Below are 121,896 nucleotides of genomic sequence, written 5' to 3'. Positions count from 1 at the left end.
AACAGAGGCCAAAGGGGAAAAAATTTCCAAGGATGAAGCCAGAGAACAGCCAAGGAAGAGAAAACATTAATCTAGATATTGGAGAAGCCTAGAAAATCCTACATGGGATGAAAAAACTAAAATATTTTTTATCATTGTTGAACCAGAGAATTTCCCAAAAAAGTATAAACTACAATCTGATTATGTACAATGTCAATGTAAGTTAAAATAAAAAGAGATACTATTTCATAATTTCAATATGATAAAATTTAAGACTATCAAAGATTACACAGCTTGTACAGATTGCATATTTTAGATAGGAACTATGCTTGAGGCACCAATTATCAAATATAATTTAGAAAAATAATTTAGACGGTCCTGACCAAAAAACATTTTTGCTAAAATAATGCTTATAAATTGAAATTCTAGATAATTTGTATGAATATATACCAGTAAATTAATGTAGAAATAGAAGAAATGGGGTGGGCTTTAAAAGAGAAAAAAGAAAGAAAAAGGAGAAGAAACTTTACTTCCAATAGGAAAATGATAAAACTTCCAAATTATACCATGAAGATTAACATAATTTTATATAGAGGGATTTGGTTTTAAACCATAGAAAAGCCTGAATATAGTTTAATTATACCACTACTTGCATAAACTCCTAGAGGAGTCTTAGGAAAGGCAATCAATCAAAGAAAATATAAAGTATACCATATCTATACATGACTGAAAACAGATAATTTTAACAATGTATAATTTAAGAATAGAAATTGATATTTATGACAGAGCAAAGAATTAACACAAGGCTCACAGTGAGGCTTCCCTCTGGAAAACTGCAATAAAAGGAACATTCTTGAGGAACAAAAAAAAAAGTATCATTTACTATTGTAATATTTCTTAAGCAAAATTGCACAAATAGATTATTTATGTAATGAAAAGTTTTAAAGAGTACATGACATTATTCCTCCATGTATTTATAAATCATAATTCAATAATAAATTTGTTTTGATTTTGAGAGATTACTGGATAATGTATATTCTCCATTAACCACATAGTGATTTCAGCAGCTTACCCATTTACAAAACACTTGAATGTCTGAGAAAATTAATTAGCAACATATATTTGAACCATTACATAATCTTTTAGATGATCTCCAAATAGGATGTGAGATAACTGCCATCCATCTGGAACTTCCCGTGAAGGATTCTATCTCAGTGTTGTGCTTGGCTTTCAACATGGTGGTACACAATTCTTCAAGAGAGAAACCTCCTTTAAAAAACATGGGATTCTTTCCACTGATGGTATCAAACTGCTTAGCAGCTTAAAATGGTAAGACCCTACAAGTGCATAGTTGTAGATACTTTGGAAACAAGTATTTCTATGCCGAACAAGTAATACATTTTGAACAAACTTTATTTTACCCATATCATAGCAGATTCCAATGGAATCTTTTCTACTGTTTTTATGGACAAATAGAAGCAACTCAGTCCAATATTGTATAAGTTTAAATAAAGGAAAGTTAAGCAATAGTTGAGGCTCCAAGTAGCCTAAGAACAACTTAAATGTTTCTTGGCCTTACAGTGGTACAATATTGCAGTGTAAAAACACGCTCTTTAGTTTAAAACTATGGATGATATCAGTAAATCTTATTGTATAAAATAAACAAAACAACTTTGGTCATGTAGACCTCTCAGACCTTGTTCTTAACCATGAATGAGCAATGACTCCTTCCACTGTCACAAGCTACAACTGAGGATTGCCCTTGGAATGATCTGGTCATCTTGCTTAAAACTATTTCTTGGCTAGAGAAAAACAAATACATGAAAAGCTCCCTGGTCTAGGATGCATGATTTAACAATTCCCCATGTTCTGCTGAATCCTTGGTCTGAAACCTCATATCTTGGTGCATATTTGCCTTCAGATACATTCCCTGCTTGAGAATAGAATCCAATGGATATAAATGATTTCAGCTTTCACTAGGTGAACCTGTAGAATACAATGGTAAACTCCCAACGGTGCAAGTGAACAGCAAGAACACCATGAAGCCTGGCTGTATCTTCTACCCACTGATGTGTTGGATATCCTCAGGATGAGCAAGTCTGTGTTTCCCACTGGGACTCTGCCTAAGCTCTCATCTATTTTGTTCCACCTGAGTAATGAAAAGAGCACAAAGCCCTCTTGAGACTCTGAAATTTGAATCACGTATTGTCTTGTTTGTGAGACTCTTTAAAAGGGAAAAGCAGAAACCATGAGATTTTTGTAGCATAACACATGATTGCTTTAAAATTGATTTGTATGACTAAAACATCATATGACTAACAGAGAGGAAGCACATTTTTAAACATCTAATACTTTTAATTACACACAAATGCTGTTCTTTCATTCTCACTGTTAATAATTTTCAGTCCTCTTATATTACATTGAAAGTACAAGATGTGTGATTTAAAGAAATATGTAGTATACACACCAGAAGTCACCTCTACTTGGCAATTGTAACTTGTGAAGACTTTGTTTAGTGTGTCTGTTCATCTCCAGTATCAGCAAGGACACTTGAATAAATAGCACTTGCCATTGTCAAGAGAAATTCAATGACTTCACACCATTTTTTTTGAATCTATATTTGTACATAGTTCATTTTACACAAATCACAATAAATTCCTTTGCCGTAAGAAGGAAGTCATTTAGAAAACTTCTTTCTAGAATAGCCACCTGACCTCAGTAGGATCACATAGTATTTGGGAAGAAATATGCAGAGCAGTAAGATAGAACTGGAGGCCAGAATTGAAAGAATTTCCACTGCCACTATGGTTTTACCTTTGGAGCTCAAGTAAGTGGGTACAAAAGTAATCCACACAGTGCAGAAAACCAGCATGCTGAATGTGATTATTTTTGCCTCATTGAAGCTGTCAGGTAACCTTCTAGCCAGAAAAGCAATAAGCAAGCTGAGACTGAACAGAAAGCCCAAGTACCCCAGAACACAATAGAAGGCAAGGGTGGACCCCTCGTTACAAAAGAGTATGATTTGCCCAAACTCTGAGTGCATGTCAACATCAGGGAAAGGGGGATTTGTTCCCAGCCAGACTGCACAGATGCACACTTGAATAATGGAACCACAGCAGACTATAGCATTTGAAAGTCATGTCACCATCCACATTTGTAATATGCTTCCTGCTTTGATGGCTGTGAAGGCCACAATTACAATAAAAGTCTTTGCCAAGACAGCAGACACAGCAACAGAAAATACAACCCCAAAAATCATTTGTCTCAAGACACAAGTGACTGTACTAGGTTGGCTAATGAATATTAATGAGCAAAAGAAACAGAGCATTAGAGAAACTAGGAGGAGATAGCTGAGATTTCTGTTATTTGCTCTGACAATGGGTGTGTCCCGATAGTGGATAAATAATCCTAAAATCATGACTGAAAAGGCAGATAAATAATGGCCAAGGAGACCAAAACAGCTCCCAGAGTATCTTCATGGGACAAAATTATCGTAATTTTAGGGAGACAGTAATTCTTCTCCTTATTTGGATACTGATCTTCAGGACACTTGATGCACTGATCCATATCTGAAAGGGAGGCAGATTTGTTTATTACATTCATCTGGTGAGACTACAGATGTATATCTTAAGTGGAACCATACTTGATTACTGAAGGAAATGTCCCTGGTTATATTCACTGAATCATAACATTATAAAAAAAATAGATGAATTAGTTACATTTTCTTTCATGAGAGAAAAATACATATACACTTGAATCTATGAAGTATTCAGAAAGTCTGTGGCCTTGAACAATATGAAAGAGTCACAAATACAGAAATGAAATAAGGGGAAAGCAGACATTATGAAAATTACATTCGATTATATAAGAAAGAAAGATAAAATTCACTTTGAAGCATTTATTTTTTTCTTCCGTTTTGTACATTTTCTTCTTTAAAAATATTTTCATTGCTTGAGAATTTCATAAATGTCTATATGTTTTGATCAAATGCAGCACCAATATCTTTGCCCTATACTTCTTTCTCTTTCCTCCTCCAATAATTGTACCTCCGCACTTTATGCTCTGTCGCCTCTGATTCCAACCAGCAGAAAAAAAAGACGACACAGCGTTCTTCTCAAAGCAGTTTATTCAGGAAATTTTCAACATGCATACATGAATCTCTCTCTAGGAATAGTCTCTTGTGTATATCTCTCTGCCCACAATTGCAATCCCTTATATAACCCTTCAACAACACCCCATCAGCCCAGTCCACATAACAGCAGTCCATTGGACAGAATCATCACTTGTCATATGGTCCAATCTTGCATCATGGTGCACCTGTGCAGTTCTCATTATGGTCGTGGCTTATTTTCAGGTGTATGAGGAAGTCAGGTGCAAGTCATAAGACTTGGCTGCAATCCTGGGTGCTTTCTTGGGATTGCTGCCACACCCATTCCTCACAATGCTCTTTTGGGTTTTTTTTAACCCCACTATGTTCAGTGAAGGATTTGGGTGTCCATAAGGATATAGAACCTTCTACCATAACATGGGCAGCCAATCAGGACCACATATCTGAAAAATGCTTACTCTTTCACTCCAGCAGGCATCAACTACCAATAGCTCTTTGCAAGGGCTGATTCAATATGAGCTTCTCCTCCATCAATTTTGGGATATTGTCTGGCTTGCTTTGTTGCTAGTCTGATGTACACTTCTGTAAGTTTCAGTGCTCAAGTACCCTGTCATGTCTGATAAATACTGCTTCACTACAGATGTCCTCTCTCTGGCTTTAACAACCTTTCTACCTTATATTCCACAATGTTCCCTACAGCTCTTATTTCTGGGAGCTCTTAGTTATTACTATGGAAAGCCTAGAAGGTAAAACTTGCCAACATTACTGACACGTATGTTTAGGAACAGTGGTATTTTCTTTTGTTTCTTTGATTTTCATATAACCAAATGACATTGTTTTAGAAATAATGATTTAGGCAATATATTTTTGGAGGTGAATATTTTCTTCTTATGATTAAAAAAAAAGTGCATGTTCCGTTGAATTCCATAAAACCCTTCATTGAATTCTGAATTTTATTGATGCGAAAATAATTTTGCACTTAATTTTCCACATACATTTATTACATACATTTTTGTTAATTGTGTTATCTGTACATTCACAGAAAAATTTAGTAAATTTCTTAACGTAGTGTCCCTTTTTAAAAAGACACAAGTAGAAGTAATTCTTTGAGTGTTTAAGAAAAATGCAGTGGAATAGAAAGCCTTATTCACTAATCTTAGACTTCATTTACTTTGAAGGACACTTACATGGATATTATGGAATATAATTATAGCAAGTCACTGTAATACATACTCTCATAATCAAAAGTCAGAAACAGGAGGATTACCAGCCAGCCTGGTCTATATAACATATTTCCAGCCAGCCAGAATTTCATAATGAGACCTTGCCTCAAAAGAAAACAAAAGAATGGAAAAGAAAGGGAAAAAAAAGAAAAGAAAGGGAAGTGAAGGGAGGGGAGGGGACGGGAGGGGAGGGGAGGAGGAGGGGAGGGAAATAAAAAGAAAAGAAACTGATAAAAAATTGAAAGGAGAAAAATTTACATATTTGACTGTGAGTTTCTGTGTCAAATTTTTTCTAAAAATATCATGACTTATTGTTTAATCTACAAATAATCAAAGACTCAAATAATATGTAAGAGCAGAGCATTTCAGTAGCAGAGAACCTACATGTAGGGGTTATCATACTCCAGGATGGAAGATAGAAGTGTAGACTCTGCAGCGTACATTTAAAGTCCCTTTGGGTAGAAGTGTCTGGCTTTTATCTTTCTTTCCCTTTATTGGTTGTCTCTAACTTCAGAGCCATGAATGACTTCATGATTGGTTAAGTAACTGAGGGATTCTGGAGACTTTTGCTAATATGGCTCAAGCTAGGTGGTGGGGCAGTTTCTACAGCTTGAGGGATTTGCTCTGGCCAGGTGGTGGAGTAGTTTCCTCATGGCTGCCATGAAGGTTGATTTTTTTTTTTAAATCCTGGAATTGACTTGTTTTGGATGATTGCAGTTTTGGGAAACAGAAACTTGGGTGTAGTCTTCAAAACAGCCAGCCTGTTAGGGAGTCAGCCTGCCTCTGACTAACTGTCCTCTCATTCCAACCTCTGATTTGTAATTGAGTCAAATCATTGATCTGTCACATTTTGCCCTCAAAGTCTTAGTCATTACCTAAGGGGTCAATTGAGACCCGAAAATCATGAACTAATGTCAGAAATACAGGACTTTTTAACTTAGCACCTCAGCCTGTGAGATGGCATAATGGATGCCATATTTTTAATAATTGGGTTTTTTTTCTGTTATTAGGACATTCCTTGTTTCCTTGGGGACTCAGGAAGGCTGAAATGCTATTCAAAGATTGGGTAATAGGTCATGGATAAGAAGCATCTGGTGAGGTGACCCACCTGAAAGGCAAGGGACTATCATGTTGTTTGGGCTAGTTAACATCAAGTTTTAATAAGTCAGCATTCAACAGTTTGCAGTCCTCAGGTGACCCCTGAGTGTCAGTGTAACAGTTTGGGATTGGACAGCCATTGGCTAGGTAAATTACAAAGTTTCCCATCAATAATATGGGGGTAGAGATAACAAGTTTTTGTCACATGGTTATCTTGTCAGCATCCTTGACCAGCAGGGGAGTGGCAGCTATGATCCAGAGGCACTTTCGCCAATTTCAGGTCACCAGGACCTATTTCTTGGATAAATAAGCCATTGGTCTCTTTCATGGTTCCAACTTTTAAGTAAGTTCTTTTCATACATCCTCCTTTTTCATCCACATAGAGGTAGATAGTTTTTAAAGCCATGTCCATTTTAGTTTATCTTCCTCTCCCCTGTGGCCTTATATCAGCTTCAAAAATTATTTTTGATGTATTCTCTGTGGTACATATTTATTCTCTATATCACCTGGCTTACCTTAGATATATTTATGAGCCATCTAATAGCTTCTGAGGAAACCCCCATCAAAATCTGGTGGTACAACCAGAGAGAGACTCTCCTTTCCTCCATCAGTTAGGTTGAGCCTAGGGAAGGCTGCAACATTATCAGACTAGAATTGGAATCGCAGTCCATTTCTTCCAAGAAGGAAATTACATGCAGCAACCATGATTTTTTTTCTCTTTTCTTTGTCATAAAGAGGACCTGGAGCAGTTGCTGAACATTGCCTAAGGTGGGCCAGTGAGTTAATGACTGAATCTAAAAGACCTATGAGTATTGAGTGTCTCAATGAAAATGGAGAAGTTTGCATCTTTCAGTTATAAATGCCTGTACTGGCTAGTTTTGTGTCAACTTGACACAGCAGGAGTTATCACAGAGAAAGGAGCTTCAGTTGAGGAAATGCCTCCATGAGATACAACTGTAAGGCATTTTCTCAATTAGTGATCAAAGGGGAAAGGCCCCTTGTGGGTGGGACAATCTCTGGGCTGGTAGTCTTGGGTTCTATAAGAGAGCAGGCTGAGCAAGCCAAGGGAAGCAAGCCGGTAAAGAACATCCCTCCATGGCCTCTGCATCAGCTCCTGCTTCCTGACCTGTTTGAGTTCCAGGCCTGACTTCCTTGGTGATAAACAGCAGTATGGAATTGTAAGCTGAATAAACCCTCCCCCCCTCCAACTTGCTTCTTGGTCATGATGTTTGTGCAGGAATAGAAACTCTAACTAAGACAATGCCATTACTAGCAAATGACAAATATATTATGAACTATATCGTCTGTGCATCTGCAGGTCCTACACTCTGGAGGGAAAAGGTTGTAGAGTCAGTGCTCTGGGCAGTAAAGGCCCAAGTGTAAGATAGAGTTCAAATGGAGTCAGAAGATTCAGAGGAGTCAAGGGCTGTTTCTTCCTCTTCCTCTTCCTGTGCTGGTTGATCAGGGATATAAGGAGGAGGACTGAGATCACATTCAGGGGCAGAGGCAGGAATCAAGTAGAGGGAGCAGGATAGACTCTCATGCAGAAGAAGGAGCATGGGAAGCACTGCAGCTGATGAGAAAAATGTTTTTCAAACAAATAGAGGTCTTTTTGATCAGAAAATGCCATGTGAGGATCTGTGTCCTGTGTCCTTATAGATAGTGACTTTTGTATCCAGGAGTCATCACAGAGGAGCTAAAAACTAACTGGTAATCTTCCTGTAATGGTTCCACCATGGACTATAAAATTAATGACAGCTATGCTTCTATAGGCAAGGCCAATGAATCCTACATTCAAGGACGGATTCTTGGGATTAATATGATACACACTCACAGACACACACACATAGACACACACAGACACACACACATACACACACACACACACACAAACACACTAAGTATTAGCCCATTATTTTGAGAAGGTCTCTACAGAACAAGGAAGATGCACTGTCTTGTAATGAAGCTATATAGTCAAAGAGTTGATTTTTTAATACTTAATGACGATCCCATAAAAATTCTTAAAATTATAGTAGTAATTATTGTCACTACTAATAACACTTATTGTAAGAATGTTATTATTGAGACTAGTCTGCACAGGTGAGAGTGTGTACTACAGAAGCTAACAGCTTCTGGGAGAGGCAGGAACCACAGATCTTCTGAGACAGCCCTGTTTTCGGGCTCCAGACATCCGGACACCTTCCCTGCCAGAGGATAGGTGGCTTCCCCGCCCAGGTGGGCTTTGTAGGAGCACCTGGGGGAGCCATCTTGGTTCCTGGATCCCTCTGAGTCTAGTCTGGGCAGGTGAGACTGTGGACTACAAAAGATAACAGCTTCTGGGACCGGACAAAGCAACACAGCTTCTGGGACAGGTCCTGTTTTGGACCTTCATCTTCGGCCAGGAGGGAGGTCCGAAAGCCAGATATCAGTGCACCTTCCTTGTAAGAGGAGAGCTTGCCTTCACAGAGTGCTCTGACCTCTGAAACTCAGAGGAGAGAGCTAGTCTCCCACATCTACTGATAGAGGCTAACAGAAACATGAGAGGAACAATCTGTAACCAGAGACAACTATAACAACTAACTCGAGAATACCAGATGGCAAAAGGCAAATGTAAGAATCTTACTAACAGAAACCAAGACCACTCACCATCATCAGAACCCAGCACTCCCACCTGGCTCAGTCCAGGGCACCCCAACACACCCGAAAAGATAGACCCGGATTTAAAAGCATATCTCATGATGATGGTAGAGGACATCAAGTAGGACTATAATAACTCACTTAAAGAAATACAGGAGAACACTGCCAAACAGGTAGACGACTTTAAAGAGGAAGCACAAAATTCCCTTAAAGAATTACAGGAAAACATGACCACACAGGCGATGGAATTGAATAAAACCATCCAAGACCTAAAAAGGGAAGTAGACACAATAAAAAAAAAAAACTCAAAGTGAGACAACGCTGGAGATAGAAACCTTAGGAAAGAAATCTGGAACCATAGATGCGAGCATCAGCAACAGAATACAAGAGATGGAAGAGAGAATCTCATGTGCAGAAAAGATTCCATAGAGAACATTGGCACAACAATCAAAGAAAATGCAAAATGCAAAAAGATCCTAACTCAAAACATCCAGGAAATCCAGGAAACAATGAGAAGCCCAAACCTACAGATAATAGGAGTGGATGAGTATGAAGATTTTCAACTCAAAGGACCAGCAAACATCTTCAACAAAATTATAGAAGAAAACTTCCCAAATCTAAAGAAAGAGATGCCCATGAACATACAAGAAGCCTACAGAACTCCAAATAGACTGGACCAGAAAAGAAATTCCTCCCGACACATAATAATCAGAACATCAAATGCACTAAATAAAGATAGAATAGTAAAAGCAGTAAGAAAAAAGGGTCAAGTAACATATAAAGGCAAGCCTATCAGAATTACACCAGATTTTTCACCAGAGACTATGAAAGCCAGAAGAGCCTGGACAGATGTTATACAGACACTAAGAGAACACAAATGCCAGCCCAGGCTACTATACCCAGCCAAACTCTGAATTACCATAGATGGAGAAACCAAAGTATTCCACGACAAAACTAAATTCACCCATTATCTCTCCACGAATCCAGCCCTTCAAAGGATAATAACAGAAAAAAACCAATACAAGGACGGGAACCACGCCCTAGAAAAAACAAGAAGATAATCCCTCAACAAAACTAAAAGAAGACAGCCACAAGAACAGAATGCCAACTTTAACAAAAAAAAAAAAAATAACAGGAAGCAACAATTACTTTTCCTTAATATCTATGGTCTCAACTCCCCAATAGAAAGACATAGACTAAGAAACTGGCTACACAAACAAGAGCCAACATTTTGCTGCTTACAGGAAACCCATCTCAGAGAAAAAGATAGACACTACCTCAGAATGAAAGACTGGAAAACAATTTTCCAAGCAAATGGTATGAAGAAACAAGCTGGAGTAGCCATCCTAATATCTGATAAGATTGACTTCCAACCCAAAGTCATCAAAAAAGACAAGGAGGGGCACTTCATACTCATCAAAGGTAAAATCCTCCAAGAGGAACTCTCAATTCTGAATATCTATGCTCCAAATACAAGGGCAGCCACATTCATTAAAGAAACTTTAGTAAAGCTCAAAGCACACATTGCACCTCACAAAATAATAGTGGGAGACTTCAACACACCACTTTCACCAATGGACAGATCATGGAAACAGAAACTAAACAGGGACACAGTGAAACTAACAGAAGTTATGAAACAAATGGACTTAACAGATATCTACAGAACATTTTATCCTAAAACAAAAGGATATACCTTCTTCTCAGCACCTCATGGTACCTTCTCTAAAATTGACCACATAATTGGTCCCAAAACAAGCCTCAACATATACAAAAACATTGAAATTGTCCCATGCATCCTATCAGATCACCATGGACTAAGGCTGATCTTCAATAACAAAATAAATAATAGAAAGCCAACATTCACGTGGAAACTGAACAACACTCTTCTCAATGATACCTTGGTCAAGGAAGGAATAAAGAAAGAAATTAAGGAGTTTTTGGAGTTTAATGAAAATGAAGCCACAACATACCCAAACTTATGGGACACAGTGAAAGCATTACTAAGAGGAAAACTCATAGCTCTGAGTGCCCCCAAAAAGAAACTAGAGAGAGCACACATTAGCAGCTTGACAACACACCTAAAAGGTCTACAAGAAAAGGAAGCAAATTCACCCAAGAGGAGTAGAAGGCAGGAAATAATCAAACTCAGGGGTGAAATCAACCAAGTGGAAACAAGAAGAACTATTCAAAGAATTAACCAAACGAGGAGTTGGTTCTTTGAGAAAATCAACAAGATAGATAAACCCTTAGCTAGACTCACTAGAGGGCACAGGGAAAACATCCTAATTAACAAAATCAGAAATGAAAAGGGAGACATAACAACAGATCCTGAAGAAATCCAAAACACCATCAGATCCTTCTACAAAAGGCTATACTCAACAAAACTGGAAAACCTGGACGAAATGGACAAATTTCTGGACAGATACCAGGTACCAAAGTTGAATCAGGATCAAGTTGACCATCTAAACAGTCTCTTATCCCCTAAAGAAATAGAAGCAGTTATTAATAGTCTCCCAGCCAAAAAAAGCCCAGGACCAGATGGGTTTAGTGCAGAGTTCTATCAGGCCTTCAAAGAAGACCTAATTCCAGTTCTTCACAAACTATTCCACAAAATAGAAACGGAAGGTACTCTACCAAACTCATTCTATGAGGCCACAATTACTCTGATACCTAAACCACAAAAAGACCCAACAAAGATAGAGAATTTCAGACCAATTTCCCTTATGATTATCGATGCAAAAATCCTCAATAAAGTTCTTGCCAACCGAATCCAAGAACACATCAAAACAATCATCCATCCTGACCAAGTAGGTTTCATCCCAGGGATGCAGGGATGGTTCAATATACAGAAATCCTTCAATGTAATCCAGTATATAAACAAACTCAAAGACAAAAACCACATGATCATTTCATTAGATGCTGAGAAAGCATTTGACAAAATCCAACACCCATTCATGATAAAAGTCTTGGAAAGATCAGGAATTCAAGGCCCATATCTAAACATGATAAAAGCAATCTACAGCAAACCAATAGCCAACATCAAAGTAAATGGTGAGAAGCTGGAAGCAATCCCACTAAAATCAGGTACTAGACAAGGCTGTCCACTCTCGCCCTACCTATTCAACATTGTACTTGAAGTCCTAGCCAGAGCAATTAGACAACAAAAGGAGATCAAGGGGATACAAATTGGAAAGGAAGAAGTTAAAATATCACTTTTTGCAGATGATATGATAGTATATATAAGTGACCCTAAAAATTCCACCAGAGAACTCTTAAGCCTGATAAACAGCATCAATGAAGTAGCTGGATATAAAATTAACTCAAAGAAGTCAATGGCCTTTCTCTACACAAAGGATAAAAAGGCTGAGAAAGAAATTAGGGAAACAACACCCTTCTCAATAGTCACAAATAATATAAAATACCTTGGCGTGACTCTAACTAAGGAAGTAAAAGATCTGTATGATAAGAACTTCAAGTCTCTAAAGAAAGAAGTTAAAGAAGATCTCAGAAGATGGAAAGATCTCCCATGCTCATGGATTGGCAGGATCAACATTGTAAAAATGGCTATCTTGCCAAAAGCAATCTACAGATTCAATGCAATCCCCATCAAAATTCCAACTCAATTCTTCAACGAATTAGAAAGGGCAATCGGCAGATTCATCTGGAATAACAAAAAACCGAGGATAGCAAAAACTCTTCTCAAGGATAAAAGAACCTCTGGTGGTATCACCATGCCGGACCTAAAACTGTACTACAGAGCAATTGTGATCAAAACTTCATGGTACTGGTATAGTGACAGACAAGTAGACCAATGGAACAGAATTGAAGACCCAGAGATGAACCCACACACCTATGGTCACTTGATCTTTGACAAGGGAGCTAAAACCATCCAGTGGAAAAAAGACAGCATTTTCAACAAATGGTGCTGGCACAACTGGCGGTTATCATGTAGAAGAATGCAAATTGATCCTTTTCTATCTCCTTGTACTAAGGTAAAATCTAAGTGGATTAAGGAACTCCACATAAAACCAGAGACACTGAAACTTATAGAGGAGAAAGTAGGGAAAAGCCTCGAAGATATGGGTACAGGGGGAAAATTCCTGAATAGAACAGCAATGGCTTGTGCTGTAAGAACAAGAATCAATAAATGGAACCTCATAAAATTGCAAAGCTTCTGCAAAGCAAAAGACACTGTCAATAAGACAAAAAGGCCACCAACAGATTGGGAAAGGATCTTTACCTATCCCAAATCGGATAGGGGACTAATATCCAATATATATATAAAGAACTCAAGAAGGTGGACTCCAGAAAATCGAATAACCCCATTAAAAAATGGGGCTCAGTGCTGAACAAAGAATTCTCACCTGAAGAATACCGAATGGCAGAGAAGCACCTGAAAAAAAGTTCAACATCCTTAATCATCAGGGAAATGCAAATCAAAACAACACTTAGATTCCACTTCACTCCAGTCAGAATGGCAAAGATCAAAAACTCAGGTGACAGCAGATTCTGGCGAGGATGTGGAGAAAGGGGAACACTCCTCCATTGTTGGTGGGATTGCAAGCTTGTACAACCACTCTGGAAATCAGTCTGGCGGTTCCTCAGAAAATTGGACATAGTACTACCGGAGGATCCCGCAATACCTCTCCTGGGCATATATCCAGAAGATGTCCCAACCGGTAAGAAGAACACATGCTCCACTATGTTCATAGCAGCCTTATTTATAATAGCCAGAAGCTGGAAAGAACCCAGATGCCCCTCAACAGAGGAATGGATACAGAAAATGTGGTACATTTACACAATGGAATACTACTCAGCTATTAAAAAAATGAATTTATGAAATTCCTAGGCAAATGGATGGACCTGGAGGGTATCATCCTGAGTGAAATAACCCAATCACAAAGGATCTCGCACAATATGTACTCACTGATAAGTGGATATTAGCCCAGAAACTTACGGTACCCAAGATATAAGATACAACTTTCCAAAGGCATGAAATTCAAGAAGAACGAAGACCAAAGTGTGGACACTTTACCCTTTCTTAGAAATGGGAACAAAACACCCATAGAAGGAGTTACAGAGACAAAATTTTGAGCTGTGACGAAAGGATGGACCATCTAGTGATTGCCATATGCAGGGATCCAAACCATAATCAGCTTCCAAATGCTGACACCATGGCACACACTAGCAAGATTTCGCTGAAAGGACCCAGATATAGCTCTCTCTTGTGAGACTATGCCGGGGCCTAGCAAACACAGAAGTGGATGATCACAGTCAGCTATTGGATGGGTCACACGGCCCCTAATGGAGGAGCTAGAGAAAATACCCAAGGAGTTAAAGGGAACTGCAACCCTATAGGTGGAACAACAATATGAACTAACCAGTACATGGGAGCTCTTGTCTTTAGCTGCATGTGTATCAAAAGATGGCCTAGTCGGCCATCACTGCAAAGAGAGGTGCATTGGACTTGCAAACTTTATATGCCCCAGTACAGGGGAACGCCAGGGCCAAAAAGGGAGAGTGGGTGGGTAGGGGATTGGGGTGGTGGGTATGGGGGACCTTTGGGATAGCATTGAAAATACAAACGAGGAAAATACCTAATAAAAAAAAAAGAAAATGCAAAATGCAAAATGATCCTAACTCAAAACATCCAGGAAATCCAGGACACAATGAGAAGACCAAAACTACAGATAATAGGAGCAGATGAGTATGAAGATTTTCAACTCAAAGGGCCAGCAAATATCTTCAACAAAATTATAGAAGAAAACTTCCTAAACCTAAAGAAAGAGATGCCCATGAACATACAAGAAACCTACAGAACTCCAAATAGACTGGACCAGAAAAGAAATTCCTCCCAAAACATAATAATCAGAAGAACAAATGCACTAAATGAAGATAGAATAGTAAAAGCAGTAAGGGAAAAAGTTCAAGTAACATATAAAGGCAAGCCTATGAGAATTACACCAGATTTTTCACCAGAGACTATGAAAGCCAGAAGAGCCTGGACAGATGTTATACAGACACTAAGAGAACACAAATGCCAGCTACTACACCCAGCCAAAATTTCAGTTACCTTAGATGGATAAACAAAAGTATTCCACGACAGAACAAAATTCACACATTATCTTTCCATGAATCCTGCCGTTCAAAGGATAATAACAGAAAAAAAAAAAAAAAACAATACAAGGACGGAAACCACGTCCTAGAAAATGCAAGAAGGTAATCCCTCAACAAACCTAAAAGAAGACAGCCACAAGAACAGAATGCCAACTTTAACAATAAAAATAATAGGAAGCAACAATTACTTTTCCTTAATATCTCTTAATATCAATGGACTCAACTCCCCAATAAAAAGACATAGACTAACAGACTGGCTACACAAACAGAACCAAACATTTTGCTGCTTACAGGAAACTCATCTCAGGTAAAAAGACAGACACTACCTCAGAATGAAAGGCTGGAAAACAATTTTCCAAGCAAATGGTTTGAAGAAACAAGGTAGAGTAGCCATTCGAATATCTAATAAAATCGACTTCCAACCCAAAGTCATCAAAAAAGACAAGGAGGTACACTTCATACCCATCAAAGGTAAAATCTTCCAAGAGGAACTCTCAATTCTGAATATCTATGCTCCAAATACAAGGGCAGGCACATTCATTAAATAAACTTTAGTGAAGCTCAAAGCACACGTTGCACCTCACACAATAATAGTGGGAGACTTCAACACACCACTTTCACCAATGGAGAGATCATGGAAACAGAAATTAAACAGAGACATAGTGAAACTAAAGGATTTATGAATCAAATGGACTTAACAGATATCTACAGAACATTTTATCCTAAAACAAAAGGATATACCTTCTTTTCAGCACCTCATGGTAACTTCTCCAAAATTGACCATATAATTGGTCATAAAACAAGCCTCAACAGACACAAAAATATTGAAATTGTCCCATGCATCCTATCAGATCACCATGGACTAAGGCTGATCTTCAATAACAACATAAATAATAGAAAGCCAACATTCAAGTGCAAACTGAACAACACTCTACTCAATGATACCTTCATCAAGGAGGGAATAAAGAAAGAAATTATGGACTTTTTGGAGTTTAATGAAAATGAAGCCACAACATACCCAAACTTATGGGACACAATGAAAGCATTTCTAAGAGGAAAACTCATAGCTCTGAGTGCCTCCAAAAAGAAACTAGAGATAGCACACATTAGCAGCTTGACAAAACACCTAAAAGCTCTAGAACAAAAGGAAGCAAATTCACCCAAGAGGAGTAGAAGGCAGGAAATAATCAAACTCAGGGGCAAAATCAACCAAGTGGAAACAAGAGGAACTATTCAAAGACACAACCAAACGAGGAGTTGGTTCTTTGAGAAAATCAACAAGATAGATAAACCCTTAGCCAGACTCAGTATAGGGCACAAGGAAAGCATCCTAATTAACAAAATCAGAAAGGAAAAGGGAGACATAAGAACAAATCCTGAAGAAATCCAAAACACCATCAGATCCTTCTACAAAAGGCTATACTCAACAAAACTGGAGAACTTGTATGAAATGGACAAGTTTCTAGACAGATACCAGGTACCAAAGTTAACTCAAATCAGGTTAATGATCTAAACAGTCCTAAATCTCCTACAGAAAAAAGAAGCAGTCATTAATAGTCTCCCAACCAAAAAAAAGCCCAGGACCAGATGGGTTTAGTGCAGAGTTCTATCAGACCTTCAAAGAAGATCTAATCCCAGTTCTTCACAAACTATTCCACAAAATAGAAGTAGAAGGTTCTCTACCCAACTCATTCTATGAAGCCACAATTACTCTGATATCTAAACCACAAAAAGACCCAACAAAGATAGAGAATTTCAGACCAATTTCCCTTATGAATATCGATGCAAAAATCCTCAATAAAGTTCTTGCTAACCGAATCCAAGAACACATCAAAACAATCATCCATCCTGACCAAGTAGGTTTCATCCCAGGGATGCAGGGATGGTTCAATATGAGGAAATCCATCAATGTAATCCAGTATATAAACAAACTCAAAGCAAAATCCACATGATCATCTGGTTAGATGCGGAGAAAGCAGTTGACAAAATCCAACATTTATGATAAATTCATGAAAAAAGTCTTGGAAAGGTCAGGAATTCAAAGCCCATATCTAACCATGATAAAAGCAATCTACAGCAAACCAGTAGCAAACATCAAAGTAAACTGTGAGAAGCTGAAAGCAATCCCACTAAAATCAGGGACTAGACAAGGCTGCCCACTCTCACCCTCTCTATTCAACATTGTACTTGAAGTCCTAGCCAGAGCAATTCGACAACAAAAGGAGATCAAGGGGATACAAATTGGAAAGGAAGAAGTCAAAATATCACCTTTTGCAGATGATATGATAGTATATATAAGTGACCCTAAAAATTCCACCAGAGAACTCCTAAACCTGATTAACAGCTTCAATGAAGTAGCTGGATATAAAATTAACTCAAACAAGTCAATGACCTTTCTCTACACAAAGGATAAACAAGTTAAGAAAGATATTAGGGAAGCAACACCCTTCTCAACAGTCACAAATAATATAAAATACCTTGGCATGACCTTAACTAAGGAAGTGAAAGATCTGTATGATACGAACTTCAACTCACTGAAGAAAGAAATTAAAGATGATCTCAGAACATGGAAAGATCTCCCATGCTCATGGATTGGAAGGATCAATATAGTAAAAATGGCTATCTTGCCAAAAGCAATCTACAGATTCAATGCAATCCCCATCAAAATTCCAACTCAATTCTTCAACGAATTAGAAAGGGCAATCTGCAAATTCAGCTGGAATAACAAAAAACCGAGGATAGCAAAAACTCTTCTCAAGGATAAAAGAACCTCTGGTGGAATTACCATGACTGACCTAAAGCTGTACTACAGAGCAATTGTGATAAAAACTGCATGGTACTGGTATAGTGACAGACAAGTTAACCAATGAAATAGAATTGAAGACCCAGAAATGAACCCACACACCTATGGTCACTTGATCTTTGACAAGGGAGCTAAAACCATCCAGTGGAAAAAAATACAGCATTTTCAACAAATGGTGCTGGCACAACTGGCAGTTATCATGTAGAAGAATGCAAATTGATCCATTCCTATCTCATTGTACTAAGGTCAAATCTCTTTGTATTAAGGAACTCCACATAAAACCAGAGACACTGAAATTTATAAAGGAGAAAGTAGGGAAAAGCCTCGAAGATATGGGTACAGGGGAAAAATTCTTGAATAGAACAGCAATGGCTTGTGATGTAAGATCAAGAATCGACAAATGGGAACTCATAAAATTGCAAAGCTTCTGCAACGCAAAAGACACTGTCAATAAGACAAAAAGGCCACCAACAGATTGGAAAAGGATCTTTACCTATCCTAAATCAAATAGGGGGCTAATAGCCAATATATAAAGAACTAAAGAAGATGGACTCCAGAAAATCAAATAAACCCATTAAAAAATGGGGCTCAGAGCTGAACAAAAATATTCACTTGAGGAATACAAAATAGCTGAGAAGCACCTGAAAAAATATCCAACATCCTTAATTATCAGGGAAATGCAAATCAAAACAACCATGAGATTACACCTCACACCAGTCAGAATGGCTAAGGTCAAAAATTCAGGTAACAGCAGATGCTGGCAAGGATATGGAGAAAGATGAACACTCCTCCATTGTTGGTGGGATTGCAAGCTCATAAAACCACTCTGGAAATCAGTCTGGCTGTTCCTCAGAAAATTGAACATAGTACTACTGGAGGATCCTGCAATACCTCTCCTGGGCATATATTCAGAAGATGTTCCAACAGGTAAGAAGGACACTTTCTTCACTATGTTTATAGCAGCCTTATTTATAATAGCCAGAAACTGGGAAGAACCCAGATGCCCCTCAACAGAGGAATGGATACAGAAAATGTGGTACATTTACACAGTGGAGTACTACTCAGCTATTAAAAAGAATGTATTTATGAAATTCCTAGGCAAATGGATGGACCTGGAGGGCATCATCCTGAGTGAGGTAACACAATCACAAAAGAACTCACGTGATATGTACTCACTGATAAGTGGACATTAGCCCAGAAACTTAGAATACCCAAGATATAAGATAAAATTTGCTAAACACATGAAACTCAAGAAGAACGAAGACCAAACTGCGGACACTTTGCCCCTTCTTAGAATTGGGAACAAAACACCCTTGGAAGGAGTTACAGAGACACAGTTTGGAGCTGAGACGAAAGGATGGACCATCTAGAGACTGCCACATCTGGGGATCTATCCCATAATCAGCTTCCAAACGTTGACACCATTGCATACACTAGCACAATTTTGCTGAAAGGACCCTGATATAGCTGTCTCTTGTGAGACTATGCTGGGGACTAGCAAACACAGAAGTGGATGCTCACAGTCAGCTATTGGATGGATCACAGGGTCCCCAATGGAGGAGCTAGAGAAAGTAACCAAGGATCTAAAGGGATCTGCAACCCTATAGGTGGAACAAAAATATGAACTACCCAGTACACCCCCACCCCCAAGAGATCGTGTCTCTAGCTGCATATGTATCAGAAGATGGCCTAGTCGGCCATCAGTAGAAAGAGAGGCTCAGTGGCCATGCAAACTTTATCTGCCTCAGTACAAGGGAACACCAAGGCCAAGAAGTGGGAGTGGGTGGTTGGGGAGTGAGTGGGGGATTGTGGAGGGGTGGACTTTGGGATAGCATTGGAAATGTAAATGAAATAAATACCTAATAATAAAAGATGAAAAAAAGAAAGAATATTTTTATTTCCTTACTTATGTCAAACTGCAGTGATAACATTTTCATTCTTCAAGTATCCCAAGTGGTTGTTTCTGAGCTAGGCATGCATCTAGAACTTAGGAGCACATTCCAAATGATGATGAAACGATTAACCAAAGGGCATAAAAGGGGAACTAATGATTTGCTATAGGTGCAATGACAGAAGACAAAATATTGACTTGGTTTATCTATATAAAACTTCAGTAAAACTTTAGTCAGAAAAGTTAGGGTTTTTAACTTCATGTGAATGAGAAGAGCTAGTGAAAGATGATGAATTATTAGCAAGATAAATACTCTTAATAGATATACAACTTTCTCTGTTGTAAACTATGTATTCAATTTTTAATTTGAATTTATGTGTAAATTTGTGGTGAACTTTTTACCATGTGATCATGTATTCTGAATTATGTATAAGTGCTGAGGACAAAAATAGAAGAAATTCCCATTTCTTTAGAGAATTGAAGAACTTTTTGAGAGAAGAACCATTTAGAAAAACTTTCCTAGAGAACTTTTATAGAAAACTTTTAAGAGAGAAATTAGAAATAAGCATTAAAATCACATTTTAAATGTTTCTTTCTCAGACTATCCTTTATAAGTGGGCCATTTATTTCTGCAAACAAAGGTTAGTTTGCCATGCTGAACAACCAGACCAGACTCTCCCACAACTCTACTAAATAGTTTAGGATAAAGTTCAGTGGGGTGCTCTGCACCTGTCTCATCTTAAGAATGAAAGAAAATCTTGTATAAGAAGACTAAACGCACAGACAGAATACACACAGAGAGACACAAATGACATTTCTGGGAAGAAAAAAACTGAACTAGAAGGCTCTTTTAGATGGTCTTCCTTCCTACACATGAATAGCCCATAAACCCAGAGATTATTCACAAATCAAATATGAACTAGCAAGTTCTTCCTATAGGGACGTTGGTGAGAATACTCCATAGTGCCTGGCTGGTTAACAAGTTCTTATCTACTTTGCCTATCTTTGACTCCAGATTAAACATAGAGACAGGCAAGACGATAGATAACCAGGCACCAAGACTTACAAATTGGAGCAGAAAAAGCTCAACTATTTGAGTTAGGGGGCACAGTAAATCCCAGATGAGCCTCCAAATGTAAGGGTCTATTATTTGCAAAGAATAATATTCCAGATTCAAATAGTATGCAACAGTAAAGGACATTTACTCTTGGGTCTACTATAAATCAGGATGGAGGACACATGAGTGGACTTTGCAGCATCAGTATAGAGCCTGTGGGGGTAGAAGAAGGGGACTTTTACCTTTGAATGATTGCCTACATCTCTACACATATGGGTGCCTTTGTGATTGGTTAATGGGGATTTGGTGAGTTTTTCTCATCAAGTTTACTTGGCTAAAGTTAGGTGGTCAGGCAGCTTCTATAGCTGCTAACTGGATGTCTGTGAAGTGGGCTCACGAGAGGTGGTGGGAAAGCTTACTGATTGCCTCTCAGGTGTGTGGTTTTTTAATTTTTTTCTGAAATTGATTTGTTTTGTACTTTTCCTGGTCTGGTAAACAGAAATTTGGGGCTAATCTCCCAAATTACCACTTTGAAGCAGGTCATTAAGTCACCCTGGCTTAGGCTAACTCAGTCCTTTCACTACCAGAGAATAGTTTAAATGCTCTAAAAAGCATATAAAGAAGTATTGGTAACCACTGAAAACCTGGTGTGTAATAGAATGTGGCCTGAATATATATTCAAATGGTGAGCTCTGATTAAATTCAACCCAAATAATGAAACATTTCTATGGTGATAATCACATGGTCTGTGAATTACAGTTGTACCTAGAACACATGCCTAACATAGTTCACGGCTTTAGGTTCAATTCACAGCACAAAAATGCACTAAATGCTTGATGATGACAGAAATCTTTTTCTTAGAATTATTTAGTACAGTGGGATTCTATCACTCAGTTAATCTCCTGATTTTCAGTAAATATAAACTTGAGAATTTACAAACACATTTTGTAAGAGTCAATATATTTAGAAACAGCATAAAAATTATTACTTAAAATTATGAAATGTGTTAGTGTTGAAGTACAAAGATAATGTTATAATCGGTGGCTGTTAGTTTGAAGGAAAGTAGATTCAGTGTAAACATTAAGTCGTTTGGTGATGGCTTAGACATCACTACGCAGAGAAGAGGGAAAGATTGCCACAATCATATTAGGTAAAACTAAAGGTACTTAAAAGATATGGTATCCCTAGAGAATATTAGTGTGGATATATTTTCTTCATTCTTTATCTATTTAAGTCAGTATATGTTTTTCCTAAATATTAAAAAAAGTGCATTTGAATTTGATACTACAGAGCAAGAACTGCAATTAGAAGAGTTGCAAGGCCTAGTCAGCCATCACTGGAAAGAGAGGCCCTTTGGACTTGCAAACTTTATATGCCCCAGTACAGGGGAACGCCAGGGCCAAAAAGGGGGAGTGGGTGGGTAGGGGATTGGGGGTGGGTGGGTATGGGGGACTTTTGGGATAGCATTGGAAATGTAAACGAGGAAAATACCTAATAAAAAAAGAGAAAAGAAGAAGAAGAAGAAGAAGAAGAAGAAGAAGAAGAAGAAGAAGAAGAAGAAGAAGAAGAAGAAGAAGAAGAAGAAGAAGAAGAAGCAAGAAGAAGAGTTGCAGGGGTGCCTGCTGTGTCACATATACACCAGTAGGTGGCAGACAGGAGAGAGGTTATGTCCACCCACTGTGTTCTGACCTAGGAAAATTTGAATGATTAACAGCCTAACACTCCCTGGCAAAAGAAAGCCTAAAATGACCACTATTTCAGTGCTGCATAAACCCCAATGACTCCCAGAATGAGGAATAGGCTAGAGACTAGAACTCTTTCTAGGCCTGAAGGCCAGAGGCTAGAGTATAATCACAATACAGACACATGTCCCATCCTTTGGAAAGTTAAGATTTGTACATGTTACTGTTGATACCTTCAGTGGTTTTATTTGTGCCTCTGCCCACATGGGAGAGGCCAGTAAAGATGTCATCAATCATTTATTGTATGTATTTTTAGTAATGGGACAGCCAAAGATGATTAAAACTGACAATGGTCCTGGATATACTAGCCAAAAGTTTAAACAATTTTGCTCACAATTACAGATCAAGCATATTACAGGCATTCCTTATAATCCTCAAAGACAAGGAATTGTCGAAAGAGCACCCCAGACTTTAAAAAATACCTTAATCAAGCTGGCTACTCAGGAAACTATCTATTTCTTTAAAGGAAATTCAAATTTGTTATTGTCTCATGGACTCTTTGTGCTAAATTTCATGACCCTTGATATTTCAGGGTGCTCCGCAGCTGATCGCTTGTGGCACCCTAAGACAAGTTTAAGCTATGCTCAAGTTTTGTGGAAAGATCCCTTAACGGGAATGTGGAATGGACCGGATCCAGTTATTATCTGGGCTAAGGGCTCAGCTTGTACCTATAATACAAAAGAAGGGGAGCGAGATGGCTCCCTGAAAGATTAATAAAACCTTATAATAAATTCCAGGGTAATGCCTGAGAAAGAAATATTTTCTCTTACAGGAGGAAGTATTGGACCGTGACCATGATGAACCTGATGGTCCTGGCCTGGATACTATTCCTGTTCTCCATCGTGAAGACCACCAATAATCGGGCCTATCAGGTTTTTAATTACACCTGGGTTATTCAAAATCATGCTGGAGACATAGTTAATTCCAGCTCCAAAATTGATGCCAAGCCCCATTGGCCGGATCTAGAAGTAGATGTCTGTGTCCTTGCGCTTGGTGCAGACGCTGCCTGGGACACCGTACACTCATATTTTTACCCTCAATCTAAGCCTATTAATAGCCCAGATCCTGACTATATTGGACATCTTGCAGCTTATAATTCATATATTAAACGAGCCTCTAGGGCTGACCATACCAGTGGATTTTATGCGTATCCAGGAAAACATCGTGATAAATCCCTCTAGTATAAATGTGGCTACCGTGATTCATATTTTTGTAAGTCATGGAGCTGTGAAACTACAGGAGATGCATATTGGAAACCCACCTCCTCTTGGGACCTTATCATCATTAGATGGATGTACCTTCCCATACATTTACAACAGAGGCTAGGAATAACCACCGGTCGGCCTCTTAAGACCCTGTGCAAAGATGACTGATGTGTCCCACTCCTTATTAAATTTACGGAGGTGGGGAAACGATATACCCATTGGAATATAGGAGGAGAATGGGGGCTTTTACATTGGGAATGCAATGTTATGGAAATTGAATGTAAGGTTCCTGGCCTTATTTTTCAGATAAAATTATTAAAAGAAGTTCGTAATAAACATAAGGCATCCATAGGACCCAACCCCCAATTGCATCACCCCCCCAGCCAAGCCGCAACCAACAGCTAGGTTGCCCCCCTCCACAGTGGAATCAACTACCCCGCATGTTCAGATGAGCACTCCTTATCAGCCTACCATGCTTCCTGGCCCTAAGCCGTCTACTGAATTATTGCTTCCCATTTTAAATGCCTCAGCTCTTGCCCTAATAGATAAAAGACAGGAGGATGGTTCCCCTGATTTTGAGGAGTGTTGGATGTGTTTCTCCACCACCCCTCCCTTCTATGAGGGTATAGCCCTGTTCAATAATTTTACCCTTCTTAATGATGCAGAACAATTACTCTTTGAGCCCATACAAATTACCCTAACTGACGTTTCTGGAATTGGAAGTTGTGTTGTGGGGCCTCATATGTTCCCACCCCTCCAACTTCAAAGTATATGCAATGATACCATTGTGGTAAATAATACCTATAAATATCTATAGGCACCTAATAATATATTTTTAGCATGTTCCTCAGGCTTAACCCGACATTTAGTCAATGACGATTTTATGAAGAGAAAAGATTATTGTGTTTTGGTCCAATTGTTTCCCATTCTTCAAATTCATGATTCAGATGATTTGTTAGGGTTTTGGGAAAGGGGCACAGAATTGCCCCGCAGGAGCAAAAGAGAGCCTGTCACTGTGGTGACCCTCACAGTCCTCTTGGGATTGGGGGCTACAGGGACAGGCACTGGCATTGCTTCCTTAGTTACTTCCCAGCAAAGTGTGCAGCGCTATCATGAGCTTAATGCAGCTATTAGTCAAGATGTAGAAGATTTAAGAGAAGGTATAATCAATTAACAGATTCTTTGGCATCCCTTTCTGAAGTAGTGTTACAAAATAGAAGGGGATTAGATTTACTCTTTTTACAGCAGGGAGGAATGTTCACAGCTCTCAGAGAAAAGTGTTGTGTGTATGTGGACAAGACAGGATTTGTGAAAGATAGCCTTGCCAAGGTAAAGGCTAGCCTTGAAAAAAAAAAAAAGAGAACAACAAGAGTCTTGGTATCAGAATTGGTTCTCCACCTCACCCTAGCTATCCACCTTATTGCCTTCCATTTGGGACCCATTGTGGGATTCCTACTATTAATTTCTTTTGGTCCTTGGGTTTTTCAACGATTAACTCATCTTGTTAAATCACAGATAGATTCTGCTCTTTCCGACAAATTCATTCATTCATTATCATCGTCTGGACACCGAGACTGACAAAGAAGAACCTCCAGCTGTGACCACATCATGTGAGCCCTCATCTGTTTCAGTTCATTATCATCGTCTGGACACCGAGACTGACAAAGAAGAACCTCCAGCTGTGACCACATCATGTGAGCCCTCATCTTGGGGAGAAGGCTCAACTTCCATAACCTCTTAAAATAATTCGTGCTGACCTTAAAGCCCCTCTCTCCTTAATTTGGCCCTAAGGTGTTCCACCTCGAGACCTCGTCAGCTCTAGGGTTAATTAGAACTCCTTTAGGAGATGCATTGGACTCAGAACTGTGCATACTGGACTATAATAACTCGAACCCAGTAAGGGCACCAGCATGGGTACAGGCTAAGCACTGCAGGGGAAGGTCCAATTCGACCATTTCTGAGTTCCCTGAGAGATATACCCATTTAGATGGAGGTTGGTATTAGCTCCAGTCACAACTGAAGGGTCTTTCTAAGGCTCTGCCTCCCCTCCCTAAAGATACCAAGAGCCACAAGTGTGGGTCATGAACGCACCCACTGGAGGAATCGGGTCAATGCTCCCCCAGCCTTGAGTTCTTATGTTTACAAGTAGAATTGGTTTCTGATACTTATGGTATTAGCCTTGTCTCTCCCCATCTGGTTATCTCTGGTGTAAACTGGCCTTGCTGTCTCTGCCTGTAGTCGGTCACTCCAGCAAGCCTGTGATGCTGTGACCCTAGATGTGTCAGAACTCCTTTGGATCAAGATAACCCTGGGTGTTGGCTGAGGAGTTGGTAATGTAGAAAACAGCCTCTTGTCCTGGGTGCAGGTGAAAACAAAAAGGAACCCTCTAGGTGGGCTGGTGTTCCTGTGTTCCCTGGGTCCTTGGGTGTCACAGTTAGACCAGTTATTGGCCAGGGTGTTGGGGCCTCTACTGTGGTCCTGGATGTGTCAGAAGTTTTGGGGATCATGTTGTCTCTGGGTGTGGGCTTAGTGGGATGGGATCCAGAGCACAGTTTAGACTCCCATGCCCATGTATTTGTAGTAACTTTTGAATGTTTAGAAAACCTAAAATAAAAGTATGATATAAAAAACAAACAAAAAAAAAAAGGCCAGACACTGGCACACACTTGTAATCCCAGCACTTGGGAGGCAAAGGCATGCAGATTTCTGAGTTAAAGTCCAGCCGATTATACCGGATGAATTCCAGGAAAGCCAAGGCTCTACAGAGAAACCCTGTCTCAAAAAAAATAAATAAATAAAACAAACAAACAAGCAAATAAACAAAAGGTACTAGAAGGAAAACCCCAACCCAATGACATGAAAGAAACTATAGGAAATAAATGAATACACACCAATAAAGCCAAAAGAAGGAGTGCACACACATGCATGCACCCACACACTAACACATACACCAGCAACATCAATCCAATGATTAATAATCATTACTCATTAATATCTTTCAACATCAATAGACTCATTTTCTCAGTAAAGAGACAAAACTTACAGAATGGATATGAAAACAGAGCCCATCATTTTGCAACATACAAAAACCATATCTCAGCATTGAAATATTTTTTTTCAAGTAAAGGTCTGAGAAGAGATTTTGCAAGGAAATGGACATAAGAATCAAACAGGTTTAATTGGCCTAATATTGAACAGAATAGACTTCCAAACAAAATTAATCAAAATTGATGTGTAAGGTCACTTCATATTCCTCAAAGGAAAAATCCACAAATATAAAGTGTACATTGTGAAAATCTATGCCCCAAATGCAGAACACACACATTCATAAAGGAAACATTACTAAAGCTTAGTCCACAATCCACCCTCAAAATTATTAGTTAGAGACTTCAACTCCCCACTGTCACCAATGGAAATGTCATCCAGACAGAAACTAAACAGAGGAATGATGATGCTGACAGGTGTTATGACTCAGATGGAGCTTAGGTATATCTCCATAATATTTCATGCAAATGCAAAAATATACTTGTTTCTCACGACATTATGGAACCTTCTTCAAAATTGAGAAGTCATAAAATTCTCAGAAAAGATGCAAGAAAGTTGGAATATAATAGATCTACCTCAGGACCCAAATACAATTCCTAGGCATATATCCAAACGATGCTCCACCATACCACAAGAATACTTTCTCAACTATGTTCATAGCAGCTTTATTCATGATAGTCAAAAATTGGAAACAACCAAAATATCCCTCAGCTGAGGAATGGATAAAGAAAATATGGTATATTTACACAATAAAATATTACTCACCTGGTAAAAACATGGACATGATATTTAATAGTAAATTGATGGAACTAGAAAATATCACCCTGTGTGAGGTTACCGAGTCCCAGAAAGAGAAAGGTGGTATGTAATCACTTAAATGTACTTATTAGCCATAAAGAAAAGAATAACCATGCTACTATTCCACAGACCCACAGAAATAAGCTGAGGATAAGGTGTGATTTCCCTCATTTTCTGAGCAACGAAAGCCTCTGTGCACATGCTTCCTGACAAATTCTTACCCTCTTAAGGGCTTTGATGTTGTGTGTTTTCCACGTGAATGGATTTAATGTGATTTGAAAAATCAAATGACATATTTCTTTGTGTATCTTAATTTTGTATTCCAAATATGTATTTTCTCACATCAAAATATGTTAATAGCTAGGCTTGGTGATGCATGGCTATAATCTCCACTGATAAGAAAATTTAAACATGAGTGTCACAATGGCAAAAACTACCTTGGCAGCTTAGTCCTTAACTTTTATAGATTTAAAAGAGGTAAGTTTGTGGCACTGTGGTAGAGTATTGCTTTGCAGACACCATGCTCTAAGTTCAGTCTCCTAAGGTGCTGGCACCAAAAGTGAGTGAGTGAGTGAATGAATGAATGAATGAATGAATGAGAATGGAAAAAAAGAGGAAAAGGGTAAACATATTGGACCTCATGCACAATAGACATTTTTCAAAGCTAGTAGTATACCTTTCTTTACTGTTCCTGATGTCATTACATTTGAAATCATGCCAGTGCTTAACAAAACTATGTGTGAATTAAAAATTTATACCCATTTTTACATAATATATGTATTTCAAAACATTTTACTTATAATTATACACAATGTAAGTTGTTAAAAATACACGAGTTGAAAAATATAGCCTATAAAGTCTTCAAACGCAAGGCTTTGGCTTGGTCTTACAGAAATAGTGTAAAATGACACTGATGTTAAATTATTAAGAGTGTAGCCATTCCCCTCGCAATCATGGAGTCCTTTGATGTCTCCTTCATATGACTCTTGATGACTGAATAGTGCCTCTACTGGTTAGTCTCTCTTTACTTTGAGACCTTGAAAAGTCTCAGCTCACATAGTGTACATACCCGACAGGTGTTTTAGAGGACTCCACACTTTATTTTTAATTGTATGTTTTCTTGCTGAGAATCAGGATTCCCTGGGGCCAAGTGATTCCTGAGCCCTTGGAGACTCATAGTGATTCTGCGAAGCGCACACAATCTAGGGCTAAGTGGGTGCAAAGGAGATTATACTCCCAGGAATTGAGGGAGTGTTTGGATACTAGAGGGCCTGTACCAGGACAAAACAATGCTTTATAACCTCGATTTACATCGACCAGACAGCCATATATTTTGTCAGTTTGTTAATGTGCTCTCAGGATTAATTACTCCAAGATTCTCAATTGAACAGATTTCTGTGTTTTATCAATTATTTATCAATGTTAGCATGAAATTACTCATTGCTTTCTCTCTCTGGATTGTGCTCATTGTACTCCAGGAACAAATTTCTTGTTACCTTTTAAGTATTTCTGCTTCTCCTGGCTACTATCAAGATGGGGATTTTGTGATTGGAGGACTCTTATCCCTTAAAGTGTCAGGTAGACACAACAAAAATAAATTTACTTCTGGAAATGAATACAATTTACCAGAATATGTTTACATGTAAGTTTTTTTGGCTTCTTTCTTTAAAAATATTGCTACAGTATTTAATATATATTTGAATATATATATATGGATCAAACCCTCCTCTACTGCTACCCTTCCACTGTCCAGTGTGTTCTCTCTCTCAAATTCATTCTCTGTTTCTTTGTCTGTCTCTCTCAACTTCATGGATTCTGTCTCACTCTCACTTTTTACTCTGTGGAGTTTATTTAGGCATGCCAGTACAACAGGAGTATAGGGCATCATCTAGAGTCTATGCAAACTAAAGCTCCTAGAAGGAAACTTACTCTTTGTTTCCCTGTAGTCGCCAAATGTCAATAGCTACTCAGCTATGCCTGGCTCTCTGTGTGTCTCTCCCCTACTAACTCTGAATGCTTTTTAATATGTGAGAAGATGTTGAAAGCACTTTGCAGTTGGGAACAATTTTCCTTTGTAGTTATTTAGTACATTGTAGCAAGAACGCTTTATTTTTCCGGTTTAAATTTGCTTGATACTATTTTTTAAATTACTATGGTTGATTAAGCACTGTAATTTCTTGAGGTTTATCATATTTTCGAAGACCACATGAAAAACTGTTTCAGTGTTGGCTATTTCAATGTTTTATTTTCTTATTTTATTTCTTCCATTTATTTCTTCAATTTTTATTTCTAAGACACAAATTTCACTGTAAAAAGTTAAATTTATACATTTCAAAGCATGAGATGGTTCAAAACTTTAATCCCAGAACTTGAGAAACAGAGGCAGGTAGATCTCTATGAGTCTATGATTAACATAGTCTACAAAGTGAGTTTCAGTCCAGCCTGGGCTGAATAGTGAGACTCTGTCTCAAAAAATTCAAAACCAAAAATTGTGAAATTGATAATAAGTTGTACTATGAATCTTCATTTTTAAGATGAATTCATTCATTTAAGATAAATACATTTTTAATATAGAATATCCTGTTTATTTCTTTGATTGTTGTGTATTAGGTTGTTAAAAATAAAAATCCAAAATTGAGGGGGTGCATGAGAGGGACTCCAGGGAGAAAGTAGAGGGAAGTAACTGATGTAATTATGTTTTATTAAAAACTAATATTAAAAAGAACACAAAATCATCTTTCCAATTTTTCCTCCTAGTGATTTCACCAAACATTATCAGCACATATTGGCTATGGTTTTTGCTATAGAAAAAATCAACAAGGACCCAAATATTCTGTTCAATATGTCCCTGGGATTCCATGTCTTCAACGTTGACTTTACTGAGATGAAGGCCATGAAAAGTTCTATGGTTTTGCTCTCAGGAGAGAGCCCCCCAGTTCCTAACTACAGCTGCAGGCCTGAGAAGACTGATAAGCTGGTTGCAGTGATAGGAGGCATTTCAACAGGAATATCAACTCAGATCTCCCGAGTTCTAAGTCTCTACAATGTCCCACAGGTACACATATAATAATCATTCCTTAGGTTAAACATAGTAACATAGTAAAAAATGCTAGTTATCTCAGCTATTGTTTATTGATTAGGTTTGGAACTATTTAAAATTTACTATTTATTCATCATTTTAACTCTAGTGTATAAGTTATTCATAAGATTAAATCATGCTTGTATAACAAATTTAATTTGAAAACCTTTAATTTTGAAAAACTATACATAAAGTAATGACAATCTGTATTAAAACTACTTCAAGAAAATGTCCTTTGCCTTGTGCCACTGTTAATACTGGTTTTCTTTTGTAATCAGTTTTAGAGCATCACCAAGCATGAGGACTATAATAATTCTACTAATGTATCTCCAGTATAACAACCATGGACATTTTCCTGATTCTTTCACTGTGGTAACAGCTCATATTGCCAACATAACATTTCCCTTTCCAAAGAACATGAGTCAGACTTACTCTGGCTCATTGTTGGCAGTGTTTGTAGGTTTTCTATTTTGATATGAATGTTTCAATTTTTGTGTTTAAAATTCTTTCTGTTGATCAGTAATGACCTCTTATAAACAATGCCAGAGTAGTAGCAAGTTTTATTCAAATGTACCTTATTTATTAAAAAACTTGAGAAGGACTTTAGAAATATTGGTTTGTCAATAACTGTTATCTGGTACTTTCCATTTTTGGCGATATTCATGAAGTAATTCAAAAGCTTTGTTCAGTGAATTGAGCTGCAAGTTTATGTTTAATTTTTTCCTATTTGTTTACTTTTAAGACTGGTTCTCTGTTGTGTCTGGCCAGCGGATCACAACCTGGGTTCTAGTCTGGAAAGGCATTTTGAAAACCTGGAAGAGAAGAGGGGCTAGGTAGCGAGAGAAAGAATTGTAGCTAAGACAGTCATTCTGATCAAAGCTCATGTTTTACTGTTGCAACACTCAGTTATGAAGGAAGGGGGAGGGGACCCGATTCCCGTTGAATAATCTTGGGCTCCAGTAGTAGGGTGAGCACGTGGTGGCACCAACAGCAAAGCTGCATGGTCCAGCATTGGGCGTGGCAGAACGAATGAGCAGGAAGCTCCACCCCTGAGCAAGCAGGTTTCAGGCTGGGGGAGGGGAGACTACATTTCCCCCCTTTTGTTAACAAAAATTTTTAAAAAAGAAAAAGCTGGACTGAGGAAAAAAATGTATCTATGCTCAATATCTCTGTCTGAATTCTAGGGCTAAGGATAAAACCTGTCTCCGTGGGATTCCCTAACTTTTCTTATGGTAAACTGTATCTGGCTGAGACTGTCCTTTCTATCCTAGTAAACAACTAACTGAAAAGCCTGGAGCTGCAGGCTCTGACTTTATAATGCTAATTAGTAGTGAATAGGTAGCTTCCTAGTTGAATTTTAAGTAGAGTGTTGGAACCCTGGCTAAGTTTGACTGAACAAATGTGAAATACACTTTATTAAGAATAACACTGAGTTGATATTCCTCCGTATTTTTGGATGACAGGCGGGAAACAGAGAGAAGGGGTATGACCGTACAAGGCCAATTGGCTTTTTATTTTGGTGTGGGAGGCAGTGAAGACAGTAAGGTCTCCAACCTCTCTCCCCCCTATTAATTAAGTTAAATAAGGCAACGCTTAACTGAGGTGATCAAAAGATTTTCTCATCCGTAAATGAGTGGGCTTTTAACCTTGGCTTGGGTGGACATTGACCGGATTCCTCCCATGAGTGCTGTCACGACCCACACCTGTGGCTCTTGGTATCTTTTGGGGAGGGGAGGCAGAGCCGTAGATATTTTTGGTTTTTAGCCAAAATTAGATACCAACCTCCTTTTCAAACTGGGTATAACCCACAGGAAACTCAGAAATGGTCAAGCTGGACCTTCCCCTGCAGTAGTTCTCTGCACCAAGCGATACCCATACTGAATTCGTACGATTATGAACCAGTATGCACAGTTCTGAGTACTGTGCAGCTCCTAAAGGAGAATTATCAACCTCAGATTTAGCAAGGCCTAGGCAAGAATTATGTCATTAGTAACGCCACGACTTGCAGCTAAAATAGGAGCTGGAAGTCGTTCCTCCTCATCCCTATATTTCCCACAGCCTGGGGAACTAAGGACACCTTGCAGAAACAGCAAGGGTGAAAAGCCAGAGGCCAGCTAAGGGACTAGGCCCGTCTATCAAAATAAAAAACAATCTCTATTAATATTTGAAATTTCTACTTTTCTAGTCCTCTACGAAAACCTAAATTTTAACTCGGACTGAAAGCCACGTGCTGGATTGTCCTTGGAATGGAGATAACAGCTGCCACCTGTGTGCTCTAGGGGGGCGGGGATGCACATCCAATGGTCCTGCTGGAGAATGTTGATTAACCTGCTTGATAGACAAAAATCTTAGAGAGTGAAGGGTAACATCCCAAAGCTTCTTTTGGGGAAGTTCAGGTACTTTATTCAGTTGCAAATTGTAAAACTAAGGCTAGTCTCCGGCCTCCTGTTGGGGAGCTGGCCCAGAGAGTAGCAGGAAAACAGCTTTTGTTCCCAGCTGAATTTTAAGCACAAGAGGAATTTTAGTCTTCAGAATGATACTTACGAGAAGAGTCAGAATCTGTGTTCATCTAACGAATTAATCTTTCTGGCAGCCAACGTGCTCCATCTTCATCTCGTGAAAACATACAAACCGAGCCCCTTCCCCAGATTAGAACCAGATCTGGACCCTTCTATTCGCTAGTCAGGGGATCCTTCCATTTTACCAATGCATAAGAATTAGAAGTAACTAGATGCCAGTGGCAATCCACTGCAGACTGACCTTTAATATCGGTTGCAAAATATTTAGAACAAATAAGGTAAAGGCAAGATGAGCCTTTGGTGACCTTGGGGGATGTGCTCTGAATTAACTTTGTTAAGTAATTTAGAATATAGGAGTCTCTAACATTGGACTGAATATTAAAGCAGTCTAAGATTGAGTTAGAATGACTGGTCACACTGAAGAAAAGATAAAAATCATTATGACTCTATTAAATGACTAATTTTACTAAGTGAGAATATACAGTCTCTGATGAACTATTGCCATAAAGTTAAAAGGCTAGAAGCTAGTCTAAACTGGAAAAATGACAAGCAAGGATGGATCTAAAACATGAATTTAATTTAGTTTTTTAGTCAATTCAATCAGGACACTGAGTCAACTTACCTGCCAGCTCGTCACACGAATTAATATGTTTCTGAAGCATTCTGTGGAGAAAACCTGTTTTTCCCTTTCCCAATAAGGTAGCTGTTTTAGGATCAATCTATAAGCCAATAAGTAGATTCCTTTAAGATACTATAAAGCATTTATTAAATTCTTTGACATTTAAATTTTAAATTTTGTAAATAAAGGTAAGATTAAATAGTGTACATGGGAATGCACTAAATAGTATGTACGGGGATACAATTTCTCTATTTTTTGTCTTTTAAGAAGTTAAAGTTTTAAAATTTCACAATACCTAACCTTTTGAATAAATAACTTGTTGACAAAATATTTTAAATACTTGGCTGTAAAGGGGCAGTGACTAATCACACTATCAATCATTTTTCTTAAGGAGTGGTTGTAACTAGAAGGCTTGCAAAGTTATTAAGAGTCACATGTGCATAATTTATTTATTAACTAGAAATATGCATAAGCAATTGTAAATTTGAGAATTAATAGTATCTGAGGGATGAACAATTTAAGCAATTGCGAGCTCAGAGATATGGCATTGACTATTAATATACAAATTAAGGTTTGATTGTTCAGCATTTTAAAACAACATCTACAGCACACAACTATATTATTTGTGCTGGAACAGGGGAAACTGTGTGTCTTAAGACTCTGCCCCACAGCAGCTAGTTGGGCCCACGTGGGCCAACAATCGGCTGGGAGGATGAGAAAACTGACTTTACAATAATATTTTTTCTGGCCAAAGAATTCTTTTGGGCACAACTAATATTTAATTACCAATGAATATAATTAATAACAATTATAAAAGCTTTCTTTATTTTTTGTAAAGCCTTTTGTAGTAAACTAAAACACTAAGTAATAAAAGTATATTGTCTCTGAATCCTTTGGGTGAGAGCAAGGACTTAAGGTAAACTTCCTTTGAGAAACAAGAGTTAATACTTTTCACTTAGGAAACAATATACACTGAAAGATTAAAACTCTTGACTTCTTGTATAGAAGCAGAAACAATAAAAATTTTTCTTACATAAGTTAAAGTTACCATACCTAGAGGCAAATTTTCTAGTGATTACAGTTCACTAGAAGCAAAACTCTTAGAATTTAAGCATTATTTTAAACATCTGAATAGATCTGCAACACTGTTAAAAAGAAATTCTCTTGAACACAGGGAATAACATTTTCAGGCACTGTTTGCAAAACACAAGAAGGCCACAAGCCACTCTGTGGCTGCCCAGAGCCCTGTATTGACTCAAACGTAAAATACTTTTTTTTTAATCTGAGCATCCTGGCCCTCCTGTAATAAGGACCGATTTTAGAGAAACAATATAACTGTCTATGTCTCTAAATTTTGATACTCTTTCTTAAGATGACTTACAGTTAAAACGTTCTTCACAACTTTAGTATTGTGAAAAAATTGCCCGTACTGCAGTTTCCTGCCAGGCAGCAACTATAGCCAAACTGTTTGTCTAATCTATTCATAAAGACAAACATAACTAGATAACTCTGTCACAGTTTTCTATGAAGTAAGCTGTATGAGCGCTCTCATAAGATGATTACTCTTGTAATTATCTTAATTACAGTATACAGGTGAATTAAAGATCTTGAATTTGAAATTAAACTGCAAGCTGCAGTCAATGGAACAATGGCGGTTTTAACCATAATTTTTAAGTTTCTTGTGCAAGGTTAGGATAATACCTACAACCTGGGAAAGCAAAACCCCAGTTTAAAACAATTTATTATCTTTAAAATCAATATTAGAAGCATTACTATCATATTACGAAGTTTGGATGTCAATTAATACCTACGAACACCTATTAAAGCAAGCTCTACTGCTTTAATAAAGAGGCATTGTTTTAGATCTTACCTTAAATTTTACTATTTAAAATAGGAACCACATTAATTATTATCTAAACTAGAAATATCTTTAGAGACCCAGCCTCTTGGCCTGCTTTATGCCACGTGTCAGAAGGACTCTAAACTTGAGTTATCAAATTTAACACTAACCACCTGTAGCAATGTAACTATTATTAATCTTAACCAACAACTTATGAGCTGAATGTGAAAATATGCAGAGCACATTTTCAATAAAAAAGAACCAAATGAAGCAGTTACATTTAGACCAATCAGAGAATATTAATTTTTTGTAGCTACAATCATAGAATAAAAAGCACTTTACCATTGTCAAACACATTAGTCACAAACCATTTATCAGCTTTTTTACCCCAAAACTAAGAGGCTGTGCACTCGCCCTTATTTCCTAAAATGAACAGTTTTTTCCAGCAGGGGCCCTCCTGCCACGTGTCTGATTCCTGGCTGAAACACGTGGCAGCTCTAGGCTTTGCAGATAAAGTTTTTTTATACCATCTTTATTATCCAACATAAAATATAGAACATTCATTCATACAGACTGGACACGAACATACATGAATTGAACACGAGAACAGATTGGTGCACCAGACATTAGACGAGACACAAAAGGGAACAGAGTACTCCTGCTATAAGGCCCAGAGAGAAATTTCTCTCTGCTTTTTGGGACATTTTCATCCCTCATGATGCAGTTTTTATTAACTGCAGCAATTCGCCTGTTCCTTTTAATAAACCCTTTCTTTTCTCACGCCTAATATAGCTTCTGAGAGGCACTGCCTACTGCCTGTTACCCAGCTCCTCACTGCTGAACCTAAGTGAACCAGCGCTCGGGTTTAATGCTGTTTCAGCTTAGCCCATGCCTTCTCCGGTATGAATTTCCTTTATCCTTTAATTATTTTATGGAGCTCCGAACCAGTAGTGTCTCTTCCAAAAATCCTTTGCCGTTTCTCAGCCCCGCGTTGGTTCGCCAATTGTTGTGTCCAGTCAGCGGATCACAACCTGGGTTTTAGTCTGGAAAGGCATTTTGGAAATCTGGAAGAGAAGAGGGGCTAGGTGGCGAGAGAAAGAAATGTAGCTAAGATCATTCTGATCAAAACTCAATTTTTACTGTTGCAACACTCAGTTATGAAGGAAGGGGGAGGGGACCCGATTCCCACCAAATAATCTTGGGCTCCAGTAGTAGGGTGAGCATGTGATGGCACCCACAGCAAAGCGGCATGGTCCAGCAGTGGGCGTGGCAGAACGAATGTGCAGGAAGCTCCACCCCTGAGCAAGCAGGTTTCAGGCTGGGGGAGGGGAGACTACAGTTCTCATCATGCAGTCCCGATTGTTTTGAATTTCTGATGTGGCCCAAGATAGCCTTAGAGAAGTCATTCTACCTTTGCTTGTCCAGGACTTGGGATTAAAGGCATGTGCCGTCATGTCTGACCAGATGCTTATTTTTATGTGTTTTTATGAATGGATTTTATTTCTTCTTTTAAATATTTGACTTTGGACATATGCTTGTTATGGCATTTATAATGATTTCACTTATTTATAAGAAATGTGTATATAATTGAACTTGGCTCATTTTTGTCACAGAGCCTCCTCCCTGCCTCTCACTGGTTTCCAGACTCTCACCTAACAGCTCTCCATTCGGTTTTCCTGCCATGAGCTGCTTTGAATAGATTTTTGCACAGGGCAGAGAGATAGAAAACCACTCCACTTTAATTTTTTGACATGCATTTAGATATTCAATTTTCCTTGCAATTTGTGGAAGCAATTGTCTTTTCTCCAAAATATGCTTTTGACTTTAGCTCTGTGAGTTTATTTATTGGTCTTCTGTTTAGCTTGTCAAAAGGTTTGTCGTATCCCAACAATAGTCTTCTATGTTACTACAGCTCAGTAGTATAATTTGAGATCTTGTGTTGGAAAACATGTACCAGTACCCTCCCTCTTTAGGATGGCTTTGTCCAGTTGGCCCAGTTGGGTTTTGTGTATGTGTGTGTGTTTCCATATGAACTTTAGAATTGCTTTTGCTACTTTTGTGAAAAGAGTCATAGGAAGTTTGCTGAGAATTACCCTTAATGATATACAATTTTGGCATATTTTGTAATATTAATTTGGCCAATCTGTATGCATCCACATTCATCCCATTTCTAGCTTCATCTTCAAAGCCTTTAAAGTCTTCCACCTCCTTGTTTAGGCTTATTTCTTGATGCTTTTTTAAAAAAATTACACATTGTATTATTCCCATTCTTTGTATCTCTAAAAATTCATTATTGACCTGTAGAAAGCTACTGGTTTGGATATCTATTCTGTGTTCCCTATTTTGATGAATGTGTATATAAGGTCTGAGAGTTTCATACCTAAAATTCCAAGAAGAGCCCATGAGAAAACATTCCAACATAAACATATCATATAAACAGGAATAATTTACCTTCTTCTTACCCCATTTGTGTGTGTTTTCTTATTGTATTGATTTTCATAGAAAAATAAATAACTGGCAATAGTGAATACTCTCTAGTCCCCTTTTTGTAATTTTTCTAGTAAATTTTGAATTTTTCATATTATCCATGTCAGTGTCCCTGTATTCAGTAGTTAAGGAGTAATGATATTTGGGATGTCACACTTCTTTGGGATTTCATGTTTCTGTGGTCTCTGTGTTCAAGTTGGAAGTCTTTTGGCTTGGATATTTCTTTTTATTTTACTTGTATATCTTATTATTTAGCCATCTAATCCATTTATGTAAATACATTTTTAATATTAGAGAGATTGAGAGAGAGAGAGAGGTTGGGCAGAGAGAAGTGAATGGTTATGAACCACCTGACACAGTTGCTGGGAATTGAACTTCGATCCATAGAGTTATTTTTTATCAGCAGATGATGCATGGGTTTCATTATGGCCCAATCACATGCACTTTGTTCTCACTGTCTACATCCTGATGCTGCTTACACTCTCCCACCTTGCTGTTCTGATCCATGAACAAACCTTTTTCAGCGTTTAGATCAGTGTTTTATTACTTTCCCCTGCCTTAGGATTTCCTTTACCATTCTAGTGGTTCCCTTTCTAGCTCTCTCTCTCTCTCTCTCTCTCTCTCTCTCTCTCTCTCTCTCTCTTTCTCTCTCTCTCTCTCTCTGTGTGTGTGTGTGTGTGTGTACATGTATGTGTGTGTGTGCATGTATGTGTGTATAGTAAGTGACACCTGTGTGTATGATGTGTGTCAGGTGTGTGTTACATGCCATTGTTTCCCAGGACTGTGCAGGTAGGTATGTCAGCAGATCCATACATGGATACCAGATAGTCTTCCTACATCTCTATCTAAACTGCTGTCTTGAATCAGGGTCTTTCACTTAATGAGAAGCTTGAGATTCTGTGCTGACTAGTGAGCAAGCTCTTAGGATTTACCCATCTATATTCTGCTCTTTGGGGTACAAGCAAAGGCAGGCATCTCTGACTTGCTGTGGAGAGGCTGAGGATTCTAATACAGGCCCTTATGCTTGCAGAGCAAACACTTGCAACCCAGAGTGCCTCCTCCAGATACTCATGATATACATACATACATACATACATACATGCATGCATACATACATACATACATGCATATATACATATATTACATATAATTTTAATTTAGTGTAAAACGTGAATTTATCATGGCATTTTCATGCATGTATAGCATTATAGATACTCTTCAGTCCCTTCAGGCTTTGGCCTATCATACACCACAATTATAGTCTGACTGTGAGGTCAGCTCATAGTGAGCAAAATAGTAAATTAAATCCTCCCTCCATAAACTGCTTGAGCCAAGCCCTGTCCTACCTAACTATTTAGTTTGTTGCAATTGTGAACTTCCATTTCCACACTTGTGACCTGAGACAGACTCATCCAGGCCTGTTCATCTGCCTGCAGACTATGTGAGGTGCTATTACGTCCCATTCTCAGCCTCCACAGTAGGTCAGTGTTAGAAGATCTGTTCTCGCCTGAGATGGCAGCCTACCATAGCCCTCTCAGTCGTGGAGTGTGACAAACTAAATTTCATTTGCTTGGTCAGCTCATCTACCTGCAGGAGCAGCTGTCTTCCTGGGAGCAACAACTGGATTGGAGACCTGAAAGAAGCCTAAGCTTGTCCTGTCAGCAGGACAACAGGTCTTTTTACCACAGACTCTTGCCTTATCTTTTGGATGCATTTTTGTCCCAGTTCAAAAACATATTTTTTAAATGTATGGTTTAATCTTCGCAAGACCAAGGGCCTCTCATCCCATTGATGGCCTACTAGGCCACCCTCTGCTACATATGCAACTAGAGATAAGATTATATTTCACAGTACAGGGTAACGCCAGGGGCAGGAAATGAGAGTAGGTGGGTCGGGGAGCAGGGCAGGGGATGGATGTAGGGGACTTTCAGGATAGCATTTAAAATGTAAATGAAGAAAATATCTAATAAAAAATTTATGGTTTAAGAGTCGTTCACTCAGATTTTGGACTATTTTCGCAAACATAATTGGAAACTGTTTCATGGGCCTCATGAGCCCATTGATAATGTTTAATAATATAAAAATTGTATCAAGTTGCATCATCTATTTAAAATGCTTACTTTGTGCATTTACTAAGAATTGATACTTCTTTATACTAATGTTTCCTTCCTCAGTGTACTCATGTTTGCTTCATTTTCTGATTTCTTCTTTCCTAATTCTCCTTATTGTCCCTATCTACCCCTCTCTCCCAGTCAATTAACATGCATTGAGTGTCTGTATCCAATCACCATTATTTTGAATTCAATAAGTGAAATGTTTATTAAACATTCTAATTCAGATACCTGGTGAGAAGGCAGTGAATGGAGCCAGGGTGTTTTAGTGGGCATTTGGTTTTAGGGGATTATTGAGGGAATTTGTGTGGAAAAGGATTTCAAGTTCCAATTGGAGCCATGGGACACTGGGATATTCAAATATCACCAGTGTAGAAATACATAGAAGATTCTATAAGGCAGGCCACTAGTGTTGGCTAAACAAAGAAGAAAAAAAAATCCCGAAACTCATTTAGGAGCACTTTTTAAATAAATTCATTGTTTCTTGGCAATAAGTGATGTGAATTTTAATAATTGATCACTTGATTTGGCAAATTAATGATCTAGTTCACGACCAACACCAGAGGAGATAACCTAAAGTAATGTGAATGGCAGTGTAGTCATCTCAATTAAACTTTTCTGGTAAGAAGGACAGCAATGTGATGTGAGGGAGCAGAGGCTACTCTTACATAGAAACTTTACAACATTCATTGAGGTTGATAGTCAGCATTCTATCCTAAGCAAGCTTGTATTAAGCATTAGAGAAAGCCAAAAACAAAGGATTGTGTAGAGAAATACAGACTTCACTAGTGGGTTTTAAAATGCTTCTTAGATTCTTCTTTACTGGGCAATTAGTAATGGAATTGTGACTTCAAATAAAAAGCTTTTAGTGGTAATGTTTCTTCACTTCCATATAAAGAGGAAGAAAGTTTTGGTATGGAAAGTGTAAGATTTGCAAATGCTTTAATTTGACTGGTTGTGTCTGAACTGAGAGAAGGAGATAGACACTCTGTGACCCTGTTTGATACATTTAATAAACGTGAAAAGAAAAAAAGATACACTTCATGAAAGGACTAAAAAGCAAATGATGAATCATAGGTAACATTAATTATTTCTTAGCAAAGTTATTTAACTCTTTAATTTCTCCTAGAGTGCATTAAGAGAAGAGGTAAACCAAATCATTTGAGAATAAACCTAATAGTCATGTCTTAAGTAGTAACTTTCTTTCTGTTTAGATCAGCTATGCTCCTTTTGATCAGAGTCTTGGGACCATTGTCCAGCTCCAGTCTCCTTACCAGTTTCCTGTGCACACTGCAGCTCTGTATCAGGGAATTATTCAACTGCTGCTATACTTCACTTGGGTCTGGGTTGGCCTGGTAGTCCCAGATGATATTCGGGGAGAACTCTTCCTTAGGGACATCACAGAGGAGATGATGAACCATGGACTTTGTGTTGCATTTGCAGAAAAGATTCAAGGTATTCTAGCTGAGGACAAAGTAAACACGAAGCTTTTTAATGAAAAATTCACATTGACACGTGTTATCATTGCATTTGGTGACACATATTCTCTTCTGGCACTTGCTGTTCACACCACTTTCTATACTACTTTTCGTAATGTCTGGATCACAACTTCTGATTGGGATATCACATTTTATTTTCAGCAACCTAAAAGTTATGAATACTTTGGTGGAGGATTATCATTTACTGATCGCATGGATCAAATTCTGGGATTCAAAGATTTTCTTAGAAATGTTCAACCTAGAAAATACCCTCAAGATATCTTTATTCAGGATGTATGGATGGTCTTATTTGAATGTCCATATTTAATTGATCATGAAGCCAGGCAACTAAGTCAATGTGAGCCAAATGGCAGCCTGAGCACACGACCTCTGCATGTTTGGGATATGAATACCTCACCCTGTAGCTCCAAAGTCCATGCTGCTGTGTATGCCATTGCCCAGGCACTCCATGAGGAGCTGTCCCTCAGAGTGGAAGGAGGCTCACTGGACAAAAGTGTACTCCGGGCTCCTCTCCCTTGGAAGGTAGCTATAGCTGGTCTTGTGTTTTCCTAGGTTGTTGTAACTTGACTTTTGAGTTCTGTATTTTATTTCATGAACTTTCATAGTTCCTTTCTAATTAGTGATATAATTCAGGAAAAACACATTATAGTGTTTAAAGTTGAACTAACATTTCTGTCTGAAAACAATATAAGCATGGTGCTGAAAAACAATTGTCTTTCTAAATTAAGCACATTCAAATTATAATTTTCATGCCCTTACATTGCCATGTCTTTTTATTATTGCTTTTATTGTTTTGTGAAGAATCTATACAATACAACTCAAATGCTTTGGACAAGTATAAATCTGAGATATTTATTTTAAGGTATTTTAGGCACATTTGATGCCAACAGTTTGTTTTGTTTTGATAAACAAATCCTAGAAAGAACACATAGCTGTGATAGGGCACACATTTTCATCAATGACTATTCTCCAGTGTGTGTGACTTCATGAGTTTGAAGCCAGTCTTTACTGTATAGTCAGAACTCATCTTTAAAATCAGTTCCCAATCACATCTGAAACAAAAAAAGGTTTCTCTAAAATGAATATGGATTGAATGGAGGGGCACTAATCACAACATATCAACTTTTCAAATGTTTCCCTCCTGTGCAGCTGCTTATCTTTTCAAACCTACTGAGTTTCTAACAACATACCAGGGTTCCTTCCTCTAAATCCTTGTCAACACTTTATTTTTTGAGATTGTTTAAATTTGCTCTTTGTTTGCTACTTTCAAAACTAATGAATGTTGGATATTTTCTAAGTTTGCCCCTTTGCATTCCCTACTCCTCCATCCTCTGTTGGAGACTTTTTCCTAAGCAGCACTCTCTCATTCTAATGACTTCTTGGTGTAGGTAGGATCCTCTGAATTTAATTAGAGTTTTTAACACAGGAATGGGGGTTATTGCTGGACTAAGGGATAATTATCCCCTTAGAGCACATAAATCTGTTGTGTGTTTTGAATTTTGACATCGGGCATGCTAACACATACAAAGTGGTATAGCTCATGGTGAGCTGCAATCCCCTTTCTTAAATCAGTGATGGTAAACATCTTTCCATGATTTATGGCCACAGGTATCTCTTTCTTGATAAAACAATCTAACTGACATTTTTTTCTTATTTTTACTTTTTGACTAAGTCATTTCATTAATTACCTATAAATTGGGATGACAACACTTCATTAGGTGTCTTGCTTGCAAATATCTTCTTCCACTCCATGAATTGTCCTTTTACACTGTTGGTTGTTTTCTTTGTTGTGCAGATGCTTTCTTGATAGGAAATTTTATCTTAGCTTTCATTGACTGTTTTTTATATCCTGTTTGAAAAAAATGATCATCAAGACCAAGGCCATTATAGGACTTCCCTCTCTGATTTACTCTAGGAGTTTTTTGTTCTGAGGTTTTGCTGTGTTTTTATATTATTTGCTGTATGAAACAGACAAAAATCCAACTGCAGTTTCTCACCCTGTTTTCACACCAGCCTTTGGACAAGTGACGTCATTTCATCCTTTGCATGTTATTGGTGTTTTGTGTGTTCAGTTGGTTTCTGGATTTCTGTTCAGCTCCTCTGTGATGTGTGTACATTATATGCCAAGCTCGTACTATTGCAATTTTATAAAACCATTTGGAATTGGAAATGCAATGCTTTAAATTTTTTCTTCTTCAAGTTTGCAAAAGGCATGTCCTGTGAGGAATTTAGGCCTTGAGAAAGACATTCAGATTTTCATAGAGACTGCCCTAATCTGTGAAACATTTTGTATAATGAACTATTTAAAACAGCATTAACTCTTCTAATCCTTGATACTATTTCCTTTGTATATCTTTTCAATCTTTTTTATCAGTATCTTACAGGTTTTACCATAGGGATATTTTACTTACTTGGTTAAATATTTTCCTAATTAGAAAAAGTATTAGGAATATTATTTTATTGTTTCTATTGCCATATATTTATTTACATGATGTTGGGTTTCATGAGGATAATTACATACAAGTGTATATATAAATACTCATTTGACTATGCTTTCCCTCAATTCCCTCACTCCACTTTCTATTCCCTGCAGAGGTGTAGTAGTTTGAACCAGAAATGTCCCCCACAGGCTGTGGATTTGAACAATATGTTCTCAAGGCATTTTTCTAGGGAAATTTGGATGATGGAGAGTTCCTGCAGTATACATCAATGCAGAAGTGTTTTGGCATTTATTTATCTTCATCTTACTTCAGGGCCACCCTCTTGTCTTGCAGGTGAGGATGGGAACATCAGCTTCCTATTCCACCTCATGTGTTTTCTCTCATGCTCCTCACCATGATAGACTCTGGTCACCCTGGAACCATAGGCCCAAATAAACTCTTCCTTCTGTGAGTTGCTTGGGTCACAGTGCTTTATCACAGCAACAGAGAATTAACTAATACACACTTGTGTTTGTCACATTTGGTCCTCTACACAGTTTTGCCTTTACTCCCAAGTCTCCCATTTTTATGTACTTGTGTGTGTGTGTCTGTGTGTGTGTGTGTGTGTGTGTGTGTGTGTGTGCGCGCATGTGTGCACTTTTGTCTGCGTCTGTGTGTGTTCAAGCATGTGTACAGTTATGCATAAGTGTGTGGACCTGTGTATGCATGTGTGCATATAGGTGCTTATTAATGTCCCTGTTTGTGGACATTTGTGTTATAAACTAAACACTACAAATGAGTTTAAAAAACTACAATATGTGACTACAGGAGTCTGACTTTCCTTATTATGACAATTTTCTCACAATAATTTTCTCATAAATGGCATAGCATCATTAGTCTTTATAGATGGATATATTTCCAATAAGTGTATTGCAATTTTTTAACCATTCTTTAATTGGTAAACACTATATTAATTACATTCCTGCTGCTGTGACAAAACACTATGACCAAGTAAAATCATAGGAGAAAGGGTTTGGCTTCCAGTTCTAGAGGTAAGGGTTTCCTTGTTTAAAGGAGGCATGGCAGGAAACATCAGGTATGATGATAGGAAGAGGAGATCATATTTAAACCAGAAGACAAAGCAAGAGGAGCAACAGAAAATTCTCTATTGTCTCAAAGCCCATCCCCAGTGACATGTATTCTCCTGCAAGGCTACATCTCTGAAATCTCCTGAAACACTGACAACCTACTAGGTGACAAGTATTCAACACCTGAATCTATGGGGAACATTTTTATTTAAACCACCACACACTCCTAAGCTGAGTCATGAACTCATTGTTGCAGTAAGCCCTAAAGTCAAGTACTTCTGATACACGGACTTAAAAGTCCTTCAAGTAAACACCAAGAAGTGATGGAGCTGGAACATATGGTAGGACCTGTTCGTTGTTTTTGTTTTTGTTTTTGTTTTTGTTTTTGTTTTTGTTTTCGAGGAGTATCCCTTCTGGATTCCAGAGTGACTGGCCTAATTCACATTCCCACTAGCAGTGTGTAAGCATTCTCTTTTCTACATATTATAGGCAATAACTGTTAATATATGGGTTTTCTATTACTGTGATAAAGCAACCAAAACTGAATTATGGAAGAGGGAGTTAACTTTGGCTTAGGTTCCAGATGGAGAGTTCTTAATGGTGGAGAGGTATAGCAGCAGAAAAGTAGAATAAGAAGCAGAGAGATCGGGGGCTGGTGAGATGGCTCAGTGGGTAAGAGCACCCTACTGCTCTTCCAAAGGTCCAGAGTTCAAATACCAGCAATCACATGGTGGCTCACAATCATCTGTAACGAGATCTGGCTCCCTGTTCTGGAGTGTCTGAAGACAGCTACAGTGTACTTACATATAATAAATAAATAAATCTTTAAAAAAAAAAAAAAGAAGCAGAGAGATCATATCTTCAACCACATGTAAGAACCAGAGAAAGTATGTGGGATGAGGCTACACAGTCTTAAAGCCCAGTCCAGTGGCCTAGTTCCTTCAGCAATGCTCCTTGGTCTAAAAATTCCATCACCTCTGAAAATAGCACTTCTGACAGAGACTAAGTATTCAAACACCCGAATCATCTCGGAGCATTGATTATTCAAATTATAATATATATTTCTACTGTTTGAGTTCTATGTGTGTGTGTGTGTGTGTGTGTGTGTGTGTGTGTGTGTGTGTGTATCTTTGAGAATTCTCAAATTTTCTTTCAGTGTGGTTTGATCCGATTAATTCTCCTTCCCCCTACCTTTCCCTTGCTGTGCCCAGATTTGCATCCTACACCCTTAAAACCCTTCAAGATCAATTCTTGCTGTACTAATAATATTTGATATATTGCCTTCTGCTGGTGCATGATCAGCTTTCCTGAGGTGATACTCTTAGAGAAAATTGACCATCGCTTCCAATAGCTTACAAATGCCAATGGCATCCGAGGTACAGGTGGGACTCAATGCTCAAATATTTTAGACCGGCTTGTGCTTTTGACGTCTCATACATGCTATCAAAACTGAACTCGTATGTGCAGCTGCTTTGCAGTGTCCAGAAGATACTGTTTTCTTGTAATCATCCACTGCCTTATTATATGGGGATTCATCCACTGGCTTGTATTCCATAAGGCTAATATTGTATCATTAGAAACATTTTTAAATGAAACTATATTTTGCTTATTTTCTTTTCTTCCCCAAGTTCATCCATCTCCCCACCTCCTTTCAACCATATGTTCTTTCTAAAAAAAACAAAAACAAAAACAAAAAACAAATACAAAAAACAAAACAAACAAACAAACAAACAAAAACAAGACCAAACTCATTAGAATTAACCACCCAAAACAAGGCGAAGAAAATAAAATCGCATCCTCCCAAAACAATTTATAACAAAATGTCACACTGTAAGCAAATTAAAACATACATACACAAAAACAATGGAGTCCATTATGTTGGGCATTTGCTCCTGAACATAAGACCTGCCCTGGAGTGGTTGATATGCCCAGTGTCACTCTGTGGGAGAAAACTGGTTTTCCCTGTCCCAGCAGGTATAAGTGAATGTTCAGTTGTTCATTTTTAACCGATTGACTAGATTTTTATTCAGTTCATTCATTCATTCATTCACTCATTCATTTGCTCTTCTTAAATAAAACAAAAATAATTTAATAAAACAAAACTATGACATGGAAGTCAGACAACAGAAAGGAAAGTGCCTCCTCTTCTATAGCGTTCTCTGAACTATAAGAGAAGGGTTATTGTTTTATTATTTTTTTAAAATATTCTCCTCTCATACAATACATTCCAACTGCTGAATTCCAACTCTCAATTACCACCATTCCCCTGTCCATCCCTGCTCATCCTAGATTCCCTGGCCCTCAGTTATCCTTCTCTAAAAAGTAAGAATTCAGAGGATATCAACATGGCGTAACAGGATAAAGTGAGTTAGGCACAGACTGTAATATCAAGGCTGGATGAGGCCACCCAGCAAGAGGAAAAGGGAAGGGTACCACAAGTAGGCAAAAGAAGACTCAGATATACACACTCCTCTACTGTTAGGAGTCCCACACCACAACAAGCTAAAAAAATGATAGCATATATGCAGATGACCTAGTGCAGATATGTACAAGCTATGTACTTTTGAATTCAGTCTCTGTGAGCCATTATAAACACTGATTCTTTGATTCTGTGGGGTGTGTTCTCTTGGTGTCTTGGACTGCTCTTTCTCCTACAATCCTTCCTCCTCATCTTCCATGGGATCCCCAAGCAATGCATAATATTTGGCTGGGGTCTCTGAATCTGTTCCCATCAACTGTTATAAGAAGCCTCTGATAAACTCTGGTCTAGGTACTGCTCTATGGCTATAGCAGAATAGCCTTAGAAATCTGTTTTTGACTAGTTGCTATTGTGGTGGTCTATCGTTGTTTAGTTCTTTCTTAGTTTTTCGAGCAACCCAGCTTCAGGTTCCTGGCCATTAGGACAGTTGTCTGGCATGGGATGCATCTCAGGGCTTGAGTGTCAAGTTATACAAGTCATTGCTTGCTCACTCCCACAGATGTAGAGCACATCCCAGCACATCCTGCAGTCAGGACAGGTTTTGGATCCAAGTTTTTATGGCTGAGTTGGTGTCCAAGGTACACTATTGAGAGTCTTGCCTAGTTACAGAAGATGGCTAGTTCAGGTTCAATATTCTCCATAACTAAGTCCTTAATAAGGTCACTTTCATAGTTTCCAGAAAGTGTCTTCTTTCCTCTAGGTTTTGACATTGCCTCTAAATGCCCCACGATTCCATCTCTCTGTGTGTCTTCCTGTCCATTACTTCTACCTCCATACCTCCCTCCCTGAACCCTTCTTTCTTGTTCCCATCTCTGTCTCTAATCACCCAGAAAATCTATTCTATACTCCATCCCCAGGGAGATCCATATGACCTGTACCTTCCAACCACAGATTTCTCCTTGTTACTTAGCCTTTTCTGGGTCTGTGAATTGTAACATGATTATCCTTTAACAACATTTACATAACTACATGCTATGTTCTCCATTCTGGGTCTTGGTTGACTTACTCTGGATCCTTTTTGGTTCCATCCATTTGCCTGCAAATATCACAGTCTCATTTACCTAAGAGCTGATTAGTAATCCATGGTGTAGATGTCTTATAATTTGCTGATCCATTCTACAGTTGAGAAGCTTTTAGGTTTAATCCAGTTTCTGTCAATTTTAAATAAAGCCACTGTGAACTTAGGTGAGCAAGTGTCCTTGTGGCAGGATGGAGTGTCATTTGGGTTTACACACAAGAGTAGCATAGCTATATCCTGAGATAGATCGATTCCCAATTTTCTGAGGAGCCAGCATATTGACTTATATAGTGGCTGTACAAGTTTTCAGTCCCTCCATCAATGCAGAAGTGCCCTCCTGCCTCTACATCCTCACCATCATGAGCTCTGTCTTTGAGCTTAGTCATTCTAAAAAGGTGGAAGACAGAATCCCAAAGTAGTTTTGTTTTACTTCCCTAATGGCTAATAATATTGAATATTATTTTACATGTTTCTCAGCTAATAGAGATTCCTCTATTGGGAATTCTCTGCTTACATAAGTACCTCATTTTTTTTTTCATTTAGATTGTTTGGTTTGTGGTTGCCTATGCTCTTCAGTTTTTTATATACTTTGGATATTAGCTCTCTGTCAGATGTTGAGTTGGTATAAATCATTTTTCATTATATAGACTTTTGAAGTTATTCTTTGACTTGCAGAAGCTTTTTGATATCATGAATTCACACTCATTATTTATTGATGTAAGTGCCTGCACTATTAGTGTTCTCTTTAGAAAATTGTCTTCTGTGCCAATGTGTTTAAAGCTGTTCTCTACTTTTTCTTCCTTCAAGCACAGTGTGTCTTATTTAATGTGATTGTTAATTTGCCTTGAGTTTTCTATGGGTGATAAATGTAGAGCTATTCACATTATTAAACATGTATATATAGAGTTAGAATAGCTCCATTTGTTGAAGATTCTTTCTTCATCAAAAATCAGTTGTCCAGAAGTCTGTGGATTTACTTCTGGGCTTCAATTCAATTCCATCGCTCAACATGAGTGTTTCCATGAAAATACTTTGTGGTTTTTATTACTATAGCAATGTGGTATGATTTAAAATTAGGAATAGTGATACATCTTTAATTTATTTTACTATTTATTATATTACTTCTACTGATCCATGAGTATGGTAGACCTTTCCATCTATAGGTATCTTCTTCTGTTTCTTTATTCCACGACTTAAATTTTTATCATAAAAGTATTTTTCATGACTCATTTGGCTCCCCGTAAATATTTGATATTGTTTTGTGGCTCCTATGAAGAGATATGTTTTCCTGATTTTTTTCTGTTTGTCATTTTTATACAGGAAGGCTATTATTTTTTTTAGTTAATCTTGTGTACAGCCACATCTATGAAAGTGTCCATCAGTCATAGGAATTCCCAGGTAGGGGTTGCTTATGTATACTCTCATGGAATCTGCAAATAATAATATCTTGAATTTTTATTTGCTAATTAGTATCCCTTGAATTCCTTCAGCTATCTTACTGCTGTATTGCCCATTTGGTTGAAAACATGTTATCTCCAGTATTTGCCATGTTTTTGTCTGAATATATATGTGTGTGTGTCTGTGTTTCTGTGATATAGGCCTAGTTCTTGCATGGGTTAGCTCTATGACAAATGTTTGATATACAGAACAATAACAAAAGCCACAGGAACATACAGTTTGAGACAGAAAGGGCAGTTAATGTAACTATGTTTGTATATTTATAAATAAACTTACAGTGCAAGTTCTGAACATTACTTTTGACTTTTAGCTCCATCCATTCTTGCAAAAGGGACAGCTTGGGAGAAGTTCCAATAAGGAGAACATTGTGAACAAGGAGATTTTGGCAACCGAGTTTGACATCTTTAATTACCAGTCTCTGCAGAGTGGTACAAAAGCTCAAGTGAAAGTTGGCGAGTTTGTCTTTGAATCTCACAGAGTTCAACATTTTTCAATAAATGAAAAACTCATAACTTGGGGCAAATATGGCAAGGGGGTGAGTATCTTTGCATTCAGTACCATGTGCTGTCCTTAGAGTGGAATTCCTCAGATAAGAGAGTTGTCAGAAGCATTCAGGTTTTGGCCTAGGAAGAGCAAATAAATTTAATTGCAAAAAACCCAAAGCTTCTGATCACAGAATAGCAAGAGAGAGTTAAACTTGAATCCATCAGATTCTGGGTCCCAGAAAAGTAAGAGAGAGTTAATGGGTCTTTAGCCTTTGCCTTGCATCCCTCACTGGGTCCCAACTCAATACCTGACTGCTGGTGTGGGACCCCAGCAAGTTACATCATTCCTGTCTATTCTTATGAGAGTTGGCTATATGCTATCTTTGACTCACTGTTTCAAATCTTTCTCTGATTCATCACTTTGTCTGCACCATCAATTAGATTTTACTTTCAACTATGTATTCTTTATTTACATTTCAAGTGTTATCCCCATTCCAGCCCCCCCTCGGAAAACCCCTATTCCCTCACCCCTCCCCGTTCTTCTATGAGGGTGATCCTCCAACCACTAACACCTCCCTTTCCTCCATTCCCCTACATCTACACTGGAGCATCTATCAAGCCTTCATAGGACCAAGAACCTCTCCTCCCATTGATGCCTGACAAGGCCATCCTCTGTTATATATGCAGCTAGAGCCATGTGTACTCCTTGGTTGGTGGCTTAGTCACTTTGAGCTTGGAGGATCTGGTTGGTTGATATTGTTGTTCTACCTATGGTGTTGCAAACCCCTTCAGCTCCTTCATTTGTTTCTCTAACTCTGCCATTGGTCCTATGGTTTGCTGCTAGCATCTGCCTCTGTATTTGTAAGACTCTGGCAGGGCTTCTCAGGAGGCCTTTCAGCTAGTATTTCTTAGAATCCACAATAGAGTCGGAGATTGATGACTGTCTATGGGATGAGTTCCAAAGCCTGACTGACTCTAGAATGACTTTCCTTCAGTTTCTGCTCTGTACTCCATATATGCTCCCGTGAGTATTTTGTTCTTCTTTCTAAGAAGTACCAAAGAACCCACACTTTTGTCTTCACCCTTTTTAAGCTTCATGTGGTCTGTGAATTGTATCTTGAGTATTTGGTGCTTTTGGGCTAATATCCACTCATCAGTGAGTGCATACTACATGTGTTCTTTTGTGATTTTGTTATCTGAGGATAATATTTTCTAATTCCATCCATTTGCCTAAGAATTTTATGAATTCATCATTTTTAACAGCTGAGTATACTCTGTTATGTAAATGGACCACATTTTCTTTATCCATTCTAGTGTTGAAGGACATCTGGGTTCTTTACAGCTTCTTGCTATCATAATTAAAGCTGCTATGAACATAGTAGAGCATTTGTTATTGTTATCTCTTGGAGAGTCTTTTGGGTGTATACCCAGGAGTTGTATAGCTGGGTGCTCAGGTAATATGATGTACAATTTTTTGACTGCTTCCTTCTACCAACTAATTTTACCTTCTTTGTTTGGTATTAAAGATGTGCTAAGGGCTGAGCAGTACCACAACTAGAAAAGCTATTTTCAGTAAATAACACAGTCTCTGTATGCACAGTATAATTAAATATCCTGGACATATATTTCTGGATTTGAATTTTAATTTTTTATGCACATTAATTCTCTTATTTCTGGAACTGATCACCCTGAATATCTCACTGATATGTTAAAAAGAGATATAACATAGAAATGTGGAACATTATGGTCCTCAATAGACCAAATACATTTTCTCCAATGGAAAACATTGCGTACAACAAACACTTCAAAGCAGGTCTCATGATCAGGATGAGTTTTGTAGCACAATAAGGGAATCAAGAATATTAATACAAATGGTTTTATCTGAGTACAGTTTAGTGGGTCTTGTTTTGCTTTGTTTTTCTTTTTGTGCTGTTGTATTTTATTTTTCTAGATTTTGAGGGATTTTTGTTTTACTGGGATTTTGGTTTGTTCTTTGAGAAAGAACATAGATTTAGGTGGGTAGGAAGGAGGAAAGGATCTGGACAGACTTAGGAAAGGGAAAGGATATGACCAAGGTATATTCAAAGTTTCAGAGTTGTTTTAAATATAATGATATATACTATATGATATATAACATCAATAAAAATAATAGCTGAATGAAATAAAAATCAATTGTTCAAAAGGAGAAAGAATAAAGAAAGAAGAAATAAAAGAAAGAAAGGAAGAAAGAAAGAAAGATAGAAAGAAAGAGATACATTATTCTCACACTCTTTAAACACATGGTAGGTTTTTGTTGTTACAATACACAATAGGCCTGTTGAAATCTACCCTCCCGATGCTAATATTGGATGTAATTTATTGTCTGCCTTCCCTCCTCCCATGTCTCCTCCACAGATTCCTTTATCTGTTTGCAGTCAAAGCTGTCCACTCGGATTTAGGAAAACACCTGTTGAAGGGAAATCATTCTGTTGTTTTGATTGTCTCCCATGTCCAGAGGGAGAGGTTGCAAATGATACAGGTATTTATAAAATGATTTTGAATGTGGAAATTTATAGAAATGATTTTGAATGTTGGAATGATTCACAATGGGGCAGGGACTTGTAACACACATCCTGAAAACAGTTTACTACTAATACTTTAAAACAAGTTCTTGCTGGGTAGAGGTTGCATAGGTATTAAGTTTCAGCACTCAGTAGTTGGATCTCTAATTTTAAGGCTAGCCTATTCTGCAGAGTGAGTTCCAGGACAGCCAAGTCTGTTCAGAGAAACCCTATCTTCAAAAACAAGTAAACAAAGATCCAGTCATTTTTGTTACTGTTGGTTGTTTCTTTATTGGTTAGTGGGTTACGTTGTCCAGATTGGTCTCAAACATCTGGTCTCCAGTAATCCTTCAGGGTTAACTTCCTGGGTAACTAAGACCACCAGAGTGTGCTTGTGCATTTGGCCCTCTTTTGCCTTTTGCACAACTGCATTGAATTCAATTTACTTTCTTTGCACTCTGCTTTTCACAAATGGTTATGTTACTGCTGTAGCAATAGCAATGGTTAAAGTAATTGCTCCCTGCATACCCTAAACTATGACCAATGGTCAAAGGTAGAGTCACTGTATAGCCCTAAGAATTAGCAGTCCCAGCAAACCCTAAACAATACGTATAGTTCATACTGTTCCTGTGGAATTACTTTGAATCTTATGGGAACTCTTATTATGCATTCCATGAGATGGTAATCTAGCATGAGGTCACTGTAAAACTAAGCACAGAGAGATCCCAGAGGATGAGTGATGTGCAGGGCTCTGAGTGATGTACAGAAATATTCTTTCCACTGCACTCAGACTGTCCTTATGTCACATCTTCCTTAAATTCATTCTAAATGCAAACCTCCCCAGAACAGAACAGCAATGGTTTCTGCCACCATTGTATCTTTAATTCACATTTAAAATCAATTTCAAAGCAGCTAATTTATTATGCCAACTTTATTCTTCTGAATGAAATGTTTATTTATCAATGATTGTTTAAAAGACTAATATTTCACTTTGTTTTGTTGGTAAAGTAGTGGTAGTTTGCAAGCCCACTGCTTCTTCTTCAGTGCTGGGCTTGCAGATGAGCACTACCAAGTCCTTCATCTTTCTTTCTTTTTTATTTTTAATTAACTTTGTATTGGTACTTTGTGATTTTCACATAATACGCCGCTATCCCTCTTATGTTCTCCTCCTCTTGTGTCCACCTTCCTCTTGCAACCTTCCACTGTACTAAGAGAAAAATGTCTCATTGTGTAAGCTGTAATATGTCACAGTGTGTCATTTGTTATTCCCTTTTGTCTACACTTCTTTGCTTGCCAATGTTGTTTGTTTGCAAATATTCGTTAAAATGACTTATTGGTCTACTATGAATTTTCTGGATTCTGCTACTCTATAGTTACTGGGACTCCTCTTGGATATCCTGTTTTTATTTTCCTGTGTTGTGGAGATTCTGAAGTTTTAGATATTTTGGAGTGGCCCCTTTTTCACCCCAGGAGTTCATAGTGCCGTAGATGTTCGAGTGGACCAATTCAAAGGCCTAGATCATAAAGACCTTCCTTCCTTTATGCTTTTAGATTCAGTTCACAAACAACCCCATATACAGGGCCAGCTATTCCCTGCTACCCAGGTGAAGTTCAGGGACTGTTCTCCCAAGTAGTGCAACTAGTGAGGGACATGGCCACTTTTCCCATTCTCATAATCCCAGGGCCAGCTCTTCTGCCTGTCATAGATGGCAAGGAACAAGGGAGGGTAAGAGAGAATCTCTCCTTGGTTAGCACCACCAGCCAGCAGATAAGAGGAAGCTCTGTATCTCCCATTACTCATGTTCTTCATGCTGGCTCACGTGCAATCCCCATCCCTAGCTCTACTGTGCTGACCAGGCAAGGTTCAGGATTTGGCCTTCTGATTGCTGAAGAATATAAGAGGTATGGACAGCTCTCCTGCTCTGATGACCTTGGGACCAACCTTCCTGCCAGTTGTAGATAACAAGAGGCAATGAAGAGGTCATCTCTCCCTCACCCATGTCACTGCATGCAGTCAAGTGGCTCATCAGCTCTGTCATGCATATGCAGTTGGGCCTGGTTTGTTTGTGTCCCCAACTACCCGGGTCAGCTCAATTGTGCTGACCATGGGATGTGCAGGGTTCATTCTCCTGTGTACTGCAGCTGGTGAAGGAATTACATTAGAATCATAGTTTTGGTCTGAATGGCCCCTTCTGAGGATTGTCTGTATAGAGTATTGTGATTATACTCTAGCCTCTGGCCTTCAGGCCTAGAAAGACTTCTAGTCTCTGGGCTATTCCTCATTCTGGGAGTCATTGGGGTTTATGCAGCACTGGAATAGTGGTAATCTCGAGCTTTCCTTTTCCGGGGAGTGTTAGGCTGTTAATCATTCAAATTTTCCTAGGTGAGAACACAGTGGGTGGACATAACCTCTCTCCTCTCTTCCACCTACTGGTGTACATGTGACACAGCAGGCACCCCTGCAACTCTTCTAAGTGCAGTTCTTGCTCTGTAGTATCAAATTCAATACAGCTTCTTTATTATTTTTATTTTATTTATTTATATTTTATTTATCTATGTTTTATTTTAGAAAAGTAATAAACTGACTTAAATAGATAAAAATTGAAGAAAATATATCCACACTAATATTCTCATATTCTCTAGAAATACAATCGCTTTTAAGTACCTTCTTACCTAATATGATTGTTGCAATCTTCCCCTCTTCTCTGCATAGGGATGTCTAGGCCACCAACAAAAGGCTTAATGTTTGCACTGAATCTCCTTTCCTTCAAGGCTAACAGCCACCGATTATAAGATTATCTTTTTATTTCAATACTTACACATCTCATAATTTGAAGTAATAATTTTTATGCTGTTTCTAAATATATTGATTCTTACAAAATGAGTTTGTAAATTACCAAGTTTATATTTATTGAAAATCAGGAGATTAATTGAGTGATAGAACCCCACTGTACTAAATAATTCTAAGAAAAATATTTCTGCCATCATCAAGCATTTAGTGCATTTTTGTGCTGTGAATTGAACTTAAAGCCGTGAACTATGTTAGGCATGTGTTCTAGGTGCAACTGTAATTCACAGACCATGTGATTATCACCATAGAAATGTTTCATTATTTGGAATAAATTTAATCAGAGCTCACCATTTGAATATATATTCAGGCTACATTCTAGGACACACTAGGTTTTCAGTGGTTACCAATACTTCATTATATGCTTTTTAGAACAATTAATCTATTCTCTGGTAATGAGATGACTAAGTTAGCCAGAGCCAGGGTGACTCCATGACCTGTTACAAACTGGTAATTTGGGAGACTAGGCCCAAATTTCTGTTTATCAGACCAGGAAAAGTACAAAACCAATCAATTTCAGGAAAAAAAAAAAAACAACCCTGAGAGGCAATAAGTAAGCTTTCCCATCACCTCTCCTGAGCCCACTTCATAGACATCCAATCAGCAGCTATTGAAGCTCCCTGACCATGTACCTTCAGCCAAGTATACTTGATCAGAAAAACTCCCCCAAGTCCCCATTAACCAATCACAAAGGCACCCATATGTGTGGAGATGTAGGCAATCATTCAAAGGTAAAAGTCCCCTTCTTCTACCCCCACAGGCTGTATATTGATGCTTCAAATCCACACCTGTTTCTTCCATCCTGATTTAGAGTACATCCAACAGTAAATGTTCTTTACTGTTGCATACTATTTGAATCTGTAATATTATTCATTGCAAATAATACACCCTTACATTTGGAGGCTCATCTGGGATTTACTGTAACCCTAACTCAAATAGTTGAGCTTTTTCTGCTCCAATTCCTAAGTCTTGGTGCCTGGTTATCTATTGTCTTGTCTGGCTCTGTGTTTAATCTGGAGTCAAAGAAGGGGATGGTAGATAAGTACTTGTTAACCAGCCAGGCACTATGGAGTATTCTCACCAACCTCCCTATAGGAAGAACTTGCTAGTTCATATTTGATTTCTGAATAATCTCTGGGTTTATGGGCTTTTCATATGAAAGAAGGAAGACCATCAAAAAGAGCCTTCTGGTTCAGTTTTTATTTTTCCCAGAAATGTCATTTTGTCTATCTGTGTGTATTCTGTCTGTGCTTTTTGTCTTCTTGTACAAGATTTTCTTTCATTCCTAAGATGAGACAGGTCCAGAGCACCCACAGAACTTTATCCTAACCCATTTTGTAGAGTTGTGGGAGAGTCTGGTCTGGTTTTTCAGCATGGCAAGCTAACCTTTGTTTGCAGAAATAAATGCCCACTTATAAAGAAGGATGGTCTGAGAAAGAAACTTTTAAAATGTGACTTTAAACTTTATTTCTATGTTGTCTCTAAAAAGTTTTCTATAAATGTTCTCTAACAAAGTTCTTCTAAATCGTTCTTCTCTTAAAAAGTTCTTCTTTAATTTCTAAGGAAGTGGGGATTTCTCCTCTTTTTTGTCCTCAGCACTTACACATCTTTCAGAATACATGATCACGTTGTAAAAAGTTCACCACAAGTTTACCCATAAATTCAAATTAAAAATTGAATACTGAGTTTACAACAGAGAAATTTGGATATCTCTTCAGCGTATTTATCTTGCTATACATTCATCATCTTTCAGTAGCTCTACATATTCACAGAAAGTCAAAAACCCTAACTTTTCTGACTAAGGAATTACTGAAGTTTCACATAGATAAACCGAGTCAATATTTAGTCTTCTGTTATTGCACCTATAGCAAATCATTAGTTCCCTTTTTATGGCACTTGGTCAATTGTTTTAGTATCATTTGGAATGTGCTCCTAAGTTCTAGATACATGCCTAGCTCAGAAGCAACTAACTTGGGATCCTTGAAGAATGGAATTGCTCTCACGGTAGTTTTGACATAAGGAAATAATAACAGTTTTATAATAAGTGATATTAATAGTGATATTAATAATTACGACTATAATTTTGGGAATTCTTATAGGATCATCATTAAGTATTAACAAATCATCTCTTTGACTATATGGCATCATTACAAGTCAGTGCATCTTCCTTGTTCTGCAGAAACCTTCTCAAAATAATGGGCTAATAACTAGTGTGTATGTGTGTGTCTGTGTGTGTTTGTCTGTGTGTGTGTGTGTCTGTGTGTGTGTATCATATTAATCCCAAGAATCCTTCCTTGAATGTAGGATTGTTTGGCCTTGCCTAGAGAAGCATAACTGTCCTTAATTTTATAGTCCATGGTGGAACCATCTCAGGAAGATTACCAGTTAGTTTTTAGCTCCTCTTTGATGACTCCTGGCAACAAATGTTACTGTCTATAAGGACACAGGCTGCAGATCCTCAGATGGCATTTCCTGGTCAAAAAGACCTCTAATTGTTTGAAAGACTTTTTTGTCATCAGCTGTAGTGCTTCCCATGCTCCTTCTTCTGCATGAGAGTCTATCCTGCTCCCTCTACTTGATTCCTGCCTCTGCCCCTGAATGTGATCTCAGTCCTCCTCCTTATATCCCTGATCAACCAGCATAGGAAGAGGAATAGGAAGAAACAGCTTTTGACTCCTCTGAGTCTTCTGACTCCATTTGGACTCTATCTTACACTTGGGCCTGTATTGCCCAGAGCACTGACTCTAGAACCTTATCCCTCCAGGACCTGCAAATGCACAGATGATACAGTTCATAATATATTTGTCATTTGCTAGTAATGGCATTGTCTTAGTCAGGGTTTCTATTCCTGCACAAACATCATGACCAAGAAGCAAGTTGGGGAAGAAAGGGTCTATTCAGCTTACAATGCCATACTGCTGTTTATCACCAAGGAAGTCAGGACTGGAACTCAAACAGGTCAGGGAGCAGGAGCTGATGCAGAGGCCATTGAGGGATGTTCTTTACTGGTTGCTTCCCTTGGCTTGCTCAGCCTGCTCTCTTATAGAACCTAAGACTACCAGTCTAGAGATGGTCTCACCCACAATGGGCCTTTCCCCCTTGATCACTAATTGGGAAAATGCCTTACAGTTGTATCTCATGGAGGCATTTCCTCAACTGAAGCTACTTTCTCTGTGATAACTCCTGCTGTGTCAAGTTGATACAAAACTAGCCAGTACAGGCATTTATAACTGAAAGATGCAAACTTCTCTATTTTCATTGAGACACTCAATACTCATAGGTCTTTTTTTATTCAGTCATGTAACTCACTGGCCCACCTTAGGCAATGGTCAGCAACTGCTCCAGGTCCCCTTCATGACAAAGAAAAGAGAAAAAAATCATGGTTGCTGCATGTAATTTCCTTCTTGGAACAAACGGACTGCTATTCCAAGTCTAGTCTGACAATGTTGCAGCCTTCTCTAGTCTCAACCTAACTGATGGAGGTAAGGAGAGTCTCTCTCTGGTTCTACCACCAGATTTTTATGGGCGTTACCTGAGAAGCCATTAGGTGGTTCATAAATTTATCTAAGGTAAGCCAGGTGATATAGAGAATAAATATGTACCACAGAGAATACCTCAAAAATAATTTTTGAAGCTGATATAAGGCCACAGGGGAGAGTAAGATAAACTAAAATGGACATGGCTTTAAATACTATCTACCCTTATGTGGATGAAAAAGGGGGATGTAAGAAAAGAACTTACCAATCAATCCAATCGCGCAGAACCTGAGACTGCAGTACATAGGGAAGCAGACTACCCGGGCCTGAACTGGGGCACAAGCCCCTTCCGCTCCACTCGAGCCCCAGGCTACCTTGCCAGCGGAGTCGCCTGACACCCGCAAGGGCACACACAGGATTCCACAAGGGATCCTAAGACATCTAGTGAGTGGAACACAACTTCTGCCAGGAGTCCGGTTTGAACACCAGATATCTGGGTACCTTCCCTGCAAGAAGAGAGCTTTCCTGCAGAGAATACTCTACCCACTGAAACTAAGGAGAGTGCTACCCTCCCAGGTCTGCTTATAGAGGCTAACAGAGTCACCTGAAGAACAAGCTCTTAGAGACAACTATAACAGCTAGCTTCAGAGATTACCAGATGGCGAAAGGCAAATGTAAGAATCCTACTAATAGAAATCAAGACCACTCACCATCATCAGAACGCAGCACTCCCACCCCACCTAGTCCTGGGCACCCCAACACAACCGAAAATCTAGACCCAGATTTAAAAACATTTCTCATGATGATGATAGAGGACATCAAGAAGGACTTTCATAAGTCACTAAAAGAATTACAGGAGAGCACTGCGAAAGAGTTACAGGCCCTTAAAGAAAAGCAGGAAAACACAGCCAAACAGGTAGAAGTCCTTAAAGAAAAACAGGAAAACACATCCAAACAAGTAATGGAAATGAACAAAACCATACTAGAACTAAAAAGGGAAGTAGACACAGTAAAGAAAATCCAAAGCGAGGCAACGCTGGAGATAGAAACCCTAGGAAAGAGATCTTGAACCATAGATGCGAGCATCAGCAACAGAATACAAGAAATGGAAGAGAGAATCTTAGGTGCAGAAGATTCCATAGAGAAAATCGACACAACAGTCAAAGAAAATACAAAATGCAAAAGGATCCTAACTCAAAACATCCAGGAAACCCAGGACACAATGAGAACACCAAACCTACGGATAATAGGAATTGATGAGAATGAAGATTTTCAACTTAAAGGGCCAGCTAATATCTTCAACAAAATAATAGAAGAAAACTTCCCAAACATAAAGAAAGAGATGCCCATGATCATACAAGAAGCCTACAGAACTCCAAATAGACTGGACCAGAAAAGAAATTCCTCCCGACACATAATAATCAGAACAACAAATGCACTAAATAAAGATAGAATATTAAAAGCAGTAAGGGAGAAAGGTCAAGTAACATATAAAGGAAGGCCTATCAGAATTACACCAGACTTTTCACCAGAGACTATGAAAGCCAGAAGGGCCTGGACAGATGTTATACAGACACTAAAAGAACACAAACGCCAGCCCAGGCTAATATACCCGTCCAAATTCTCAATTACCATAGATGGAGAAACCAAAGTATTCCACGACAAATCCAAATTCACACTATATCTTTCCACGAATCCAGCCCTTCAAAGGATAATAACAGAAAAGAAGCAATACAAGGACGGAAATCACGCCCTAGAATAAGCAAGAAATTAATCCCTCAACAAACCAAAAAGAAGACAGCCACAAGAACAGAATGCCAACTCTAACAACAAAAATAAAAGGAAGCAACAATTACTTTTCCTTAATATCCCTTAATATCAATGGACTCAATTCCCCAATAAAAAGACATAGACTAACAGACTGGCTACACAAACAGGACCCAACATTCTGCTGCTTATAGGAAACCCATCTCAGGGAAAAAGACAGACACTACCTCAGAGTGAAAGGCTGGAAAACAATTTTCCAAGCAAATGGTCTGAAGAAACAAGCTGGAGTAGCCATTCTAATATCGGATAAAATCGACTTCCAAACCAAAGTTATCAAAAAAGACAAGGAGGGACACTTCATACTCATCAAAGGTAAAATCCTCCAAGAGGAACTCTCAATTTTGAATATTTACGCTCCAAATGCAAGGGCAGCCACATTCATTAAAGACACTTTAGTAAAGCTCAAAGCACATGTTGCACCTCACACAATAATAGAGGGAGACTTCAACACACCACTTTCATCAATGGACAGATCGTGGAAACAGAAACTAAACAGGGACACAGTGAAACTAACAGAAGTTATGAAACAAATGGACCTGACAGAAATCTACAGAACATTTTATCCTAAAGCAAAAGGATATACCTTCTTCTCAGCACCTCACGGGACCTTCTCCAAAATTGACCATATAATTGGTCACAAAACAGGCCTCAACAGACACAAAAATATTGAAATTGTCCCATGCATCCTATCAGACCACCATGGCCTAAGACTGATCTTCAATAACAACATAAATAATGGAAAGCCAACATTCACGTGGAAACTGAACAACACTCTTCTCAATGATACCTTGGTCAAGGAAGGAATAAACAAAGAAATTAAAGACTTTTTAGAGTTTAATGAAAATGAAGCCACAACGTACCCAAACCTATGGGACACAATGAAAGCATTTCTAAGAGGGAAACTCATAGCTCTGAGTGCCTCCAAGAAGAAACGGGAGAGAGCACATACTAGCAGCTTGACAACACATCTAAAAGCTCTAGAATAAAAGGAAGCAAATTCACCCAAGAGGAGTTGATGGCAGGAAATAATCAAACTCAGGGGTGAAATCAACCAAGTGGAAACAAGAAGAACTATTCAAAGAATTAACCAAACGAGGAGTTGGTTCTTTGAGAAAATCAACAAGATAGATAAACCCTTAGCTAGACTCACTAAAGGGCACAGGGACAAAATCAGAAATGAAAAGGGAGACATAACAACAGTTCCTAAAGAAATCCAAAACACCATCAGATCCTTCTATAAAAGGTTATACTCAACAAAACTGGAAAACCTGGACGAAATGGACAAATTTCTGGACAGATACCAGGTACCAAAGTTGAATCAGGATCAAGTTGACCATCTAAACAGTCCCATATCACCTAAAGAAATAGAAGCAGTTATTAATAGTCTCCCAGCCAAAAAAAGCCCAGGACCAGACGGGTTTAGTGCAGAGTTCTATCAGACCTTCAAAGAAGATCTAATTCCAGTTCTGCACAAACCATTTCACAAAATAGAATTAGAAGGTAGTCTACCCAACTCATTTTATGAAGCCACTATTACTCTGATACCTAAACCACAGAAAGACCCAACAAAGATAGAGAACTTCAGACCAATTTCTCTTATGAATATCGATGCAAAAATCCTCAATAAAATTCTTGCTAACCGAATCCAAGAACACATTAAAGCAATCATCCATCCTGACCAAGTAGGTTTTATTCCAGGAATGCAGGGATGGTTTAGTATACGAAAATCCATCAATGTAATCCATTATATAAACAAACTCAAAGACAAAAACCACATGATCATCTCGTTAGATGCAGAAAAAGCATTTGACAAGATTCAACACCCATTCATGATAAAAGTTTTTGAAAGATCAGGAATTCAAGGCCCATAACTAAACATGATAAAAGCAATCTACAGCAAACCAGTAGCCAACATCAAAGTAAATTGAGAGAAGCTGGAAGCAATCCCACTAAAATCAGGGACTAGACAAGGCTGCCCACTTTCTCCCTACCTTTTCAACATAGTACTTGAGTATTTCCAGAGCAATTCGACAACAAAAGGAGATCAAGGGGATACAAATTGGAAAAGAGGAAGTCAAAATATCACTTTTTGCAGATGATATGATAGTATATATAAGTGACCCTAAAAATTCCACCAGAGAACTCCTAAACCTGATAAACAGCTTTGGTGAAGTAGCTGGATATAAAATAAACTCAAACAAGTCAATGGCCTTTCTCTATACAAAGAATAAACAGGCTGAGAAAGAAATTAGGGAAACAACACCCTTCTCAATAGTCACAAATAATATAAAATATCTTGGCGTGACTCTAACTAAGGAGGTGAAAGATCTGTATGATAAAAACTTCAAATCTCTGAAGAAGGAAATTAAAGAAGATCTCAGAAGATGGAAAGATCTCCCATTCTCATGGATGGGCAGGATAAACATTGTAAAAGTGGCTATCTTGACAAAAGCAATCTACAGATTCAATGCAATCCCCATCAAAATTCCAACTCAATTCTTCAACGAATTAGAAGGAGCAATTTGCAAATTCATCTGGAATAACAAAAAACCTAGGATAGCAAAAAGTCTTCTCAAGGATAAAAGAACCTCTGGTGGAATCACCATGCCTGACCTAAAGCTTTACTACAGAGCAATTGTGATAAAAACTGCATGGTACTGGTATAGAGACAGACCAGTAGACCAATGGAATAGAATTGAAGACCCAGAAATGAACCCACACACCTATGGTCACTTGATCTTCGACAAGGGAGCTAAAACCATCCAGTGGAAGAAAGACAGCATTTTCAACAATTGGTGCTGGCACAACTGGTTGTTATCATGTAGAAGAATGCGAATCGATCCATACTTATCTCCTTGTACTAAGGTCAAATCTAAGTGGATCAAGAAACTTCACATAAAACCAGAGACACTGTAACTTATAGAGCAGGAAGTGGGGAAAAGCCTTGAAGATATGGGCAAAGGGGAAAAATTCCTGAACAGAACAGCAATGGCTTGTGCTGTAAGATCGAGAATTGACAAATGGGACCTAATGAAACTCCAAAGTTTCTGCAAGGCAAAAGACACCGTCAATAAGACAAAAAGACCACCAACAGATTGGGAAAGGATCTTTACCTATCCTAAATCAGATAGGGGACTAATATCCAACCTATATAAAGAACTCAAGAAGGTGGACTTAAGAAAATTGAATAACCCCATTAAAAAATGGGGCTCAAAACTGAACAAAGAATTCTCACCTGAGGAATACCGAATGGCAGAGAAGCACCTGAAAAAATGTTCAACATCCTTAATCATCAGGGAAATGCAAATCGAAAAAACCCTGAGATTCCACCTCACACCAGTCAGAATGGCTAAGACAAAAAATTCAGGTAACTGCAGATTCTGGCGAGGATGTGGAGAAAGGGGAACACTCCTCCATTGTTGGTGGGATGGCAAGCTTGTACAACCACTCTGGAAATCAGTCTGGCAGTTCCTCAGAAAATTGGACATAGTACTACTAGAGGATCCAGCAATACCTCTTCTGGGCATATATCCAGAAGATGCCCCAACTGGTAATAAGGACACATGCCCCACTATGTTCATAGCAGCCTTATTTATAATAGCCAGAAGCTGGAAAGAACCCAGATGCCCCTCAACAGAGGAATGGATACAGAAATTGTGGTACATCTACACAATGGAGTACTACTCAGCTATTAAAAAGAATAAATTTATGAAATTCCTAGCCAAATGGATGGACCTGGAGGGCATCATCCTGAGTGAGGTAACATATTCACAAAGGAACTCACACAATATGTACTCACTGATAAGTGGATATTAGCCCCAAACCTAGGATTCCCAAGATATAAGATACAATTTGCTAAACACATGAAACTGAAGAAGAATGAAGACTGAAGTGTGGACACTATGCCCCTCCTTAGAATTGGGAACAAAACACCCATTGAAGGAGTTACAGAGACAAAGTTTGGAGCGGAGATGAAAGGATGGACCATGTAGAGACTGCCATATCTAGGGATCTACCCCATAATCAGCATCCAAACGCTGACACCATTGCATACACTAGTAAGATTTTATCGAAAGGACCCAGATGTAGGTGTCTCTTGTGAGACTATGCCGGGGCCTAGCAAACACAGAAGTGGATGCTCACAGTCAGCTAATGGATGGATCACAGGGCTCCCAATGGAGGAGCTAGAGAAAGTACCCAAGGAGCTAAAGGGATCTGCAACCCTATAGGTGGAACAACATTATGAACTAACCAGTACCCCGGAGCTCTTGACTTTAGCTGCATATGTATCAAAAGATGGCCTAGTCGGCCATCACTGGAAAGAGAGGCCCATTGGACACGCAAAGTTTATATGCCCCAGTACAGGGGAACGCCAGGGCCAAAAAGGGGGAGTGGGTGGGTAGGGGAGTGCGGGTGGGTAGGTATGGGGAATTTTGGTACAGCATTGGAAATGTAAATGACCTAAATACCTAATAAAAAGTGGAAAAAAAATAAAAGAGGAAGAAATTACAGGCTGAAAAAAAAAAAAAAAAGAAAAGAACTTACCTAAAAGTTGGTACCATGAAAGAGACTTATTTATCCAAGAAATAGGTCCTGGTGACCTGAAATTGGCGAAAGTGCCTTTGGATCATAGCTGCCACTCCCCTGCTGGTCAAGGATGCTGACAAGATAACCATGTGACAAAAACTTGTTATCTCTATCCCCATATTATTGATGGGACACTTTGTAATTTACCTTGCCAATGGCTGTCCAACCCCAAACTGTTACACTGACATTCAGGGGTCACTTGGGGACTGCAAACTGCTGAATGCTGACTATTAAAACTTGATGTTAATCATTAGCCCAATCCACATGATGGACCCTTGCCTTTCAGCTGGGTCACATCACCAGATGCTTCTTATCCATGACCTATTGCCCAATCTTTGAATAGCATTTCAGCCTTCCTGAGCCCCCAAGGAAACAATGAATGTCCTAATAATAGAAAAAAAATCAATTATTAAAAAAATGGCATCCATTATGTCACCTCACAGGCTGAGGTGCTAAGTAAAAAAGGGCCTGTATTTCTGACATTAATTCATGATTTTTAAGTTTCAATTGACCCCTTAGGTAATGACTAAGACTTTGGGGAAAATTTTTTGACAGATCAATGATTCAATTCAATTACAAATCAGAGGTTGGAATGAGCGGACACAGTCAGAGCCAGGCTGACTTCCTAACAGACTGACAGTTTTGAAGACTACGCCCAAGTTTCTGTTTCCCAAAACTGCAACCATCCAAAACAAGTCAATTCCAGGATAAGAAAATTAACTTCATGGGCAGCCATGAGGAAGCTCCCCCACCACCTAGCTTAAGCCATATTAGCAAAAGTCTCCAGAATCCCTCAGTTACTTAACCAATCATGAAGTCATTCATACCTCTGAAGTTAGAGACAACCAATAAACGGAAAGAAAGATAAAAGCCAGACACTTCTACCCAAAGGGACTTTAAATGGACCCTGCAGAGTCTACACTTCTATCTTCCATCCTGAAGTATGATAAACCCCTGCATGTGAGTTCTCTGCAAAGGAAATGCTCTTTGCACTTACATACTATTTGAGTCTTAGATTATTTGAGTATAGATTGAACAATAATTTACTGGTATTATTAGAAAAAAAATTTGACTCAGAACCTCACAGTCAAATATGCAAATTTTTCTACTTTCCTTTTTTCTTTTATCAGTTTCTTTTTCTTTCCTTTCTCTTCCCTTCCCTTCCCTTCCCTTCCCTTCCCTTCCCTTCCCTTCCCTTCCCTTCCCTTCCCTTCCCTTCCCTTCCCTTCCCTTCCCTTCCCTTCCCTTCCCTTCCCTTCCCTTTCCTTTCCTGCTCTTTTTGCCCTTTTTGCCCTTTTGCCCTTTTCCCCTTTTCCCCTTTTCCCTTCTTTTTCCTTTTTTGCCCTTTCCCCCCTTTCCCTTTTTTCTCCTTTTCCCCTTTTTTCCCTTTCCCCCTTTTTTCCTTTTCCCCCTTTATTCCCTTTTTCCCTTCCTTTCCTTTCCTTTCCTTTCCTTTCCTTTCCTTTCCTTTCCTTTCCTTTCATCCTATCCTTTCCTTTCCTTTCCTTTCCTTTCCTTTCCTTTCCTTTCCTTTTCTTTTCTTTCCTTTTGAAGCAAGGCCTCACTATGAAATCCTGGCTGGCTGGGAATGTGGTATGTAGACAAGACTGGCTAGTAATCCTCCTATTTCTGTCTCCTCATTATGAGAGTTACAGATATGTAATACAGTGACTTGCTATAATCATATTCCCTATTAAAGTTTGGTCCTATACAAGTGTCCTTCAGAGTAAATGAAGTATAAGATTAGTGAATAAGGCTTTCTATTCCACTGGATTTGTCTTAAATATTCAAAGACTTACCTCTACTTGTATCTTTTTAAAAAGGGACACTATGTGAAGAAACTTACTAAATTTTTCTGTGAAAGTACAGATACCTCAAAAACATAAATGTATATAATAAATGTATGTTGAAAATTAAGTGCAAAATTATTTTTCCAACAATAAAATTTAGAATTCAGTGAAGAGTTTTATGGAATTCAAGCAAACATGCACTTGTTTTTATCATAAGAAGAATATATTCACCTCTAAAATGTATTGCCTAAATCATTATTTCTAAGACAATGATACATCATTTGGTGAAATCAAAATCAAAGAAACAAAAGAAAATACCACTGCTCCTAAACATGGGTGTCAGTAACGTTGGCAAGTTTTACCTTCTAGGCTTTCCATAGTAATAACTAAGAGCGCCCAGAAATAAGAGCTCTGGGAACATAGTGGAATATAAGGTAGAAAGGTTGTAAGAGCCAGATAGAGGATATCTGTAGTGAAGCAGTATTTATCAGATATGACAGGGTACTTGAGTATTGAAACTCACAGAAGCAACAAAGCAAGCCAGACCATAACCCCAAATTGATGGGGGACAAGCTCATATTGAACCAGCCCTCACAAAGAGCTATTGGTACTTGATGCATGCTGGAGTGAAAGAGTCAGTATTCTTCAGATATGTGGTCATGATTGGCTACCCATGTTATGGTAGAAGATTCTATATCCTTATGGACACACACAGGATTCAGTGAACATAGTGGGATTAAAAAAAAAACAAAAAAGCATAAAGTTCAGAGGAACAATTATTGGAGGGGGTAAGAGAAAGAAATATAGGGCAAAGAAATGGGTGCTGCATTTGATCAAAACATATAGGCATTTATGAATTTCTCAAGCAATAAAAAGATATTTTAAGAACAAAATGTACAAAATGGAAAAAAATAAACACTTCAAAGTGTATTTTTTCTTCCTTTCATATGTCATCAAATGTAATTTTTATATTTTCTGATTTCCCTTCATTTCATTTCTATATTAATGACTCTTTCATATTTTTCAAGTCCACTTTCTGAAGACTCCATGGATTGAAGGGTATCTGGATTTTTCTCTCGTGAAGTAAGAGGAACTAATTCATCTATGGTTGTTTTTTTTTTTTTATAATATTATGATTCAGTGAATATAACCAGGGACATTTCTTTCAGAATTCAACAGTGATTCCACTTAAGATATACATCATAAATGTCCATCTGTGGTCTCACCAGAGGAATATAATAAACAAATGTGCTTCCCTTTCAGATATGGATCAGTGCATCAAGTGTCCTGAAGATCAGTATCCAAATAAGCAGAAGAATAACTGTCTTCCTAAAATTAAGATATTTTTGTCCCATGAAGATACTCTGGGAGCTGTTTTGGTCTCCTTGGCCATTAGTTTATCTGCCTTTTCAGCCATGATTTTAGGATTATTTATCCACTATCGGGACACACCCATTGTCAGAGCAAATAACAGAAATCTCAGCTATGTCCTCCTAGTTTCTCTAATGCTCTGTTTCTTTTGCTCATTAATATTCATTGGCCAACCTAGCACAGTCACTTGTGTCTTGAGACAAATGATCTTTGGGGTTGTATTTTCTGTTGCTGTGTCTGCTATCTTGGCAAAGACTTTCATTGTGGTTGTGGCCTTCACAGCCATCAAACCAGGAAGCACATTGCAAATGTGGATGGTGACACGACTTTCAAATGCTATAGTCTGCTGTGGTTCCATCATTCAAGTGTGCATCTGTGCAGTCTGGCTGGGAACATATCCCCCTTTCCCTGATGCTGACATGCACTCAGAGTTTGGGCAAATCATCCTCTGGTGTAATGAGGGATCCACCCTTGCATTCTATTGTGTTCTAGGGTACTTGGGCTTTCTGTCCAGCCTCAGCTTGCTTATTGCTTTTCTGGCCAGAAGGCTACCAGAGAGCTTCAATGAGGCAAAAACAATCACGTTCAGCATGTTGGTTTTCTGCACTGTGTGGATTACTTTTGTACCCACATACCTGAGCTCCAAAGGTAAAACCATGGTGGCAGTGGAGATTCTTTCAATTCTGGCCTCCAGTTCTATCTTACTACTCTGTATATTCCTTCCCAAATGCTATGTGATCCTACTGAGGTCAGGTGGCCATTCTAGAAAGAAGTTTTTTAAATGACTTCCTCCTTAAGGCAAAGGAATTTATTATGATTTGTGTAAAATGAACTATGTAGGAATATAGATTCAAAAGAATAGTGTAAAGTCAATGAATTTATCTTAACTATGGCAAGTGCTATTTAGTCAAGTGTCCCTGCTGTCATTGGAGATGACCAGACACAGTAAACAAAGCCTTCACAAGTTAGAATTGCTAAGTAGAGGTGACTTCTGGTATGCCTACTATATGATTCTTTAAATCACATATCTCTAATTTTCAACATAATGTAAGAGATTTGTAAAGAATTAAGCGTGAGAATTAAAGAAAATCATTTCTGTGTAAATATAAGTATTAGGTTTTTTAAAAATGTGCTTCCTCTTTGTTAGTCATATGCAGTTATTGTTATACAAATTAATTTTAAAACAACCATGGGTTATGCTACAGAAATCTCATGGTTTCTGCTTCTCAATTTTATAGAGTCTCACAAACAAGACAATATGTCATTGAAATTTCAGAGTCTCAGAGGGTTTTGTGCTCTTTTCACTATTCAGGTAGAACAACATGGATAAGATCTTAGGCAGAGTCCCAGTGGGATTCACAGACTTGCTCATCCTGAGAATATCCCACACATCAGTGGGTAGAAGATACAGCCAGGCTTTATGGTGTGCTTGCTGTTCACTCGCAGAGTTGGGAGTTTAACATTGTCTTGTACAGGTTCACCTAATGAAAACTGATATCATTCATATCCATTTGATTCTATTTTCATGCAGGGAATGTATTTGAAGGTAAATGTGGACCAAGACATGAGGTTCAAGGCCAAGGATTCAACAGAACATGGGGAACTGTTAAATCATGCATCCTAGAACAGGGATATGTTCATGTATTTGATTTTATCTAGCCAAGAAATAGCTTTAAACATGATGACCAGATCATTCCAAGGGCAAACCCAAGTTGTAGCTTGTGACAATGGAAGAAGTCATTTCTCACCCATGGTTAAAAACATGCTCTGAGAGATCTACATGACCAAAGTTGTTTTGTTTATTTTCTAAAACAAGATTTACTTATACCATCCATAGTTTTAAACTAAAGAGAGTGTTTGTGCACTGCAATATTGTACCACTATAAGGCCAAGAAACATCTAAGAAACATTGTTCTTAGGCTACTTGGTGTCACAATTTTTGCTTAACTTTCCTTTATTTACATTTATACAATATTGGAATGAGTTGCTTCTATTTGGCCATAAAAACAGTGGAGAAAATTCTGCTGAAATCTGCTATGTTATGGGTAAAATAAAGTTTGTTCAAAATGTATTACTTGTTGGGCATAGAAACACTTCTTTTAAAGGTATCAGCAACTAAGCCCTTGTAGGGTCTTACCACTTTAAAGAGGAGGAGCCTTCACTCTGAAAAGCTGCTAAGCAGTTTGTCACACTCATGGAAAGAACCTCCTGTTATTTGAGTCAGTTTCTCTCTTGAAGCTGTGCACCACCATGGTGAAAGCAAAGCATAGCATTGACAGGCAGATAGGAAGTTTCAGGGGACGTTCAGGTGGATGGCAGTTATCTCGCATCCTGTTTGCAGCTCATCTAAAAGATTACGTTCATCAAATATATGTTGCTAATTAATTTTCTGACATTCAGGTGTTTGTAAATGGGGAAACTGCTGAAATCACTATGTGGTTAATGGGGATTATCCATTATCCAGTTATCTCTCAAAAACATTACAATTCTATTACTGGATTATAATTTATAAATACATGGAGGAATAATGTCATGAACTCTTTAAAAACTTCTTATTCCGTAAATAATCTATTTGTGCAATTTTGCTTAAGAAATATTACAATAGTTAATGACACTTTTTTTTTGTTCCTCACGAATGTTCCTTTCATTGCAGTTCTCCAGAGGGAAGCCTCACTGTGAGCCTTGTGTTAATTCTTTGCTTTGTCATATATATCAATTTCTATTGTTAAATTTTACATTGTTAAAATTGTCAGTTTTCAGTAATGTATAGATACGGCATACATTATATTTTCTCTGATTTATTACCTTTCCTAAGCATCCTTTAGTAATTTAGAGCAGTAGTATAACTTAACTATATTCAATCTTTTCTTTGGTTTAATATCAAATCTCTCTATGTAAAATTATGTTAATCTTCATGTATAATTTGGGACTTTTATCATTTTCCTATTAGAAGTAAAGTTTCTTCTCTTTCTTTTTTTTTAAACCCCCCGTTTCTTCTATTTCTATAGTAGTCTACTGGTACATATTCATACATATTACCTAGAATTTCAATATATATGCATTATTTTAACAAAAATATTTTTTGTCAGGACCGCCTAATTTTTTTTCTAAATTATATTTGAATAATTGGGACCTCAATCACAGTATCTATCAAAAAGATGCAAACTGTAGAAGCTACTTAGTCTTTATCACACTTAAATTTTATCACATTGAAATTATGAAATTGTATCTCCTTTTATTTTTTCTTTTTTTGTGATTATTTTCCCTTTTCTTCTCTTTTAATATTTTTATTAGGTATTTTCCTCATTTACATTTCCAATGCTATCCCAAAAGTACCCCATACCCTCCCCCCCACTCCCCTACCCACCCACTCCCACTTTTTGGCCCTGGTGTTCCCCTGTATTGAGGCATATAAAGTTTGCATGACCAATGGGCCTCTCTTTCCACTGATGGCCAACTAGGCCATCTTTTGATACATATGCAGCTAGAGACACGAGCTCTGGGGGTACTGGTTAGTTCATATTGTTGTTCCATCTATAGGGTTGCAGTTCCTTTTAGCTCCTTTGGTAATTTCTCTAGCTCCTCCATTGGGGGCCCTGTGATCCATCCAATCACTGATTGTGAGCATCCACTTCTGTGTTTGCTAGGCCCTCGCATAGTCTCACAAGAGACAGCTATATCAGGGTCCTTTCAGCAAAATCTTGCTAGTGTGTGCAATGGTGTCAGCATTTGGAGGCTGATTATGGGATCCATCCCTGGATATGGCAGTCTCTAGATGGTGCATCCTTTTGTCTCAGCTCCAAACTTTGTCTCTGTAACTCTTTCCATGGGTGTTTTGTTCCCAATTCTAAGAAGGGGCAAAGTGTCCACACTTTGGTGTTCGTTCTTCTTGAGTTTCATGTTTTGCAAATTTTATCTTATATCTTGGGTATTCTAAGTTTCTGAGCTAATATCCACTTGTCAGTGAGAACATATCATTTGAGTTCTTTTGTGATTGGGTTACCTCACTCAGGATGATGCCCTCCAGGTCCAACCATTTGCCTAGGAATTTCATAAATTCATTCTTTTTAATAGCTGAGTAATACTCCATTGCGTAAATGTACCACATTTTTTATTACATTGACATGGTACATAATCAGATTGTAGTTTATACTATTTTGGAAAATTCTCTGGTTCAACAATGATAAAAAATATTTTAGTTTTTTCATCCAATCTAGGATTTTCTGGGTTTTTCAATATCTAGATTAATGTTTCCTCTTCCTTGGCTGTTTTCTGGCTTGGTCCTTAAAATATTTTTCCTTTGGCCTCTGTTAGCTACATCACATAATGTAACAATAAATAGTATTCAATACTTATCGTCTCTTAAATTGTATTTTATGTTTTATTTGATAGAGAGATAGAGAAGATATGATCATCTCTATGTATATCTTTAGCATTCGAGTCTCTTAGTACAATTTTCGATTCATTCCTACTAAAAGTGTTTGGAAAAATATGACCTGGTAATTCCAGAAGTTAGTTTCTAATGCTGAGGGAAACCTGATGAATTTCAGTTGGAGATCAAGTACAGCACACTCATGCTTTATATTTCCATTGCTCCTTAGCCATAGATTAGAGACAGGGCCACTGCATCTTTTCTCTTTATAAAACATTTTCATATAAGTACATACTCCATGTTGAACACATCTCAACTTACCCTCCCACCAGTCTTCTAGTTCTCCAGGCCAGATTTGAATCTACTTTGACCAAGTAGGTTCTACAATTATAATTTACAATAAACAAAATATTAATTTGCAAACAATACTAATACATATCTTTTAATATTACTTGTGGTTTAATGTTGCTTATTTTAATAGTGTGAACAATGTCACTGGAATTTGTATTGGCTTACATTGAACCAATAGGTTACTTTGGTACAATAATTGTTTTTACAATAGTATTCTGCCCGTACATGAGGATAAGAACAATTTCCATATTCTCATGCCTTCTTTAATTTCTCTTTTTCAGTGTTTTAACATATTTATTTATTTATTTATTTGAAAGTAGCAACAAAGATAAGTTTATTGTTTGAGTGGGCAGGTTGAGAACTACTGCTTTTGCTTGTATCGTGTTGACAGAACAGAAAAAAAAAAAACCAAAATAAAACAAAAACTTCCATCAACTGAAATAAAATAACACTGGCACTATGCATGAAAAACCCTGCCTTTCCTATATAAAACCCAATATTTATTATTGAAATCTCACTTTTATGTTTAGGTTTAATGTTTTTTGGGAACCTTTTTATTTTTTGGAATGTTTTCCTGATTTATTTCTCAATATATTTGTTATTGGTGTAGGGAATAATCAATTTTTAATATTTTGTTTATATCTTGATACTCTGATGTTCTTTTTAGGAAATCAAAATTGGGTGGAATTTTAGGATGTTGCATTCAGAGAAACATATCATCTTCCAATAAAGCATGCTGAACTCTTCCTTACCCATTTGTATTCTTTTTATTGTTTTCTCCCGTTTTATTGCTAAAGCTCTGAAATCAATGTGAGTAGAGAAGACAGAAATCATTTTCATTCTTGAATTTATGAGAATACTAGGATTTCCTCTCATTCAGTATGATCTATACCTGATTATCTCTGTGCTTGTTAGTCTTAGCCTTTACTTTGTTGAGAATTTTTTCCTTCTATTTCTAGTGTCTTCAGAACTTTTGCCTTGAAGGAGTATTGGATTTTTATCAAAATCTTTATCAAATTAGATGATTATAGCATTTCTGTCCTTGAGTTTGTTTACTCCACTTCCTAGGGATCTGACTTCCTTTTTTTCCTCTTTGGAAACTAGACATAGGGGCAGGCAAAACACACACACACACACACACACACACACACACACACACACACACACACACACGGAGAGAGAGACACACACACACACACACACACACACACACACAGAGAGAGAGAGAGAGAGAGAGAGAGAGAGAGAGAGAGAGAAATAAAAAAACAAAACTCTATTATGATTAGCAAGAAAAAATTCAAGTCACAGTTATGCCTTCTATGGCCTTTAACTCAAAGATACCATCCGACTGTGCCTCCCAACTGCTGCCATTGAAGGCATTGATTATGAAAGTGAAAATACCTAGAAGCATAGCATTGTAAACAAAGCTATAAAGCTACCTCCGTTGATAAAATATATAAAAATTATTCTGAAAATCCAGCATAAACCATGATAAGACATTGAACAATGGGGAAAAATTTTTTATACGAATTTAATTGCAGATGACATGATAGTTTACAATAGCGATTCCAAATATTCTCTGAGAGAACAGATGCAGCTGATAAAAAGCTCCAGCAAAGAGGCTGGAAAGAAAGTTAACTTTAAGAAATTAGTAGCCCTCCATTATAAAAATGATTAACTGATTGAGAAAGAAGTTAGGAAAACAATACCTATTACAATAGCGACAAATAACATAAAGTATCTTGGTGTAACAATAACCAAGCAAGTGAAAGATCTGTATGACAAGGACTTCAAATCCATCAAAGAAGACTTCAGAAGATGGAAAGATTTCCCATGCCTATAGAAAGGTAGAATTTTCATAATTAAAATTGTCATCTTACCTAAAGCCATCTCCTGATTTGAGCAACCCCATCAAAATTCCAACATAATTTTTTATACACCTTGAAAGAGCAATTGTCAATTTCATATGGAAAAACAAAAAATAACAACAACAACAAAAAAAAAAACAAAGAAAGTACTCAGGATAGTCAAAACAGTCCTGAACAAGAAAACAATTTCAAGAGAAATGTGTCCTCAAGTTGTACCAAAGAGCCATAGCACACATTGATCAATGGAATTGACTCAACGACCAAGAAATAAATGCACACATATATTGATGTAACCTCTCCCCACAACCTGAAGCTTGATGAACCAGACCACTACTTTGTTGCCACTAAGGCGACTATCTAGGGAGGAGCTTGCCTCCCTAGATCACTCTAATGTTCAGCCACTGTTGCTGCTGCTACCTGCTGGGAGTCGGGCTAGCTATTCTGGAGACTACATCAGATCCTACACATGGTCACCTGCAGCTGGGCTCCAAGGATGAATTGGCAGGAATGGGCTTTCCCCCTCCTTTATAAAGTGCGTCCACCATTAAAAATTTGAGCCTTGATCAGAATACTGTCTTGGTTCCATCTCTGTCTTGTCCGCCTAGTTTTTCTCTCTTTCAGCACTGGCCTGCCACTCAGGTGTACCCGTCCTTGTGAGCCGCTGGACGACTCGCAACATATTGACATGTGACTTTCGATAAAGTAGCCTAAACCATACAATGGAAAAAGAAAGCATCTTCAATAAATGATGCTGCTCTAACTGGGTGTCTACATTCTAAAGAATGAAAATAGATCCACATTTATCATCTTTCAAAAACTCAAGTCCAAGTGGAAAAAGGTCCTCACCATAAAACTGAATACACTAAATGTCTTAGAGGAAAATGTGACATATCCTTAAATGCATTGGTATAGGGGCAATTTGCTGAATAGGAAAACAATGTCTTACTATATAAGATTATCAATTGATAAATGGGACCTCTTGAAAGCACAAAGTTTTTGTAAAAAAAAAGGGGGGGGGCATAAAGATGAACAGAATCCTCAACATAAGAATCTCAAATAGCTAAGAAGAATTTTAAGAAACATCCAAAGTCATTAGTCATCGAGGAAATGTAAATCAAATCATCTCAGATTCCGTCTTACACTGATCAGACTGGCAAAGATTAAAAACCTCAAGTGATAATATATGCTGGCAAGGATGTAGAGCAAAAAATCTCTCTTCCATTGCTGGTGGGAGTGACAAGTAATATAGCCACTTTGGAAATCAGTTTGACAGTTTCTCAGGAAATTGGAAATATTTCTACCTCAAGATCCAGCTACACCACTCCTGGGCATATACTCAGAAGATGTTCCACAATCCCACTAAGACACTTTCCTAACATAACAGCTTCATTCAAAATAGCCAAAAATTGAAAAATGTGTAGTTGTTCCACAACTGAATAATGGATAATGAAAATGTGGTACATTTACAAAATGGAATATCATTCAGCTCTGAAAATCAAAGACATCAAGAATTCTCTATGTAGATAGATGGATATTGAGAATATCATCTATATAGCACAGTCCCAAAAGGACATACATAGTATGTATTCACTTATAAGTGGATATTAGCCATAAAATAATGATGCCCATGCTTCACTCCACTAAGCCAAGGAGTCTGGACAGGATGAAGGGCCAAGCAAGGATGTTTGAGGTTCACTTGGAATCAGGAATATAATGGTAGTGGAAGGCAGAGGGCAGGAGGGAACTAGGTGAGAGAGGGAATATGCTGAACAGTTGAGGAGATTTGGCGACAGGTGTGGGGGAGCCAGAGGAGATGGATATCATGATAGCCGTGAAAGTGAATGGAAATCTGCAAGCAATGGAGGAGGCATAGAGTGCATTTCCAGGAAGAGAAAGGGACCTGAGATAGGGGAAGCATCAAAGAATCAATGGGGGAGGGGTGTCCTTAGCTGTTACTCATAGCATTGATGATATGGAGCCTGGAGAGGCTGCTTCCTGTGGCCATTTAGGAACCCTGGTGTAGTGATAGCAACACCAACCCATCCACAAAGCCTTTCAACCCCCAATTTACCCTGACTACATGAAATAGAGGGATTCGTGATAGAGTGGAGACTGAGAGAACGCCCAACCAATAACCGGCCCAACTTGAGATCCATCCCATTGACAAGCTGCAATCACTGACAGTAATAATGATACTCTGTATATTTGCATACAAGAGTTTAGTATGATTGACCTATTTGAGGACCCACCCACTAACTGACTCAGATAGAGGCAGACACCCACAGACAAACAGTGGATAGAGCTTTGGGACAATTGAGGAAGAATAGGATGAAAGATTGTGGGAACAACCGAATCAACTAACCTGAAACCTTGGAGCTCTCAAAAGCTGAACCACAGCCAGAGAACAAATAAGGGCTTGTCCTAGGTCCCCCAACACATGTGTAACATATGTGCAGCTTGGTCTTTATGTGGGTCTCAATCAACTGGATTGGGGGCTATCCCAAAAGCTGTTGCTGTCTCTGGGATATGTTCTTCTAGCTGGGCTGCCTTTTCTGGCTACAGTGAGAGAGTATGTGCCTTGTCTAGCAGAGACTTGAAGTACCATGGCTGCCTACCCTTTCAGAGAAGAATGTGAGAGAGGATAAGGGAGGGATAATGGGAGAAGGAGCCCAAGTTTGAAGTCTCCATTGGGTCTCCCACATTAGAGGTTGAGAACAACATGAGAATGTGTGGCATCAACTAAGCAGGGTTCACTAGGATTCACACAGACTGAAGCACCAATCACAGAACATGAGAGTTTGTTCTATGTCCTCTCTATATATGCTCTTTTTGTTGAGGGTTTTGTGTGTGTGTGGAGGGGGGGGGGAGTCCTGAGAATGGGAGGGCAGTCTCTGATTCTGTTGCCTGGTCTGTGGTTCCCTTTTCTCATACAGGGTGGCCTTGTCCAGGCTTGACGTGAGTGTTTATTACATCTTGGTGTGTTATATTGAGTTGATATTCCTGACAGGCCTTCCCTTAGGAGACATGCAGCAGCGAGTGTTTCTGGGGAAGAAGGAGGGAGGTGTGAGAGAATACTGGGAAATTAGAGAGAGGTGAAGCTGTGGTAAGAATGTACTGTATAAGAGAAGAATACATAATGATTTTTTAGAAGGAACCATGAATGCCAACCTAGATTATTGTACCCAATAAAATTGTCTGCTACAGTTGAAGGAAAATGACAAATCTTTCCACTGTATAAGTGGTGAAAAGAATTTACATCCACCAAATGAACTCCATATAGAAAATACTGGACTTCAGAGAGGAATTGGCATAGCTAAGACACAATAGAAAGAAAACAAATGCAGGTAAGTGGATGGAATTAGAAAACATTATATTGAGCAAGAACACCAAGACACAGAGGCCAAAGCAACAGGTTTCCTCTCTTCCTTGTTCATCTTAGCTCTGCATTTGTGGTTGTAATTTTATAACCCAGAGTCACTACAATATCCAGAAAAGTAAAACAGAACCATATGGAATCAAATGGCATCGAAGAAGGAGTTTAGAGAGGGGGATGGAAGGATACAGTGGTACATAGTGAGAAACAGGGGAAATAGTCTCTCTCTCTCTCTCTCTCTCTCTCTCTCTCTCTCTCTCTCTCTCTCTGTGTGTGTGTGTGTGTGTGTGTGTGTGCTTACCCTCTTTTTCATAATGTCTACTTGAAATTCATATGGAAATGGTGAGCTCTAATAAGTACTGAATACTTTTTTTCATTAACAAGCATTACCAAAGAAAGCATTGCTATGGAGGGATGGAAAGTTTTCCTGATATCCATAGATAAGAAAGATAAGCTCTTGTCTTGTTTGAGGTCCTGTTTAATACAGGTCCACTGTACACATGCACAGGTGCAGACATAGTTTGGGTCTTATGTAATGACTTGAAGGCAGTATGCCACTCATTACTAGATTTCCTTCATCACTTTCAGTGGGTTTACACATAGAAAGTTAACATGATCTCAGAACGTACTATCTCTGTGAGTTGGTTAATGAATTCTAAGCATTTTTATATAAATGGCAAATACTAAATCTGTTTTTAATCCTAAATAATATAGAAGTATCTATCTATCTATCTATCTATCTATCTATCTATCTATCTATCTATTGAATGTTTCACACTTTTCTTTTGTCTTCACTTTTCATTTCCTATAGTGGTATGATTTGTTAGGATTTTTTCTCTTCATATTTTTTTTTCATTTTTTTCATGGCCACTATATAGAAAATATCTTTTAGTTCTGTGTTATATACAATTTCAATTACATGCATAGTTATGTACTTCCAGTTTTCTGTGCATTTTGATGTTAAAATAAATATCTTCACGAATTAAGTATCCATTACTATATCAGCATGATTACTTTTTAATTTTTTTCATTAATCTTCTTCACTTCCATTTCAAATACTATCCAGAAAGTCCTCTATACCCCTTACTCCATTCTGCTACTCAACCCGCCCACTCCCACTTCCTGACCCTGGCATTTCCCTGTAGTAGGGAATATAATCTTCACAAGACCAGGGCCTCTCCTCCCATTGATGGCCTACTAGGCCAAACTCTGTTACATATTCACCTAGAGACACACGTTCTGGAAGGTTCTGGTTAGTTCATATTGTTGTTCCTCCTATAGGGTTGCAGATCCCTTTAGCTCCTTGGATATTTTCTCTAACTCCTTCATTGGGGGTGCTGTTATACATGCAGTAGATAACTGTTAGCATCCACTTCTGTATTTGCCAGGCACTAGCATATCCTCACAAGAGACAGCTATATGAGGGTCCTTTCAGAAAATTTTGCTGGCCTATGCAATAGTGTTTGGGTTTGGTGGTTGTTTATGGAATGGATCCCCAAGTGGATGGTCTTTCCTTCTGTCTCAGCTTCAAACTTTGTCTCTGTAACTTTTTCCATGGGTATTTTGTTTTCCATTCTAAAAAGGAATGAAGTATCTACACTTTGATCTTCCTTCTTCTTGAGTTTCATACGTTTTGCAAATTGTATCTTGGGCATTCAATGTTCTGGGCTAATGTGCACTTGTTACTGAGTGCATATCATGTGTGTTCTTTTATGAATGGGTTATCTCACTCAAGATGATATCCTCCAGATCAAACCATTTGCCTAAGAAATACATAAATTCATTATTTTTAATAGTTGATTAGTACTCATTTGTGTAAATGTACCATATATTCTTTGTCGATTTTTGTGTTGAGGGACATCTGGGTTCTTTCCAGCTTCTAGATATTATAAATCAGGCTGCTATGAACATAGTGGAGCACATGTCCTTATTACAAGTTGGGAGATCTTTAGGGTATATACCCAGAAGTGGTATTTTTTTCTGTTTCTTTTATTTATTTTTAATTACATATTTTCTTCATTTACATTTAAAGTCCCCCATATACTCCCCACACTCTCCTAACCACCCACTCCCACTTCTTGGCCCTGGCGTTCACCTGTACTGACACATGTAATGTTTGCATGACCAGTGGGCCTCTCTTTCCACTGATGGCCAACTAGGCCATCTTCTGATACATATGCAACTAGAGACAAGAGCTCCAGGGGGTACTGGTTAGTTCATATTGTTGTTCCACCTATAGGTTTGTAGATCCCTTTAGCTACTTGAGTACTTTCTCTAGCTCATCCATTGGGGGCCCTGTGATCCATCCAATAACTGACTGTGAGCATCCACTTCTGTGTTTGCTAGGCCCCAGCATAGTCTCACAAGAGACAGCTATATCAGGGTCCTTTCAGCAAAATCTTGCTAGTGTATGCAATGGTGTCAGCGTTTAGAGGCTCATTATGGGATGGATCCCTGGATATGGCAGTCTCTAGATGGTCCATCCTTTCATCTCAGCTCCAAACTTTGTCTCTGTAACTCCTTCCATGGGTGTTTTGTTCCCAATTCTAAGAAGGGGCAAAGTGTCCACACTTTGCTCTTCGTTCTTCTTGAGTTTCATGCGTTTAGCAAATTGAATCTTATATCTTGGGTATTCTAAGTATCTGGTCTAATATCCACTTATCAGTGAGTACATATCATGTGAGTTCTTTTGTGATTGGGTTACCTCACTCAGGATGATGCCCTCCAGGTCCATCCATTTGCCTAGGAATTTCATAAATTCATTCTTTTTAGTAGCTGAGTAGTAATCCATTGTGTAAATGTACCACATTTTCTGTATCCATTCCTCTGTTGAGGGGCATCTGGGTTCTTCCCAGCTTCTGGCTATTAAAATTAAGGCTGCTATGAAAATAGTGGAGCATGTGTCCTTCTTACTGGTTGGAACATCTTCTGGATATATACCCAGGAGAGGTATTTTGGGATCCTCCCATAGTACTATGTCCAGTTTTCTATGGAACAACCAGACTGTTTTCCAGACTGGTTATACAAGCTTGCAATTCCACCAGCAATGGAGGAGTGTTCCTCTTTCTCCACATCCTCACCAGCATCTGCTATCACCTGAATTTTTTATCTTATCCATTCTGACTGGTGTGAGGTGGAATCTCAGGGTTGTTTTGATTTGCATTTCCCTGATGATTAAGGATGCTGAACATTTTTTTCTGGTGCTTCTCATCCATTCCGTATTCCTCGGGTGAGAATTCTTTGTTTAGCTCTGAGCCCCATTTTTTTTTTTTTTTAGTTTTTTTCATTTTTTAAAATTTATTATGTATTTTCCTCAATTACATTTCCAATGCTATCCCAAAAGTCCCCCCTAAACTCCCCCCCCAACTTCCATACCCACTCATTCCCATTTTTCTTGCCCTGGCATTACCCTGTACTGGGGCATATAAAGTTTGTGTGTCCAATGGGCCTCTCTTTCCAGTGATGGCCAACTAGGCCATCTTTTGATACATATGTACCTAGAGTCAAGAGCTCCGGGGTACTGGTTAGTTCATAATGTTCTTCCATCTATAGGGTTGCAGGTCCCTTTAGCTCCTTGAGTACTTTCTCTAGCTCCTCCATTGGGAGCCCTGTGATCCATCCAATAGCTGACTGTGAGCATCCACTTCTGTGTTTGCTAGGCCCGGCACAGTCTCTCAAGAGACAGCTATATCTGGGTCCTTTCAGCAAAATCTTGCTAGTGTATGCAATGGTGTCAGTGTTGGGAAGCTGATTATGGGGTGGATCCCTAGATATGGCAGTCTCTAGATGGTCCATCCTTTTGTCACAGCTCCAAACTTTGTCTTTGTAACTCCTTCCATGGGTTTTTTTGTTCCCAATTCTAAGAAGGGCTGAGCCCCATTTTTTAATGGGGTTATTTGATTTTCTGGAGTACACCTTCTTGAGTTCTTTATATATATTGGATATTAGCCCCTTATCTGATTTAGGATAGGTAAAGATCCATTCTCAATCTGTTGGTGGCCTTTTTGTCTTATTAACGGTGTCTTTTGCCTTACAGAAGCTTTGCAATTTTATGAGGCCCCATTTGTTGATTCTCGATCTTGCAACACAAGCTATTGCTGTTCTATTCAGGAATTTTCCCCCTGTTCACATATCTTCAAGGCTTTTCCCCACTTTCTCCTTTATAAGGTTCACTGTCTCTGGTTTTATATGGAGTCCTTAATCCACTTAGATTTGACCTTAGAACAAGGAGATAGGAATAGATCAATTCGCATTCTTGTACATGATAACTTCCAGTTGTGCCAGCACCATTTCTTGAAAATGGTGTCCTTTTTACACTGGATGGTTTTAGCTCCCTTGTCAAAGATCAAGTGACCATAGGTGTATGGGTTCATTTCTGGGTCTTCAGTTCTATTCCATTGGTCTACTTATCTGTTACTATACCAGAACCATGCAGTTTTTATCACAATTGCTCTGTAGTACAGCTTTAGGATGGGCATGGTCATTCCACCAGAGGTTCTTTTATCATTGAGAAGAGTTTTTGCTATCCTAGGTTTTTTTTGTTATTCCAGATGAATTTGCAGATTGCCCTTTCTAATTCGTTGAAGAATTGAGTTGGAATTTTGATGGGGATTGCATTGAATCTGTAGATTGCTTTTGGCAAGATAGCCATTTTTACTATATTGATCCTGCCAATCCATGAGCATGGGAGATCTTACCATATTCTGAGATCTTCTTTAATTTCTTTCTTTAGAGTCTTGAAATTCTTATCATACGGATCTTTCACTTCCTTAGAGTCACGCCAAGGTATTTATATAATTTGTGACTATTAAGAAGGGTGTTGTTTCCCTAATTTCTTTCTCAGCCTGTTTATCCTTTGTGTAGAGAAAGGCCATTGACTTGTTTGAGTTATTTTTATATCAAGATACTTCATTGAACGTGTTTATCACATTTAGGAGTTCTCTGGTGCAATTTATAGGGTCACTTATATATACCATCATATCATCTGCAAAAAGTGATATTTTGACTTCTTCCTCTCCAATTTGTATCCCCTTGATCTCCTTTTGTTGTCAAAGTGCTCTGGCTAGGACTTCAAGTACAATGTTGAATAGGTAGGGAGAAAGTGGGCAGCCTTGTTTATTTCCTGATTTAAGTGGGAATGCTTCCAGCTTCTTACCATTTAATTTGATGTTGGCTACTGGTTTGCTATGGATTGCTTTTATCAGGTTTAGGTATGGACCTTGAATTCCTGATCTTTCCAAGACTTTCATCATGAATGGGTGTTGGATTTTTTTCAAATGCTTTCTCTGCATCTAAGGAGATTATCATGTGGTTTTTGTCTTTGAGTTTCTTTATATAATGGATTATGTTGATGGATTTCCATATATTAAACCATCCCTGCATCCCTGGAATGAAACCTTCTTGGTCGGGATGGATGATTGTTTTGATGTGTTCTTGGATTCGGTTAGCGAGAAATTAATTGAGTATTTTTGCATCAATATACATAAGGGAAATTGCTTTGAAGTTCTCTATGTCTGTTGGGTGTTTCTGTGGTTTAGGTATCAGAATAAATGTGGCTTAATAGAATGAATTTGGTAGAGTACCTTCTGCTTCTATTTTGTGGAATATTTTGTGCAGAACTGGAATTAGATATTCTTTGAAGGTTTGATAGAACTGTGCACTAAAACCATCTGGTCCTTGGCTTTTTTTGTTGGGAGACTATTAATGACTGCTTCTATTTCTTTAGGGGATATAGGTCTGTTTAGATCATTAACGTGATCCTGATTTAACTTTGGTACCTGGTATCTGTCTAGAAATTTGTACATTCCATCCAGGTTTTCCAGTTTTGTTGATTATAACCTTTTGTAGAAGGATCTGATGGTGTTTTGGATTTCTTCAGGATCTGTTGTTATGTCTCCCTTTTCATTTCTGATTTTTGTTAATTAGGATGCTATCCCTGTGCCCTCTAGTGAGTCTGGCTAAGGGTTTATCTATCTTGTTGATTTTCTCAAAGAACCATCTCCTCTTTTGATTGATTCTTTGAATAGTTCTTCCTTCTTCCACTCGGTTGATTTCACCCCTGAGTTTGATTATTTTCTGCCATCTACTCCTCTTGGTTGAATTTGCTTCCCTTTGTTCTAGAGCTTTTAGGTGTTTTGTCAAGCTGCTAGTGTGTGCTCTCTCTAGTTTCTTTTTGGAGGCACTCAGGGCTATGATTTTTTTTTCTTAGAAATGCTTTGATTGTGTCCCTTAAATTTAGGTATGTTCTGGCTTCATTTTCATTAAACTCTAAAATGTCTTTAATTTCTGTCTTTATTCCTTCCTTGACCAAGGTATCAGTGAGAAGACTGTTGTTTAGTTTCCATGTGAATGTTGCCTTTCTATTATTTATGTTGTTATTGAAGATCAGCCTTAGTCCATGGTGATCTGATAGGATGCATGAGACAATTTCAATATTTGTATCTGCTGAGGCCTGTTTTATGACCAATTATATGGTCAGTTTTGAAGAAGGTACCATGAGGTGCTGAGTAGAAGGTATATCCTTTTGTTTTAGGATAAAATGTTCTGTAGATATCTGTTAAATCCATTTGTTCTATAACTTCTGTTAGTTTCACTGTGTCCCTGTTTAGTTTCTGTTTCCAGGATCTGTCCATTGATGAGAAGGGGTGTTGAAATCTCCCACTATTATTGTGTGAGGTGCAGTGTGTGCTTTGAGCTTTACTAAAGTTTCCTTAATGAATGTGGATGCCTTTGTTATTTAACTAACTTCTAATAGTTTAAAACAAGTTCTTGCTGGGTGGAGGTGACAAAAGTTTTAATCCCAACTCTCAGTATGTGGATTTCCAAGTTCAAGGCCATCCTGATCTATAGAGTGCGTTCCAGGATACCCAGAGCTGCACAGAGAAACTTTGTCTTGAAAAACAAAACAGAAAACAAACAAAAATCTTGAGTTCAATCCCGAAATTTTTGTTACTGTTGGTTGTATCTTTATTGGTTGGTGAGTTGTTTTGCCCAGATTGGTCTCAAACTCCTGGGTTCCATCAATTCCCCAGGCTCAGTCTCCTGGTTGACTAAGACCACAGGAGTGTGCTCCTGCATCTGGTCCAGCTTTGTCTTCTGCAAGTCTGCACTGAGTTTATTTTCTTTTCTTTATACCCATGCTTTTCACTAATGGTACTTTGCAGCTTTAGCAGTATAAATGAGTAAAGTTAGCACTCTCTGTATACTGTAGACAGTTAGTGCTCCCTGTATACCCTAAACTATGAGATGGATTATAAAGCATGACCTTATTTCATACTTGCAATGAATACTACTAATAATCAACATTTTATTCACAAGGAAATTAAATTTCAGAGAAACTATGTAAATTGTGATGATCATAAAACCTAGAGATAGCTGAGATAAAATATAGAGGGATTTTCAAATATGAGGAATTGCTAAAATCATTGTATCAGTGTGATTGATGGCAGATGAAGCACTTCTTAGCCTGGGAGCCTGGGAGCCTGGGAGCCTGGGAGCCTGGGAGCCTGGGAGCCTGGGAGCCTGGGAGCCTGGGAGCCTGGGAGCCTGGGAGCCTGGGAGCCTGGGAGCCTGGGAGCCTGGGAGCCTGGGAGCCTGGGAGCCTGGGAGCCTGGGAGCCTGGGAGCCTGGGAGCCTGGGAGCCTGGGAGCCTGGGAGCCTGGGAGCCTGGGAGCCTGGGAGCCTGGGAGCCTGGGAGCCTGGGAGCCTGGGAGCCTGGGACCCTGGGATAATTTCCTATGTTGAATAGTAGAAACACCATAAATATGTGTTTATGACTAAGTAAGTATTTGCATATGATTTAATTCTTTTCTTTGTAATATGATTCTTGTGGGAGTATTCCTTATGTATTCCTGGTACTGTACACTAGCATGAGGCCACTGTACAATCACACACTGAGAGATTGCAAAGGATGAGTGGTTTGCAGGGCTGAGAGTGATGTGCAGTTCTGTGAGTGATGTGCAGTGATATACAGGGCTTTGAGTGATGTTTGGGTCTGTGCGCAATATGCAGGGCTATGATTGATGTTCAGGTATGCTCTGTGTACTGTCCTCTGGTTGTCCAGCTGTCACTTCTTCCTGAAAATGTTTCCAATTGCAAAGCCTCCCCAGAGCACAGCAGCAATGCTTCCTACTAGTTTTTTTATTATTATTATTTATATATTTTTTGTATCCTTACTTCACATCTAAAATCTATTTCAAAACAGGTGTTTTGTCATGACCAGTTTATTTTTCTGGATGAAATTTTTACTTACCAAAATCTATTTAAAATAATGTTCTTTGCTTTTTTGGTAGCAAAGTAGTGGTAGAACAGACTACTTCCTGAGTGCTGGTCTTGCAGACAAGCACTACTAAGTCCTTGTTCTTTATACTTTTTTGTTTGGGATTTTTAGGTCTAAAAGGTTTTATGTGGGTTCTCAGGTTCTTTTAGATAAAGGATAAAGTTATTTGCAAATAAAGATAGTTTGAATATCTTTCCTACTACTTGCCCTTTTCTTTATTCTTTAACTCTATAACTATCTTACAGAACAATACAAACATTGCTACTGGAAGATGAAACGTGACCCAAAAAGCTCCTATCCACATGCAAAAATCCCACTGCAAAAGCACAAGTAATGACTTAGACAAAATGCTAAATATGTTCTGAGAAATTAATAATGTTACTAATAAAAAGCTGACATAAATAAGGAACTCAATTCTGAACATGAAATAGAATGCAATAAAGATAACTAGATGGAAATGAATAGTAAAATGCAATGTATGAAAATCTGTACATTACAATGAACACAGTTCTAAGAGGACATTTTATATCTATGCCTATATTTATGCCTATTTAAAAAATCATGACAATGAGAAATGAACTCATGGTGCACAGGCTTTGGGTCCCCAACTTGTAAAAAAGGTACAGACCCACGGGAGAGACCAGAGTCCATCCAGAGCAAAGACTCAAGTGAGGGTAATCCACAACTCAAAGAAGAGTTCAGAGCTGACAAAGGTTGAGGGAACCTCCAAAACATGAAACAGAGGCCATGTTCTCAAGTAAGGAAAGGGTACTGGCCTAAGGTAAAGGGAGCAGGTGTCAGGGTTGGGGGGGGGGTCCCACAATGAATGATAGAGGTTGCGGGCCTCGGAAAGAGATGAGAACTGACTTCAGAGTAAGGCATCTAGGGATAGTGAGTTCAAAATTTGTGAAGGAAGCCATGGACTCAGAAGAAAATAAGAAAACCAAAGTAAGGTATTCGGAGGTATGGGAAGCTTCACAATCCACAGTCAACTGCGAATCCAGGCTGGAAACCCAGGCTAACTCAGGGAAGTTGGTACAGGGCTGGGGAATTCTATGACTCACAGCACAAACTGAGGACTTAGGAAGAAGCAAGAAGTTGACCCAGGTATAGACATACAGATTTGTGTAGTTTGTATAATTAGAGCAGAAACTGTGGACCAATGGGGAAGCCTAGAGCTAAAGCAGGGCAAGGAACCCAGGCACAGGGAGGTCCACAACTAATGCCAGAATCAATGAACCAAGATGGACGGCAGACCTGACACAGGACAACAGCTGACTTCAGAGAGAAACTAGGGGTAGAGTTTGGATCCCTAAGTACCATTCCCAGGGAGGAAAATGAGAGCTCAGTCTTAACTGAAATTTCTGAACTTTCTGAACATTGTAAATGTCTGATTGAAAAGTAGAAAGGTGGTTTGAAGGATCAACAAGAAAAACATCCTAGAGTAATGGATTCCAATGAGAAAAATTTGAGAAACTTACAGGAAAACATTTATGAAAATTATCAAGACTGTGAGAGCACCCTCTCAGAGACAAAGGGGAAGAGTTATGGGATGTGGGAATCTTGCAGGAGATACAAGGAAAGGGGATAACATGTATTTGGAATATAAATAAATAAGGCAGTTAAGAAAATAACGCTATAGTTTTAAAAAATCATACTAAACAATCTAAAGAAGGCACTAATTTAGTGTGGGAACTAAAAAGGGGGGCCAGGGAAGGGGGATAAGGGAGGACCCATGTCCGGCCAGAGTTCCACCTACGCTCTGGACAGGCAGATGTGGGAAGGCTGCCAGAAACTTCCACTCAGTTCCAGGTGGGCATCCAAGCCTCTAACCCACGTGACAGGGAGTGGACATGGAACAGCCCTGACTTGGGGGCCCCGGAGACACAGCCTGTAGCCCCAGGGTTATGGGAGACAGGGAAGAGGGAAGAGAGGTTTCCAAGCATGTAAGAGTGAGTGCAGCCTTGATGAGCAGAGATTGTCTATGGTTTTAGAGGTTTACTGTAGACATGCAGGGGAAAGAGAGAAGGGAGAGATAGGGAGGGAGGGAGAGAAAGGGAGCGAGGGAGAGAGGGGGCTAGAGAGAAAAAGAGAGCAGGAGGGAGAGAGGAAGAGGAGAGGAGAAGAGAGGAGAGGAGAGGAGAGGAGAGGAGAGGAGAGGAGAGGAGAGGAGAGGAGAGGAGAGGAGAGAGCAAGAGAACAAAGGAGTGATAGGGGTGAGAGTGCAAGGAGGGGCCAAACAGCCCCTTTAATAGTGAAATGCTATCTTTTGTGTTGCTAGGTAACTGGGGAGAAGTTCAGCCTGAGGGTCAGAAGCTTGGGATATTGCCTATGTGACTTCTAGCCATGCTTCACTTGTGGGGGCTGGGGGGGGGGGCGGTAAGTTAGACAGGATACAGAGTTCCAGGAGACATGAGAGAACTCTGTCTATAGGTAAATTATGACCACTGGGTCCCAGAGTTCAGCATCTCAGCTAGACTGGACACCAGCCTGTCTGTGCATAGCCCAAAGCCCCACAATTTAGTGCGAAGAATTAAAAACAAAGTGTTAAAAACAATAGGGAAGTTGATTAATAGTGCAAAAATAGAGTTCCACAAAGTAATACAATTCTGAAAAAAAGAGTCAAGTTGAAATGAGGCTTGAAATGAAAAACTCTGTAACCCTAGTAGAAAACCTATGAATGGCTGAGAAGCACCTGAAAAAAATGTTCCACATTTTTAATCATCAGGGAAATGCAAATAAAAACAACCTTGAGATTCCACCTCATACCAGTCATAATGGCTAAGATCAAAAATTCAGGTGAAGCAGATGCTGTTGAGGATGTGGAGAAAGAGGAACACTCATCCATTGCTGGTGGGATTGCAAGCTTGTATAACCACTCTGGAAGTCAGTCTGGTAGTTTCTTAGAAAATTGGACATAATACTACCAGAAGATCCAGCAATACCTCTCCTGGGCATACACTCAGAAGATGTTCCAAATGGTAATAAGAACACATGCTCCACTATGTTCATAGCAGCCTTATTTATGAAGCTGGAAGAACCCAGATGTCCCTCAACTGAGGAATGGATACAGAAAATGTGGTACATTTACAAAATGGAGTACTACTCAGCTATTAGAAACAATGAATTTATGAAATTCTTGGACAAATGGCTGTATCTGGAGGATGTCATCTTTAGTGAGGTAGCCCAATCACAAAGAAGTCATTAGATATGCACTCACTGATAAGTGGATATTAACTACCCTACCCGGGGAGCCATCCCATAATCAGCCCCCAAACCCAGACACTATTGCATATGACCCTGGTACAGCTGTCTCATATGAGGCTATGCTAGTGCCTGGCAAATACAGAAATGGATGCTCACAGTCATCTCTAAGATTGAACACAGGGCCCCCAATGGAGAAGCTACAGATAGCGCACAAGGAGCTGAAGGGGTTTGCAAGGAGCTTGAAGGGGTGGGACAACAATATGAACTAGCCAGTATCCCCAGAGCTCGCATGTCTCTAGCTGCATATGTAGCAGAAGATGGCCTAGTCGGCCATCACTGGGAAGAGAGGGCCCTTGGTATTGCAAACTTTATATGCCCCAGTACAGGGGAATGCCAGGGCCAAGAATTGAAAGTGGGTGGGTAGGGGAGCAGGGTGTGTGTGGGGGTAATAGGGAAGTTTTGGGATAGCATTTGAAATGTATATAAAGAAATTATCTAATAAAAAAGGAGAGGATTGTGTTGAAGAGAGAATATCAGGACTGGAAGATAAGGTAGAGAAATTCTATCATTTAATAATGGTGAAAAATAAATTAAATTTTATTTTAATGTAGGAAGGGCAAAGCTTTGTAACACCATAAAAAATACCCAACCTTCACAATTTAGATACAAAGGAGGAAAATAATGCAATAACAAAAGCGTAGAAATTATTTGCAATAAAGTCATACTTGAAAAGTTCCCATATCTTAGGAAAGGGGTATTCAATTAGGTAAAAGAGGCCTAAAGAAAACAAATACACAGGATCAGAAAAGAAACTTCACATAATATACTAGAATTAAAGTACTGGAGATAGAAAACACAGGGCATTAAAAAACTGTGACAGACACAAACAATGTCACTTACAAAGACATGCCCATCAGAAAAACAGTGGAGGATGTACTAATTAGAAACACTTAAAGTGGAAGAGTAAGGAAGGATACATTCCAAATTCTGAAAGACCACAAATGCCAACTTGAGTATGATGCATAGTAAAACTATGCCCTATATTTGAAAGAGAAATGAAAACGTTCACTGATAAAAATACACAGGAATTTATGACACCTAAGCATTCCTATAGAGGATTCTAGAAGTAGTGCTTAAGTCTAAAAAGAATGATTATCACACATACCTGGCTCCCAGGAATAAGAAAACGTAATCAGGAAAGTTAATAAAAAAGATGTCTAAGAAAACAATACAAAATCAACAAATGACAGGAACACAGACATATCCTCCACTAATATCTCTCCATATTAATGGTCTCAAATGTCTAATTTTAAAACACACACACACACACACACACACACAGAGAGAGAGAGAGAGAGAGAGAGAGAGAGAGAGAGAGAGAGAGAGAGAGAGACTAGTAGATTGGCTTGAAAATGGAATTTATCCCCTTCATGAAACCAAAACAACATGTCTTACTACCAAAGATAGATACCATCTTAGAGTAAAAGATTAGAAAATGATTTCTGAAGAAAATGGAATTAAGAATCAAGCAGGAATGTTTGATCTAGTATCTGACAAGATAGACTTCAAACCAAAACTACTCAGAACTGATAAGGAGGGTCTCTTCATACTCCTTAAAAGAAGAGTCCATGATGAGTCTATTACAAGTTTAGAACATTTCCACAAAGCAAAAGTGTAGCCAATTTCAGGAAATAACAATTAAAAAAAACCAAACAAACAGATTAATCCTAATACAAGTGAATAATTCAATGCACTACTCTCAAAAATAGATCAGTTATCTAGGAAAAAAATAAAAGAAACAAAGAAACATAGAAGTTAAATTAGATCAGAATAAAATGGGCCTAGCAGAAATCTACAGAGCATCTCACCAAACACTAAAGAACATTGGATCTCAGCACTTCACTGAATGTCCTCCAAAATGATCACATATTAGAAATTAAATCAAACCTCAGTGAATATAGGAAAACTGATCTTGCATCCTGTCACTTGTCTGAAATAAATGTAGTCACAATGTTATTGTGCCCTGTGTAAATATTATTCAAATTCTGGTTTCTGTGTCTGCATATCTGTTTTCCCTTATTCTGAGACTCTTCTGTCTCAATATCATAAAAGCATTGTTCCTCAATTATTCCTTGATTCATCAAAAAATGCTATGTGACCATCCAGTGGCAGAATAGGGGAGAGAATAGGGTGGGAAGGCTGGAATTCCTCCTAGCCTAGAGGCGGAGGAAGACACACAGAGAGCAACACAGGAGAGAGACAAAAGAGAGAGAGAGAGAGAGAGAGAGAGAGAGAGAGAGAGAGAGAGAGAGAGAGAGAGAGAGAGAGAGAGAGAGTGGAGGGAGAGAGAGAGAGAGAAGGGGAACTAAAATACACAGGTAGGGAATCCAGGAGACACCATGAGAAAACCACCTGGAGCCTAGAAGACCATATCCATACTAAAATGCAAGTATTACTGGGGTTTTGACTGGGAGATAGACATAGTAGCTTAGAGGACTATAATAGAGTAATACTATACAGTTGTTGTGAACTTAGATTGTTAAATGTCAGTAGCCATAATAGGACAAGCTGAAGGTAATGTTCCTGAGATGGTCTGCTTCTGATTAATTTGTTAAAGATTCACACCTATAGGCAAGACCCAATTTTATAAGATTTTGCCAGAATATTCTTTTCCAGTTATTAGTAAATATATGTAACACTTCTTGTTTCGAGCTGTGTTCTGCAGCTAAACCTATGCCACAGTTCTCTGTTCCCAAATCCTGACCAGAGAGAGCTGGTCTCCTAGAAGTGATGTCACAGCTAAGTTCACAGGTGAGACCACCAAATTTCTCTAATACGTGGCCCAGGAGGGAACAGCCAGTACCCAGAAGAAACAGGAACTGCAGAGCAGCAGGAAAATGACATTCTTGCTTCCCTACATACCCAAATTTTGCCTAGAGAGTGCTGACTCACTAAGATTATAGGCTCACAAGCTCACAGGGGGGACAAGATCTAGCAAGAGACAGCAAGACCAGATAACCAGATGGTGAGAGGCAAGTGGAAGAACCTAATCAACAGAAGCCAAAGCTACTTGGCATCACCAGAACCCAGTTCTCCCACCATAGCAAGGCCTGGATAACCCAAACACACCAGAAAAGCAAGATTCTGATCTAAAATAAGGTCTCATAATGATGATAGAGGACTTTAAGAAGGACATAGATAACTCCCTTAAAGAAATACAGGGGAATACAGGTAAACAGGAAGAAGCACTTAAAGAGGAAACACAAAAATCCCTTAATGAATCATAGGAAAACACAGTCAAACAAGCAAAGAAATGAGCAAACCATCCATGATCTAAAGATGGAAATAAAAACAATAAAGAAATAAAAAAGGGAGATAACCCAGAAGATAGAAAAGCTAGGAAAGAGTTCAGTCGTCATAGATCAAGCATCACCAAAAGAACACAAGTGATAGAGGAGAGAATCTCAGTAATAGAAGATACCATAAAAGACATTGACACATTCGTCAAAGAAAAGGCAAAATGCAAAAACCTCCTAACTCAAAACATTAAGGAAATCAAGGACACAATGAGAAGACCAAACCTAAGATAATACATATAGAAGAGAGTGAAGATTCCCAACTCAAAGGGCCAGTAAATGTCTTCAACAAAATTGTACATGAAATCTTCCCTAACCTAAAGAAAGAGATGCTCATGAACATACAAGAAGCCTATATAACATAAAATAGATTATTGAATGAAAAAATAAATTCCTCCCATCACATGATAATGAAAACACCAAATGCACAAAACAAGGAAAGAGTATTAAAAGCAGTAAGGTAAAAAGGTCAAGTAACATGTAAAGGCAGACCTATTAGAATCACACCACACTTCTAAATGGAGACTCTGAAAGCCAGAAGAACCTGTGTATGTGTCATACAGACCTTAAGACCACACAAATGCCAGCCCAGGGTACTCTACCCAGCAAAACTCTCAATTACCATAGATGGAGAAAACAAGGTATTCTGTGATGTAACCAAAGTAACACAAATTCTGGCCTTCAAAGAATAATACATGGAAAACAGTAAAACAAAGATGGAAACTACACCCTAGAAAAGCAAGAAATTTATCTTCTTTCAACAAATCCAAAAGTAGATGGCCACACAAACACAATTCCACCTCTAACAACAATAACAGGAAGGAGCAACCACTGATCATTAATATCTCTTAACATAAATGGACTCAGTTACCCAATATAAATAAATAGACTAATACACTGGTTATGTAAACAGCAGCAAGCATTTTGCTGCATACATGAAACACACTTCAGTGTCAAAGACTAACACTACCTCAGAGTAAATGGATGGAAAACAATTTTCTAAGCAAAAAGTGCCCAAGAATAACCTGGAGTAGCCATTCTAATATCAGATAAAATTGAATTTCAACCAAAAGTCATCAAAAAGATAAGGAAGTACACTTCATACTTACCAAAGATAAAATCTACAAAGATGAACTCTCAGTTCTGAACACCTATACTGCCAATGCAAGGGCACCCACATTCATAAAAGAAACTTTACTAAAGCTCAAAGCACACATTGTACCTTACACAATAATAGTGGGGGATTTCAATACACCAAATGTCTTATCAATGGACAGATCATGGAAACAGAAACTAAACAGAGACACAGTGAAACTAAATGAAGTTATGAGCCAAATGAATTCAAAAGATATCTATAGAACATTTCATTATAAAACAAAAGAATATACCTTCTTCTCAACACCTCATGGTACCTTCACCAAAACTGACCATATAATCAGTCACAAAACAGGCCTCAACAGATACAAGCTGTTTGCAATTATCCCATGCATCCTAAGAGATCACCACAGCCTAAGGCTTGTCTTTAGTATCAACAAAAACAACAGAAAGTTCAAATAAACTTAGTAGAAGCTGAACAACTCTCTACTGAAACATAACTTGGTAAAGAAAGAAATAATAAAGATATTAAAGACTTCTTAGAATTTAATGAAAATGAAGGTACAACATACCAAGACTTGTGGGATGCAAGGAAAACCATGCTAACAGGAAAACTCATAGCTCTGATTACTTCCAAAAAGAAATTTTAGAGATCTATACTAGCAGCTTAACAGCACACCTAAAACCTCTAGAGCAAAAAGAAGCAAATACACTCAAGAGGAGTAGACCACCAGAAATAATCAAATGCAGAGGTGAAAACTATCAAGTAGAAACAAATTGAACTATACAAAGCATCAATAAAACCAGGAGCTGGTTCTTTGAGAAAATCAATAAGATAAACAAACCTGTAGCCAGACTAACCAGAGGGCACAGAGACAGTATCCAAATGAACATAATCAGAAATTAAAAGGGGAATAACAATAGAAACTGAGGAAATTAAGAAAAAAATCATTGGATCCTACTATAAAAGCCTATACTCAACAAAACTGGAAAACCTGGATGAAATGGAAAATTTTCTAGACAGATGGCAGTTACCAAAGTTAAATCAGGATCAGATAAACCATCTAAACAGTCCCATAATCCCTAAAGAAATAGAAACAGTCATTAAAATTTTACAAGCAAAAAGCCCAGGGCCAGATGGAATTAGAGCAGAATTCTATCAGACCTTCACAGAAGACCTAATAGCAATACTCTTCAAACTATTCACATAATAGAAACAGAAGGAACACTATCTAATTTGATCTATGAAGCCACAGTTATGCTTATACCTAAACCACATAATACCCAACAGAGGAAAAGAACTTCAGACCAATTTCCCTTATGAATATCAATGCAAAAATACTCAATAAAATTTTGGCAAACTGAATCCAGGAACACAGGGAAAAAATTTCACAATGATCAAGTGAGCTTAATTCCAGGAATGCAGAGATGGCTCAATATAAAGTAAGACACCCACATAATCAACTATAAAAACAAACTCAAAGAAAAAAATATATTATATGTTGAAAAAGCATTTGAGAAAACTCAACACCTCTTTATGGTAAACGTCTTGGAAGGAGCAGTAATTCAAGGCCCAGACCTAAGCATAGAACAAAAACAGTATACTGCAAAACAGGTGCCAAATTCAAACTTAATGAAGAGAAACTTGAAGCAATCCTACTAAATCAGGGACTAGACATGGCTGCCCACTCTATCTCTACCTATTAAATATATTACTTTGAAATTGTAGCTAGAGCAATTAGACAACAAAAGGAGGTCAAAGGGATACACATTGGAAAGGAAGAAATCAAAATATCCCTACTTGCATATTATATGATAGTATTCTTAAGTGACCCAAAAATTTCCTCCAGATAACTCTATAGCTGGTAAACAACTTCAGCTAAGTGACTGGATATAAAATTAACTCAAACAAATCAGTAGCCTTCCTCTACTGAAAGGATAAACAGGCAGAGAAAGTAATTAGGGAAATAACACCCTTCACAGCAATCACAAATCATATAAAATATCTTGTGTGATTCTAACCAAGCAAGTGAAAGATTTATATGACAAGAAATTCAAGTGTCTGAAGAAAGAAATCAAATAAGATCTCAAAAGATGGAAATGTCTCCCTTGCTCATTGATTGGCAGTATTAATTGTTTAAAAAAATGGCGATCTTGATGAAAGTAATCTGTACATTCAATGCAATCTCCATTAAAATTCAAGCTCTATTCTTCATAGAGTTAGAAAGAGCAATTTGTGATTTCATTTGGAATAACCAAAACTCAGGGTGGGTAGCGAAAACTATTCTCAAAAATAAAAGAAATTCTGGTGGAATCACCAATAGTGCTAAAAACTGCATGGTATTGGTACAGTGACAGGCAATTTGATCAATGGAATAGAAATGAAGACCCAGAAATGGATCCACATACCTATGACCTCCTGATTTTTGACAAAGAATCTGTAACCAACCATTGGAAATAGGATAGCATTTTGAACAAATGGTGCTGGTTCAATTGGTGGTCAGCATGTAGAAGAATGCAAGTCAATCCATTCTTACCACCTTGTACAAAGCTCAAGTCCAAGTGGATCAAGGACCTCCACATAAAAGCAGATACACTGAATCTAATAGAAGAGAAAGTGGGAAAAGTGCCTCGAACACAGGGTCACAGTGGGAAATTTCCTGAACAGAACACCAATAGCTTATGCTCTAAGAGCAACAATCTGCAAATAGTGCCTCATCAAATTGAAAAGCTTCTGTAAGGCAAAGGACAATGTCAATAGGTCAAAATGGCAACCAACAGATTTGGAAAAATCTTACCAATTCTACATCTTATAGAGGGCTAGTATGCAATATATATAAAGACCTCAAGAGGTTATACTCCAGAGAACCAAATAACACTATTAAAAATGGGGTATAGAGCTAAACAAAAATATGATCAAAAGAGGAATATTGAATGGCCAACAAGCACCTAAAGAAATGTTCAACATTCTTACTCATCAGGGAAATACAAATTAAAATGACCCTGAGATTTCACATCACACCAGTCAGAATGACTAATATCAAAAACTCATATGAAAGCAGATGCAGGCAAAGATGTAGAGGAAGAGAGGAACACTCCTCCATTGCTGTTGATATTGCAAGCTGGTACAACCACTCTCTAAGTCAGTCTTGCAGTTCCTCAGAAATTGGACGTAGTACTACCTGAGGAACCAGCTATATCACTTATGGGCATACACCCAAAAGATACGCCAACCTATAACAAGAACACATGCTCCACTATGTTCATAGCAGTCTTCTTTATAAGAATCAGAAGCTTTAAAGAACCCAGATGTCTCTCAACAAAGTAATAGATACAATGTGGTACATTTCAATAATGGAGTACTCCTCTTCTATTAAAAAACAGTGACCTCATGAAAATCACTGGCATATGGATGGGACTACAAAATATCACCCTGAGTCAGGTAACTCAGTAACAAAAGAGCACACATGGTATATACTCACTGATAAGCAGATATTAGGCAAAAAGCTCAGAATACCCATGGTATAACTAAAAGACCACATAAAACTCAAGAAGAAAGAAGACCAAAGTGTGGATGTTTCAGCCCTTCTTAGAAGGGGAACAATATCCTCAGAGAAGGTAGAGGATGGGAGGGACCTAAAATTATATCAGTGATTATTAAGCTCTCTTATATTGGCAGTGCTATTGGATCCTTTTCTGGTAGTCAAAACTGAAATAAGAATCCTGTCAGACTCTCATGTGTCACCAATTAGTTGCTTCTAGATAGCAACCAGACTTTCTACTACTCAGAGCACATTCTAAGAGCTTACAAAACAATTAACCAAAGGTCATAAAAAGGGAAATGATGATTTATTATAGGAGCCAGTATAGAAGATAAAATATTGACTGTTTATCTACACAAAACTTCACTTATAACTTAATTATGATTTTTTAACTTCCAGTGAACTTGTGGTGCTGTGACAGTGACAGCTGTTTACCAGATAATTATTCCTAATTTATATTTTCATAAACATTCTCTGATTAAACTTCTATTTCAATTTATGATTTGATTTTATGTATGAACTTGTGATGAAAATTTTAACATGGGATCTTTTATTCTGAAAGATGTTTTAAGTGCTGTGAACAAAGAGAAGAGTCAGAGCTGATCAGAGAAAAACTGAGCTGAGGAGAACTTTTTATTAGACTGAACACTTCTTAGATTGTGGCCACTGACCACATTAGACAAAGAGGAAAATCTGGGAAGAATTTTTATCCTTTCTCTGCTTACAAGAATTTCCTTTCCCAGATAAGGATCTTTCATCTTTTCCCCTCAGATAGCTTTCTTAGGAAACATTTCACAACTTAGTAATAACTCTATAATCACTTCTCAGAGAGTTTCTTTATCTTCCAGTGACTTCTACTAGCAGGCTGAAATTTAGAGCTGTGCAGTTCTTGCTTAGATAGAACAAAGGTCACATTACCTAATCCTTGATTCTTAGACTACAGGTGCCAATCACCAAAGCCAGAATATTTTTACCCTCAGAAATAGCAAGAAGTTTTTAGGATGTTTTAGAACTTATCATCACTCCAAGGAGTGTACAGAGAGGAATCCATGGCTCCAGACATATGTGTAGCAGAGAATGGACTTTTCTGACATTAGTGGGAGGAGAGGCCTTTGATCCTGTGGATGTTTGATACCCCAACATAAGGAGAATGCTGGAGCAGTAGGGACAGAGAGGGAGCACCCTCATAGAGGCAAAGGGGAGAAATGAGAGTGCATATGTTGAATGGAGGGTTTGTGGAGGGGTAACAAGGAAGTGGGATATCATTTGAAATTAAAATTATGTGAACAATTAGTAAAATAGAATAAATAATGAAATAGTTTTGCTAGAATAGAAAAAAAGTTATCATCAGCATTCCAATATAGTTAGACTGCTAGAAAGGCCAGAGACCCTCAGACTTTAAAGCCACAGCAGTGTCCCATTCTGTGTTCCCACTATTACCCTCTATAGACTGGGAGTTTCCTGGCAGTTAAATGAATACAGTAGTCTAGTTTCTATTAGTTGAGATTATCAGGATTAAGAAGAAAACGGATTCACACATATACAAGGCCACTATCAACAATATAATAAAGCTAGAAAACAAGATCAATAGAAACTGCAGAGAATAGATAAACTCAAGGGTACACCTTTTAATAATGGATGGGCCATTGAAGAAATTAGAAGGAAATTATGAAATTTCTGGAGTTGAGGCTAGAGTAATGACTCAGCAGTTAATAGCACTTTTTGCTCCTTCAGAGGATGTGGATTTGGTTCCTGGCACCTAAAATTTAGCTCAAAATCATGCATTTTCAGGGTATCTGTCACTCATTTTGACTTCTGGGGCCAACAAGTACACAAGTGGTGAACAGATATACATCCAGTGAAAACATTCATACACATAAAATAGAATAAATTAGTGTTTAAAATTCCAAGGATTGAAAAAAAATTCTAAACTCCTTGAGATAAACTGAGTACAGTATTAAGAAAGTATATATCAGTAAGTGTTCATATCAAAATATTTGAGAGAACACAAGGAATAAAGTAAAGAAAAGCATTAAGACCTTGGAAAAGCAAGAATAAACAAGCACCAAGAAAATTAAGTTGGAGAATAATTAGTGAAAAATAAGCAGCAATATTTATTATAGGCAAAATGGTTCATTGAAAAGACAATTAAAGTTGACAAATTCCTAGCCAAATTAACAAAGAAAAAGAGAAAGGATATTTAAATGAACAACATTATAGTTGAAGAGGTAGACATTGTGACAGACACAAATGAAATTCAGGAAACCATAAGACATAACTCCAAATCTTTAAAACACTAATTTGGATAGCATAAAAGAAATGGATAAATTCTGAGATGTATTAAATTACTCAAATTAAACAAAGAAGAAGTAAATAAACAAATTTATATTCAGAAGCAAAATTAAAGTAATGAAAGCAATAATTATATTATTATTCATTACAAATTTCTCAAGCAAAAGCAAGTCTCAGAACACATAGATCATTGAAGAAATTTACCAGAACTTCAAAGAATAGCTGATGCCAAATACTACTCAAATTACTCCAAATGAGAAAGAGTCATTCCTTATAAAGCCTTTTATGAAGACCACAATACCCTAGTAACAAGCCTAGATAAAGACAACAGAAAAGAAAAAATTAGAATCTGATCTACTTGGTGAGTACAGAGAAAAGAATTTCCAATAAAATACTTGCAAAGAGAATTTAAGATCATATCAAGAATAACACTCAGAGTGACCAAGTTGGCCTTGATGAAGAGATGCAAGGATGAATCAACAGACATAACTCAATAAATGAAATTTGTCAGCTAAATAGGCTTAAAGACAGAAATTACATCATCATTTCATTATATGAAGGAATGGCTTCTCAAAAACCAATATTTCTTCATGTTAAAGACTCCAACCCAAAGTTATCAAAAAAGACAAGGAGGGACACTTCATATTCATCAAAGGTAAAATCCTCCAAGAGGAACTCTTAATTCTGAATATCTATGCTCCATATGCAAGGGCAGCCACATTCTTTAAAGACACATTAGTAAAGCTCAAAGCACACATTGCACCTCACACAATAATAGTGGGAGACTTCAACATACCACTTTCATCAATGGAAAGATAGTGGAAACAGAAACTAAACAGGGACACAGTTAAACTAACAGAAGTTATGAAACAAATGGACTTAATAGATATCTACAGAACATTTTATCCTAAAACAAAAGGATATACCTTCTTTTCAGCACCTCATGGTACCTTCTCCAAAATTGACCATATAATTGGTCACAAAACAGGCCCAAACAGATACAAAAATATTGAAATATTCCCAAGCATCCTATCAGACCACCATGGACTAAGGCTGATCTTCAATAACAACATAAATAATGGAAAGCCAACATTCACGTGGAAACTGAACAACACTCTTCTCAATGACACCTTGGTCAAAGGGATAAAGAAAGAAATTAAAGACTTTTTAGAGTTTAATGAAAATGAAGCCACAACATACCCAAACCTATGGGATACAATGAAAGCATTTCTAGGAGGGAAACTCATAGCTCTGAGTGCCTCCAAAAAGAAACTGGAAAGATTACAAACTAGAAGCTTGACAACACATCTAAAAGCTCTAGAAAGAAAGGAAGAAAATTCACCCAAGAGGAGTAGACAGCAGGAAATAATCAAACTCAGGGATGAAATCAACCAAGTGGAAACAAGAACTATTCAAAGAATTAACCAAACAAGGAGTTGGTTCTTTGAGAAAATCAACAAGATAGATAAACCCTTAGCTAGACTCACTAGAGGGCACAGGGACAACATCCTAATTAACAAAATCAGAAATGAAAAGGGAGACATAACAACAGATCCTGAAGAAATCCAAAACACCATCAGATCCTTCTACAAAAGGCTATACTCAACAAAACTGGAAAACCTGGACGAAATGGACAAATTTCTAGACAGATACCAGGTACCAAAGTTAAATCATGATCAATTTAATGATCTAAACAGTCCCATATCCCCTAAAGAAATAGGTTTTCTACTAGGGTTACAGAGTTTTTCATTTCAAGCCTTATTTCAACTTGACTCTTTTTTTCAGAATTGTATTACTTTATGGAACTCTATTTTTGCATAATTAATTAACTTCCTTATTGTTTTTAGTACTTTGTTTTTAATTCTTCGCATTAAATTGTGGGGCTTTGGGCTATGCACAGACAGGCTAGTCTCCAATCGAGCTGAGATGCTGAACTCTGGGACCCAGTGGTCATAATTTACCTACAAGTGACAGACAGAGTCCTCTCATGTCTCCTGGAACTCTGTCTCCTGTCTAACTTACAGCACCCCCCACACACACTCAGCCCCCACAAGAGAAGCATGGCTAGAAGTCACATAGGCAATATCCCAAGCTTCTGACCTTCAGGCTAGACTTCTCCCCAGTTACCTAGCAACATAAAATATAGCAGTTCACCATAAAAGGGGCTGTTTGTCCCCTCCTTGCTCTCCCACCTCTCTCACACCTTTGTTCTCTTGCTCTCCTCTCCTCTCCTCTCCTCTCCTCTCCTCTCCTCTCCTCTCCTCTCCTCTCCTCTCCTCTCCTCTCCTCTCCTCTCCTCTCCTTTCCCTCTCTCCCTCCTACTCTCTTTCTCTCTAGCCTTCTCTGTGTCTCTCTGTCTCTCTCTCTGTCTCTCTCTGTCTCTGTCTCTGTCTCTGTCTCTCTCTCTCTCTCTCTCTCTCTCTCTCTCTCTCTCTCTCTCTCCCTTCTCTCTCCTGCATTTCTACATTAAAGCTCTAAAACCATAGACAGTCTCTGCTCATCAAGTCTGTGCTCACTCTTGTATGCTTGGAAACCTCTCTTCCCTCTCTCATAACCCTGGGGCTACAGGCTGTGTCCCCGGGGCCCCCAAGTCAGGGCTGTTCCTTGTCCACCCCCTGTCACATGGGTTAGAGGCTTGGATGCCCACCTGGAACTGAGTTTCTGGCCTCCAATTGTTTCTCTAAGTATCCAATATACTACTTTCTTTATTCCTTCCTTGACCAAGGTATCATTGAGAAGAGTGTTGTTCAGTTTTCACGTGAATGTTGGCTTTCCATTATTTATGTTGTTATTGAAGATCAGCCTTATTCCATGGTGGTCTGATAGGATACATGGGACAATTTCAATATTTTTGTATCTGTTGAGGCCTGTTTTGTAACCAATTATATGGTCAATTTTGGAGAAGGTACCATGAGGTGCTGAAAAGAAGGTATATCCTTTTATTTTAGGATAAAATGTTCTGTAGATATCTGTCAGATCCATTTGTTTCATAACTTCTGTTAGTTTCACTGTGTCCCTGTTTAGTTTCTGTTTCCACAATCTGTCCATTGATGAAAGTGGTGTGTTGAAGTCTCCCACTATTATTGTGTGAGGTGCAATGTGTGCTTTGAGTTTTACTAAAGTGTCTTTAATGAATGTGTCTGCCTTGCATTTGGAGCATAGATATTCAGAATTAAGTTTCCTCTTGGAGGATTTTACCTTTGATGAATATGAAGTGTCCCTCCTTGTCTTTTTTGATAACTTTGGATTGGAAGTCGATTTTATTCGATATTAGAATGGCTTCTCCAACTTGTTTCTTCAGACCATTTACTTGGAAAATTGTTTTCCAGCCTTTCACTCTGAGGTAGTGTCTGTCTTTTTCCCTGAGATGGGTTTCCTGTAAGCAGCAGAATGTTGGGTCTTGTTTGTGTAGCTAGTCTGTTAGTCTATGTCTTTTTATTGGGGAATTGAGTCCATTGATATTAAGAGATATTAAGGAAAAGTAATTGTTGATTCCTTTTATTTTCCTTGTTAGAGTTGGCATTCTGTTCTTGTGGCTGTCTTCTTTTTGGTTTGTTGAGGGATTATTTTCTTGCTTTTTCTCGGGCGTGATTTCTGTCCTTGTATTCGTTTTTTCCTGTTATTATCCTTTGAAGGGCTGGATTTGTGGAAAGATAGTGTGTGAAATTGGTTTTGTCGTGGAATACTTTGGTTTCTCCATCTATGGTAATTGAGAGTTTGGCCGGGTATAGTAACCTGGGCTGGCATTTGTGTCTGTATAACATCTGTCTTTTTTGCTAAAGCCACCAGGGTTGTGGGAGAGAGGGAAGAGGGAAGAAGTTCCCAGCACTGACCAGAGTGAGCAGCCGGAACTTGAAGGAGCAGAGCAGAGACTCTATGGTTTTAGAGCTTTATTATAAAAAGGCAGGGGAAAGAGAGAAGGTAGAAAGAAGGAAAAGAGAGAGAGAGAAGAAGAAGAAGAAGAAGAAGAAGAAGAAGAAGAAGAAGAAGAAGAAGAAGAGGAAGAAGAAGAAGAAGAAGAGGAAGAAGAAGAAGAAGACAAAGAGAAAAGGAAGAGGAGAGAGAAGTGAGAGAAGAGAGAGGTGAGAGGATAAAGGAATAAGAGAGTGAGGTGGTTATGGTCTTCACTGTTGCTAGGTAACTGGGGAGGACTTTAGCCTGAAGGTCTGAAGCTTGGGCCATTACTTGCATGACTGCTGACCATGCTTCTCTTGTGGGGGCTGTGGGAGGTGATACCTTAGGCAGGGGCCGGAGTTCCAAGAGCATGAGGGAATGCCTACCATGTCATGTAGATGAATTATGACCATCGGGGTTCAGACCTCAGTTCGACTGAAGACCAGCCTGCAATTCCCCACAAAGGAACACTGCAAAAATTATTCTATTAGACTACCATCACCCTGGTACATAAACCACACAATGACTCAACAAAGAAAGAGAATTTTAGACCAATTCAACTTATGAACATTGATGCAAAAATAGTCAATAAAATACTCACAAACTGAATCCAGGAACAATAACAACACATCATCCATTGTGTTCAAGCACGCTTCATCCCATGGATACAGTGATTGTTCAGTGTATGAAAATCCATCAATTATCCACCATATAAACAACGTGAAAGAAAAAAATTACACAATCACCTCATTAGATGCTGAAAGAACCTTTAGCAAAATTCAACAGCCCTTCATGTTAAAAGTATCAGAGAGATCAGGGCTACCAGCCACTTAACTAAACATAATAAAAGTAATATAAATACCTAATAAAAAATGAAAAAAAAGAATATTAACTGATGAACTGCCCCCAGATTTACATATCAATATCAACTAGAGCAGATAGCAAGGTAATTAAAAGTCAGTAATTGGGGAACAGAGGAGCCCAATTCCAAATCCCAGCTCTATAATTGCTGAACTATACCTTGGGAAACGACGTTGGGAAAAATTTCCCCACAGTCTTAGGCTTTTGTATTGTTGCTTTTAATTTCTTCCTTACTAATTGATTTTATTAACTCTAAAACACGAAGTTATTGAGAGTATTAAAAAGATTATATAATAAAAATGCTTAATTCTCAGTTTAATGGTTAATGGCAACTTAATGACTATGAAGAAAAATGCCTGTGTTCTTTATTATATATTACTACTACCACAAATTACAGTTCTCTGAAGTTCGGTTTATGTATGTAAGCAAATATCAAAAGTAATCTCTCTGCACACTATTGATCTTACCCTCAAACTGTGTAAACTAAGACTAGTACTGAGTAGCTTAAGGTATATGTATGTGCATATATGTGTGTGCATGTGTATGTATGATTTGAAACCCCTACCAAAATACAGAAAGGAACAAAAATGTGTTGTATGACTGTTAAACTTCAAAGGTTAGGTGTGATAATTTGCATATTTTATCTTTCCTCTGTGATCAGCTTAAACATTGGTTTTCCTTCCTTGCACGTAGATTAAACTGGAAATAGGAGCTCAGACTAATTAATTAAATAGAAAAAAATTTAAAAAAAAGAAAATCCATCAATTATCCACCATATAAACAACGTGAAAGAAAAAAATTACACAATCACCTCATTAGATGCTGAAAGAACCTTTAGCAAAATTCAACAGCCCTTCATGTTAAAAGTATCAGAGAGATCAGGGCTACCAGCCACTTAACTAAACATAATAAAAGTAATATAAAGCAAGAGAATAGCCAACATCAAGCAAAATGGAGAGAAACATGAAGCAATTCTACTAAAATCAGAGAGAAGACAAGGCCTCCAATTGTCTCTCTAAGTATCCAATATACTACCTGAATTTCTAACCCAAGCGATGAGACAACTAAAAGAGATCAAGTAGATACAAATTGCAAAAAAGCAAATCAAAGGATCACTATATGTGGATGATATGGAAGTTTACATAAGTGACCCAAAAAATTCTACCAGAGAACTCCTATAGCTTATCAACAGCTTGAGCAAAGTGACTGGAAACAAAATTAGCTCAAGGAAATTAGTAGCCCTCCTTTGTACAAATAATAATCTGACTGAGAAACAAATTAGGGAAACAACACCATTTATAATAGCCTAATAGCCACTATTAATATAAAATATCCTACTGTAACTCTAACCAAGCAAGGGAATGATGTGTAGGAGAAGAACTTTAGGTTCCTGAACAAAGAAATTGAAGGAGATGCTAGACAGAAAGACCTCCCATCTTCATGTATAGGTAGGATTAAGAGTGAATATGGCCATCTTACCAAAAGCAATCTACAGATTCAATGCAATCCCCATCAAAATTCCAACCCAATTTTTTATAGACCTTATAAGACCAATTCTGAACTTCATATGTAAAAATAATCAATCAAGGAAAGCCAAAATCTAGAACAATTAAAGAACTTTGAGAGGAATTACAATCCCTGACCTCATGCTCTACTACAAAGCAATGGGGATAAAAACTCCATTGTATTCATACATAAACAGACACAGTGATCAGTGAAATTGAATCAAAGACCCAGAAATAAATCCACGTACCTATAATACTTGATAAAGAAACTCAAACCGTACAATGGAAAACAGAAAGCATCTTTCATAAATGGGGATGATCTACCTGGATGTCTACATGTAGAAGAGTGAAAGTAGATTCATACTTATCACCCTGCACAAAACTCACATTAAAGCAGATGAGGAACCTCAACATAAAACTGTATACACTAAATCTCATAGAGGAGAAATTGGGAAATACCATTGAACGCACTGGTACAGGACACAATTTCCTGAACAGAATACCAATGGCTCAGCCTCTAAGATCACCAATTGATAAATGGGAACAAATGAAACTTCAAAGATTCTATAAGGCAAAGAACACTGTCATTAGGACAACATGGCAGCCTATGTATTGGGAAAAGATTGTCATGAAACCTACATCTGATAGAGAGCTAGTGTCCAAAATTTACAGAGAACTCAAGGAGTTAGATACCAACAACTGAAATAACCTAATTCAAATAATTAGGGCACAGAGCTAAACAGAGAATTCTCAACAGAGGAATCTCAAATAACAAAGAAGCAATTAAAGAAATGTTTCAGTTCCTTAGTCATTACGGAAATGCAAATCAAAAGAACTCTGAGATTCCATCAAACAATGGTCTGTTACCTAAAGTGAATAAATTAAATAAAAATCCTTTTTGTTTGTTTGTTTTTTGAGACAGGGTGTCTCTGTGTACCTGTGGCTGTCCTGGAACTCACTCTGTAGACCAGGCTGGCCTCACCTCAGAAATCTGCCTGCCTCTGCCTCCCAAGTGCTGGGATTAAAAGCATGTGCCCCCACAGCCCGGCAATAAAAATCATATTAACTAGCCATGTAATGTAAATGTATTTATACTATATACTTATATATACTATATACTTCTATACTATTTAGCATTAAAATCAGTTTTAGTATTTGCCATTTATATAAAAATGTTTAGAATTTATTAACCAACTCACAGTGATGGTATGTTCAGAGAACTTGTTAACTTCCTATGTGTGAACCCACTGAAAAGCATGATGGAGATCCGACAGTGAGTGGCATACTGCCTTCAAGTCATTACCTAAAACCCAAACTAGGTCTGCACCTGTGCATGTGTACAGTGGACATGCATTAAACAGCACCTCAAATAAGACAAGAGCTTATCTTTCTCATCTGTTGATACCAGGAAAACTTCCCATCCCTCCATAGGATTGCTCTCTATGGTAATACTTGTTAATGAATAAAAAATGTTCAGTATTTATTAGATCTCACAATTTCCATATGAATTTCAAGTAGACATTATGAGAGAGCCTAAGGACACGGACACACACACACACACACACACACACTCCTTTTCCCCTGTTTCTCACTTTCTAGCACTGTATCATTCCATTTCACTCTAAACGCTTTCTTCAACACCATATGGTTCCACATGGTTCTGTTTTACTTTTCTGGATATTTTAGTGACTCTGGGTTATAAAATTACAAGCACAAATGCAGAGCTAAGATGAAAAAGGAAGAGAGGAAACCTGTTTCTTTGGCTTCTCTGTCTTTGTGTTCTTCCTCATTATAATGTTTTCTAATTCCATCCACTTACCAGCTTTTGTTTTTTTTTTCTATTGTGTCTTAGCTATGCCAATTCCTCTCTGAAGTCCAGTATTTTCTATAAATTCTTTTCACCACGTATACAGTAGAAAGTTTTGTCATTTTCTTACAACTATAGCAGACAGTTTTATTAGGTACAGTAATCTAGGTTGGCATTCATGGTTCCATTTTTAAAAAATCATTATGTATTCTTACCTTATAAAATACATTCTGACCACAACTTCACCTCTCTCTACTTCCCCAGTATCCCCTCACACCTCCCTTCTTACCCAGATATACTCCTTGTTACATGGCTCCTAAGGGCAGGCTTTTCAGGGATATCAATGCAATATAACACACCAAAATTCAATAAGACTGAGCATAAACACTCATATCAAGCCTGGACAAGGCCACCCTGTATGAGAAAGGGAACCACAGAACAGGTAACAGAGTCAGAGACACTCCTCCCATTGTCAGGAGTCACACACATACACACACAAAAAAACAAACCAACAAAAACAGCATATAGAGAGAGGATGTAGAACAGACCCACTCATGGTGTGTGATTGCTGCTTCAGTCTGTGTGGATACTAGTGAACCCTACTTAGTTGATGGCACATGTTCTCTTGTTGTTAACAGCCTATATGTGGGAGACCCAATGGAGCATTCTAACATGGGCTACTCCTCCCACAATCCCTCCCTTATCCTCTCTCGCATTCTTCTCTGAAAGGGTAGGCACCCATGGTACTTCAAGTCTCTGCTAGGCTAGGCACATACTCTCTCACTGTGGCCATACAAGGCAGCCCAGCTAGAAGAACATATTCCAGAGACAGCAACAGGTTTTGGGATAGCCCCCAATCCACTTGATTGGGACCTACATAAAGACCAAGCTGCATATAAGTTACATATGTGTTGGGGGACCTAGGTCTAGCCCTTGTTTGTTCTCTGGCTGTGCTTCAGTCTTTGAGAGCTCCAAGGTTACAGGTTAGTTGATTCTGTTGTGGCCACAATCTTTCATCCTATTCTTCCTTAAGCGTCCCAAAGCTCCATTCACTGTTTGTCTGTGGATGTCTGCCTCTATGTGAGTCAGTTAGTGAGTGGTACCTCAAATAGGTCAATCCTTCTAGACTCATGTCTGCAAATATAAAGAGTATCATTATTACTGTCAGGGATTGGTGCTTGTCCATGGAATGGATCTCAAGTTGGGCCAGTTATTGGTTGAGCATTCCCCCAGTCTCTAATCTATCAAGAATATCTCTATTTATTGTAGACAGGGTAAATTTGGAGTTTGAAAGTTTTTGTGGGTGGGTTGGTGTTGCTATCACTACAACAGGGTTCCTAACTGGCAACAAGAGGCAGCCTCCCCAGGCTCCATATCATCAATGCTATGAGTAACAGCTAAGAACCCTCCTCCACCGTTGATTCTTTGGTGCTTCCCCTATCTCAGATCTCTTTCACTTCCTGGAAATCCACTCTATGCCTCTTCCATCGCTTGCAGGTTTCCATTCATTCTCATGGCTATCATGATATCCATCTCCTCTGCCTCCACTCACACCTGTTTCCATTCCTCCCCAATTCCATAGCCTATCTCCTCTCATACCTAGTTCCCTCCTGCCCTCTGCCTTCCAGTACCATTCCATTCCTGATTCCAAGTGAGCAAAACATGCTTGCTTGGCCTTCTATCCTGTACAGACATCTTGTCTCAGTGGAGCAAACCATGATCATCATTATTTTATGGCAAATATCCACTTATAAGTGAATACATACCATGCATGTCCTTTTGGGACTTGGCTATACAGATGATATGCTCAATATCCTTCCATCTACATACAGAATTCTTGATGTCTTTGATTTTTAGAGATGAATAGTATTCCATTTTGTAGATGTACCACATTTTCATTATCCATTATTCAGTTAAGCAACAACTACACTATTTTCAATTTCTGGCTATTATGAATAAAGCTGTAATGAATATAGTTAGGCAAGTGTCTTAGTGGGATTGTGGAGCATCTTCTGAGTATATGCCCAGGAGTGGTGAAGCTGGGTCTTGAGGTAGAATTATTCCCAGTTTCCTGAGAAAATGCCAAACTGATTTCCAAAGTGGTTACATAAATTGTCACTCACACCAGCAATGGAAGAGAGATTCTTTGCTCTAAATCCTCACCAGCATATGCTATCACTTGAGTTTTTTAATCTTCACCAATCTGAGCAGTGTAAGATGGAATCTGAAATTTTTTGATTTCCATTTCCATTCCAGTGGGAGTGGGTGGGTAGGGGAATGGAGGGATGGTATGGGGGACTTTTGGGATAGCATTGGAAATGTAAATGAGGAAAATACCTAATAAAAAAATTTTGAAAAAAAAAGTGAAAGAACCCCCCCACCCCCCAAAAAAAGAGTATGTCACATTTTCCTCTAAGAGATTTAGTGTATCCAGTTTTATGGTGAGATCCTTCATTCACTTGGACTTGAGTTTTTGAAGGATGATAAATGTGAATCTATTTTCATTCTTTAGCATGTAGACATCCAGTTAGACCAGCATCATTATTTGAAGATTCATTCTTTTTTCCATTGTATGGTTTGGGCTACTTTATCAAAAATCACCTGTCCATGTATGTGTGCATTTTTTTCTGGGTTGTTGATTCAATTCCATTGATTAACATGAATTTATCTGTAATAATACTATGCAGTTTTTATTACTATTGCTCTGTGGTACAACTTGAGGTCTGAGTTGGTGATTTCTCTTGAAATTTTTTTCTTGTTCAGGACTGTTTTGACTATCCTGGGTTCTTTCTTTGTTTTTCCATATGAAATTGAGAATTGCTCTTTCAAGGTGTATATAAAATTTTGTTGGAATTTTGATGGGGTTGCTCAAATCAGATTGCTTTAGGTAAGGTGACCATTTTAACTATGTAAATTCTACCTTTCCAAGGGCATGGGAAATCTTTCCATCTTCTGAAGTCTTCTTTGATTTCTTCCTTGATGGATTTGAAGTCCTTGTCATAGAGATCTTTCACTTGCTTGGTTATTGTTACACCAAGATATTTTATGTTATTTGTGGTTATTGTAAATGTATTGTTTTACTAACTTGTTTCTCAATCATTTTTCATTATCAATGCCTTCAATGCCAGCACTTTGGAGGCACAGTCAGATGGTATCATTGAGTTAAAGGCCATAGAAGGCATAACCATGCCTTGATTTTTTTTTTCTTGCTAATCATAATAGATTTTTTTCTTTCTTTCTTTCTCTTCTTTCTTTCTCTCTCTCTCTCCCTCTCTAAGTGTGTGTGTTTTGCCTGCCCCTATGTCTAGTTTCCACAGAGGAAAAAAGAGGATGTCAGATCCGTAGGAACGGGAGTAAACAAACTCAAGAACAGAAATACTATAATCATCTAATTAGATAAAGATTTTGATAAAATTCCAATACTCCTTCAAGGTAAAAGTTCTGAAGACACTCAAAATAAAAGGAAAATTTCTCAACAAAATAGAGGCTAAAGATAACAAACACAGAGCTAATAAGCTATAGGTCATACTGAATAGGAGAAAATCCTAGTTTTCTCATAAAATCAAGTATAAAAAAGATTTCTGTCTTCTCTTCTCACATTGATTTCAGAGCTTTGGCAATAAAACAAGAGAAAACCATAAAAAGAATACAAACAGGTAAGGAAGAGGCCAGCATGTCCTCATTGGAAGATGATATGATTCTCTGAGTACAACATCCTAAAACTCCACCAAAACGCTTCCTTTTTAGGAAATTTCGATTTCCTAAAAAGAACAGCAAAATGTCAAGATACAAACAAAATATTAAAAATTGATTATTCCCTACACCAATAACAAATATATTGAGAAATAAATCAGGAAAACATTCCAAAAATATAAATTCCAAAAAAACATTGAACCTAAACATGAAAGTTAAAGACTTCAAAAAAAAATATTGGGTTTTATATAGTAAATGCAGGATTTTTATACATACTGCCAGTGTTATTTTATTTCTTTTGTGGAAAGTTTTTTTTTTATTTTTTGTTTGTTTGTTTGTTTGTTTTTCTGTTCTATCAACATGATACAAGCAATAGCAGTGGTTCTCAACCTGTCCACTTCAAAAAAAAACTTATTTTTGTTGCTACTTTCAAAAATTAAACAAAAATAAACAATTAAATAAGTTAAAGCACTAAAAAAAAATACAGAAGGCATAAGAATATGGAAAGAGTTCTTAATCTCATGTACTAGCAGAAATACTATTTTAAAAACAATTTTTGTACCAAAAGTAACCTCCTGGATCAATGTAACCCAATAAAATTTCCAGTGACGTCATTCACACTATTAAATAAGCAAAATTAAAATAAAAGTAATATTAAAAGATATGTATTAGTATTTTATGTAAATTAATATTTTGTTTATTGTAAATTATATTTGTAGGACCTACATGGTGAAGTAGATTCAAATCTGGCCTGGAGAACTAGAAGACTGGTGTGAGGGGAAGGTGAGATGTGTTCAACGTTGAGTATGTACTTAAATGAAGATTTTTATTCCATTTTTATTAGGTATTTAGCTCATTTACATTTCCAATGCTATACCAAAAGTCCCCCATACAAACCCACCCCCACTCCCCTACCCACCCACTCCCCCTTTTTGGCCCTGGCGTTCCCCTGTACTGGGGCATATAAAGTTTGCGTGTCCAATGGCCTCTCTTACCAGTGATGGCCGACTAGGCCATCTTTTGATACATATGCAGCTAGAGTCAAGAGCTCCGGGGTACTGGATAGTTCATAATGTTGTTACACCTATAGGGTTGCAGATCCCTTTAGCTCCTTGGGTACTTTCTCTAGCTCCTCCATTGGGAGCCCTGTGATCCATCTGACTGTGAGCATCCACTTCTGTGTTTGCTAGGCCCCGGCATAGTCTCACAAGAGACAGCTACATCTGGGTCCTTTTGATAAAATCTTGCTAGTATATGCAATGGAGTCAGCGTTTGGATGCTGATTATGGGGTGGATGCCTGGATATGGCAGTCTCTACATGATCCATCCTTTCATCTCATCTCCAAACTTTGTCTTTGTAACTCCTTCCATGGGTGTTTTGTTCCCAATTCTAAGGAGGGGCGTAGTGTCCACACTTCAGTCTTCATTCTTCTTGAGTTTCATGTGTTTAGCAAATTGTATTTTATATCTTGGGTATCCTAGGTTTGGGGCTAATATCCACTTATCAGTGAGTACATATTGTGTGAGTTCCTTTGTGAATGTGTTACCTCACTCAGGATGATGCCCTCCAGATCCATCCATTTGCCTAGGAATTTCATAAATTCATTTTTTTTAATATCTGAGTAGTACTCCATTGTGTAGATGTACCACATTTTCTGTATCCATTCCTCTGTTGAGGGGCATCTGGGTTCTTTCCAGCTTCTGGCTGTTATAAATAAGGCTGCTATGAACATAGTGGAGCATGTGTCCTTCTTACCAGTTGGTGCATCTTCTGGATATATGCCCAGGAGAGGTATTGCTGGATCCTCCGGTAGTACTATGTCCAAATTTCTGAGGAACCGCCAGACTGATTTCCAGAGTGGTTGTACAAGCCTGCAATCCCACCAACAATGGAGGAGTGTTCCTCTTTCTCCACATCCACGCCAGCATCTGCTGTCACCTGAATTTTTGATCTTAGCCATTCTGACTGGTGTGAGGTGGAATCTCAGGGTTGTTTTGATTTGCATTTCCCTGATGATTAAGGATGTTGAACATTTTTCAGGTGCTTCTCTGCCATTCGGTATTCCTCAGGTGAGAATTCTTTGTTCAGTTCTGAGCCCCATTTTTTAATGGGGTTATTTGATTTTCTGAAGTCCACCTTCTTGAGTTCTTTATATATGTTGGATATTAGTCCCCTATCTGATTTAGGATAGGTAAAGATCCTTTCCCAATCTGTTGGTGGTCTTTTTGTCTTATTGACGGTGTCTTTTGCCTTGCAGAAACTTTGGAGTTTCATTAGGTCCCATTTGTCAATTCTCGATCTTACAGCACAAGCCATTGCTGTTCTGTTCAGGAATTTTTCCCCTGTGCCCATATCTTCAAGGCTTTTCCCCACTTTCTCCTCAGCAGGCTCCCCTCAAAATTAGAAACTAATTTCTGGAAATACCAGGTCATATTTTTCCAAACACTTTTAGTAGGAATGAATACAGAATTCTAAGAGACTCGAATGCTAAAGATATACGTAGAGACAATCATATCGTCTCTCTCACACTATCAAATAAAACATAAAATAAAATTTAAGAGAAGATAAGCATTGAATAATATTTGTTGTTACATTATGTGATGTATCTAACAGAGGCCAAAGGGGAAAAAATTTCCAAGGATGAAGCCAGAGAACAGCCAAGGAAGAGAAAACATTAATCTAGATATTGGAGAAGCCTAGAAAATCCTACATGGGATGAAAAAACTAAAATATTTTTTATCATTGTTGAACCAGAGAATTTCCCAAAAAAGTATAAACTACAATCTGATTATGTACAATGTCAATGTAAGTTAAAATAAAAAGAGATACTATTTCATAATTTCAATATGATAAAATTTAAGACTATCAAAGATTACACAGCTTGTACAGATTGCATATTTTAGATAGGAACTATGCTTGAGGCACCAATTATCAAATATAATTTAGAAAAATAATTTAGACGGTCCTGACCAAAAAACATTTTTGCTAAAATAATGCTTATAAATTGAAATTCTAGATAATTTGTATGAATATATACCAGTAAATTAATGTAGAAATAGAAGAAATGGGGTGGGCTTTAAAAGAGAAAAAAGAAAGAAAAAGGAGAAGAAACTTTACTTCCAATAGGAAAATGATAAAACTTCCAAATTATACCATGAAGATTAACATAATTTTATATAGAGGGATTTGGTTTTAAACCATAGAAAAGCCTGAATATAGTTTAATTATACCACTACTTGCATAAACTCCTAGAGGAGTCTTAGGAAAGGCAATCAATCAAAGAAAATATAAAGTATACCATATCTATACATGACTGAAAACAGATAATTTTAACAATGTATAATTTAAGAATAGAAATTGATATTTATGACAGAGCAAAGAATTAACACAAGGCTCACAGTGAGGCTTCCCTCTGGAAAACTGCAATAAAAGGAACATTCTTGAGGAACAAAAAAAAAAGTATCATTTACTATTGTAATATTTCTTAAGCAAAATTGCACAAATAGATTATTTATGTAATGAAAAGTTTTAAAGAGTACATGACATTATTCCTCCATGTATTTATAAATCATAATTCAATAATAAATTTGTTTTGATTTTGAGAGATTACTGGATAATGTATATTCTCCATTAACCACATAGTGATTTCAGCAGCTTACCCATTTACAAAACACTTGAATGTCTGAGAAAATTAATTAGCAACATATATTTGAACCATTACATAATCTTTTAGATGATCTCCAAATAGGATGTGAGATAACTGCCATCCATCTGGAACTTCCCGTGAAGGATTCTATCTCAGTGTTGTGCTTGGCTTTCAACATGGTGGTACACAATTCTTCAAGAGAGAAACCTCCTTTAAAAAACATGGGATTCTTTCCACTGATGGTATCAAACTGCTTAGCAGCTTAAAATGGTAAGACCCTACAAGTGCATAGTTGTAGATACTTTGGAAACAAGTATTTCTATGCCGAACAAGTAATACATTTTGAACAAACTTTATTTTACCCATATCATAGCAGATTCCAATGGAATCTTTTCTACTGTTTTTATGGACAAATAGAAGCAACTCAGTCCAATATTGTATAAGTTTAAATAAAGGAAAGTTAAGCAATAGTTGAGGCTCCAAGTAGCCTAAGAACAACTTAAATGTTTCTTGGCCTTACAGTGGTACAATATTGCAGTGTAAAAACACGCTCTTTAGTTTAAAACTATGGATGATATCAGTAAATCTTATTGTATAAAATAAACAAAACAACTTTGGTCATGTAGACCTCTCAGACCTTGTTCTTAACCATGAATGAGCAATGACTCCTTCCACTGTCACAAGCTACAACTGAGGATTGCCCTTGGAATGATCTGGTCATCTTGCTTAAAACTATTTCTTGGCTAGAGAAAAACAAATACATGAAAAGCTCCCTGGTCTAGGATGCATGATTTAACAATTCCCCATGTTCTGCTGAATCCTTGGTCTGAAACCTCATATCTTGGTGCATATTTGCCTTCAGATACATTCCCTGCTTGAGAATAGAATCCAATGGATATAAATGATTTCAGCTTTCACTAGGTGAACCTGTAGAATACAATGGTAAACTCCCAACGGTGCAAGTGAACAGCAAGAACACCATGAAGCCTGGCTGTATCTTCTACCCACTGATGTGTTGGATATCCTCAGGATGAGCAAGTCTGTGTTTCCCACTGGGACTCTGCCTAAGCTCTCATCTATTTTGTTCCACCTGAGTAATGAAAAGAGCACAAAGCCCTCTTGAGACTCTGAAATTTGAATCACGTATTGTCTTGTTTGTGAGACTCTTTAAAAGGGAAAAGCAGAAACCATGAGATTTTTGTAGCATAACACATGATTGCTTTAAAATTGATTTGTATGACTAAAACATCATATGACTAACAGAGAGGAAGCACATTTTTAAACATCTAATACTTTTAATTACACACAAATGCTGTTCTTTCATTCTCACTGTTAATAATTTTCAGTCCTCTTATATTACATTGAAAGTACAAGATGTGTGATTTAAAGAAATATGTAGTATACACACCAGAAGTCACCTCTACTTGGCAATTGTAACTTGTGAAGACTTTGTTTAGTGTGTCTGTTCATCTCCAGTATCAGCAAGGACACTTGAATAAATAGCACTTGCCATTGTCAAGAGAAATTCAATGACTTCACACCATTTTTTTTGAATCTATATTTGTACATAGTTCATTTTACACAAATCACAATAAATTCCTTTGCCGTAAGAAGGAAGTCATTTAGAAAACTTCTTTCTAGAATAGCCACCTGACCTCAGTAGGATCACATAGTATTTGGGAAGAAATATGCAGAGCAGTAAGATAGAACTGGAGGCCAGAATTGAAAGAATTTCCACTGCCACTATGGTTTTACCTTTGGAGCTCAAGTAAGTGGGTACAAAAGTAATCCACACAGTGCAGAAAACCAGCATGCTGAATGTGATTATTTTTGCCTCATTGAAGCTGTCAGGTAACCTTCTAGCCAGAAAAGCAATAAGCAAGCTGAGACTGAACAGAAAGCCCAAGTACCCCAGAACACAATAGAAGGCAAGGGTGGACCCCTCGTTACAAAAGAGTATGATTTGCCCAAACTCTGAGTGCATGTCAACATCAGGGAAAGGGGGATTTGTTCCCAGCCAGACTGCACAGATGCACACTTGAATAATGGAACCACAGCAGACTATAGCATTTGAAAGTCATGTCACCATCCACATTTGTAATATGCTTCCTGCTTTGATGGCTGTGAAGGCCACAATTACAATAAAAGTCTTTGCCAAGACAGCAGACACAGCAACAGAAAATACAACCCCAAAAATCATTTGTCTCAAGACACAAGTGACTGTACTAGGTTGGCTAATGAATATTAATGAGCAAAAGAAACAGAGCATTAGAGAAACTAGGAGGAGATAGCTGAGATTTCTGTTATTTGCTCTGACAATGGGTGTGTCCCGATAGTGGATAAATAATCCTAAAATCATGACTGAAAAGGCAGATAAATAATGGCCAAGGAGACCAAAACAGCTCCCAGAGTATCTTCATGGGACAAAATTATCGTAATTTTAGGGAGACAGTAATTCTTCTCCTTATTTGGATACTGATCTTCAGGACACTTGATGCACTGATCCATATCTGAAAGGGAGGCAGATTTGTTTATTACATTCATCTGGTGAGACTACAGATGTATATCTTAAGTGGAACCATACTTGATTACTGAAGGAAATGTCCCTGGTTATATTCACTGAATCATAACATTATAAAAAAAATAGATGAATTAGTTACATTTTCTTTCATGAGAGAAAAATACATATACACTTGAATCTATGAAGTATTCAGAAAGTCTGTGGCCTTGAACAATATGAAAGAGTCACAAATACAGAAATGAAATAAGGGGAAAGCAGACATTATGAAAATTACATTCGATTATATAAGAAAGAAAGATAAAATTCACTTTGAAGCATTTATTTTTTTCTTCCGTTTTGTACATTTTCTTCTTTAAAAATATTTTCATTGCTTGAGAATTTCATAAATGTCTATATGTTTTGATCAAATGCAGCACCAATATCTTTGCCCTATACTTCTTTCTCTTTCCTCCTCCAATAATTGTACCTCCGCACTTTATGCTCTGTCGCCTCTGATTCCAACCAGCAGAAAAAAAAGACGACACAGCGTTCTTCTCAAAGCAGTTTATTCAGGAAATTTTCAACATGCATACATGAATCTCTCTCTAGGAATAGTCTCTTGTGTATATCTCTCTGCCCACAATTGCAATCCCTTATATAACCCTTCAACAACACCCCATCAGCCCAGTCCACATAACAGCAGTCCATTGGACAGAATCATCACTTGTCATATGGTCCAATCTTGCATCATGGTGCACCTGTGCAGTTCTCATTATGGTCGTGGCTTATTTTCAGGTGTATGAGGAAGTCAGGTGCAAGTCATAAGACTTGGCTGCAATCCTGGGTGCTTTCTTGGGATTGCTGCCACACCCATTCCTCACAATGCTCTTTTGGGTTTTTTTTAACCCCACTATGTTCAGTGAAGGATTTGGGTGTCCATAAGGATATAGAACCTTCTACCATAACATGGGCAGCCAATCAGGACCACATATCTGAAAAATGCTTACTCTTTCACTCCAGCAGGCATCAACTACCAATAGCTCTTTGCAAGGGCTGATTCAATATGAGCTTCTCCTCCATCAATTTTGGGATATTGTCTGGCTTGCTTTGTTGCTAGTCTGATGTACACTTCTGTAAGTTTCAGTGCTCAAGTACCCTGTCATGTCTGATAAATACTGCTTCACTACAGATGTCCTCTCTCTGGCTTTAACAACCTTTCTACCTTATATTCCACAATGTTCCCTACAGCTCTTATTTCTGGGAGCTCTTAGTTATTACTATGGAAAGCCTAGAAGGTAAAACTTGCCAACATTACTGACACGTATGTTTAGGAACAGTGGTATTTTCTTTTGTTTCTTTGATTTTCATATAACCAAATGACATTGTTTTAGAAATAATGATTTAGGCAATATATTTTTGGAGGTGAATATTTTCTTCTTATGATTAAAAAAAAAGTGCATGTTCCGTTGAATTCCATAAAACCCTTCATTGAATTCTGAATTTTATTGATGCGAAAATAATTTTGCACTTAATTTTCCACATACATTTATTACATACATTTTTGTTAATTGTGTTATCTGTACATTCACAGAAAAATTTAGTAAATTTCTTAACGTAGTGTCCCTTTTTAAAAAGACACAAGTAGAAGTAATTCTTTGAGTGTTTAAGAAAAATGCAGTGGAATAGAAAGCCTTATTCACTAATCTTAGACTTCATTTACTTTGAAGGACACTTACATGGATATTATGGAATATAATTATAGCAAGTCACTGTAATACATACTCTCATAATCAAAAGTCAGAAACAGGAGGATTACCAGCCAGCCTGGTCTATATAACATATTTCCAGCCAGCCAGAATTTCATAATGAGACCTTGCCTCAAAAGAAAACAAAAGAATGGAAAAGAAAGGGAAAAAAAAGAAAAGAAAGGGAAGTGAAGGGAGGGGAGGGGACGGGAGGGGAGGGGAGGAGGAGGGGAGGGAAATAAAAAGAAAAGAAACTGATAAAAAATTGAAAGGAGAAAAATTTACATATTTGACTGTGAGTTTCTGTGTCAAATTTTTTCTAAAAATATCATGACTTATTGTTTAATCTACAAATAATCAAAGACTCAAATAATATGTAAGAGCAGAGCATTTCAGTAGCAGAGAACCTACATGTAGGGGTTATCATACTCCAGGATGGAAGATAGAAGTGTAGACTCTGCAGCGTACATTTAAAGTCCCTTTGGGTAGAAGTGTCTGGCTTTTATCTTTCTTTCCCTTTATTGGTTGTCTCTAACTTCAGAGCCATGAATGACTTCATGATTGGTTAAGTAACTGAGGGATTCTGGAGACTTTTGCTAATATGGCTCAAGCTAGGTGGTGGGGCAGTTTCTACAGCTTGAGGGATTTGCTCTGGCCAGGTGGTGGAGTAGTTTCCTCATGGCTGCCATGAAGGTTGATTTTTTTTTTTAAATCCTGGAATTGACTTGTTTTGGATGATTGCAGTTTTGGGAAACAGAAACTTGGGTGTAGTCTTCAAAACAGCCAGCCTGTTAGGGAGTCAGCCTGCCTCTGACTAACTGTCCTCTCATTCCAACCTCTGATTTGTAATTGAGTCAAATCATTGATCTGTCACATTTTGCCCTCAAAGTCTTAGTCATTACCTAAGGGGTCAATTGAGACCCGAAAATCATGAACTAATGTCAGAAATACAGGACTTTTTAACTTAGCACCTCAGCCTGTGAGATGGCATAATGGATGCCATATTTTTAATAATTGGGTTTTTTTTCTGTTATTAGGACATTCCTTGTTTCCTTGGGGACTCAGGAAGGCTGAAATGCTATTCAAAGATTGGGTAATAGGTCATGGATAAGAAGCATCTGGTGAGGTGACCCACCTGAAAGGCAAGGGACTATCATGTTGTTTGGGCTAGTTAACATCAAGTTTTAATAAGTCAGCATTCAACAGTTTGCAGTCCTCAGGTGACCCCTGAGTGTCAGTGTAACAGTTTGGGATTGGACAGCCATT

The 121,896-nt window shown here is 38.0% G+C and overlaps 1 protein-coding gene, 2 non-coding genes and 2 pseudogenes across 3 annotated transcripts; 2 read left to right on the top strand and 3 right to left on the bottom strand.

Moving 5' to 3' along the window:
* Positions 2,660 to 3,570, bottom strand: Vmn2r-ps32 (vomeronasal 2, receptor, pseudogene 32; annotated as a pseudogene).
* Gm22722 lies at positions 22,505 to 22,636 on the top strand. The gene has a single exon (XR_003956637.1). It is a non-coding gene; the product is annotated as a small nucleolar RNA SNORA17 (small nucleolar RNA).
* A 6,494-nt stretch (positions 22,637 to 29,130) lies between these two features.
* On the top strand, positions 29,131 to 70,029 carry Vmn2r21 (vomeronasal 2, receptor 21). Its single transcript, NM_001104635.1, has 6 exons — positions 29,131 to 29,345; positions 30,461 to 30,758; positions 41,573 to 42,379; positions 50,631 to 50,855; positions 53,200 to 53,323; positions 69,137 to 70,029. Exons 1-6 carry the CDS (start codon positions 29,131 to 29,133, stop codon positions 70,027 to 70,029), a joined length of 2,562 nt encoding a protein of 853 aa, NP_001098105.1.
* Gm25891 lies at positions 55,695 to 55,826 on the bottom strand. The gene has a single exon (XR_003956623.1). It is a non-coding gene; the product is annotated as a small nucleolar RNA SNORA17 (small nucleolar RNA).
* On the bottom strand, positions 118,007 to 118,917 carry Vmn2r-ps31 (vomeronasal 2, receptor, pseudogene 31; annotated as a pseudogene).

This window comes from Mus musculus, chromosome 6 (assembly GCF_000001635.26).
Source record: "Mus musculus strain C57BL/6J chromosome 6, GRCm38.p6 C57BL/6J".
Classification (NCBI taxonomy): domain Eukaryota; kingdom Metazoa; phylum Chordata; class Mammalia; order Rodentia; family Muridae; genus Mus; species Mus musculus.
This window is presented reverse-complemented; position numbering and strand designations above follow the sequence as displayed.

Coding starts and splice junctions, on each gene's coding strand:
- Vmn2r21 (NM_001104635.1), top strand. CDS start 29,131: ATGAAATTACTCATTGCTTTCTCTCTCTGGATTGTGCTCATTGTACTC. Junction 30,759..41,572: donor GTCTCTACAATGTCCCACAG/GTACACATATAA, acceptor CTTTCTGTTTAG/ATCAGCTATGCTCCTTTTGA. Junction 53,324..69,136: donor AGAGGTTGCAAATGATACAG/GTATTTATAAAA, acceptor CTTCCCTTTCAG/ATATGGATCAGTGCATCAAG.